The 110,266-nt window shown below is 42.3% G+C and overlaps 5 protein-coding genes across 11 annotated transcripts; 3 read left to right on the top strand and 2 right to left on the bottom strand.

Moving 5' to 3' along the window:
• The first annotated feature begins 30,172 nt into the window (after positions 1 to 30,172).
• hvcn1 (hydrogen voltage-gated channel 1) lies at positions 30,173 to 34,429 on the top strand. Of its 3 annotated transcripts, none has more exons than XM_038699594.1 (6): positions 30,173 to 30,343; positions 31,566 to 31,781; positions 32,485 to 32,589; positions 32,659 to 32,890; positions 33,689 to 33,801; positions 34,123 to 34,429. In XM_038699594.1, the coding sequence occupies exons 2-6, from the start codon at positions 31,608 to 31,610 to the stop codon at positions 34,177 to 34,179; spliced, it is 681 nt and encodes a 226-aa protein (XP_038555522.1). In that variant the 5' UTR covers positions 30,173 to 30,343; positions 31,566 to 31,607; the 3' UTR covers positions 34,180 to 34,429. The 3 variants fall into 3 exon arrangements, with proteins under 3 accessions (XP_038555522.1, XP_038555523.1, XP_038555521.1); XM_038699595.1 differs by lacking the exon at positions 30,173 to 30,343 and adding an exon at positions 30,365 to 31,304; XM_038699593.1 differs by lacking the exon at positions 30,173 to 30,343 and having other exon boundaries at positions 30,365 to 31,781.
• A 93-nt stretch (positions 34,430 to 34,522) lies between these two features.
• LOC119888835 (tectonic-1-like) lies at positions 34,523 to 53,307 on the bottom strand. 4 transcript variants are annotated; one of them, XM_038699591.1, is made up of 14 exons: positions 53,008 to 53,307; positions 47,207 to 47,324; positions 46,280 to 46,413; positions 45,838 to 45,989; positions 45,636 to 45,738; positions 43,455 to 43,567; positions 42,929 to 42,949; positions 37,110 to 37,244; positions 36,727 to 36,852; positions 36,021 to 36,106; positions 35,731 to 35,868; positions 35,482 to 35,635; positions 34,922 to 35,053; positions 34,523 to 34,825 (listed from the first exon to the last, which is right to left on the bottom strand). In XM_038699591.1, the coding sequence occupies exons 1-14, from the start codon at positions 53,282 to 53,284 to the stop codon at positions 34,679 to 34,681; spliced, it is 1,836 nt and encodes a 611-aa protein (XP_038555519.1). In that variant the 5' UTR covers positions 53,285 to 53,307; the 3' UTR covers positions 34,523 to 34,678. The 4 variants fall into 4 exon arrangements, 2 of the variants coding, with proteins under 2 accessions (XP_038555519.1, XP_038555520.1); XR_005441957.1 differs by having other exon boundaries at positions 34,684 to 34,825; positions 34,922 to 35,069; positions 35,482 to 35,598; positions 35,687 to 35,868; XR_005441958.1 differs by having other exon boundaries at positions 34,684 to 34,825; positions 35,482 to 35,598; positions 35,687 to 35,868.
• Positions 53,308 to 60,225: 6,918 nt separating this feature from the next.
• LOC119888314 (stem-loop binding protein) lies at positions 60,226 to 66,146 on the top strand. 2 transcript variants are annotated; one of them, XM_038698834.1, is made up of 8 exons: positions 60,226 to 60,423; positions 63,071 to 63,202; positions 63,836 to 63,949; positions 64,063 to 64,128; positions 64,312 to 64,434; positions 64,678 to 64,833; positions 64,941 to 65,049; positions 65,403 to 66,146. In XM_038698834.1, exons 1-8 carry the CDS (start codon positions 60,365 to 60,367, stop codon positions 65,472 to 65,474), a joined length of 831 nt encoding a protein of 276 aa, XP_038554762.1. In that variant the 5' UTR covers positions 60,226 to 60,364; the 3' UTR covers positions 65,475 to 66,146. The 2 variants fall into 2 exon arrangements, with proteins under 2 accessions (XP_038554762.1, XP_038554761.1); XM_038698833.1 differs by having other exon boundaries at positions 60,228 to 60,423; positions 64,057 to 64,128.
• Positions 66,147 to 67,815: 1,669 nt separating this feature from the next.
• Positions 67,816 to 84,933, top strand: immt (inner membrane protein, mitochondrial (mitofilin)). Its single transcript, XM_038698830.1, has 14 exons — positions 67,816 to 67,978; positions 69,746 to 69,813; positions 70,431 to 70,620; positions 74,229 to 74,373; positions 77,818 to 77,910; positions 78,101 to 78,256; positions 78,663 to 78,796; positions 80,297 to 80,400; positions 81,323 to 81,458; positions 81,960 to 82,089; positions 82,570 to 82,793; positions 82,975 to 83,106; positions 83,435 to 83,564; positions 83,987 to 84,933. Exons 1-14 carry the CDS (start codon positions 67,937 to 67,939, stop codon positions 84,592 to 84,594), a joined length of 2,292 nt encoding a protein of 763 aa, XP_038554758.1. The 5' UTR covers positions 67,816 to 67,936; the 3' UTR covers positions 84,595 to 84,933.
• Positions 84,934 to 85,174: 241 nt separating this feature from the next.
• rnf103 (ring finger protein 103) lies at positions 85,175 to 109,429 on the bottom strand. The gene is made up of 7 exons (XM_038698832.1): positions 108,738 to 109,429; positions 104,668 to 104,816; positions 97,974 to 98,089; positions 94,900 to 95,322; positions 94,558 to 94,690; positions 93,547 to 93,633; positions 85,175 to 89,096 (listed from the first exon to the last, which is right to left on the bottom strand). The coding sequence occupies exons 1-7, from the start codon at positions 108,961 to 108,963 to the stop codon at positions 88,134 to 88,136; spliced, it is 2,097 nt and encodes a 698-aa protein (XP_038554760.1). The 5' UTR covers positions 108,964 to 109,429; the 3' UTR covers positions 85,175 to 88,133.
• Positions 109,430 to 110,266: the final 837 nt, after the last annotated feature.

The following is a 110,266-nucleotide window of genomic DNA, read 5'->3' as shown; positions in this document are numbered from 1 at the left end:
GACATGTGATAGCAACGTCTCACATTTTTCAACAAAGGAAAAAAGACTAGGAATAGTATCCAGATGATCTTTACCAATTTTCTAGTCATGGAACACACGTGGAAAATGAGAGAAGGTAAAATGTCCTGCAAAGTGTTGTTATCCTGGAAAAATAGTTTTTTGCCATTATGTTGAGGTTGGTGTCTTATGTTGTGAACACACCCCGAGTCACGTTACATGGTAGCACAGGTTGGATGACATTGAGTCAAGTGACCAGAACTCTGTAAGTTGCATTATTCTTCAAAGATAAATATTAGTCACTGCTGGCTGGTAACTAGTAGTTTTTATGAGGTTTATAGATTAATCTTCTCAACTTGTTTTAAGCAGTTGATCCAACCAGTTCTGGGAGAAATGGAACAACCTAAACAAAACCCAGCAGGATGAATTGGCGATCCAAGATGGAAATACTTAGATTAATCACTTTTGAATTATACAGTAATATTACAAAAAATGATGATCAGTACAAGATATTCACAAAATGGAAAACTCTGGAGACAGTGATAAAAAAACAACCAAAACCCTCTAGATTACACTGCAACAGAACAAGACAGAATAGAAGTCATCCAGTCCCTGAAAGGAAAAAAGGCTTCTGGTATTGATGGAATCCTCAATTAAATTTACATTTACTCATTTGGCAGACGCTTTTATCCAAAGCGACTTACATTTGAGGAACAACATACAAGCATCAAGAGAGCATCAAATACAGATCTACAACTGACAGTACATACTAGTAAGAGCAGCAATAAGTACTAGTAAGAGCTCATAGTACATCAATGGGTATACTAAAACTATTCAAAACTATTCTAGCAACTGTAACTCTTCCAGACATCTGGAACAAAGATTTAATAACCCCAATTCATAAATCCGGAGATAAATATGACCCAGATAACTACAGAGGAATATGTGTATCCAGTAACCTGGGAAAAATATTCTGCAACATAAATAATGGATAATATAAATAAACAATTTGTCAACTTTCTTGATGACCACAATATTCTGCATAAATGCCAAATTAGTTTTTAATTGATCAAGAATTAAACATTAAGAAAAGAAAGGTATACAGGTGCTGGTCATATAATTAGAATATCATCAAAAAGTTGATTTATTTCAGTAATTCCATTCAAAAAGTGAAACTTGTATAATGTATACATTTATTCCACACAGACTGATATATTTCAAGTGTTCATTCCTTTTCATTTTGATGATTATAACTGACAACTAATGAAAACCCCAAAATCAGTATCTCAGAAAATTAGAATATTGTGAAAAGGTTCAATATTGAAGACACCTGGTGCCACACTCTAATCAGCTAATTAACTCAAAAGGCCTTTAAACGGTCTCTCAGTCTAGTTCTGTAGGCTACACAATCATGGGGAAGACTGCTGACATGACAGCTGTCGAAAAGACGACCATTGACACCTTGCACAAGGAGGGCAAGACACAAAAGGTCATTGCTAAAGAGGCTGGCTGTTCACAGAGCTCTGTGTCCAAGCACATTAATAGAGAGGCAAAGGGAAGGAAAAGATGTGGTAGAAAAAAGTGTACAAGCAATAGGGATAACCGCACCCTGGAGAGGATTGTGAAACAAAACCCATTCAAAAATGTGGGGGAGATTCACAAAGAGTGGACTGCAGCTGGAGTCAGTGCTTCAAGAACCACCACGCACAGACGTATGCAAGACATGGGTTTCAGCTGTCGCATTCCTTGTGTCAAGCCACTCTTGCAGATTTCATTTTCCAACAGGACTTGGCACCTGCACACAGTGCCAAAGCTACCAGTACCTGGTTTAAGGACCATGGTATCCCTGTTCTTGATTGGCCAGCAAACTCGCCTGACCTTAACCCTATGGAAAATCTATGGGGTATTGTGAAGAGGAAGATCCGATACGCCAGACCCAACAATGCAAAAGAGCTGAAGGCCACAATCAGAGCAACCTGGGCTCTACGGAATTACTGAAATAAATCAACTTTTTGATGATATTCTAATTATATGACCAGCATCTGTATGCCTGTTTTGTTGACTCCAGCTGGCACGAGGGCCTTTTCCATAGGCTACTTGAAAGTGGCATTGGAGGAAAAACATATGATTTGATTAAGAACATGTACACAAAAAGTGACTGTGCCATAAAGATTGGAAACTGAAAATAACAACATGTAAGTGTAAGTGACTACACTTACCTTGGCCTCAACATTACATACACAGGAAACCTCAACATGGCCGTGAAAGAGCTGAGGGACAAAGCAAGGAGAGCTTTCTATGCAATAAAAAGAAACATTAAAATCTATATTCCAATTGAAATCTGGCAATTTGTACTAGAACCAATAATTCTATATGGCAAATTTGGGCCCAAAACTTAATAATGAATTTGAGAAATGCGACAAAACAATGATCTTGAATGAATCTTTCCATACCGAGTTCTGTAAGAGCATCCTACAGGTGCAGAGAAAAACACCAAATAATCTGTGCAGAGCAGAGCTCGGTCATTACCCCCTCTTACAAAAATACAGAAAAGATCAATTAAATCAGTTAACCCACAAACATCCCATCACAAAGCCCAAACATACCAGGAGCTGAAACCAGAGAAGAGTCCCCTCAGCCAGCTGGTCCTGAGGCTCCCTGCAGTAACAAGTCCCCAACAGCCTCAGGACAGCAACACCAACTCAAGCAGACTAAACCAAATTATCAACAAGCAGAAGGAAAAATATATTGGATACTGGAAAGAAACGACCAAAACACAAAGTAAATTCCAATGTTATCTGAACCTAAAAAGAGAATTCACACTAGCAAATTACCTGAGTACGATAAAATGCCCTAAACTAAGAAAAAAGACTGAGTGAGCACAGCCTGGCCATAGAAAAGGGTCGCCACAGACAAAGCTGGCTACCACAAGAGGAGAGACTCTGCTCCCAGTGTGACACAGGACAGGTAGAGACAGAGCTGCACTTTCTAACCTCATGCCCTAAATATAAAACACTAAGACAAAAACACTTAGCAAACATTTCCCAAATATACCCCGAATTCAAATTTAAGAAATACAACACCTACATCAGAATGCTGTTTGTGGATTTCAGCTCAGCATTCAACACAATCTCCCCATGAAACTGATCAGCAAACTCAGCACTCTGGGTTTAAATACAACACTCTGCAACTGGATATTGGACTTTCTCACAAACATACCCCAGTCAGTTCGGATTGGTGGACTCACCTCCTCCACTCTAGTGGAGGAGCCCCCCAGGGCTGTGTGCTCAGCCCCCTCCTGTTCACGCTGTACACCCATGACTGCATCCCCTGACATGAAGAGAACTCTGTTGTGAAGTTTGCAGATGACACCACCATCATCAGCTGGATTTCAAACAACGATGAGACTTCATGTCGGGAGGGAATTCATTATCTTGCAGAGTTGTGCTCAGAGAACAACCTACTGCTCCTGTCTACATCAGTGGAGCTGAGGTGGAGCAGGTGAACAGTTTAAAGTTCCTGGGAATCAGCATCACAGATCAGCTGACGAGGGCTCTGCAGCGGGTGATTAAAACTGCTCAGAAGATCATTGGTACCCATCTCCTGAGCATCAGTGATATCGGTGAGGTGAGGTGCCTACGCAGAACCCAAAGGATACTAAACGACCTGTTCACCCTGCTGCCTTTTCTTTTTTCTGCTGCCACACCACCAGACTGCAGAACAGCTTTTTCCCCCAAGCTATCAGACTCTTAAACTCTAATTCATCCTCAGCACTGCTCCACTGATGATAGTTTATTCCTGTTTACCATTTTTCATAATTGACTCTTTATCAATATATATTGTCTGCTATGTAGCAGAAGGAAGTTACAAAACTGAATTTCACTCTATAGCTTGTTATTGTGACAATGTGGTGTCTGAACAATAATGCTGCGATGATGTGTTGAGAAGAAATCCACTTGACAGTGTTCTTGATCATAAAAGTTTATTACATCAAGGAGTTCAGCATCAATTACAAGCTCTGCAGCAGCTTGGAGAGTGACCCAGCCCGATGACCATTCTGTCTCTCTGTACATCAAACATAGCTTATATAGGACATGTTTAGGTATCTGTTAGATACCATAGAAGGGTTTGAGTCTGCACATAAAGCTCTAATCCATATAAGGGCACAGTGCTATAGGATATGTGCAGGCATCTGTTAGACACCATATAAGGGTCTGAGTCTCCACATAACCACTAACCTCTGCTCTCCCCTTAAAAGGTCACTAATCCTCTATCCAGCTGCTACAGTGCTATTCTAAACTGTTATGCGTCAAATGCACATATATTATACACCACAACAATAAACCTACAAACCAGACACAAGACAATCAGACACATAGAAACTCCCCTGTTTACTGGGAGAAATGCCAGAATGCCAAATCATTGCTCATCTCCTTATGCCACAAACTGCGGACAACCAGTGCAGAATTCAGGAACATCCTGTCTAAAAATGATGCAGAAAAACTAGTCCATGCATTTGTTACTTCTAGGCTGGATTAATGCAATTCCTCACAAAATTGGTCCGTTAATTTAATTACATTTTTTTTGTTCCTCTCTAAATCACAGATGCTGCAGGGCTGCATAAACATAATGCTGCTGTGTTAAGAATAAATTAATTTGAGCTGCAAGACCTGTGGAACAAGTCAGGATGAAATATTTTATCAAGTGGTGTGTATTAGGTGTACAGATGGGGTGTGTAGTTCACATATACAGGGTAACCCGAGTTAACCACAAAGATAATCTGCCTCTTCTGGATACAAATCTGCACAGTGCATTAATGCAAGAAATGGTGTCTAATGAATATGTTATCTCCAAATGCACTGCCCTGTCAAGTTTGTAAATGTGACTGTTTTTCTTCACTCTAGATGTTCCCTGGTTCAAAACAGTTATTTAATCACTGAACTTGTCCAAACAATGGCACTTTCATCCTGTACATCTGTGTTTATGACGTAATTTGTTGCAGTTAGTACATCTTTAATGACTACAGTATTCACTTTAGCTTCAGCTTTGACCTCTGGCTCATCACTGCTGATACAAGTAGAATCCACAATGTAAATAGACCATTCCCCTTCATTCTTGAAAAGAAATATGGTCCATGGATCCATGTCCACCTGGGAGGGAAAAATTGGTTAATTGGTCTCAATTTGGACATTTTCACTTAGGGGTGTACTCACTTTTGTTGCCAGCGGTTTAGACATTAATGGCAGTGTGATGTGTTATTTTGACGGGACAGCAAATTTACAATTATACAAGCTGTACACTCATTGTTTTCACACATTGTAGCAAAGTGTCATTTCGTCAGTGTTGTCACATGAAATGATATAATCAAATATTTACAAATATGTGATGGGTGTACTCACTTTTGTAAGATACTGTAAATAATAATAATCATTGGCCTCTCCCAGTTTTCTCCAGGGTCACAGCAGTGTGTTTAATGTTGCAGCAGTTGAGTGGTGCCGGCTACGCTGCTGCCAGATTTGATGATAGATTTACTTCTGAAACAGTGTGGCCAGCAATGCCATCATTTCCCCCTAGTTAATCACTTCTAAATATTCTCTAACTTACAGCAGTTAACGCTGCCCATTGCTAAATTAGATTAAATGTAAATGCTCCGTATTTGTATAGTACCTTTCTAGTCGCTTTTACACTACATCTGCATTCACACACTGAGCCTAAGTGCTCAAACAGAAACTAACATTCACACACTGGCGGAACAGTCACCAGGGGCAATTCAGGGTTGAGTATCTTGCCCAAGGACACTTTGACATGCAACCAGGGGGAGCCAGGGATTGAACCACCAACCTTCCAATTAATGGCCAACCCGCTCTACCTCCTGAGCCACATCCAGAAAGCTAACTTGTACTATGTTTTCAGTGGCAGAGCACTAATGTTAAACTACAGTTTAACCGCTCATTAACTTATTCTAAATGTATGTGCAACCCACCTGTCTGTAGTTACAGACGATGTGCCAGAAATGATTAAACAAGAGCAGACATGTAAATAAACGTGAGCTAAACAAAAATCTAACACAGTTTTCTGTCTGACAAAGTTATCTAGTTCCTCTTTCAAATGTGCAACATTTGTGTGAAATCTTTGAGAAATGGTTTCTCGTAGTTGAATAGAATTATAAGTGCTGGTAAAGGGATAAACTACACGTGTATAAGCTACATTGAAAGTAGTTATTATGGCAGACGCTAATTCTCTCTCTCTCTCTCTGCATTACAGATTCGAGCAACAAGCATTTATTGATATGCATTGTTTACATGTTCAGTTGTTGAGACTGTAATCTAAGGCTTTTTTAACATAATCCATTCAAGAAAAGGTATTATAGCCCACATACATAACAGCTTTCAATATTGACCAGTTCTAGTCCAGGCGATACATGAAAATTATGTTAATTTTTTCATAAAAGCACGAAACTTGGTACACTTTTACAGTTTGGGTCCCTCAACAGTTTCAGAAATGGAGCCATTGCAAAAACGCCTCATGGCAGCCATTTTACTTTACACCATAACCACATTATTATATATTATATTTTGCATCATATCTCCTGAACCAAACTCTTCCCCTATATTTTGATGGTCAAGGATTACAATGATACCATATACAACAAAATACACTTTCCTGAGAGGATTTTTATATATCTCGGAAACATATGATTGTATTGTTGAAAACAACCATTTATTGTATTACAGAATAAAATATTAGTCAGTTATCAAAGAAACCATAATGTTAATTATTTGAGTTGCTAGCTAGCTAGCTCATAATACATATATTAGCTGGGCTGGTTAGAAGGTAGAGGAAGCCCTTGTCCAAGCCAACATAGCCACCCAGGGAGTTGCAGAGTCTTTCCTGAAAGTGTCCCATGTCACACGGACAAGACGTGCACATCAAGGAACTGCCAATAGTCTCCACATCCTGATATAAAAAGCCTCCAACCAGAAGCCTCCAATGAATCATTATTTTGTGCTGATCTGCTTGTCAACAAAGACAGCTCGTGTACCATGAGACAGAAAGAAGGTGCTCATTTTCTGGAGTTCAGCAGTAAGGGTGTTTCTGAAAACAGACATCATGAACAGGCCAAATGGGTCCAGCTAAAATTTAAAAGACATGTGAGCACATTAGTTGGCATGATAATGGGGAATGGGGAAATGGGAAACCCCTTCGCAGAGGACAGCAACAACCTTTTGAAGCTGGGCTCAAGAGAATTAGCAGACCACGCTCTTGTGGATGCTGTTCGGTTGCAGAGAGGACGGGCCAACAGCAGTACAAACTTTTTTGTTGCAGAGGAGACAAGCACCTCTTTTTTAAAAGCTCAGTCCAAGACAAAACTTGCTGAAAAATGACAGTGCATTATTTTCCAGACTTTAAATTGCCTGTCAGACCTGCGATGGGAACAGAGAAAACTTCTTCAAACATGAAAATCAGGCCTCCCCTCCAACACTCTCACTTCATGGAGGACTATGCTTAGGAAAGGCTGGTCTGTTAAGTTGCCTAGAAAACAGTATGAGCAGTGCCCCACACAGTGCCTCACGAAACTGCCCCAGACAGTGAGGTCCAAATACTCGATAGGTCAGCATCATCAACATGCTGAATTACTTTTCCAGCAAGATCTTCATACATTATATTTAAATGAGAAATGTGAAGGGCCGACAGCGTGGATGTTGTATGTGACTGTTGAAATTAACAGCTTAAAGTCCCAGACAAGACAGAGACAGGGAAAGGGGACAAAAACAAGAGTGGATGGATAAAACAAGATACCAAAGAACTGGAAAGTCTTCCTGGGAGTGGATGAAAACTAAGGAGTATTCTTTTGGCTGGCTCCGATCCCCACAATACGCTTACCCGACGATTTCACCCACCACCACCACCAAGTTACTTTCATTCCTTGTGTGACACTAAAGTTTCTGTAGTGTCAGCTTCTGTCAAGCTTAAGGCCATTGTACAACAAAAAGTGAAGGTACAGCGTTAGGTGCGAAGTTGATGCTTCGTCTGCAGACTGCTTTACTCTCGCGTATAATCGCAGTATAATCGCAGCCTTTGCGATTAGAAAATCTCATTTTATCACATCACGATAATATCGCAAATGCAATTAATCGTTCAGCCCTGGTGAACATATCACCTCAAATTTGGCACATACTGTAACACCTGGACTATTCTAAATGTAGGTTTTTTTTCTCTGTTGAAAGCTATATTAATCCCTGTAGGCCTCAGCAGTTTTTCTTAGGGCGAAACTGGCACTGTTGGGTGATGATATTATGCTGAATAGATGAACATGTCATTCTGTATTCAGTGAGATGGGAACCACAGGACGTGAAGAAAATCTATATGCTGTTTTGTCACGTTGACTTGATGATATATCGACTGTATATCAGCCAGCTTCTTGACGAAACCTTGTAATAACTCCAAGCAATGAATTTGTCAAGTTGGGTCCTTGGAGTAGATGACTGTTGAGTGACATGCTTTAAAGCTCGCACCGCAGTCAAATACCACTCTCAAGGCTCCCTTTTTAAGATTTTGCACGTGGTATGTAATGTACCAGACCTTTCCTTCTTTTCCTTTCAGCTGATACTCGGTGCCTTATCTGCATATCCTTTACTTATAGAATCATTGAGAAAGTAGGTGTATTCTTCTTTAAATGTAGCATTTTTCTTCAATTTCCTTTTCAGACGGAGAGCCCTTTGCTAAGCAACATGACGGTTGTTCGGCATGGTAACATTTCTGGCTTTTCCTCTGTTGATTTCTCATTGCAGTCATGGTTTGTTGCACCCCCAATTCCTATATGTTAGCAATGGATGTTTGATTGGCCAACAATAGGAATATTGTTGAATGTTATCACGAGTCACAGGCATCTCATTCTGTGTATACACATAAAGCCCTGGATATATTTGCTTTTAACTACGCATTCGCGTATGCAAGATGGCTGCCACACGTATCCTCCGTTCCTTTGGAGCGTAGGTTGTGCCCGTCCCCTGGAATTAATGCTATGCATCTGCAAGAAGCAATTCAGGTCCTGAATGTGGGGGCAGTCGACCTGACAGGCAGGTCAGCAGCAATCTACTGTTCCACACACCAGCCCAGGTGGTGGTGGTATGGAATTGGTTTGTCAACCGCCATTAAACGCAAAAGAAGAAGAAGGTCAGCAGCAGACTTATGATTAAAGATTTATGGCGGGATGGTTTGTTTACGATGTGCAAATTCAGAGGTTATCAAGGAAGATAATCCGGTGTCGGCGAGGGATGATCCAGTCCTGATCCGCCCCCTAGTGGATTCAGGTTTAATCCTCCAGGTACACGCAAAGTACACTGGCAAGTATGTGAACAAAGCTGTTCCCCTTTTAGAAAACTCGAACTGCATCGGTGACAACACTATGGGAACGCCTCTGGGCGTGGCAGGGCTGAACATGAATGAAACTACTCCAATCCTATTGGTGTTGCTAGAACGGTAGCGTGTGACGGCGTAACTGGAGGCGTATATAAGCACACCGGCACACTGGACACATTAGCTTTTTTCTATTCAGCAGGCACTCTGGCATTTTTGAAGACCAAGAAAGCTACAGCAAATCCGAAGAAGCTCTTACCTGGAAGGAATTCAGATGGCAGACAGAGAGATGGCTGATGAACAATTCAGGCGGTGTGTTTTTCCGTGCCCACGCTACATCACGGCTGTCGACACTCATATCCTGTGTGTTTCCTGTCTGGGGATGCCGCATGCCCAGGCAGGGGGCTGCTTGCGGCCATTGCGAGGCCCTGCCCCTGAGGGTGCTGAGGTCCCGTGCGGTTCTCTTCTCCCAAGACAGCAGGATGCGCTCTCCCTGTGGATCGGGCCCGGCGGTCGCTGAGGCAGCGCGGCGGCTTCGGTCATGGGGCTCCCAGCGCGACATCACTGACGGGATCGGGATTGCCGAGGCTTCCTGTGTCTCGTCTGCTGACTCTGACTCCCCTCTGTCCCGTTCGGGAGACCGCTTCGCGGCTTCTCCCACTCGAAGTATGAGCCATGAGAGGCTGCAGCTGTCCGGCTCTGAGGAGCTGGATGTGCTTAGCATCATGGAGGAGGAAGACTTCCGGGAGAGAAAAGCGGAGCAACGTCATCAGTCGGCGCCCAGCTATGACGAACTCCTGGAGGTGGTGACACGGGCAGTGAGCAAGCTCCAGCTCGATTGGCCGCAGGATGTACCAGAAACACATGCGATGAGTAAGCTGGATGAGCGCTTTCTATAGCGCCGTGCGCCGCCTCTGTGCCAGTCTCTGCCTTTTTTTCCGGACTTGCATGACGAGTTGTGCAAGTCCTGGGGCAAGCCCTTCTCAGCATGTCTGACTACTCCCCTGCTCCGGGTCTACAGCGACGTAGCGGGGGTCAAGGGCTTTGGCTATGGGATGATGCCCCAGGTTGAGGATGCCTTGGTTAGCTATCTCTCGCCCGGTCATGCATCATCCCTCAAAGAGCCAGCGCTGCCTACCAAGCCATGTCGTGTGACATCTGCTTTGGTGGGCAAAGCATACATGGCGGCGGGCCGCGCTGGTGCGAGCCTGCACACAATGGCGGTTCTGCAGGCATACCAGGCCAACCTGCTGAAGGACATGGACTCAGGAGCAGGCCCCTCTGAGGAGGATATTGCTGAGCTCTGCCGAGCTACGGACTTGTCACTCACAGTCACGAAGGAGACGGCCCGCGCTATTGGCCGCTCCATGTCAGTGCTGGTAGCCACGGAACGGCACCTGTGGATCAACCTGTTGGGAATCCAGGAGAAGGAGAAGACCTTTCTCCTCGACGCGCCGATCGCGACCTCTGGCCTGTTTGGCGAAGCGGTGGACACCGTCGTCAACAGATTCCAGCATGCCAGGACGCAAGGAGAGGCGTTCCAGCAATATCTCCCTCGTTGGTCAGGGGCCAGGATGGCGACGGCTGCGGAGAGACGAGAGAGGGACCAGCCGTCATCCAGCTCATACCGTGTTCTTCCCTTGGCGGATTTTGCAGAAGAATGACGGAGCCTTGCGAAAATTCCCCGTGGGTCCTGCGCACCGTAGTGGATGGCTACAGGCTGCAGTTCCGGGTCCGCCCACCCGGATTCAACGGGGTGGTCTGGACTGTGGTGCACTCAAGGCGGAGCCAGGTGTTGGAACAGGAAGTTCTCTCTCTACTGGACAAAGGGGCCATAGAACGCATTCCCCAGCCAGTCAGGGAGTCCGGGTTTTACAGCCGGTACTTCATAGTTCCCAAACAAGGATTGCGTCCGATCTTAGATCTACAGTACAATGCTCACCATCCCCGCCATCGTCAGTCAGATCCAATCCGAGGATTGGTTTGTCACAATAGATCTACAAGACGCACATTTCCACATCTCCATCTGTCCCTCTCACAGGAAGTTCCTGAGGTTCGCCTGTGGGGGCGTGGCATACCAGTATTGGGTTCTTCCGTTCGGCCTAGCACTCTCTCCTCGCACGTTCACCAAGTATATGGATGCAGCTCTGGCCCCAGTGAGGCTCCAGGGCATCCGCATATTGAACTACATCGACGACTGGCTCATTCTGGCCCAGTCTCGAGAGTTAGCGGTTCCGCATCGAGATGTCGTCCTCGCCCACCTTCGCCGTTTGGGGCTGCGGCTCAACGTGAAGAAGAGCGTGCTGACGCCCGCCCAACAGACTACATTCCTAGGGGTGGTGTGGGACTCGATGACGATGCGGGCCCACCTGTCGCCTGCGGGTCCATTTTGTCTGCCCTTGTTCCCCGAGAAGGGGAACGAGACACTGCATCAGACCGCCACACCTCACCCCACCTGGAGTACCTTGCTTCATAGCAAAAGGGCTAATGTGTCCGGTGTGCCAGCATGCTTATATACGCCTCCAGTTACGCCGTCACACGCTACTGTTCTAGCAACACCAATAGGATTGGAGTAGTTTAATTCATGTTCAGCCCTGCCACGCCCAGAGGTGTTCCCATAGTGTCATCACCGACGCAGTGTCTCGTTCCCCTTCTCGGGGAACAAGGGTTACATATGTAACCCGAGACGTTTGCACCGCCGCCGCCTGTCTACACCTACACATTGTTAAAAAGCAAGTATATCCAGGGCTTAAGGCAATTCAAAGAAGGTGTTACTATCAAGTGCAGATACAGTACCTCCAGTCCTGAGATACAAACTTTTCTTGGTTCATTGTTCTCAAGGATCTTGGCATTTCTTTCACTCACTCTTAGTTCCCTCATGAGTTGCTCAGAGCAAAAAGTTGCCGTACTGCCAGGATCTTTCATGGCCTTGATCTGTACAGGCACAACTGGCACGACACCATCTTTATCCGGCCCCTTTATGGCCACACGTAGTAGGAGAAACTGCATGACTTGTTTCTTGCTGTGTATCCTCTGATTTAGTTTCTTTCACCTTTGAATGGATGTGGAGGCAAGTAGGATGTTTTAGGTTACACAACTTGCAACACAGACATCTATGAGAATCTTTGTGTCCAACAGGCCAGCACCCAAAACAAAGACATTTCTCTTTCAGAAAGTCAGTTTTTGCTCTGTGCAGCTTCTTCCCCAATTCCAATCTGTGAGCATCCTCACACAGCAGACACAAAACCTTTGTTGATTTATCAGGTAAGGTTTTCTCTTTTTGCACTTGAGTTTTGGTTCCAGAATAAACAGCTTCCACAGAGGTTGCAAAACTGCTTCCCCTTCCTTTGATGCAAACCTGTATGACCTCCAACATTATATTTTAGTGGTAAGATAGACGTGTTCTGAATGTTTCCCAATAATGGATTAGAGACAATAAATGCTTGTCTCAATAAAACTGACAATGTCACTGAAACCTGCTTGAGGATGGTGCCTCTCCTGCAACTCATAAGCAGTGTTTCTCCACCTTTCCCTTAGTTTATATGGTAACTTCAACACTATAACATGCGTTTGATGGCATATTCATCTCTGTCATGTAGCTGATGTCCTCCATGGCATTACAACAGTAGAAGAAAAGCAAAAGCTTGCAAGCCCTTGACATACTCTGCTTTAACTGGTGACCATCCAAGAGCTTTCTCCATGTAAGCTATGGCTATTGTTTGTTCATTTCCAAAGTGTTCTTATAGAAGTGTCTTTGCTCTTTAATACTTTAATAGGTGGCATGTGTTTACAGCTATTGACCTGCTCCCTATGTTATCCTTTGGTGTACAAAAAAAGTACAAGAATTCTACTCTGCTAGCGGCCTTTTCTTCCAACTCCATGTTCAAATGCTCTAATGAATGTGCTGTACTCAAGAGGGTCTCCATTAAAAGTTGGTATATCCCTTGGAGGTAATGATAGTGAAGACTGCTGCTGCACTAGTAGAGCAGTTATGTCATTTTGGCTTCCATAACAGTTATGTCATTTTGGCTTCCATAACAGAGGATCTAAGAAAGGATTTGTATTTTGTATTTTTTCCAGATATTAATTCATTCCATCTGAATGTGCTCTGGAGCTTTGCACATCAGAACAGCTATATTTAAGCACAGTATCCTTTACTGTATGAGCAGCAATCTGACTTTGCAATTCAAGAACCCCCATTTTTTTGTCTGATTTTTGGCTGATTGTGAGAAGTCCATTCTCTTCCACACAGTTTATAACAATTCTAAAATAATCCCACAGTGATTCTTCTGCGTTGCTTTAGTCCATTATAACTTATCAGCATCTAATTTCTCTTGTCAGCTTTCACTGAGTGGAATCAGCTGGAGTGCTGTGCTTCTGCTGTCGCAAATTCCGCATGACCTGTCCGTTGAGTTTTTCAACATAATGTAGTGGCGATCTAACAACAAAAAAGGCCACTTGAGGGTCATTAATTGTAGTAATGGCCTTTTCTTTGCCACTGTGCCTTGAAGGCCAGCATCCCGGAGTCACCTCTTCCTTATTGATGTTGGGACACTGCTAGTTGATGACCTGTGAGGCATCTGTTTCTCAATCTAGACCCTCTAATGGTGTGTTCACATACAACGCAAAATTAATGTTTGTCTCGCATTACTTGCGCGAGTTTGACTGCTGGTACCATATTTACTGCGTTCACGCAAGTACGTGAACCTGCAACTTTTCCCTTCTCTTCCAGGAAAGAGGAGAGCTATTTCCTTCTGTCATCCACCATGGCCTATATACCAACTGTTGCTGCTTTGTACCTGTTTTCGAAATCCTAGAAACGTTGGGAAACCAAACGTCGTTGTGTTTGGGGGCACGATATCATCCGGAGGCGCATACAGCTCGGTGAATTGCACAGCCTTCTCCAGGAACTGCGGATGGATGACTTCCTCTTCCAGCGCTACCTGAGGCTGAACAGTGCCCCTGTTAGCTTGGATCGGTGCCAGGATTTCAAGGATGGACGCCGACTTCAGGCATTCTGTCTCTACTGCGGAGCGCCTGTCAATCTATCAGCACATCCTACTTCTCTGCAGAGGGAGCTGCCCCATGGCAACACACCAAGTAATGCACAAGCACACCCACAACGGCTCTTGTAAGAGCCACACACACAATAGTAATGAGCAAACCTGCAATATTACTATATTGTATATCACTCAATACAAATTAGTAGGTCATCAGTTTATATTCATGTCAGAGAATATTGTGTCTCCTTTTATTTTTATCTGTAATTTATTGATATTGTGAAGTAATACAGTTTAAATGTGGGATGTCTACACAAAATCAATAAAAGCAGACACCACTGTTCTTAACTTAAAAGATTAGTTGATGAAAGTGTCTAAATTTCTTGTTTTCAAATGTTTTCAAGATTAAGGACATAGCTTTTTAAATGTTAATTTATTTAAGGATTGTGCAGTGTCTTTTATTTTGAGAACCCATTATGTACTAACAGTGTACATACAGGATACTTTTTGCCCAATAATTAAGGCAGATGTTGTGCCTTTAAGTATGACCACGTTTAGCAGCTAACCAAACATAAAACCATGTGTACACTGAAGATAAATTATAAACATGACCTGAACTTTTGATATGAACAAAATATCTATCATGACATAAACACAGACTCACAATAAGGAATGTGAAGTATTAAAGAGGTGGTATTATGCTTTTTGGCTTTTCCCTCTCTTTTATTGAGTTATATCTCTTTTTTCTGCATGTAACAGGTTTGCAAAGTGAAAAAGCCCAAAGGGAGTTCCCATCTCCCACAGAAAGCTGTGCTATGAACCGCTTGAAAACAGCTGGTTTGTAGTCCAGCCCTTCACTTCCTTTACTTGTTACACAATGAAAACACATCATAAAGCTTGCCAAGCGGCTAGCGGGGTCAGACACGCCCTCAAACCAAGCTAGTCTGAGCGGAGGCCCTTTGGTTCGACTTGCACCTGTACCTGTTTCCAGGTCCTTTTTTTCATATCACCTCACCTCCATCGAGGTTCCAAGCGAGCTGAGGGATACTAAAATGTAACGTGAGAATATACACTATTCACTGCATCATCATTGCGTGCGCCAGACAGAGGCCAGCAACAGAAAGTTTCGTTTGGAATTTCATCACTAAATCCACTTCTGAGAAGTTTTGAGATGAGAAATCAGCTGTGTAGTTTTCGAATATTGACAGTCTTACGAGAAGTGGTGGCGGAACAAAAATGCTTGAATATTTCCAGAGCTGAGGAGCTCCGCCAGTGGCTGTGGGGGAAGCCTGTGCCAACCCGCGGGAGGAGCGTGTGAGGCCGGCCAGCCGCCCGCTCACAGAGCCCTCTGCTCCCGCCGTCACACAGACTGCTGCAGCAACAACGGCAGAGGAAAACACAGCTGGAAGGTTTTCATACCGCTTACCTGGAAATTCACAATCACAACCTGTAAGTATACTTTATTGGTTGTGAATTATATTTAAAATAAACACGGCAATGTAACTTAACAGACTGTTCAAGTGCGGAGTTGTTGTAAACGTTGGCTAACACAGCTAAAGTTATAGCTATGATGCTAACGTTACACCTGATGTGAAAGCTACTGAGCAAACGTTCAAATTGTTTGGCCAATTTTAATGTAAAATTAAGTTGAAATATGGTGATTTTTGTAGTGGTTTATGGTAAGATGTGGAACAATGATGTTGTGTGGGTGTGGACTTGTGAGTAACTTATACCATCTGCTAGGTTACGGTCGCAGTCTGAAGCGGCTTTGATTTGGATTACACTACCTTGTTTCTTACGACCCACCCTTCTCTGCCTCTGATTGGCTAGTAGTCCTTACCTGGGAACTGCGCATGTGCAACTCCCAACAAAGATTTTGTACAAGATGCATCACTCTGTAGCTCAAGAGCAGAGCGTACAACACATAGGGTGAAAAGAGGAGCTGCAGCAATGTGCAGTATGAGAAAAATATGGTGGGGTTTTTTTTTGCTCAAGGTCTGTTTTATTTTCAAATATAACAAACAGAGAAATACAATTCACGCATGAAATAGACAAACCTAGTTCCTGTCAGACAAACAAACCAACCAACTCCCCAACACCCCCCACCCACAAGTACTGGACCACCAGCAAATTTCCATACATCCTGACATATTCAAATATGAGTCTGCAGATTCATACATATATAATTTAATATATCTAGATAAAAAAAAGAAAAAGACAGCATCAATAAAAAAAAAATAACACAGGTGTGCACACACAATTGGGTTACATAGATATGTTATGCCGTGCCTTCTACAAAGGACATAAATGGCTGCCAAATGACATAAAATTTCCTAGTGGACCCTCTTACAGTGTATCTAATTTTTTCCAGGTGAACATAACTCATGACCTCCCTAATCCATTGGCCATATGTTGGGGGGAGAGCATCTTTCCATTTAAACAGGATAAGCCTCCTAGCCAACAAAGAGCAGAAGGCCATAATTTTCAGGTGGCACCCAGAAAAGGTGGCAACGTAGCAACACCAAACAGTGAAATCAGAGGAGATGGGTGTATTGTTCTTCCACATATACCAGAGAATGTCTCAAAGATGGACTGCCAAAAACTGTGTACCTTAGGGCACAACCAAAACATGTGCAGCAGTGTGGCAGGAGCCTGCCTGCACCGATCACACGTAGGGTCAATACCCATCTTAATCTAGACAATCTATCCTTGGTCCAATGAAGACGGTGCACTATTTTAAACTGAACCACCATGTGTCTAAAGCATATAGAGGAAGAGTAGATTCTCTGTATAATTTTTTGCCATATTTCTTCTGAAATTGTTTCATCTAGGTCCGTTTCCCATTTGATTCCAAGGCTATCGAGACTATTCATGTTATGTGTATCAAGGAGTGTGTAAATTCTGCCTATTACTTGTTTTATGTTAACTTTACATTTTAAAATAGTTTCAAGCAAAGATTCAGAAGGACTCAACGGGAAACAGTTAGTTAGAAGCCACAAAACCTCTAAGCAGTAAATACCTGAAGACCATATTTGGATGCCCTCTCTAACACCCACCATTCAGTCCTATTGACATCCGTGCAATCATTTCTCAACCAATACAGCAGCGCTCTTATATTAGCAGCCCAGTGGTAATACATAAAATTTGGAAGCGCCATACCTCTCATTGCGCGGGACCTCTGTAATATATTATTAATGCTGGGCCGCTTTTTATGCCATATAAAGGATGAAATCTGACTATTTAAATTGGAAAAAAAAGATTTAGTTAGATAGATAGATAGGAAGGCATTGAAATAAATATAAAAACTTAGGGAGAATATTCATCTTAATCGTACTGATCCTCCCTCCTAAGGAGAGAGGCAGAGGGTACCATCGCTCAAGGTTTTGTTTAAGGTTACTTAACAGGGGATGATAATTTTTTTTGGACTGAATTTAAAAGGGATCGACCCAAAATATGATCTGTCTACAGAGGAGATAGGTATAAGTTCACTTTTCTGAAGGTTAACTTTATAACCAGATATTCTTCTGAACTTTGTGAGTAGAGTCGATAATTCAGGAAGACTTGAGAGAGGGTCCGATATAAATAATAACATGTCATCCGCATAAAGTGGCACCTGCCCGGTGTATCCCCTTAATAGTGGGGCATTGCTTCAGGGCTAATGCTAGTGGCTCAAGTGCAACGGCAAACAAAAGTGGCAAAAGAGGACACCCCTGACTCGTGCACCGCCCCAGCTCAAAGTAGGAGGATTATTATTGGTATTATTATTATTAGGTTATTATTGGTGTGTACTGCAGCCATTGGGAGCGTGTATAGAAGTCTGATCCAGGAAATGAATTTAGAGCCGAAATTAAACGCTTCTAAAGTCTTGAAAAGATAGTCCCACTCCACCCTATCAAACGCTTTTTCAGCATCGAGTGAAAGCATCACCTCAGTATTCCCAGGATCGGGTGGAGTGGGACAGTAAAGAATATTAAATAGACGCCTGATATTGAAGAATGAATAACGATTTTTAATAAAGCCTGTCTGGTCAGACGAAATAATAGAGGGGATAATATTTTGCCAACATCTTGGCAAGAATCTTTGCATATATATTCAGCAACGAAAAAGGGTGGTATGAACTGCATTTAAAGGGGATTTTTATCCTTTTTAAGTAATAAAGAAACAACTGCTTGACATATGGTTGGGGGCAAAGAATTGGTTGCTAAAGATTCTTCAACTACTAACAATAACAAGGGAGATAACTGGTCAGAAAACCTTTTGAAAAATTCGGTTGAGAAGCCATCTGGCCCAGGAGATTTGCCACGTTGCATCGTACCGATTGCCGACACTATCTCCTTAACTGAGAAATCCCTTTCCAGTTCAGCCAAGAGTTCTACACCTACCGAGGGCATTTTCAGGGATTTAAAAAAGTCTTCTAGGACAGCAGGGTTGGTGGGCACATCTGAAGTCTATAATAACTGGTAGAATTTCCTGAAACAGGAATTGATTTTCTCGTTGTCAGTGCATTTTAAACCACATTCGTCGTTAATTTTAGGAATGGTTTGATTAGCAGTTTTTTGGCGCAGTTGGTGAGCAAGTGCTTGGCTGGACTTTTCCCCATATTCATAATAACCATGTCTAGATTTGGACATAAGGTATTCAGCATGTCGGGTGGACAGGAGATCAAACTGTCTGTAATGACAAGTGTTTCTTAAGTACCTGCTGATGGGGAATGGCTATGCAGTCTGTCTAACTCCAATAACTCATCTATTAGTTTTTTAATACGCTCAGTGTTCGCCCTTTTTTTATTTGCACAGTAAGAAATAATTTGACCCCTTAGATATGCCTTAAGCGACTCCAAGACAGTAGATGCCGACATCCCAGGGGTTTGATTGATGTCTTGAAACATTTTAATTTCAGACGTAATAAACTTGGTAAACTCATCTTCTGACAGAAGCAGATGGTTAAACTGCCATGGACGATATGTAGATTGCGTATTAGGAATACACATTTTCATGATTAAGGGGGCATGATCTGAGATGACCATAGCCCCGTAATCACATTCTTTTGTGAACTGCAGAATTCTTTTATCCAGGAAAAAGTAATCAATACGTGAATAAGTCTTATGCACCAGAAGCGGGGTTACGAAACCGCCACACATCCGCTATACCATAAGTCTTCAGGAAGAGCTGGAAAGAGTAAGCTGACTTCGTCAGGGATGTCCTCTTAGAAATAGGATAATAGTCTAAAAGAGGAGAAAGTGCACAGTTAATGTCACCGCAAAGTATAAGATGATGTGTTGACAAGTCTGGTAAGCGAGAAAAAAAATTGGTGAAGAATGCAGAGTCATCCCACTTCGGGGCATAGATACAGGCTAAAACAACTGGGAGCGAGTATAATTTCCCCACCACAATGACATATCACCCTGTGGAGTCAGTTTGCACATGAGATGGCGTGAACTGCACATTATTGCTTATCATAATAGCAACTCCCCTAGCCTTTGAGCAGAAATTGGATTGATACACTTGTCCAGCCCATCCCCTAACCAGATGAGAATCATCACCAGAGTGTATATGGGTCTCTTGTAAGAAAGCAATATCTGCACTGAGCTGTTCTAGGTGTGCAAATACTTTTTTAAATTTCACTGGATGGTCAAGTGATTTAACATTCCAACTTTATGAAGTAATTGACTTTACTTTGCAAGGTACTATAACAGGGTGGTCAGGGAGAAGAAGGATTTGTGGACGCTATCAGAATCAGTGGCTGTACCTTATGAAGACTGGTAGCTGGGCTGTAGGGCGAGTTATGTAAAGCTACACTCACCTAAAGGATTATTAGGAACACCTGTTCAATTTCTCATTAATAAAATTATCTAATCAACCAATCACATGGCAGTTGCTTCAATGCATTTAGGGGTGTGGTCCTGGTCAAGACAATCTCCTGAACTCTAAACTGAATGTCAGAATGGGAAAGAAAGGTGATTTAAGCAATTTTGAGCGTGGCATGGTTGTTGGTGCCAGACGGGCCGGTCTGAGTATTTCACAATCTGCTCAGTTACTGGGATTTTCACGCACAACCATTTCTAGGGTTTACAAAGAATGGTGTGAAAAGGGAAAAACATCCAGTATGCGGCAGTCCTGTGGGCGAAAATGCCTCGTTGATGCTAGAGGTCAGAGGAGAATGGGCCGACTGATTCAAGCTGATAGAAGAGCAACTTTGACTGAAATAACCACTCGTTACAACCGAGGTATGCAGCAAAGCATTTGTGAAGCCACAACACGCACAACCTTGAGGCGGATGGGCTACAACAGCAGAAGACCCCACCGGGTACCACTCATCTCCACTACAAATAGGAAAAAGAGGCTACAATTTGCAAGAGCTCACCAAAATTGGTCAGTTGAAGACTGGAAAAATGTTTCCTGGTCTGAGTCTCGATTTCTGTTGAGAAATTCAGATGGTAGAGTCAGAATTTGGCGTAAACAGAATGAGAACATGGATCCATCATGCCTTGTTACCACTGTGCAGGCTGGTGGTGGTGTAATGGTGTGGGGGATGTTTTCTTGGCACACTTTAGGCCCCTTAGTGCCAATTGGGCATGGTTTAAATGCCACGGCCTACCTGAGCATTGTTTCTGACCATGTCCATCCCTTTATGGCCACCATGTACCCATCCTCTGATGGCTACTTCCAGCAGGATAATGCACCATGTCACAAAGCTCCAGTCATTTCAAATTGGTTTCTTGAACATGACAATGAGTTCACTGTACTAAAATGGCCCCCACAGTCACCAGATCTCAACCCAATAGAGCATCTTTGGGATGTGGTGGAACGGGAGCTTCGTGCCCTGGATGTGCATCCCACAAATCTCCATCAACTGCAAGATGCTATCCTATCAATATGGGCCAACATTTCTAAAGAATGCTTTCAGCACCTTGTTGAATCAATGCCACGTAGAATTAAGGCAGTTCTGAAGGCGAAAGGGGGTCAAACACAGTATTAGTATGGTGTTCCTAATAATCCTTTAGGTGAGTGTAGATTAGCTAGCAATATGTGTGTGACAGGTGCTTCTTATTTTGTGTCACGTATTTCTAACCTGTCAGCTGTCTCTCATGTAGGACGTGTTACGGCCCCTGCTTAGTCTGCTTCTACCTGGTATGGAGCGCCTGGGCCCAGTGCGCTACCTTCCATCGTGGCTGGCTCTCTCCCTGACAGTGCCTGCACCTTACTGCTTTGCTGAACCATTGTTTTTATTTTTTACTCCACGCCTAATCCCACAGTATATGAACACTACTTATTTACCACTGTTACTATCCAGGTTCCATTATCATAATTACTGTTACAACTTTTACACATTTTCATTTATTTAAGTGTCTTAACTGTACATTATTTCAAGTCATACAAAACAACAATTTTTACTTTTTTACTGCTGTTTTCATGAATGCAGGATAGGATTTTAATTTGTTTAACTGTTTCTTGTGTAGTGTAATCATTTGTTAAATAAAATCAGGCAAGACTAATCATCAGTTCCATCCATCCATCGTCAACTGCTTATCCTGCATACAGGGACTAATCATCAGTTCCCTATGTTAATTTGAAACATAGTAGTGATCTAAACCTTTCACAAAATATGATGGTTAATAGTTGTAAATGAAAATAATGAGATGGTATTTATAGGTTAACATGTTGAATCTCTTTTTGCAGAAAGTAAAAAATGGAAAGCAAGAGACCAGTGTGAAATCCACTTTATTATACTACTATACTCAAAGAAATAGTTGCACAATGAATAGTTTTGAAGCTCCCTAGGAGGTGTCATTTATTGCGACCTCTGAGAAGTCTTGTAGATATTGCAAAGGTATTGTGAGGCTTTACCTGTTTAGTGAGGCAAAAGGAAAAAAACAAAATCAGCTGATAGAAAGTACCTATTAATCAGAGGTTCATATCAGCTGATTGTCTGTCTTTGCCTCACTGTAAAAGCTTCACAATACCTGTGTATTTGCCTCAGAAGACCTCAGAGTTTGAAACATTGCAATAAATGATACTGCCTAGTGGGATTCATAATTACTTAGTGTGCAGGTTATTCTTATTTTTTCACTCTAAGCCCTTTTATTCAGCACTATGTGAGCATAGTTTGTTGGATGTGCATGTTTTTGTATGTTTGAACTAGACTTACAGTATATCAGAATGTGAAATCTAACATTTCCAGTCAGTCAGTATTAAAGACAAAAGGATTGCAAATATATAAATTAAATTTATTGCAATGTAAACCATATTTTTTTTAAATGTTCGCAAATGTGGACATGTAGTAAACACATTTATTCACATAAACAGACTGGGCCTGCGCAAGTGGTAACATCTCCTGTAAACAATCTGTTTGCCAAGATTCCAAAAGCATTCTCAACACAATGACGTGCACGAGAGAGCCTGTAGTTAAATATGTACTTGTGGGGGACTTCCGGTATGAGGGGTGTGGTGTGGACGCATTGGCAGCTGGCTCCCAAAACTTAGCTTTTAGCTTACCTTTTAAGCCTCTACTTTTAAAGATTTTTAGTGTGCAACAGGCTAGTACCGACTATTTTTTGCGTTCCGAATATGTCTAACACAAAGGGCAAGCCAGATAAAGATGCCTCTTCTTCTTCGTCTGCTAGCGTCACGTTGGCAGAACTTAGCTCTCTATTAGAAGAGCACAAGAAAGCACTATCTACACACATTAAGTCTAACACTGGATGGCTTGCACTCAACTGTTACAGACCATGGACAGATCAACTCTTTGGAAGACAACTCTAATGAGGTGGACGGTCATCTCCAACAGCTAGAGGAAACGTGTGCTACCCTTCAACGAGACAAAGTGTCGCTCAGAACGAAGCAAGCCGACCTGGAGGGACGCAGTCGGCATACCTGAGTCACTTGAGGGGTCACGACCAACTGTGTTCTTTTCCCAGCTACTGGTGGATGTCTTTGGTCCATCGCTTCCAAGTTAAGGACCTGCTCATCCGTGAGGCTCGACGGGATAACCTGGAGCACAAGATTCGACTCTATGAAGACTACAGCCCAGACTACTTTTAAATTGCTTATTGACATGTAACAAGTTTTTAAGGTCAAGGATGGTCACAGATGGAGGCAAAAAAGTGGCCCAGGAGTTTGTCCCTGGTCAACCCGCTCTCCAGACAAAGCATTTATCGGGGCCTCTGGGTCTTTAGAGACTGGTTTTATCAAAAATCGTTTTCCTCTGATAACATACGTAGATTTCGAAATATAATTCACTGTGCAAAGGACATTAACACCCCGTAGTTGCCCTTTCATTGGATGCTGAAAAGGCTTTTGACCGTCTGGAATGGCCTTTTCTTTTTGCAGTCTTGAGAAAAATGAACTTCGGTCCAAACTTCACACAAATGATCAGCAATGATCCAGACGAATGCCGGTATATTACCTCTTTTTCCCTTGTCACGAGGCACTCGCCAGGGCTGTCCCTTGTCCGCTCTCCTCTTCTCTTTGGCACTTGAGTCCCTCGCAATTGCTATAAGAGCACACTCTACTGTTGAGGGCGTCATGGTGGACCAGGGGAAGCATGTAATCTCTATATGCCGATGATATCCTGCTATACCTAACCAAGGCAGCCTCATTAATTCCAGCCCTCTGTAATTTATTAGAGGAATACGGATCCGTCTCCGGCTACAAAATAAACATAAATAAGAGTGTGATATTGTCTCTTAATAATGCTGCCCAGTAAAAAATTTCTCTACCTATTTCAAACACTCCCAACACCAGTTCCAAAAATCTTCTTTAAGAAATTGGATAGCCAAATTTCTAGATTCCTGTGGAACGGTAAAGCTCCAAGAGTCAAGCTTAAAACTCTTTGTCATCCCACTGAACAGGGAGGGCTTAATTTACATGATTTTCAGTTGTACTATATGGCCGCCCAATTGAAGACTGCATGGACTTGGAAACAAAACCTAGAACACCCTCCAGCGTGGAAACACATTGAACAATCCCACATAACAGAAGCGATATCAAGTATTCCATTTATTCCCTTTACCATAATCTGAAAACTGTAACAAACCCAATGATAAAGCATACAACCAAATTATGGCATGATACTAGAATAAAGTTTCAATGTGCCCGGAAATTATATAAAGACACCCCTTTCCACTTTAATCCTGTCCTACCTGAGCCATTGAGAGATGGACAAAGGACTGGTTTAACAGAGGTTTAACAGAGGTATGTATGTACATTTGGACTCCTATATGAGCTAGATCATCTGAAGTCCTTTGAACAACTGAAATCCTCCTATGGGCTCCCTTCAAACCACTTTTTTAAATTCTTGCAAGTCAGGGACTACACAAGATTGCAACAGGGAGGGAAACTTGCCCCTCTGGAAGAATCGCAGCTAGACAAAATAATACAAGACAAATGCCACTCTAAAGGTTTCCTGTCTTCTGCCTATAAGAGGCTCATGTCCCTCACAAATAATACAGTTCTTAGTGCTAGAATCAGATGGGAACAGGACTTTGGTGAGGCTTTTGAAGACTCTGATTGGAACCTGATTTGTAGCACCTCCCAATCATTCTTGACACAAACTACTTCAGTTCAATCTCATACACAAAGTTTACTATACACCAGAACGCCTCCATAAAATAAGTAGCGCCCACCCAGAACACTGCCCTGGGTGTAAAGTTGAAACTGGATCTCTTATACATATGTTCTGGACATGTAAGTGTTTGGAGCGCTACTAGCGGTCTGTTCTAGACACCATTAAAAAAGTAGTAGGGACGGAGATCGCACCCAACCCGAGGTTTATACTGCTGGGGGAAAACTCGGTTCTGCCAGTTGATTTGAAGGGCTACACCTGCTTTGTTAGGTTAGCCCTTATTGGGGCTAATAAATGCATAGCCATTTGCTGGAAAAACGCGGACCCCCCTGGGATACCTCTGTGGCTGAAGGAGTTGTCATCATACTTACATTCAGAAAAGATCATGTTTAACCTCAGGAAACAGCCACTCCTTTTTGACAGATGCAGGGGAGATTTTGTAACTAAGACAGACCTTACCTTAATGCTGATGCCTGTACTTGAGGCCTGATTGCTGGATGCTCCAGGCCTTACTCGGCCAGACTTTAGACTCTCTTAAGTTCAGAGCTATAGCCCTTGCAATTATAGTGGGTGTCACACGGTGCATATATGTTATGCGCTGCACCTACAACTATTATAATTGTTATTAAAATGTATTTTATTATTATTTCATTTATTTATTCTTTTTTCTTTTTTTTACTTTTAATGTAACACTTAACACTACCACCTTTTTTACTATCATGTCATCGTTTATTGTGAGGGGGTGGGGGTGGGGGGGGGTTTAAGGGATGTGACTGATGCTGTTTGCTTGTTTGCTGTTTGTTTTTTCACTTTTCACCCTCTATATCTGTATGACAATAAAATGAAAATTCAATAAACATGTTGTTGGAAAAAACAGAAGATCACATCACACATATATAATATCCTATAAGAAGAACCAATGGATAACAGTGTGGACATGAAAGAAACGAAAGAAAACCCCACCAATAGCCCCACTTGGTGGGAATTTGAATAGAAAGTTAAGATGAGAATTTTCAGAACCCCTGTCATTAAATCAAAATCTGGTAACATATTGAATCAGCGATGGAAGGGATGCGGCCTGGTAGGAGACCACACACAAATCTTGGAACTGCACAAAATTAGCATAATATTGGCAAAACATTCAAAAAATAAATAAAAATGTACATCTAGAACTACAATTAGTACCACTGTGGTTCTTACTAGAAGATGTAAACACAATAATATGACTTTCCTACAGAAAGGCCTATTTCAGATTGCCAAGAAGATGATGACAGTCCCCTGGCTGAGGCCAAAGCCCCCACAGTCTCACTATGGAAAGAGAGGGTTAAGGATGTTTACATCTGCAAAGTTGCGTGCATGTGTTTTTTATGAAATGGTCCATGATCATCTCATGTTTTCACATGTGATATGATGTGGAAGTCAATAAACAACTCATGTAGATGTCTTCTGTAATCTAAATCTACACATCATGCTATGTCTTTCCCTGCAACTGTCTAACTGTATTCCAGTGGATGAAAGTCACTACTCATCACTGTGTATTGTGAAGGTAAAATGTTTGTCAACTACAATGAATTGGATTTATTTGCATGGAATAGCACTTTACTGCATACATAGCACTATAAATTACTATCCTACTATCCTGTGATTTTATTGTGGTGGATTGTATTACTTTCTATTTGTTGTACCTTTCTTATATTGATCTCTGTATTGTAATGACCTACCGGGGACTACATATGAAAACTAGCTTTCTGGCTAAATCTGACATATTTGCATTACAATGTTCATTAATATGCTCTGTCCCTTTTAAATAAATAAATAACATTGATGTCCAGGGACTGCCTGATAGGACATTTATATCTGTGATGCATCACTGAATAACTACTGTGTAACTGCAAAAAACAAGTTCAAAATAATATATACATATAACACAAACGTTAGAAAACTGTACAGCAAAAACATCACAATCTATATCTATAATAATATGTACAATATAAGTATTTGACTAAATACTATAATTTGGAGTGTTTAGCTATTTTTGTCCATAAACTCAAGCAATGAGCAACTAGTCCCAGACAACGACCAAAGATAGCTAGATGTATTACTGTAGATACAACCAAACAAACTGCAATTTACAGTGTGGGTGGATGTCCTGACCACTATCTTTAGCGCCCCTAGTGGCAGCAACCAATAATCTGTGTGGCAGTGAGCAGTGGTCCGTGTGGTCCATACATTCTATTGGAGTAGTATGTAGCTGCAGTACCGGAGGCTGCAGTTTCAGGACTGCAATCCTAGGACCGGAACTGCATTTCTAGGACCCTTGTTTACGTTGATACTGCCAGCTAGCTGGCTGGCTAGCTATGTTACTCTTGACAGCCCCCCGAAGCCAGTTACCCTTACCACAACCATCACCGAGTGTGTGCTTAAACCTAAGTTCAGGGCCTCATGGCCGATGTGCTTGCAGACATGGTTAACCTCCTTTGTGTTGCTGTGCACTACCACCACCACTCACCCAGATGGCGCTGTCGCAAAAGAACTACGGTCCTAGAACTGCGGTCCCAGGATTGCAGGGGTCCTGAAACTGCAGCCTCCTAGTGGCAGTGACCACAAGGACTAGTGTGACAGCGACCACTTTCTTTAGCGCCCCTAGTGGTATTGACCACACCGACCAGTGAGGCAGTGACCACTGTATTCAGCGTCCCTAGTGGCAGCGACCCAAGAGCCTCCCGTCTCATGCCCTCCTTCCTGGTTCCAAAATAAAAGATTAAGTCTGGTTCTCTAAGTCTTCTTCATACTTTGGTGTTTTTGAACTGAACAGTAACGGCAATCGTGCTTGAATAAAATACTATGTATTAATTATCAGGCCATTAGAGCTTGTTTATAAAAGTTTGATAACTTTACAGGTAATTTATCGATTTTGTAGTCGACATTTTAGTAGAAATGTAATACTACTTAATTAGGGAAGGTGTTATAAATGTTGTCTTTCTTATCAACTAAGTTAGCCATTTAACTTTTGAAAGTATTATTTAAGGTTTCAAAACTTAAAACCTCCAGACCTCCATTTTTTATGTTGCATAGGATATCTTTCCTTAAAGGGACTATAAATAAGTTTTTCAATGAAATTAATCAAATGTTCATTGCCTTATTATCAATGGGCTCAAAACTCACTTAGAAATGAAGCTTGCCTTTTTCTCCGTTGCTTGCATCAGCCACTATTCTGCTTTTACTGTGGTGGACTCCGGGTCCAGGGTGATAAAACACACGGCAACATCACACGTGATGAACCGAACAAACTAGACACTGTACTCACTTCTCAAGGACGCACACGGAATATGGAAAGGAAAGAAAACGCAGTCCAGAATATGAATGAAGCATTATCCAGAAGTCCAGCAAAACTCCTCTGAACTAGAGACAAAAGATGTGACAACAGTGTCCTCCTGAACGGTTGCAACTGAAAGTGGGGAGACTGAAAACCGTCTCTTCAATTGAGGCACTTAATTGCTGACATGTCATTGGTCCAGGGCAACACGAGGGCCACATTCACGGCGTCACAGACTCTGCATGCATGTTAGGTGGTGCAGTCTATGGGCCGAGTGAGAGACCTTCTGAACACTGTGTGAAGCTGTCTCCCTGCCTGTCTATAGCCGCTGTCAATGGCCCGATCGGGGTCAGTAGTAGTAATGTGTAATACCACTTAATTCCTATCCGATCCAATATCAAGTAATACCCAGGCTGGTATTGCCGATACCGATACCAATACCAATACTTTTTACATATTATATTTCTGGTTTAATGTGACCTCCCTCTCCCGTTTCTGTATTTATGAGAGAAATAAGGAGTAAGCTGTAGCCTTACCAATTCAAAATAATAGCTGCATAATGACAAGACATCAGACTACTGTCAAATTCTTTAATTCTAATGAAGATATCCTGCTCAGAACTGCCGCTTCATAACATCATATTATTATTTTGACTTAATCTCAGGTGTTTAGTGAAGTTTGCCAAAGTATTTCGCTGTCTTTGCACACACATCACAAAGAGCAACATTATTACCTTCGCAGCTAAAATACAGCTAGACGTGACTGTTTCTACAGTCAGCCAGAGTCAGTGTTCAATCGCGGGAAATATAAAGGGCTGCAGCGGCTCACGTCAAAGAAGCTCCGTCACAGAGTCGTAGTGCAAGCATGACTTTGACAGGCAGAAGGGAAAGTATTTCGTATCAACCGAGTAGCCTATAGTTAGACTGTCCTGGTGACAGTAAGATACTTATGATAAAACACACACTCACTCCAAATGACTGAGTTTAGATATCGATCCTTTTATATGAGTATCGATCCTAGAGCAGGAAATGTTGGTATCTGAAATATCGATACTTTAGGATCGATCCGCACATCACTATTCAGTAGGCATTTCAAGTGATAAGGATACATAGATCATATATTCCCTCAGTATTAGATAGAACTCTACCATTGAGTGAAAGATCCCTCATCCACCGCATGTTGGAACCTTTTCCTTATTTGTTTAATCATACGGCTGAAGTTTAGGTTATTGCGAAGATTTTCATTCTTATCACACGCAGGTATGTAACTGGGTTCTTCACTGCATACCATTAACTTCTGATAGTTCACATTCCTTAAGTCGTAGCCTAAGAAACAGATTTGTTCAAGTTCATTCTTAACCCTGAAATAGCAGAAAATTCCTCAACAAATCTAATTGCTTCGATTCATTCCTCTCTACTAGACAAAAAAATGTATCATCTGCCAGTTGAGATCATTTAAATCATCTAAGGTCACTTTAGGCCTACTTTGGAACCATACACTGTATAAAAACTTGAAAGTGACATTTTTCTAATGTCACAATTTCTGTGACAAGGAACAGGGAGGGGCCTTCCCTCAGAGACTGTGGTAGCAGCCAGAGGTCCCTGTAGCAGCGACCAGACCACAGAATTGGCAACAACCCCCTCTCTCTTTGTATATTGACACTCATCACAGGAAAGGTTGCCGACCCCTGGTCTATGGTGTGGTCCGGACCACTAACTTTACCGCCCCTAGTTGCAGGGGAAATATGTCAGACGCAACACTTTTATTCTGCATGTATATCATTTATCAGCAGAGCATTTATAAGTAAGGAGGCTTTTAGTGGATTTGACAGTGCTGGAAAGGTTAAGTAGCGTGTTGTATTATAAGCAGTGTCGCCCACATACAAGAGCATCATGAATGAAATGAAAGTTTACGAAGTGTAATTTTACAGCCAAGCGCGTCAACATAAAACCTCCAAACTGTTTGTCGTGCTTGTCAGGGCGCTGTCTGTGGACAGGACAGAACGGGGCTGGTTTGAGGCGGAGGCGGAGTTTTTGAAGTTAACTTGGCAAAGTGTTTTCCTCTCAGTGCATTAACAGTCTTCAGGGGAAAAGCGGAGAACAAAAAGGTAAGACAATTAATCCGATAGAACTGTTACTCGATCGTATCTTGGTAAAACCCTCAGTGCTCACGGCTGAATCTTTGCGTCTCCCGAAACCCAGACTGTGTAACGTTACTGTCAGCAAAAACGCTTGGTTGGCAAAACCGAATCAGACGGATGTTTTTATCACGAGTTTCAGTCTGCTGGCCGACACACAGGGACAGGTTATCCACCAGTGAAGACCAAGCTCATACAAGTCTTCATTTTTATGAGTGCTACAGCTCATTTATATTTCACTTTAAATCGGCTGTTGTTACTTTAAATTCTAATTCATCCTCCAAGTCGATTCTCCTGTGATTTCTGCCACATCTTGATGGAGGAATATAAAATAAAAATGTTAAATATGGTGTGATAATTGTAAAACCATTTGACTGAAAGGTGATTTGCGAAAGTCAACCTGTGCTTTTAGCTGGTATATGAAAGTTGAATGGCTTTTTCTGTATCTGTCAGCAGGACACGCAGTGCTGATTCCAGTCCAGTTCATCCTATAGTTACAGAGTTCTACACTCCCCATGTCCCGGTGTCATGCAGCTGTGTAGAGGGGGGATGTGGTGGCAGTTTGACCGCTTTACAAGGGGGGTTATTAGAATACTCGATGGATGTCTTCCATCTGAACTGTCAATAATCTCGTGACTTTTTTCCTCAGCCAGTAGCTTTTGGATTGTGTGTGTGTCTGGGGGGGTTGCTTACAGCTTCCTGCTGAAGACTGAGATGTTTTGCTTTCCTAATACTATGTTGTGAAAAAAGGAGAAGTACACTCAGATTGTCTAACAGTATGGGGAGATCTGCCTACATGGTGACATTTAAACATGTTACATAGCTGAGGGTGGAAGACAGTAGAAACAGCTTCACTGACCTACATTAGTGCACATTTTCAAATACTACAGCCACAGCAGCTCCTACAGGCTTGATATTTCATAGCAAACAGGTATGTTTCATGCTAATTATCTTGCTAACATAAACTCTATAATTACTATCCAACACCATGTCCAAAATATGTTTGGAGCAACACTTTAATGTGGTTTCCTAAAAGAGATGCATCATTTTGTTATTTTGTTTCCTAAAGCAGCATAAAAACCTTTTGTAAGTTGCAGTTTTTGAAGTTGTATAGAGACAGCTATGTAAGCTTGCTGTACTGCTGCTGACATGTCACTAAATTGAAATGCACACTTTAATTTTTCCCTCTGAGGTGAGCCGTGGTGGGACCACTCCTTTTGTAGAGCCCGCTGTCATGGCTCGGTACCTTAAGTATTTCACCACTGTGGGTGATGAGCATGCAGTCCAGTTGGAAGAGGAAGAGCTGCATGTGGCCAGCGAGGAGCTGAGTCCGGCCACAGGCCAGTTTCCAACAACACTGACCTTCAGGGATTCACTGCAAAGGCTCTACAAGTCCGATCGGTTCCAGGTATGCCACTCTGGTCTTTTCAATGCATCTGTTGGTAGATCAACATCATTGATCCATCATTTTGAAAGCAAGTGTCATGGTTTTTCTACTTTGATGCCACTGAAAAGCAGATAGGAAAAATACCCATCATTCCAAGGTGACAACAGATTGCTTGTTGTTGTCTGACCATTATTCACTGTTCTGATAGAAAACACTGTTTGAACATGACAAGCTGGAACCAGCAAACGTTGGCTTTTTTTGCTTGTTTGAAAATTCCACATATATCAGACACACGACGGACATTCTTTTCCCTTGTCAAAACCTTGTGCTTACATTACCCACAATGCAACACAACTGCCTGCAGTTTGGTCTGACTCAGGTGTGCTATGGTAGTAGTGGCTAATGTAACCTTGAGCTGCTTATCTCAGTCAGGCTACAGAGGTCTGATGAGCTCACTTTTTGTCTGATGCCAAACCAACAAACCTGTTTCAGTTTCAAACTTGTAGTCTTCAGCCCCAACCCACGCTGACTCAGGAGACATTACATTAATCAGACCTCACACAGCTCCCTCTGGAGACACTAAAGGCTATATTCTACTTTAAAACATGCGGTAGAATGACAGGAAACACACTGATGTGTAACATTGGTGCATTGCTTAAATGATTTTGAACAGTTGCTGCATAAACAGAGGCACTGTCAGCTGATTGTCTGACTTTGCTTCCAGGTGTTGGTGGTGTGTTTAGTAATCCTGGATGCCATCTTTGTTCTGGCGGAGCTGCTTATAGATCTGTCCGTTATCCAGTTGGAACATGGCCACATTGTTCCTGAGGTGAGACACATATGATAAGTAAATCATTATTATCAAGATGTTTTATATAATATCATTTACTTTTTGCAGGTGTTTCACTATCTGAGTTTGGCTGTTCTCACATTCTTCATGGTGGAGCTGGCTGGTAAGCTCTTTGCTTACCGCCTGGAGTTCTTTCAGCACAAGTTTGAGATATTTGATGGTTTGGTGGTGGTACTTTCCTTTGTGTTGGACATTGTCTACATCTTCCATGAGGACGCCTTTGATGCGGTGGGTCTCCTGATCCTGCTGCGACTCTGGAGGGTGGCCAGGATTATCAACGGTCAGTAACACTTATGCCTAAAAGCATCTCGAAGGTGTGGACAAAATAACATGATTTAGCTGCAACTCATCGCCCGTCAGTGAAATTCGTCATTTTGAATGAAAAGTATGTGGTTTGTGTCGGGGCCAAGACTTTATTTGCAGTGACCTTTAAATAATGCTTAAACCATCTCTCGCAGCATACTTTTAAAAATGCAACAGAGGGGTGAGCGAGCAACAAGTGTGGGCGGTGTGACCCATAAACTGTATAAAAGAAGTGGGCGTAGTCACTGTGATGTCATTTTAAAGCTTTGAGTTCACTGTGTAAGGGCCAAAGAGACAAAAACACTGGCAGTACTCAGTTGCCTCAATCCTGACTGACAGGTTGCCGTGGTTGTCTCATTAGGAAAGTGTTTACAGAGGTGATAAATCAAGTAAGAAGAAGGCTCATTTTCTCAGACTCAAATGCAATTGGACCTTTTAATGAATTCCCTACCCTCGCTTTAAGTGATAATTTGTGACTCAATAGCTCTTCTGTAAAATACAGTATATTTTGTACTACTTCTAGAATTGTCTCTATGGATACAGATGGGTTGATGATGATGATGGTGGTTACTATTTTAAGACCATGGACTGATAAAGTGAATATATAGGACTCCTTCCACCGGCCGCCTCAGACCTAGTGTGGTAGTTTTTATGATATAAATTTACTTGATTGAATTTTTAAGGCTTTGCTCACATTTGCAGTGAAAATGTGCTTCTCAAACAGAGAAGGGTACTAGAAGCCAATGGGAGATGACTGTGTTTGAATGTGTTGCAGGTATCCTGGTGTCTGTGAAGACACGTGCACACCAAAAGATCCACAAGTTGAAGGAGAGCTATGACCACCTCGTTCAAAGAGTCACAGAGCTGCAGGAGCGTAGTGATAAACTGGTGATTCCTGACGACGGCTTTACACTAAATACTAACTCCTTAACAGTTTATCACAACTCAGGTTTTATTTTTGTAGTTCTGGCAATTTCAGTCATGATGACACTGTACTCACCAAAGTGAATGCTGTGACCCCAAGAAGTAGGTTGTGCATGATGCATGTTCCCTGCACAAAACCTTGGGGGATCTGGACACAAGTATTTCTATTATTCTAGTACATCATCCTAACTAAGACAGAAATCCATTTGGGCCAACACAGTTGAACTGACAGTGAGGTGTGGAAGCTGTGAATGACTGACTCTTCTCTATGTCTGTCTATCCTAGGAACAAGAGAACCAGAGGCTTCAGGCCCTCCTGAAGAAGCACGACATAGACTTCTAACTCATCATGCTAACTGTTGTGGAGCTACTGTTCACTCTCATTGATACTGTGTACCTTTCTTTTAATTTTCAAATATACATTCCAAGATGATCTTTTATTTTAGACCTTATTTTAGTATTCTGACTTACTGTTACTGGAGAGAAAGCCTTTTTTTCCAATATGTGTATCAGTAGATCCATATCCAGGTTTCCAGTCATCGTAGTGATGGAAACCAGTGAAATGGTAAATATTGGTAAATATTTGAAACATTCCCCAGTCTGATGACTTGTACATAAAACTAAATTTGCATCTGCTTAGTGACATTTAAAAGTACTGTATGTTGTGTAAGAAAAAGAGATTTAAGTAAAGTGATTTTGTTTATTAAAATTTTTTATAAATAATCTTTAAAAAATCCTACATACATTATTCACAAAATACACAGTTAAAAGGTAAAAAACAGTGCTTGTTGTCATAAATGCCACGTGCCAGTGTGCATGGTAAATGTTACTGCACGGACTGTTCAGACAAAAGGGAAGAAAAAGTCAAAGGGTAGCTGGGCGTTGATGGTGGGCGTGGCTCTGTAACCAGGAAGAGCGGCAGCAGAAATTGGTATGAAGGTCACTGAGCTCCTGATTGACAGGATGCTGCTGCCTCCAGGTAACAGGGCCTGTGGGGGAAACAGGCAGCAGACACGATCACACTGCAAGGTATCTTTTAATTGTTCTTAGTGTCCTGTCAGTATTTATAGAAAAGTGAGTCTTACCAAACTGCTGGTGTTGGTTTGGATTACTTCTTTGATGCTCACAATCTGAGGTTGGGGGTTCACCAAAGATCCATATGTAGTCCATTCAATATCTAAGTGAAGTGACAATGGGATGCTGCAACTCTGTGCATCCTGCAAATCAAACATACTGCTGGACTGTTGGCTCACAACTAAAGCATGTTCTAAATGTGAAAATGTGTACAGATGAATTAACATTTATTTCATTCAAGTCACCACACTAAGTGTTTGTGGAATGGAAACCACACACTGAGTGACCACCTCCAGTAATGAAAAAAGGGAGTGCATAAAATAAATAGATGAAGAAATAATATCCAAACAAAAACTTGGGGGAAAAAGGCAATGTAGAAAAGAAGAAACCTCCTTTTGTCTCACAAACTGTCACAAATAAAATGTCACTAAAATGCTGAAAGATATTTTATTGTGGACATTAAATATGTACTGGACTTCCTCCGACATGGCTTAAACTTCTCCAATCAGATTCAGGATTTGACTAGAGCACTTTCAAGACCTGAAACTCTTGTATTTCATACTGTGCTCACCTGGGGACTGAAGTTGTTCTTGATTGGCACCCAGTCCAGTGGATAGTCTAACGGGGAGTTTCCAAAGGAAGCCACATACTGGGGATAGTTTGGTCCTCTCAGAACATCGAGAAGCACCTGAAAGACCAGGGAGCAGTTGACAGCATCCTCCAGTCTGCAGGGAGAGACAGTCACACATGTATAAAGACAGAGGGAAACACTGTACCTCTACCACAGTGACCAGATTGGTTGGGTGTGAAGATGTCCTGCCTTAATGTGCAGCCACCCACAGAGTCCAGACCAAACTGGACAGGGGAGCGCCTATGTGGTCCCTGCAAACAGTCTTGGTCCTCAGCACTGTGGAGAAGAGACAGTGTGTCTCTGGGGCCTGTGCTTCTAGCAATCCCAGTGAAGACAACAGTTAAGGACATATCCTGGGCTTTGTGACACATCAGACCATCAAACACGGTCAAAGTACCCCTAACCCCATACTACTACTGTCCAGGGACATCATTAAACCAGGGTGGGGGAAAGCCAGCGTTTAGGCAGGTAAAGGATATTCTGCTCTTTTTGTTCCAGACACAAGAGGTCGTCCAAACACATAACCTGGATTTCCACTGTATTGGACAGCCACCTCCCCGTCCTCCTGCCAATTGGACATGAGACAAAGTACATTACTCACGTCTAAAAAAAGAAGACGTTTCAATAACATTACATTTACTGTTTGCATACATTAACAAGAGTCATAAAGGTTGTGTGTAACATGAAGGGGGGGTACAACTTTCATTCATTGTGCAGCCTTGTGTCGTAGAATGACAAATAAATGTACCTTGGACTTAACCTTAATAATGAGTGAAAGGTTCATTAGTGTACATCTACAGAATAATTTTGCAGCTTTTAAAAAAAGTAGAGAATCAGGCAAACATATAGCCTTCTGGAGCAATGTAGCCAGACACTGATGTTGGACACATTCTCCTTCGTCCCTTAGGTGTTGGATAGGGTCGAGGTCAGGGCTGGGAAAACAATGTCTTTATGGAGCTGGCTTTGTGCATTATCATATTGAAAGAGGAAAAGGCCAAACACAAACGGTTAGAAGAACTGTTGTCAAAAATTGTATGTTTTAGCATTAAGATTTCCCTTAAGAAAGCCCACCCCATAAAAAAAAGCCTCGGACAAAAGTACTGGGACAGGGGTGTCCCAGATTTCCTCGTGTAGAAAAAAGCCATGACTCCATGATAAATTCAAAATGTCTTGTTGAGACACTACCTGGACAAATGTGATCTGAAACTCCTGTTCCAGGGGCAGCGCAGCTTCACGAACAAAGCCAAGCACCAGAGACACCGTCACATTCACTATCTCCCCAGCTGGGTTGTACTTAATCACAAAGACAACCTAAAGAGACAAAAATGTCTAATTGGTCCAGCAGACAATAACACATTTTTATGTTATTATAAGAGTTTTCATTCTATATCTGCAATGTCAATATACAGTACTTTCCATGTACTGTGTGTGATATAATCTCCATTTTTGTTTGACAAGAACACAGTACTTCAGGGCAAATACTACACACTTGTAATGTGTCACCAGAAAAAGTCGGCATATTTTAATTGAAGTACTTCAGAACACATGTGGGAGGCTGGTTGACTCACCTTCAACACCACATTAGCACAGAGGACCTGGTTCAGGAGAATAGGGGTGAGGTTTTCTCCACCACTTATCTGTAGCTCAGTCTGAGTCCCATCTACAGACTGCAGGACAACTGAGTCCACTTCCACAGGAACAACCTCCAGCAACATCAGAAACACCCACATTAGTCAACATGTTTCACATCTCTACTATTGGATGGACTGCCATGACATTTGGTACCATTAATAACTTTGGTAATCACCTGACTTTTTATCTAGCGCCACCCACAGGATATATATGGAATATGTCCAGTACTTTGATTTATGACCAAATTCCTGCTAAACTAATGACATTCCTATCGCCCTCAGATGTGCTTTGTGTTTAGTGCTAATTAACCTATTGTTGGCATTGCAGTCTCGGAAGACCATAGATTTCTTGTGGTTGGGTGTTAGGTTGTAGCACAGCGTCTGCTGTGGCTGTATAGTCCAATCTGTGAGAGGCAGACTCGGCCGCAGAAGTTACATGTGTAATACACGGCACTGCAAGTACATGGAAGTGTACTAACTGAGTTGAGACACAGCATCTGTATTGTTTCAGTGTGTCTAACCAGCATTACAGCCATTGGTGTCCATTTTAAAGATATGTTATTATATAGTCGCAGGAAAAAGTATGTGAACACTTTGGAATTACCTGGATTTCTTCATCTAAGTCACAACAATAGACAAACAGTCTGCTTAAACTAATACCACACAAACAATTATATGTTTTTATTGAACACATCACAGCGCAGGGTGGAAAGTATGTGATCCTCTAGGCTAATGACCTCTCTAAAAGCTAACTGGAGTCAGAAGTCAGCCAACCTGGAGTCCAATCAATGAAACGAAATTGGAGGTGTTGGTAAGAGCTGCCCTGCCTTATAAGAAACACACACCAATTTTAAGTTTGAAAGAAAGAAAAGAAAAAAACAGGAAAGCAAAATATGTAAATGTAAATGTGTGTGTGTGTGTATAAAAGCCTGTCAGGGAACGTGGGTACCCCAGCGGCAGGCAGGTAAGACAGCCAGCAGCCAGGGCACCATGGGGAACGGCAGCGAGCCACACCAGGTAGTCTCCGCAGCCAGGGAGCAAGACCGCGGGAGAACCAGGGATGACAGGGCCCCCGCGAGCAGAGGAGACAACGGGACATGCTAATGAGTGGAAGCCCATGGCCCCACACCAGGGGGGCTACAACCCCCACCAAGGCAAGGCGGACCGGCCCGGAGGGACAGCGCGGACCCCCCGGAAAAAAGGCCAGGAGGTCGCCACCCCCAAATTGATCCACATGCAGCGCACTTAAAAACTGAATCACGGGTGAGTTTATTAAACACGGCTACTTTATGAAACGTACTGCTGATGGAGAAAGTCAGCTGAGACACACACAGGAAGAGAGAGATAGTTTTTTCCCACAAGCCATCACTCTGATGAACATCTGATTTCTGACTCACGGTGTCAGGAACAATTCCTGTGCAATAACCCAGAAACTCTGTCTCTAATCAGCCACCTGTTTACTGGCTAACATTTATTATTTATTCACCATTCTCTATTTCAGTGCTGTTCATTGTTATATTGTCATATTGTATAAACTGTATACCTAATCCACCTACCTCGAGTCATAACTCCTGCACAAAATACTTCACTTACTTACTAATACTTATTCATTCCTGCATCCTTTGCACTATGCTTCATTGCACTGTGTACATGTATGCATGTATATGTACCTGTATATCACATCCACCTCCGACATGTACATACTCCTGCATCCTTTGCACTCTGCTCACTGCTCTATTTGTCAATATGTCTATATTGTTTTTGTTCATAGTGTGTATATTTGTGTTGTCTACACTGAAGTCTGTCTGATTTTATTTTTATTATTGTGATTTTGTATTTTTGTATGAGTAAGCACATTGTGAGCAATGTACAATCCAGAGTCAAATTACTCTTATGTGTACACATACCTGGCAATAAAGCTGATTCTGAAAGAGGTGGAGCAAGCCAGCGTGTTTGCCGTTAGAGACCAGAGGTGCAGGCTAGGTGTGTGTGTTTATGCGAGTGTGGGGAGAAGAGAAGCAGATTCAAGTAGCAAATAAACACTAAAATAAGGTGGGAAGTTACTTACAATAACCTACTGTCAATACAAATACATCTACACTGCTACCGCCCCCATCCCCCCACTGGCCGCCGCCACAGTTACACTGTCTTAATGGGAGCTTAACAGTTCAGGGAGTGGGTGTGCCGCGGTTCTGTCTCTTGGAACCACGGCACGAGACCGTGGCCTTTTTTACCACGGTTTCGTTCTCGGTTTCAGAACTTTTGCAGCCCTAATATTAGATAATACTTCAATTCTTTTTGGCCTTCCAGTTCATGAGGATAGTTTTCTTGGCGATGCACAGGGCAGTGAGAAGCATGTATGATGTGTCAACCTCTGTACTAATGTCAGTTAGGTCCCCCAGCACGCACAGTGAGGGGGAAACTGAGATGGGGTACCTTAGCCCGTTGACAGGTCTTCATATCTAACTTTTGGACAGGTGCATATTGCCACATAGCGTGCATGTAACTATCCTAGATTTTACCTGAGCAGTTGCAAAAGTATCTCTAAAAGCCTTGATGTTCATCAGGCCACGATAAGACAAATTATTTATAAATGGAGAAAGTTCAGCTCTGTTACTCTCCCTAGGTATGGCCATCATGCAAAGATGGTTGCACAAGCATAGTGCAGAATGCTCAATGAGGTTAAGAAGAATCCTAGAGTGTCAGCTGAAGGCTTACAGAAATCTCTAGAACATGCAAACATCTCTGTTGACGACTTTATGATACTTAAAGCACTCAACAAGAATGGAGATTATGGGAGGACACCATGGAAGAAGCCACTGCTGTCCAAATAAGACATTGCTGCACCTCAACAGAATGGCTTCAGCAGAAGAAAATGCGCCTTCTGGAATGGCCCAGTCTGTCCTGACCTCTACCCGATTGAGATGCTGTGGCATGACCTCAAGATAGCAATTCACACCACACATCCCAAGAATATTGCTGAACTGAAACAGTTTTGTACAGAGGCCGTTGTTCAGGTCTGATCCGCAGCTACAGGAAACGTTTGGTTGAGGTTACTGCTGCCAAAGGCGAGTCAATCAGTTATAAATCCAAGGGTTCACATACTTTTTCCACCCTGCACTGTGAATGTTTACATGGTGTGTTCAATAAAAACATGAAAACATATAATTGTCATATGATTATTAGTTTAAGCAGACTGTGTTTGTCTATTGTTGTGACTTGTATACTTCTTTGTCGAATCTACGGTGTAGCCTACACATAGCCAGGTAGCCTACCGCCCCAAAAATGTAACTACATGTCTCAACAATAAAGTCTCGGTTCCAAATGTTGTTCATTGTTGGAATAAACATACTTTAGACCTGGACTGGAAGAAAATTAGGGGCTTACCTTCCAAATATCTAATTTTAAATAAGGTTAAGGAAGTGTCTTTTAAAATGTTGCGTCACTATTATCTCTCCAAGGTATTTCTATGAAGACAATAAATCAAAGTTCTCCAATCATAAGCCTTCCTTTGCCATTTTTTGAAACAGTACATCAGAACAATCCTATACTCTTAAAAACAGGAAAGCTATCGAGATCATGAATCTATTAACCCTGTTTAACATTTTTCACTGCTGATTTGTGATCCTTCTTTTTCTGTCAGTCTTACGCTCCTCTGGTATTAAGTGCGTCGAAACGACTGCGGCTGACTTTTGCTGACTTGATTGTCTCAATGACTGTCTTTGAATTTGAAAATGGCGCGATCAGGCAAAAGTTGGTTATTTGATTGTATTATTGTTAAATATCCCTGTTTGAATAATTTAATAAAGTATATTAAAAAGCAAAAGGTGGTTCCAACTTTGTGCAGCTGGAGAAAAGCAACTGCGGCCATCGGACTGCAATCGCCTTGCTCCCGTGAGATTTTAATGTCATGTGACATGGTACAGTTTGTAGCACCGGCAAAAGTTGGACACAATTTCTAACCAGCATGTCTTATGTTAAGTCCAGCATTAGGGTTGGGCAATCTTCTCTATTTTCATATCGTCTGATCATGGCTACCTGAGATCACCGATTGCGGATCTAATCGCCAGGGGGCGACGTTACGTTGCAGCAAGTCAGTGAATTTCTAGAAGAAATAGGCTTGTTAGCTTTAAGAGAAACCACCAGAAACATCTGTAAATGCACAGTACAGTGTTTCCCACAGAATTACCATGTAACTGAGGCGGCGCGCACATGCGGCAGGGAGGAGGGTGCAATCAGGGTGCAATCGATGGCAGCTATGTACACCGTGTCAACCTTGACAACCCGGGTGTAACGTTAACATATCCGTCTCTGACACTGACAGCGTTGTGTTAAGAAAATAGATAGACTAACTTCTCAGAGTTAATTTCAATGCGTTAGTTTTTCTATAAACACACGGCTCCGTTTCAATGTGTTAGTGAGAAAGAGAGAAAAAGAGATGGAGGGAGGGGGAGCGAGTGAGCAAGCAGAGGTGCTGAGAGAATCTATACAATGACTTATGATTTTACTCATAGTAAATAGTATATAGTATGTGGCGTGGTGTGACATTGTGGCGTGTCGTGTCGCCACACATCAATCAATGAATGGGAAACACTGCAGTGTGGTGCAGATTCTAGAGACTGTTTTTATGTCTGATAGTAAGTTAGTTAAAATCGCCTTAATATTGGCACATGAAAAAAATCGATGATCATCCCTTCAATCGTCGATAAGTGACCAATTGCCAATCGGAACAACCCTATCCAGCATCATGTTAAGTCGCCGCATGATGTCAAACGCACTGCTCTTGGGCAAATTCAATCTCAAAACGTTTTGCAATGGTTTGCAACGTTTTCGGCATATTCAACATATAAGTATAAATCAAGCATTAGATGAAGATCAGGAGGTAGAGCAGGGTCAACCCTGGTGAATGCAGATGTAGTGTAAAAGCGCTTTGAGTGGTGGAAAAGACTAGAAAGGCGCTATACAAGTACGGAGCATCAGATAACATTTTATGACCGATTTATGCAGAAATCCAGGTAATTTCAAAGGGTTCACATACATTTTCCTGCAACTGCATATAGGGTAATAAAGAAAATCTTAGTTGTTTGCACTGCAATACACCAATGTTTTTGACATAGATAAAAGCAGACAGGATGTTGAATGTGGTGGATTACATCCCTCAATCAAGGTTCAAGTTTCTGCTGGTGGAATTTTGTACCATATGGAAATCCATTACAGGTGGGAAAACACTTTAACAGATCTAAACACTACCAGTGTAGTTTGCAGAAATGTAAAGCAAAAGTGTAGTGTGGTGTGCAATAACTGATTACTTCATTCTTCTTGGGAACTGAGCAGAAAATTGTGAGAGAAATGTCATTTGCTGTCTTTGCATTGCAGCATTTCACATCAGCTTTCTGTCTTAATGCACTATGTGGCAAGTCCAGAGGAGACATGTTTTTAAGGCCTGTCTATTCATGTCTATTCTTTGCGCAAAAGGAATGTCAGTGTCTTGCTAAATTTCCTGGTTAGGCAGGGCTGTGGTGCCATGTGAACATTTTAAACACAAACTTTTAAGCAGCTCCTTGATTATTTTATAGCACCCAATAACACACAGCTGGGTTTCAGACCATCAACACGGAGCTGAGAGATCATTATAGGATTAGGACTTTAAAGCTGACAAATAACAACAAATAACAACAACTACAGTGCCAAGTAGTGTGAAGACATCCAGTATAACTGGCAGTGTGGCGTATATAGATAAAAGTATACATACTTACTGCTGCATCTTTATTCTTCCCCTGTAGAGTGGAAAAGATTTAACGTCTTTAAATTAACTTCAACTGATTTTCTTTTTGTAGAGTTTCACTGTATTTTGAGAATGTCCAACACAGTAGCTAATTTATCTTACGCAACTTATGTACAAACATTTTACTTTGTTTTCTTAGAATAAAAAAAAAGAAACAAGTAAAAGGAAAAGTCCACCCAAAAACTCTTTCCAGCTATAATTATGGTAAAAAGTAATCTTCTATAGCAGGTGAAGGAAAATAGCAGAAGCATTCAGAAAGGAAGGCTGACAAAAAGTGAACTCAAGAGGTAAATTAGGTAAAATATTACACTTCCATAAAGTTAGAGAACTTGCAAAAGTTGCATGTGTCTCTTTACTTTGGTGGAGTGTTCCCTTAATCACAGTACCTGTCTCCTAGAGTGCGCATTGTACATCACTCACTGATAATATCTAAGAGAGTGAGGGTTTGAGGGTGGACGTTTTCTTTAAGGGACCAGCAGAGTTGATGTAGAACTCACAGCAAATAGCTGAATGTTCGTGTAGGTGTCTATGCTGAGGGCCAGTAGAGTGCTGCAGTCCTGCTCCAGGACCACGCGCCGAGAACACCGACTGCTCTGATCCTTTAGGAACGCTGGGAAGACAAACAGCAACAACACGCAGAAAAATGACACCGATTTAAAGCTCTTTTAAGCATCTTCATCAAAGAGAAACGATCAGACACAACTTAATAATGACACAACCACTCAAACATCAAAATAAAAATAAACAGCAGTTCAGATCTGGGGCTGCACATTATGATAAAAAAACACATTGACAGATATTACGATTGTGACATTGGGTTAGAGGAGGATTTTCTCCTAGATCATTTAACACTTCATGCTGCACTATAAATGTATTTTATACAAGAGGATTAAGTATATGTTTTTTCAGACTGGATAGTTTTGCTGAATATAGATATACTGTAGATTTTAAAGTATTTTAGAGGTTGTGGCCTCCTCCATCCTTATCCATGGCAAAGGTGAATTATGATCAAATTAGAAAGAGGCTGCCTGTAGCTGAGTAGCCCAGTATTATCCCTGGAGGTCAGGGGCTTTTAACCTAAGCTTTTTTCGTTAGTGTTCCTTGTTGCTGTGACGACAGTCGTTACAGTCGTTGAGACTACCTGTGGCCAAGACTGAACGACCATCGTTGGTATCTTCACCTGAGGCCAATAGGTTACGTTTGTTGAGTTTCCTGGGAAGTGATGAAAGGACAGCATTGTAAGTGGGGGATAAGTGGTGGCGTAGACCCCCTCCCCTGTTCAATGACGGCTTCTCCACCCTGGTGTAGATGGCTTCCTTGACACCTCTTTCAAACCATCCATCTTCTCTGTCTAAAATGTGCACCTGGTGGTCCTCAAACGAGTGTCCTCTGTCCTTCAGATGTAAGTAGACTGCAGAGTCTTGACCTGAGGAGTTGGCCCTTCTGTGTCGTGGTTGTTTAGTCTCCCCAATATACAGGTCTGTGCATTCCTCACTGCATTGGACCGCATACACTAGATTGCTTTTCTTGTGTTTGGGTGTGCGGTCTTTGGGGTGGACCAGCATCTGTCTTAGTGTGTTCTTGGGTTTAAAAAACACTGGGATGTTGTGTTTGTGGATACCCTAAATGGACCTTTGTGAAAACAGCCACAAGATCCAAGAAGAACAAAACTACAGGGGATGAAGAAAAGAAGGTCAAATGCAACAACATTGTGATTCCATACGTGTCTGGAGTAGAGCTTCTTCATTCTGTTAAAAAATGTGGAATGGTCTGAAAGAGGTAAAGAAACTTCCAGTCACAGATGATGGTACAGCTGCCCACATGTTACAGATTTTACCACTGAATCAATCACTGGATTCTAGTTTGTAGGCATGACGGCTTCCATCGCTGGAGTGATCTTTATACCAATGTATGTTCAGCTTTCCAAAACGTTCTGACAGGTGTACCCTATGTAACTGACCCTCACAAGTTTGTTTTCAGAACCAACAGATCCACAGAGGATGCCATCAGAGTGGTGCTCAGAGAACAACCTACTGCTCAACGTCAGCAAAACCAAGGAGCTGATCACGGATTTCAGGAAAAAGGAGATAAAATCACAGAGACGGCCAGGACGCAGACAGACAGCAGAGGGGAGAGACGGCCAGGACGCAGACAGACAGCAGAGGGGAGAGACGGCCAGGACGCAGACAGACAGCAGAGGGGAGAGACGGCCAGGACGCAGACAGACAGCAGAGGGGAGAGACGGCCATACATATTCAGACACCGACGACACAGCCTTTGGGAGCAATTTGGGGTTCATTGTTTTCCCAAGGACACGTCGACATGCCACCAACCTTCTGATAAGTGGACGACCGCTCTACCCCCTGAGCCTCAGCTGCCCCTAAAAGCTTGAGGCATTAAAGAGATACTATGTAATTTTGAAAGATGTAATGACACATTCTTCATCTTCCAAATAAAAATTTGAATTCATAAGAAATAAAATACACCCTTGCTCAATTTTTTGAGCAATTAGCAATTAATTTTTGCTAGACATCACTGTGTAACTGTCAATCTTCTCTATTTATGCTACCTTCACTATGTTTTAGGATTCATCATTATCCCATAATTCACAATATTGCCACAGTGGCCACATTTCAGCAAAAGTGACAAAGCCCCACATTATGGGGAGTAGTAGTTACCTGCAGGACTTGTGTCCATACAGTCAGCAGTGAAACTAGGAGCTGGCAACCAGAACGTCCCTCTCTGTCCACTGGCTCCTGCTGTCCCCATCACATCCCCATACTGAAAGCATAAACCATCAACAGTTATTCCATGAAAATTACAAATAGGTTTGAGAGAAACAGGCAGATTAACAGTTACTCCATCAAAACGGAAACTCACCCGGTATCCAGACGAGGCCTGGAGCTCTGCAGTGGACACCGGACCACTGTTCACCTCTGAGCCAAAAATAAAGCTGGTAAATTGTTTGAAGAGTGAATCAAAGTTGCTGTCGGTTGGAAGAGAGGGTGAGGGATGAGATACTCCATCAACACCTAGACAGAACAAATAGTTGAGACAGACTTGAGATGGAGAAAGACATTTCATAAAGTCATCTGTGACATGGCTGCACACTGTGCTCAATATCAGTCTACAAAGAAGTTTTCATAAAATAACAGTACCTATATTATGCACACTTTATTCTGGTAATTAGAAAAATAACTAGTTCATTTAAATCTACTAACTGACCCACTGGTGCAAGGCTTAAGTAATAGATAATATTTTCATTATTCACAGTATGTATTCAGGTACTTTCTAATCCAAATGAAAACTATTAATGACTCACGGTTCTGTGACTGAATGCAAAAGATGTCATAATTAGTCTCCTTCTGGACAGACGACTGTAGCTCTGAGTAGCCATCTATTGCACTCCCTAAAGAGTAGGATGCTACATCACGGCTGCACAGCTGCTTGTTGCCACTGCAACCAAAAGAGAACAAAGGATACCATGTGTAAACCTGCCAGATACACTGAACGGAGGAATCCTATTCATACTCACATACAATGGAAACATTTGATTAAACAGTAGTGTGGTGTTAATCAGGTGGTGTTGTTTGAACCTCACAATTCAGCGTACGAATATTACAAATTTACAACTCGTGAACAAACTCGTGAATAAATCTCATTTCATGACTTTTATATGAATTGAAGTCACCCTAAATTCTAAAACTGTGGCCGGACTCTTATTTTACCACAACTGAAGAGAGATCAAATTTTAAGAAGAGGTCTTCTGATATCTCATTTTAACTTTACAAATCCAACACTTCCTCTATGTTTACTTGTAGTCTCCATGAATTCAACATAACGTACACTTCCACAACACTAATTCTAGCACTACAACAAAAGAATCACGTCACACTCACTTCTCCTTCACTAATTATTTGATTTGTGTTAAGTTACCATCAATGAAACAGCACTCCCTATACAATAGAAGTTTTTCAGTTGTCTCAAAGGGCTTAATCCCGCTCTCCCCCTAGAAGCCTTTTAACTTGAAATGTCAGCAGGAAGAGTTGAGTTTCACTGACAGTAACTTGACTTTGCTACTTTCCTGGTTACTTACAAATCATTAGTATTGAAATGTATGAAATACTGTATACAGTGGGTTATGACGAGATGTTTTTAACTTCTGTATTACTTCTTCAACACCACTCAAGTGTGACCTACAATACCACAAGCCTTTTGTTGCGTCTCTGTGGAAGCCTGGCATACTTGCCTGACAGTGTCCACTGAGCAGCCAGTGAACAGAGCCACCTCCTCACTACACTCTCTGTCACAGCAGCAGTTGATGTCACACACATCCTTGTGCTCGTCACAGGAACACAACCTGTCAACTGACACACACACACACACGCACACACACCAAAGCTCAGATTAAAAGGACATTCTCACAACAAAGCACATTTATATGTTACATGTCCGTTATGTGTTTACATGTTTATATATTCAGTTCAATTTTATTTATATAGCGCCAAATCACAACAACAGTTATCTCAGAGCGCTTTTCATAAAAGAGCAGGTGAACCATGGCTCAGGGTGGGTGGCCATCTGCCTCGACCGGTTGGGGGTGAGAGCCACAGATCCAGACTCCACAGTTCCAGAGCCAGAAAACTTGCAGGAAGTGATAGGAGGAGAGAGGAGAGGGACGAGAAAGCACAAGACTACCAGAAAGGGGAGAAGTTGTGTTAGTAACATGCAATAATGGAATGAGGTTGCATACAGAGGGAGAGAAAGAGGAGGAGAGAGGAGCTCAGTGCATCATGGGAAATCCCCCGGCAGTCTAGGCCTATAGCAGCATAACTAAGGGATGGTTCAGGACTCACCTGAGCCAGCCCTAACTATAAGCTTTATCAAAGAGGAAAGTCTTAAGCCTACTCTTAAATGTGGAGATGGTGTCTGCCTCCTGAACCCAAACTGGAACCTGGTTCCACAGGAGAGGAGCTTGATAGCTGAACGCTCTGGCTCCTAGTCTACTTTTGGAGACTCTAGGAACCACAAGTAACCCTGCATTCTGGGAGCGCAGTGCTCTGGTGGGGTAGTAAGGTACTATGAGCTCTTTAAGATAAGATGGTGCCTGACCATTAAGAGCTTTGTAGGTAAGAAGAATGATTTTAAATTCTATTCTGGATTTTACTGGAAGCCAATGCAGAGAAGCTAAGACAGGAGAAATATGATGGCTGTGTCCGAAATCCCCACTCATTCACTACTCCCTACCCCCTTTGTAGGGAGTTGTATATAGAGCACCATATAGTGAGCTCACTCGCATTATTAAAACACTTTCGGACACTTCTCCGATTGTTATTTCGGCGCCATTAATAACGTCATTGCCGTCGGACAATCAGTTTTTTCTATCAGCGCAATGCATGATGGTATATACAGCTTGGTTAGTGACCATCAGTTGTACACTACTTTTCAAAATGCATTCTGGGATGCATTGAGAATATATATATAGGGTATAATAATTATCATTATACATTCGGACAGCACTACAAAATGGCGAGCTCACTATATAGTAAGTAGTAGGTGATTTCGGACACAGCCGATCTTTTCTTTTCTCTCTTTTCTTAATGGACTTTTTTGAGCAGCCTGATAATAAGGAAGTGCAGTAATCCAGCCTAGAAGTAACAAATGCATGGACTAGTTTTTCTGCATCATTTTTAGACAGGATGTTCCTGATTTTCGCAATATTACGTAGGTGAAAAAAGGCGGTCCTTGAAATTTGCTTAATGTGAGACTTAAACGACATGTCCTGATCAAAGATAACTCCAAGATTCCTCACAGTGGTGCTGGAGGCCAGGGCGATGCCATGAAGGGAAACTATATCTTTAGATAATGCGTCACGGAGGTGCTTAGGCCCCAGAACAATAACTTCAGTTTTATCTGAGTTTAACATTAGAAAATTACAGGTCATCCAGGTTTTAACATCCTGAAGGCACATTTGAAGTTTAGCTAACTGATGAGTTTCATCTGGCTTGATCGATAGATATAACTGAGTATCATCTGCATAACAATGAAAGCTTATGGAATATTTCCTGATAATAAGTGTAAATGCTCCGTATTTGTATAGCACCTTTCTAGTCTTTTCGACCACTCAAAGCGCTTTTACACTACATCTGCATTCACCATTCAGTCACATTCATACACTGAGCCTAAGTGCAGAACAATCAAACAGAAACTAACACATTCAAACACTGGCCAGGGGCAATTCAGGGTTCAGTATTTTGCCAAAGGACACTTCGACATGCAGCCTGGAGCCGGGGATTGAACAGCCGACCTTCCGATTAACAAGCAACCCGTTCTACCCCCTGAGCCACAGCCGCCCCTAAACCAGTACAGAGACAAATCCTTTGTCTGATGCAATAAGGAGGTCGTTAGTAATTTTCACCAGTGCTGTCTCTGTGCTATGATGAGCTCTAAATCCTGACTGAAAATCCTCAAATAAACTATTGCTTTGTAGAAAGTCACACAGCTGTTTAGCAACTGCTTTCTCCAGAACCTTAGAGAGAAATGGAAGGTTAGATATAGGTCTATAGTTGGCTAAAACATCCAGATCAAGTTTGGGCTTTTTCAGAAGAGGTTTAATTACAGCTACTTTAAAGTACTGTGGTACATAGCCTGTTGATAGAGATTGAGCAACCTAGTCGGGATGGGGTCTAAGAGGCAGGTTGATGGTTTAGATGAAGAAATGATTGAAGTTAGTTGGTAAAGATTGAGGGAAGCAAAACAGTCTAAACATATATCTGGTTCTACAGCTGTTTCTAAGGTTCCTGAGTTAAGAGATAAGTTGGTGCCAGTTGAGAGCAGGTCTTGGTGAATTTTGTCTCTAATAGTTAGAATTTTATCATTAAAGAAGCTCGTAACTACTGAGAGCTATGGGAATACTTGGCTCAATAGAGCTGTGACTCTCTGTCAGCCTGGCTACAGTGCTGAAAAGAAACCTGGGGTTGGAATTTTCCTGTTTGAATTGGTTGCAGTGATTTCCAACTTGGGTGTAAAAGACTAAGAACAAGGCTTTCAAATGAGTTATAATTTAGTTTAGGTTTAGAGCTGATTAGTAGGCTAGAGTCGAAGATAGCTGCAACTCCACCTCCTCGGCCTGTGCCTCGAGGAATGTGAGTATTAATATGACTGGGAGGGGTGGATTCATTTAGGCTAACATATTCTCCATCACCCAGCCAGGTTTCAGTAAGACAAAATAAATCAATATCATAATCTGATATTAGTTCATTTACTAGTACACCTTTAGAAGAGAGAGATCTGATGTTTAAGAGTCCACATTTAACTCTCCTATTAGTTTGCACTATTGCTCTTGTGGTTTTAATTTTTATGAGGTTTTTATGCACAGCTCCTCTTCCGTTTACCTTTGATTTAAATAATTTCGATGGGGTTTTGGGTGGGTAACTGCTGAAATAGAAGGGCAGAGAAGTGTGTTAGACTGCGACTCTGCCTCCTGGTCTCAACTCTGGGTTGTCATGGATTTGGTCCACTAATAAACTTTTTTCATTTAATTAAATCCCTGCTGAGTCACCACTCATGATTTAGTTTTCCCTCCTCTTCTGTGTATTTTGTTTGGGGAATTAACCTCTTTAAATGTGCATGTTCATCTTTTCACCTCAATGATAATTCATTTTAATTCAGTTAGAAACTCCTGGACTTTAACAGCTCCTGTGTTTCAGCAGGATTTCTGCTCATGTTCCAAACTTACTGCACATTCAGAATCTCTCCAACATGTCTGTGTTCTCTGACATTTTGAGAAAAAAAGACATTATCACGAGACTGACGTCGTCATTTAATGAAAATTCATGAAACATTTCACTATAGCGTTATTGCTCGGCTGATACAGTCAGACCATCTTACAGACACAGAACTAAATGAGACAAGCAGGTGAAAAAAAAAAAAATCAAAACTAACCGAAAACACTGATCAGGCAGAATTCTCACCACAAATCCACAAAAACTCTGTCACAATCTGGCAGTGACTCACAGCGAGGTGGGTGCACTCGGTTACTATCACAGCGTAGGCTTGTGTCGCATCAGCTGGGTGGAGTTGATTTGTGCAGTCAAAAACTTTCTCTTGTTGTTATGTGCCTCTTCTGCATAAATTCAGATTGTTCTTCATCAATTATTTGATTTAATCCTGGTTTTAATCTCTTAGCACAGATTAATGCAAATAATTTTATATACAGTCTATGTTTCCACCGCAATGGACCAAGTTGTTACTCCTTTCTACCAGCAGGTGGCAGTACTTAAATGAATGCTTGGTTTGTGTCTTTATAAGGGTTTTAAATCCACAAATTATAAACCGAACACTTTTGTTTTCGCCCCCATTCATGATGAGCTGAACTCAAAGATCTAAGACTTTCTCTATGTACACAAAAGGCCTATATCTCTCAAATATTGTTCACAAATCTGTCAAACTCTGTGTCAGTGAGCACTTCTCCTTTGCTGAGATAATACATCCACCTCACAGGTGTGGCATATCAAGATGCTGATCAGACAGCATGGGGATTGTATGATTTGTTCACTGAAATTCCAGAAATCTTAGTAACATTAACTGCAATAAACTATTCATTTTTATCTTGGCTGAACTCCTTTCACACCAACATGTCATCCAGTCTGTTAAATAATTGAATTATTATATTCATTGAATTACATTACACCGTAAACCATAGACTGTATGTAGTTCAGCTCAACTTTATTGTCAGACTTGGGGTCCATTATAAAAACATACAACAATATAGACACACAACAGCTCGTAAAATACAAAAGCACAGAAAATATGGACAATGTTTATAAAAGACAGTTATACCAATACTTCCGCAGGTTCAATAGGTATCATACAACACTATTACTAGGATTCGTCAGCAACTTAAAAATGCTTTTGTGAGAGCCATCCAGTTGACAGATCAATTTGTACATGAGATTTCTCAGTATAGTCTGGAAAGTGTTGACTCTTGCCTTACAAAACGATCACTTGAGCTGCACCACCTAGTTTTTGGTGTGAGTACTAAAATCATGACTTTATTTTACAACGCTGTGTATCTGGAATCTGATCAGATATGGAATGGCATCCTGGTTTGGCACCCTTACCATCCAGTGCAAAACAAAGATTGAAAGACTAATAAAAGCTGCGATGAAGGTTTTGGGAAAGAAAGACTACACTTCCCTTCAGACCATCTTTGAAAAAATGATCTCCCAGGCACAGAAAATCTTGAAGGATCCTTCACATATTCTGCAATCTGAATATGACGTATGACGTTCAGCAAAACGTTATAGAGCTATCAGATGTAAAAGTAACTGCTATAAGCCGTCCTTCATCCCTACTTCCATAGTGCTCCTAAATAATGTGCTCTGAATAAGATGGCTTGAAGCACTTCCAGCACTTTATTTATTTTTAAGCACAGTTTAATATTGGTGATCGCTTTGCTAGTGTTTTCTAACTACCTGATTTTAATTTTGTTTATTATTTTAGAAATGTGGTGGTTGTAATTTTAGAATTTGTTCTCTTGTTTGCAGCTTTATGAGCTCAACTGCAATTGCATATTTTTATTATTCAGAGGTTTCATATCTTTCAGGCTCTACTTCCTTGTAATGAATTACTGACAGGTGTAGTGTTTCAGATACTTGTGCAATGTAATGTAAATGATTGGTGCGGACTGTCTGATATGTATGTGAGTGTAAAGTCCATATGTGTTACTGTTGTTACTGCAGCCTTATGCGGCACTGATGCAGAGACAAATTTCCCTTAGGGGACAATAAAGTTTATCTTGAATATGCTTTAAAAAGCCTTATCTGAACATGGTCTGAACACCTGTAACATTTTCTTGCCTATATATGTCATCATCATCATCATCAGACAACTGATCTGTGAGGAAGTGTCCCAGGTATTTTGTTTTATTACAAATACTTCTGCATAACGTAATGATGACAACACTCTTCGTAGCATTGTACTGCACATCATATTTGAGCCCATAATCACAACATCTATTCAGCAACTGTTTGGGAAACGTTAGCTTACCGCTGGTGACGGGGGTGAGCAGGCGGCCGGTGACGGGCAGCGGCTCGGGGGGGAGGCTCGGTTCAACGGCCTTCTCTGCGCTGCTGTGGAGCGGTGTTGCAGCGGAGTCAAACTCTGTCGTCTGTGTAGTTGTAAAATAGTCAGTAACGTTATATGTGACGTTCTGCTCGCCCAACACAGTAGTTTTCAAGCTGTAACTTGTAGTATTTTCTTTTGTCGTGACGGCAGTAAACAAGATAAATAAACAGAAGAGGTTTGAAGTGGAGTAGGACGCCATCTTTGTTTAAACGTTTCTATGGTTTTTTTCTTCTTCTGTTATTCCTTCTTCTTCTTCTTCTTTTTGTTTTATGGCAGATTGCAACCATGACTTTTGAAGGTGCATACCGCCACCTACTGTATTGGAGTATGTAAACTATTTTCGTTGGGACTACTTTATATCATAAAAAAAAGTAGAAAAGAAGTCAAAAAAAACAAACAAAACAACTACAAAATATGTCCTATTATATATCCCTATATTTTTCAGATATTGTACTACTGCTTTCTGTATATCCTTTACTCCATCTCCTCTTGTGCCTAATAGGCCTTCACGGTTCCACTTCCTTCCTGCCTGACTTATCTTTTTATTTAGCCTCATCCTCTCATCCCTGTATTTCCTACAATGTTATAGTACATGCTCTACATCTTCCCTGGACCTACATTCCAAACATTCATCTGATTGACTTTTGCGCATTAAAAACAATATTTTATTGAACCCTGTGTGATCAAAACTTAGCCTGGTTAAAACACTCTCCTCTCTTCTGTTACTTCTCTTCACAACCTGAGCATTAATGGATTTTTGCAGGCCGTAATATTTCCTTCCACTTTTATCCACATCCCACCTGTCCTGCCATTTCTTCATCATTTCTTTTTTGATTCTCCTTTTCCAAGGGGTATATTCAGACGCGTATAGGAGCCATTATACATGAGGGGGACATGTCCCCCGCACCTTTCAAAATCTATGTTTTGTCCCCCCCACTTTTTCCTGCGATTTTGGAGATGGCTCATAGCCAGGCGGTTTGAGTGACTAGTTAATCAATCAATCACACACTCCGCATCAGACATGATTAAACGGTTGAAACACGGACAAAAATCATGTAGGCCTATCAGGGCCGTGCACAGACCTTTGGAAGGGCAGGTGCTCAAAGTATGAAAAGGGCACATGGAACAAGGATTTAAATAGGATTGTTCTCATACTATTGACATAGAAATATATCGTTATGTATTCCTTGTTGACACGCATATACAGATACTTCTGTATCAATACATGAGCAAATGCTGTGACGCAGAAAGAAACAGGGAATACCCAACTCTAGCTTTAAAACACATAAATTACAGGGGACAGTTGCTGTTGAGGGGTTGCTATGGATACGGCTGCTGCTGCTGTTGTGTTGTTGCTGATACTACTGGAGGTGATCTTTGACAACCTACTTGAATACTGCAGCCACTGCCAAGGCTGACAGCTAGGGAGACGCTCACAGAGCTGCACACCAAGAACTGCAGGTAGAGGAAATAAGATACCAGATTCAAAAAAAGGGTGGGAAATAATCTAAAAAGGAAACATTAATGAGGAAAGGATGAGGGTGGCCATGGCAGGAGTAAGAGTGAGACAAACAAATCTAAAGACAGAGGTGTGTGTGTCTGTGTTGCTTGCATGTCTGTCTACAGTATGCAATATTGTGATAATGATTTTATATATTGCATTGTGAATCTGAGATAAATTTGGATTTTTATTGACTATTGACTCTAATCATAAATCTAAATAAATAAACTAGCATTAATCTTTTATAATATTCCTGACATCAAAGTAGAGAGTGAAGAAGAAACGGCCCTTTTAGATTTCTGTCTCCCTAGCAGTCAGCCTTGGCAGATGCTGCAGTATTCCAGCAGGTCAGTCACTGTGAGCCAGTCCCAAACGCTCAACAAGCTTTACATATTTTTCATGGTCACATAATTGTTTTATCAGCTAATATATATCCTATGTTTGTTTTAACATTTCATACATTTTTATATGTATTTCCAGTTATTGAGTTTTTAGTGTAGTTGAGCTGTTGTAAACACTAGCTACTGTTGCTGTCAAAATGTAAATATATTCAATACTGTTCTGAATTTAATGATTTTTTTTTTAAAAAAGGGCTGATAAGTAGGCTATAAGTCGGAGGAATAGGCTTAGTATTTTACCAATGTTGTTATACTTATTTTAGGGCACAAGGCTTTTATTAAGTCACTGTTATAATCCTAGTTGAAGTGAAAAGATTTGAGTCAAATTACAAAGATTTTCTCCCCCAAACAGAATGAAGTGAACAGAGCACCTTTGTTTATCTGTGTGTAGAAGTAACGTTAAGCTGATGTTACTTCTACAGGCGACACACAGCAACATACACAACTACTGTACTGCTCTCTTTGTGTCTTTCTTGTAAAATACATCCAACAACTCACAACAAGCACGTTGCGCAAAACCCCTCTTACCGGCGGGATCGAAGGTGTCCTTCAGCAGAGCTGCTGAATTACTAACGGTGTCTGAACGGGACGGCTCGTCACGGATGAGGTCATCAGGTGAAAGGTCATCAATTTTATTTACTGCGATATTATTATTAATTCATTCTACTGATACTTTGATTGGGCAGGCCTTCACAAAAGGGCCTTAACAAATTTAAAAATAAAAAAAATTAATGAAATTATGCATTTGAAAAAAGGGCACTTTGGGCATCAAAGGGCAAAAGGGCAGGTGCTCAAGCATCCATTGCACCCCCCTCTGCTTGTGTCTGCTGTCAGGTTGGCAACAGTTGCACAAAAACACTTACCGTGTGCTACAGTGCTGCAGTATAGACTACTGTTTAAACTAATCTGTATAAAACTGATCAATGAACAGTAGGCTAACCTTTCATCTTGTAGTCGCACTGATTGGAACATTCCTATCATAGTTATCAGCTGGATATGATGTGAATATTTCTGAGTGAGGATGACTGTGGTGCAGCTGAAACAAATACATGTAGTTTAAAAGTGAGTTTTTCATTATCTGCTGATAAAACGTCTGAATGTGTTTTGACAGCATTTCATAAAATACGAAATGAGCAAGATTTTATTTATGTAAAAAACTTCACAGTCAGTTTGAACCTAGACACATTTTACATTGCAAAACAATCATTAATAGGCATAGGCCTACTGAGTCAGACTGTCACTTTACAATCACAGGTCCATGAGGAGCCTAAACTGTGTCTAATCTGTTCGATTAATATATTCATCTTCAGTTATTGCCACCGGCATTTAGTCCCATCAGGTTCCAGCTGAATAAACAGGCCTGTAGCTATTTAAAATGAATAACAGGCTGGAGGAGAATTCCAGCTCTTTATCATTCATTAAGGAAATTCCAGTCTGGTAAATGATGAATGAGCAATGCTGTATAAAATGTAATATTGTTAACGTATCGATCCTCCATTCCTGTGTTTTAGAGCCAATCATGGTCGCGTTGGCAGCGTTTATAGCTCCACCTGATTAAAATGGAGGCTCTGCCTTTATTTACCCGTTGCTATGGTGAATCGTAGTATCTGAGCTCCATTGATGATGGCTTTTTTTTCATCCCCACGCACGCGCTTCCATCAGGCTCAACATACTCAGAGTTGACTGAACTTATTCTGATGGGCCTTTCTGGAACGGGTCGGGAGTTTGTCAACCCAGAGGTAAGGTTTACACTCAGAGTTTGTTGAACCTTCTTTCTGAAACTGGTCCCTGCTGCCCATGCAGGGACCAGCAGCAGAGTCAGGATGATAATAGATGCTTTCACTCACCACAGAAAGGTGGCACAGCGGTTTTTCCTCTGGGCAAACTTCTGGGTGAATCGGAAGTTTTTCAGACAGCCCGCTGACTCGTTGTGCCCCTCCTATTTGTTGTGCTGCTCAATGGAGAGCGATGATTACCCTTCCAAGTAACGTTGAGCCCAGTTTCACAGCATCGTCCAGGTGACTCCCGCTGTTCTCACATTTTGGGAAGGAAAGGAGTTGAAGGGAATGAGACTGCAGTAACAAATAGGGAAAAGGCAGAGTTCATGGCAAAAACTTTTGTAACAGTGCATAGCTCAAATAATTTGCAGGAAGAAGGAAGAAGAGGTAGAGAGTAAACAAAATCTGAAAATATGGAGGCTTTAAAAAGTAGTATAGATGATGGGCAAAATGTCCCGTTCAGAATGGAAGAGTTAAGAAGTGCACTAGATAAAGCAGGACAGACAGCACCGCGTAAAGATGAAATATGTTATAGCATGATAAAGCATCTAAGTGTAGGAAGTCTGGAGAAATGATTGATGTTGTACAACAGTGTGTGGGTAGAGGGAATAATGCCAAGGAGTTGGAAGGAGGAGGTAATTATTCCAATAAAGAAACCTGGAAAAGATGCCAGCTATAGACCAATTGCCTTGACTTCAGATATCTGTAAGTTAATGGAACATATGATGAATGAGAGGTTGTGATATGTAATAAGTTGTGATATGTAATTTTGGCAGTGAAAAAAACAAAAGAAAAGTCAGTGAAGGGTATTTGAAATTGGACAGAAATAATTTAGAGAGATTTTTTTGGGACTGTATTTTGATGTGAGATTAACATGGAGGAAGCATATTAGTTTGGGAAACGTTATATTATAAATGTAAAAAAGTTATAAATGTCATGAGCTGTCTTGCAGGGTTGGGGTGGGGATTATAAAATCAAGGTTAGACTAGGGAAGTAATGTGTACAGTTCAGCAGCCAAATCTGTATTACCAGACTTGGATGTTATACAAGCTCGGGCTTTAATTGTGTGTTTAGGAGCGTTTAAAACTTCCCCAGTATGTGCTCTCCAAGTTGAAGCAGGTGAAATGCCACTGTGGCTGAGGTGGGGGCTAATTATTGGGTCAATCTAAGAGGGCATGAGATGGCCATCCAGCAAAAAAGGCGCTGCAGACATGCAGCGAGGAGACAACACAAAAACAAGTGTTGGGTGGACAGGAGATCAAATGGCAAAGGACACAGTAGTTTATGATAAAGAGTTTGGTACAAATGTGGTGTGGCCTATTAGACCTGTCTGGGAATTAGAAACACCATGTTTAGATTTGGAATTACTTAAGATTAAACGCAATAATAAGACTGCTGATTTAACTAGTGTATATTATAGCTATAGGGCAGGGGTCTCAAACTCAAATCATCCGGGGGCCACTTTGGTACTGTCATCTCATAGGAGGGCCACATTAAAGTACTCTAAGAAAGTGCAATATTCTCAAAATGTACTAATTTCATTACCATTACCAATTTTGAACATTTCCATGTGTTTTTCTGAAATAAACAGTAAATTAAAGTTGTACTGAAGTCAAAAAGTACAATACAATATATACTTTACTCAAATGTAATGCATTCTCAAGTATATGTAACTCAAAAATGTATTGCAAATGAGATAATTCAAACTTGGCCACTGAAGTACACACTCAGCCGCAAATGAACTAAAATCTTGCAAATCGAGTATCATAGTTTCATCATCAATTTTATACTTCACTTTAACACTGAACTTACAAATGCAATCCCTGACTACTTTGTTGACCCTACTTTGTTTTAATTCTTGCCAGACACCTGTTCTCTTTCTCACATAACTGAAAAACGTTTCCTCTGATGGAGGTTGCAGTTGAAAGTAGCTAAGGCTTCAAGACGGGCATCAGTTAGTGAGCCTGGACCTGTACTTTTCACTTCATAGTTGAGAAAACATTCTCACAGAGATTGGGTTAGATATTTGCTTCAAAAAAGGCACATTAACCGACTGAACACTTTGGACAGTTCTGGGAAGGATGGAGATACAGGAAGTCTCTGAAATTTTCCAATAAGATCTGCTTTTCCATCTGCCTCCCTGAATGTGGTTTTTAGTTCCATGTTACGCTGCAAGTCAACAAGTTCTATTTGCAACAGACAATAAACATGAAATGTTCATATTTCAAGAACCTGCTGCACAGTGCCTGTTGGTGTATAATGCAGCACCTGCCTTTTCCTCTCCTAACTTTCTCTGTACCAGAGCCATCAGTCTGTTTTTTCTGCCTGACACAGATGGGGCTCTGTCAGTTGTAATGCCTTTAAGCTCAGTGGTAATCCCGCGCGAACCAGTTTCACTTCGAACTTCTCATTAATATTCCCGATGAAAATTGCGAGCACAGCCCTGCTGTCGGTTTTATCTGTGATTTCATCGAGCGTCACAGAGTCCGCAGTGAAAGCTTTAACTTTATCAGATTACTGATCTTAAATGTGACTTGATAACTAACGTTTTTTCATTGCCCCGCGGGCCAGACCGAGGGTGAGGGAGGGCCTGATGTGGCCCGCGGGCCTGTAGTTTGAGACCCCTGCTATAGGGACAGTAGGTATAAGAAAAGTATTCAGATTTTCAAAGATGGGTCCAAAGACATGAACTCAAGAATAGCTTGGCAGGGAAAAAATGTCATATTCATGTGGGTCCCAGCACACTTGGGAATTCAGGGAAATGAAAAAGCAGACAAGTTGGCAAAAGAAGCAGTTAAAAAAGGAGATGTTGAAGTCAAATATGAAATTATCAAAATCAGAGGGGAAAGGAATAGTGTGAAGTGCAAATCAACAATGGCAACAGAACTGGGATAATGCAACAAAAGGGAGACATTTACATACAATCCAAAACAGAGTAGGAATATCAGGAAGAAGGGGAGCAAAGCGGAAAGAGCAAGTGACAATAAGCAGGCTGAGAACTGGACGTAGCAATCTTAACAGCACACTTTTACTTACAGGAAAACATCCTACAGGAATGTGTGAACAATGTCAGGAGGCTGAAACAGTAGAACATATTCTTACAACATGCAGGAAATTTACTCAGGAAAGACAAGAAATGATAACACAGTTAAAAACAATAGGACGGGTGGATAATACAGTAAAAAGTTTATTGGAGTGTGGAGAAAGTGTGGAGGGCAGGAAATGGATATTTGGTTTTCTGAGGGCGACTGGATTAGATAGGCGGATTTAGTATGAATGAAAGCAAAGGGTAAAGAAAGCCTGAAGGTGGCAGTAATGCAACTCAATGGATGCCAGCTGCCGTAAAAACCCAAAGAAGAAGAAGAAGAAGAAGAAGAAGAAGAAGAAGAAGAAGAAGAAGAAGAAGAAGAAGCCAAATGCTGTAAAAACTGAAGAAGAAGAAGTATAGCCGCCCTTTCCGGTCATGTGACTTGTTGGATTGTTTGGGGCCGCGCGTCTTTCAGTGTTGGCGGGGATCTGGGGACTCTGAGAGCCAGCTGTAGCTTCTCAGTTGACTACAGAACTAATTTAACGTTAACGCTCCAGATATTATTATCTAGAAAATGTCTGACTGGACCAGAGACGGGCGACGTGATGCTCACAACAGTGAACATGAAAATAGGTAAGTTTTGCTGGTGTACATTCACCTAACGTTAACGTTTCTTAAAACACCGTTAATATTACGAGCTTCTATTGTTTCTTTGTCCACTTGATGGAAGGCACTAACGTTAGCTTAAAATCTTGTTTCGAAAGAGATGTGTTGCTGTAGATGTGTTGCTAACTGCATAACGTTAACAGTTACTGGTAACGTATGAGTGGCTATTTTTAGAACGTCAACGTTAACTTAAGCGAACTGTTCGCGTCTGTTCCAATAAATATTTGCTCTCTAAACACACTCTGTCCTGCGCTAAGTTAGCTTGTAAGACTAGCTTAACCGTCCTATGTAATGGCAGCTTGTTCCTCTTTGGGCTGTGTTCGTGAAATTGATTGCTAACCTTAGCATTGTGGCGCTCCCTGTTCAGTTGTTAGCGTGGGAAGAAAGGCTGAGAAAGAGGCGGTAAATATAAACCTCGAGGGAAAAGAACAGTGAAGTTGTTTGCCGGGTTGGATTCCAATTTATCATGTGTGCAGATTAGCTGAAAGGACATTTAACCACACTGACAGTAGGACTAATTCGTAACACGAACGGTTTGTCACTGGGAAATGTCAGGCTTTCTGCTGGCTGTAACGTTAGCTAACTTACTCGCGATACAACGTTAAGTGAAAGGAAGTGCAGTCTATCCCAGACCATGAGTTACATGCCCTGAACAGGGTCGGAGAGATAATGGATATTAACAGATAATAGTCAGACCAATCGGAAGTAGGAAGTAACGTTACATGGCGGGACCAACTTTATGACCTGGTTATTTCTATTAATTAAACATTATAAAGCTGATTGAAGTAACAAGGTGCAACTAGCCAAGTGTGTGCGTGTATTAACGTTAACTTTAGGTTTAGCTTTTGCATACATTAAGTTAGTGCCATAGAGGTAAACATGGATTTATTTAAAAAGAATATCAACGTTAACCGGCGATGTTTAAAAAAGCCCAGAAACTCGTTTAAAAACACTCAAGCTAGCGCAATTTGTGGTATTTTCAGAACCCTCGTCTAACCATCAGGATTAACAAATATCCGGCCCGCCGCACGACTACAAAGGTTTCTTGCCGAGACTCTGTTTCTGATCCCGGTAGCCGGCGAACTGCCATCTTTGTTTTGGTTCAGAGACATTAGCATTAGCTGATGTAGCTATTTATAATTTACATTTAAAACTAGAGACTGCGTGTAGTCTGCAAGCCAGTTCTGCATCCGGTGCAGTGTTGGACTGGTGTCCTTTTGTTTGTACCGGTTTGTTCTACCTTGACACATGCTTGTAATGGCCAGCTATTGCAATGAAGCTGAACATATTCTTTAGAGCCCGACCGATATGGGATTTTTAAGTCTGATGCCGATTTCGATATTTGAGATTTTAAAATCTGATAGCCGATATTCCCCCCCACACACACACCTTATTTTAAGAAACGCATAACACAAACAAAGATTATCCCTAATATTTGTTATGCCGAGACCTCACCAAGATACCATGACACAAGTCAGTATAAAAAGAAAGTTTTATTGTTTATAAATAGTACTTTGATCAAAAGTACAACTATATATGTAAGTTTTGATAAATAAAGAGTATAATAAGAGATAATAAAGAGTCAAATGTACAAAACTACAGAAAACATTTTACAAATATCTGATTTGTTATAAATTATGGAGTACTGTTACTAATGAACATTAAATTAAATAGTGAATGTATTGTGGGGGCAGCAAAACATAAACTATAAAAAATACTACTACAACTAATGATAATAATGCCATATATCAAATCTCATGTCACTGCTGTAATATTAATGGTAAACAGGGCTCTCCTGAATAGGTAAATTATATATTTTTTGTCATGAAATAGTTATTACCTTAAATCTGCCACAATTACTACTTTCTACTCTGTAGCATATTCAAATTTAGTTTATCCCTTTACCAGCAATGTTAATTCTAGCCAATGCTATGACAAACCATTTCCTGACCACCATGTGGCCCTAAAACATGTCGTCTATGATGTGACAGTGACCCAGAGGAAATGCTGCCTTTGAATTCATCTAATACTACATGACTGTCTACAACCAGGACCTGCAACTTTGAGATTTCACACTAACGTTGCACATTGACAAGAGCAGCTACATAACTTTGTTTGGCTGGAAGCCGTGTTAGATAGGCCTACTTGTTGAGCTCATCTTTATTTACATGTCCCCTCTCATTTCCAACTTTTCGACTGTAAGACAAGCGGCTCGCAGATATATTTAGATTATGTTAAACAATATAGTTTAACTGCTCATTAATAACGTTAGTGCTGCTCTGATGATAAACATGGCATTAACTTTGTGGCGTCAACTGCTGTATGTGATGTTTAAGAATATTTAGAAGTAATGAATTAGAGATAAATAAGAGGACCATTCGCTAGAACTGTTTGAGAAACAAATCTATAACCACAACGCTCATGACATGAGGGAAGGATCCAACTCTGTTTCTGTTTTTTAATAAAGTCATAAATCGGCTGTTATGAACGCTGATGTAGATATATCTGCTAGTAGCTTTTATCGGGCGGTAATATCTGCAAAGTGATAAATCGGTCGGGCTCTACTATGCTTGGATGTTTAAATCCAGTTCTTTATTGTGTCTTCCCCGCACAGGACCTATGGCCGGTCTCGGTGGTCCCACTGCAGGAAGAGAGGGATCGATGGAAGCCTGCGGGCCAGCAGAGAGGCAGATGGTAGTGACAGGGAAAACGTCAGCCACAGCCACTCTGACAACAGACATGCCAGGTAAGGGTATACATGTACAGTAGATTAGATCTGACTTTAAAAAAAAAAAAGAAAATTTAAGTGAACGATCTTTTTAAATAAATCTACATGCAGTACTATGATATATAATTATGGGCGGTTGTAGCCTCATGAAGCTGTAGGGCTATTTTATTGGAAAAAGAACAGCCTAGGTAAAAATCTTTTTGTTGACACAGAATATTAATGTACCTTATTGGTGTAGCTCAGGCCTAGTTCATCTTGTGTTTAAACTTAATGGTCGATATTACATAACATTTCATATGAGTTGTGATGTGATTGGAGAATGATAATCATTAAATTAGTCTATTATTTGGGGTTTGTATTACATTATTACTTTGTATCGGGTGGAAATTTCCATATTTCCCTGTAATTGTCCTCTTTACGTAGCCCGCTAATATTATCTATAAATGTTAGCTCTCTTATCAATAGTACATGCTAGAGATTATAAGGTACAGTCTTGCAGGATACTGAGCGCAGCATTCCCACACGTCGTAGGTGTGTTAACAAGTTAGTGACCACATTTGGCAATGTGTGGCCACAACTACATCTGCTGGCACTGTGGCAACGATAACCACCGTGTGTTTATGCTGGTATGTACCCCTTGTGTTTCTTTAGTTTCACCACTCCAGAGAGCGCAGGCCCGTTGTCTCGCTGTGGTAGACAGTCTGACTGGAGCAGCCAGGTGGATGATGATGAGCTGAGGAGGGATGTCCACAGAGACATGCAGCGGTAACCAAACTCTTTGAACTCAAAGCTTTTATGCCAGTGGTTTCATATCTGATTCATTCAAAACACCCTCTCTATTGAGTGCCAATCTTCACTTATTGTGTGTTCAGTTACAGGAGGAGGATACTGGGTGCAGAGGTCACCCAGAGGGAGAGAAAGACCTCCTCTGGCTCTTCTGGGAGGTAAGTCCCCATCTCTCATATTGTCTCTTTATGACCATTAAACTCAGAATATGCATCTGTTGATAAAATGCAAGCCAACATGCAGTAGATTAGTAACAGCTGCTATTTGGAGGTTGCATTCGCAATAAATAAATACTTACTTTTTATTGTTTAAGTCCATGTGTGCCTGTCTGTCTCCTGCAGCTGTGACTCCAGAGAGGGGGAAAACATGGAGACTGATGAGGGTGTGTTGCTACGGCGACAGAAACAGATCAACTACGGCAAGAACACACTGGCTTATGACAGATACATCAAAGAAGTTCCAAAGTAGGTCAACACAAACGCCCTCAATCCATACATCTATGACACAATGTATGTGCAACATAAAACATCATAATAGAAAGTAACTCATGTCCAGCGGCAGGGAGGGTTATTGTAGGAGAAAGAAATGAAGGTGTAAGGGCTGGCACTATCACACGTCGCTCTAAGAAGTTATGTGTTAATACAATAAATAATAAATCAGTCAAACATTAATCTCTTTGTTTCTTGTCTTTCTCTCTTTGTTCCCAGACACATGCGTCAGCCAGGTGTTCACCCAAAGACTCCCAATAAGTTCAGGAAGTACAGCCGTCGCTCCTGGGACCAGCAGATCAAACTGTGGAAGGTCAAACTGCACGCCTGGGACCCCCCAACACAGGGCGGCCAAGACAAAGTCCTCGATAACATGTAAGAAGATGTGCCTTCGACCAGATACAAGTGACTCGAGGCTCAAATAAAACATTCTGTGTAGTCTTAATCAGCTGTGGGTCATGATTATGTGTTTGTTCCTCCAGTGAGGAGCTGGGTCTCGATGATGTAATGGACATTGAGCTGGACTTCCCAACCTTGTCAGACTCCCAGGATGCTCCAACCTGTCTCCCCACACGCAGCCTTTCACTGGAGGTGAGATTGATGAAGTCACTTGTGTTTAGTGAAATTGTAGCCCATCTAAAGCTCAAACACACATGGTTGTGACTGCAGGGGAGATGGTAGACAGGGTTTAAAAATATAAAAACTGAGTACAGAAGACTTCATTATGAACAAATGGAGGAGAAAAGGCATACAATCTGCAGTCTTTTCATTGATTATATCTTTATATGCTGCTGTAAATCTGTGGTGTCGGACAGTAAATGTGGCACTTACAACTTCAAAACCTGAAGTAGAGCCCCTCACTAAAAGCAGAGGGGGGAAAAAAAAACAATACTTCATGAACAGGCCTTTTTATTGAACACGATTGCTTGTGCTCTCCTGCTCAGGGTGAAGACTGTTCCGGCACTCCAGTTAAAGTACAGAAGACAGAAACCACAGCGGAGCCTGACATGGCATAGCTCATCTTTGGCCTTCTCCAAGAAGATACATGTTCACACACACACCTCAAATGGTTCAGCTGTTTCCGCCCAACACTTACACTTCTCCCAAGCCCTCCATGTTACCCAGAATGACTATCCATTTATAGTAGTGCTTCCTAATCCATAGACTGGGACCATTTACAAATGACTACTCAGGGAGTCTTCTTTTATGGCAAGACTTTACAGTTGCATGTTTAATCAAGCTTCAGTCAGTTAAAATGGTTTAGGATTTTGTGTTCACAGTAGCACTTGTAGCACTGATCTGGGGCGTGGTAGAGCAGACATCCAGGTTTGTAGATGTCCATTATGTGCAACTGTTATGTCAAATCCTGCTTATACTTGCCAGATTTAAAATGCTAGACTATATAGAAACTCACTCAACTCAAATGGTTCTCTAAATAGTTAAAGGAGATAGGCAAACCAAAGGCAAAGTATTTTCCTTTTAATGATTCACATTGACAAGATTTTCTTTTTTTTTTTCTTTTTTTTTTTTTCCTGTATGAAAAATTTTAATTACTGAAGACCATTACTTCAAGTTCTACTGGGCTGTGATTTGTTTTTACATTGGTTGTTTTTTAATACAAAAGTTACTGTGTTTCTTATTGCTGTTTCCTTCATGGTGAAGAATTTCAAATAAAAAAACAAACTTGACTTGAATGTCCTTGTGTTTTATGACCAGAACTGATGGATTGTTATCCTGCCGTCGACTGATGAATTGAAAGCTAATATGGTTTTGGAGCAGCTTCTGATTTGAATCAGTGCATCATCTTTGTTACTAACTAAAGCTTTACAGTGGAAACACTCAACCCACCATTGTGCCATTTATACTGTATTAAGTTTATGGTAACTAGTCCTATAAATGTAGCTGCGAGAGTGCCAAAACTGTCAGTTTCACTTCTATTGCACCTGAAGTTTTATTAAAGGGGGTATTTACACAGTCCAAGAAATGAGACCACGTCTCCCCTAACCTTTCACTGGTTCCCCATTCATTTCAGGAAACACTTCACATTTGACAGCAAATGTAACCAAATGGGTGCAGGTTGACATGCATAGTAAAACAAAACCCGGACCAATAGAAAGTGATAGTCTTTTACAGTAAAATAAAGTTTATAAAACAAAAAGTGAATACAACTTGACATCAACATTACAAGACAGTGTCACAATTAAAATCATTAAATTATTATATTTTTGAGGTCCTACTACAGTGGGAGTCATCACTAAACTGGAAGAACCTTAATCCAGTCAAAATTGTAGCACCATGACCGTACCTCTTGTAACTATTAACCTTGGAGGAAACTTGAAATTACTGGAAAAAATTACCCTGTTAACTGGTTAACAGAGAATTGTATATCACAGTTTTAATAAGTGCTTCAATTTCAGTAAAATGTACTTGATTTGAACAGGATAATCAGCTAGTATCACAGCTGCTTTCCACGGAGTCATGCTCAGGTAGACACAAACCTAAATCTACTTTTATTAGAGTAAATAAAACTGGAAATGGTGTATATGCAAATAGAAAGTAAGATTGCACTCATTGATGACCATTTTTGTTACCTGCAGTTTACTAGGAGCTCGGTCTGTTTTTGCCGTCTTGTAACACAGTAATAAAGCATAAGTTTTATCCTACTCTTCATAACTTACTTTCATTTTGCACACAGGTTACCTGTAGATAGTGCTGCAGGTTTTTGGAATAATGTTTACAGTCTGTTACAAAAAGCAATTTTGGTCTCTATAGCAATTTTCCCTAAATGACAACTGCATTTTTATATAACTCACCTGTTTTAATTATAGCAAGGCTTAATGTTAAGCATGAATTAGAGGATTTTTACTCTTTATAAGTAATTGCATTTCAATTAAGTAAGCACAGTAATATTACAAAACAAATTATATCAACCCATGCCATTTATTTCTTTCCTCAGCATTGCAACACAACAAATATGAATCAAATTGTGCTATAATCAAGGAACACTGGCAAATAAATGAAAAAAGCACATAATGGAAATGCTATGTCTAGCAACTCTAATACTGCAGGGACGACTGTTAATATTCCTAATCTATAAACATCGGTATCTCACTAACCGCTGCCACAAACAGCGGCAGCTGCTCTGGCAAGTCGGAAATACCACTATTTGAGCCTGCTGTCTCTCTTCACCTCTATGTTTGAGACCCAGACAAGCGGTCCACGTTTAAACTGAAGTTTGAGTGAGCACTGTTTTCGTCATAGGTGTGGTTTTCTTCCAGAGCTTGAGAGAAGTCTGAGTTCATTTCTAATGTTGACTCTGGGCGGCAGTATTGCGCACACACGCGTTCAAACTCTCTGAATTATAAAAAGGAAGAAGAAGAAGAGCGAAAGAAAACTAAAAGAGGAGAGAAGGGAAGATAATAGTTACTGCTACGTTGAAGGTCACATTGATTAGGATTTGAAGAACTGATTGAGGACCATGCTAAGGGCTTGTGTGAGAGGAGCTAATGCCACAGCCCGGGTAAGACTCGTGCCTTCCCCACTGACCACTCCTAAGCGGACCGTGAGCTAACGTTATCATGTTGGCGTGTTGTCAGTCGGTGACCCACAGCCAGGCTCAAGGTGCCGTAACGTTAGCGGTATTGTATTGTGAACAAAGTTGTGTTGTTAACATTAAAATGCTACCTAGCGTTACATTAAAAAAAACTTACATGACACTTCATTTAAGTTGTGAACAGAAAGAGCCGATAAGATCACTGCGTAATGTCAGTGCTAGCTGGTTAGCTTCCAGTGACAGATGGCTAATGCCATATCAGCCATGAGCAGGCAGAGGGAGTTCAGGTCAAACGTCCATCTGCGACCTCGCAGAAGTCGCAAGCGTCAACCTTTCTCTTAATTTATTTTTCATTAACGTTATTATTTCGTATCAGTAGAAGAGAAAACCAACTAACTCAAACTAACGTGTTTTAAATAGCTAACATGTTTAAATGTGGCTAACGCTAGCAACATTTCCCACTTTTTTGATACATTTTTTTTTTAATAATGAACGTGTGAGCTGTTGTATAATGAAATCTGGTCCAGCCCCCTGCAGACCTGCCCTTCACCCCCACAAATGTGCTTTTACATCTCGGCTTCATGTTTGAAAAAGATCGAGTCAGAGTTCTTGAAAGTCAAAACTGCAGTTTCCCAGCAGGGACCCGGTAACGTTAACGTCCCACGGCTCAGGCTGACCGCCTTGAACGTCTCGTCGGGCAAACTCAGAGCATGGCGTTTCCATAGTGTCGCAGCGATATGTAATAAAAGGATCACAATACCTGAAATAACCATGGTAATAACCTGCCTGGAGCGCACAGCACAACACGTTTCTTTGTGTAATATTAAATACATTGTACGGTTATTATTACATTGTGATTTTTAAGTGACAATTGTGATAACATGACATTTTGTAATAACGAAATATTATGAATTTAATACATGTCTTTAAAGTGTTTGAGTGGTTTAACCATTTGCCTTACTTTTGCTGAAACTTAAAATAAATAAAAATAAATAAAATACGACTTTATTGCCCACCAAAGTTAAAATTGTCATTAGCCAACCAAAACATGTTACATACCAAACAAATACAGTAAAAGGAAACCATGAAAACATACAATTTTCATTCACTGGTGTCTTTTCTCTCTGCCAAAGTATCTCCCAGTTAAGAGTTTAGAGAAGGATGTGGGGAAACATCTTTTCCTTGCTTGTAACAGAACCAGTAATGCCTCCCTGTAAAGTTCATCTGAAGCTACATCAGTTTCTGCCGGATCAGCTGTGAGTTTAGAGAATAGTACGGTGCTGTACAGTGCTATTCTTCCCTTCTGACAAAGTAGTGTGAAACGTTATCCTCTGCATGAGTTCCCTTAAAATGTTTTTCAGGCAGATGCAACTTCACAACAAACTGTATTTAACTGTTCACTATTCCATTTCACAAATTCTATCAGAATGTTTCGAGAAAAGTAGAAATAACTTTGTAGCTCATTATCCCTAAAAAAAGGTGCAATGTAAATGATGTGCTCATTCAGTTTCCCTTTTTGTTAACTAAGCTAATAAACGATACAGTCATTCAGCTTCCAAAATAGTGCGTCAAATGCATGTCATCATGCAATTTTAAAATGCAAAATGCATCAGGTAGTGATTACTCAACAGCATTTCAGCATTCTGGCAGTAATGCTGCATGAACTAGCTGTCTGTCTAATATTGACTTTCTCTTGTCCTCACTCTCTCTGTCTACCTCTCCCCCTCTCAATAGAAGAACTTCGGGAAAACCAGTCTAACCAATCTGCAACACAGTCGGCACTACACAGCAGGACAGACCAGGTAATACACTCGCACACACACTGTACAGAGGATGAATTGTGGAAAATTTCAAGTGAGTCAAATGACATTCAGCCCTCTTGATCCATGTTTCCCGAACTTACGGCTGGGACCCAAAATGGGCGTCAGGTAAATACATAACAATGTTACAATACGTACAAATGAGAATTAGTTTTCTTTTTTGCTGCACTGGTCTGTTCAGCTCCGACGCTGTGTGAGGTTTTCTCTCTGTCTTTACCCTAACCTGACCTGCTGTCCACATTCATACAGAATCCAAATGAAAGTACAAGGCAAGTTTATTAATGTTGGGTTTACCAAAGCCATTTGGAATGGAGAGGAGATGCCTCAATGTGTAATATGTGGGGAATTGATCATAGAGAAATAAATACATTTCAGATACATTTTTAATTCATCATTTGTTGTGTCCTTTATCTGCACTTTATAGATGTAGATGTTAAAGCAGTTCATGGTTTATTTGTGTAAATTCGGGTCCCAGGGAGACACCAGATTTCTTTTTTTGGGTCTTGATCTGAAAAAGTTTGGGAACCGACGCTCTTGTGATAGCAAGACATGTTGACATCAGATTCATGTTTATCCCTTTTTGTAATCTTCCACCACAGCGGTGCTGCTAAAGTGGTTGCTGCTGGCTTGCTGACAGTAGGCGGTGGCATTGGAAGTACAATACTTTACGCCAAATGGGACCACAAGTTCAGAGCAGCCGTGGAGAGCAATGTTCCATACTCTGACTGGCTGTTGGGTCTGGCTTTGGGACCCACTTCTCAAGATGGCGGCCTCCCCATCAAGAAACAGGTCAGGATGGATTTACATCTTCTTTGGACAATGTGCTAAGGCTAGATGAAATCTTCTTTATGAGACAGGGTGTGAAAGAGAAAAATTATTTTAGACAGACACTCTTTGGATTTGGAAATGGCTTCACTGCAGCACAACTGCCCCAAATAATAATAAGAAAACTATTATTAGATTGAGATCATTTTCAATGCAGACATGTACTCAACAAAGAGCAAGACGATTGAATAGTACAAATTTTATTTGTTGGCTTAAAATAATCTTTCTGGTTGTTTCCTCTGCTTTATAATTTAAATCCCTACTGTGGTCGGACACTAGGACCCTGAGGGAGGCTGCATTTCAGTGCGTCTCTGCTGAGCTGCCAAGAAACCTTACGCTGAATACACCAATATTATGTAGCTGCAGTACCAGAGGCTGCAGTTTCAGGACCCCCGGAAGCTGGCAGTATCAAAGTAAACAAGGGTCCTGGAAATGCAGTTCCGGTCCTAGGATTGCGGTCCTGAAACTGCAGCCTCCGGTACTGCAGCTACATACTGCTCGACTACACACCTTTTTATATACAGTCTGTGGTACACACACACACCGACACTCGCATGCGAAAGGTAAAGGAAGATTGATTTAGCGTTACGGTTGGGTATCGTTTAAAATTTTACGATACCAGTACCAAAACCAGTACCCTTAAAGTGATATCGATACCAATAGAGTACTTCATTTGATACCTTGCATAAAATGCCACCTGTTGAAGCCGTAGTAGTTGATTAGTAGCATATTATTTTTATTGTTGTTATGGACGAGCAAGGTTATCTATTTAATTTTTTTCTTGTTTTAAATAACTGTTACATAAAAGTAGTGGGAACTTGTATCAGATCCTGCTCAACCTAACTAGTTCATCCTCATGGGTAGTGTTATACAGGGTTAGGCTATAGCTTGGGATTTTTTTTATATTTGAATGAGAGAGGAGGAGTGAAATAGTTTAGTGACCAAATAAGTTGTGGGACAAATGTAAGGTCATTTTTTTTTATGTGTTGAAAGTAAACAACGTAAAATTATTTAGTTAACTTTCGATCAATAAACTGAATTGAAAGGTCTCAGCGAGTGCTTTTTCCTTTATTGGTGAGTCCAAAAACGACAGTCACAAGTATAAAACAAGAAAGCAGTCTGTTTAAACAAGTCACTAAACTACACTAAAGACTCAGAGAGGCTGCACATCCAGCCGATCAAACCAGCTACACCTGAAGCAGCCGCAGCCGGAGGCTCCGTCAGTAAAATCAGCTGATCGATCGGTGACATGTGATGTGAACAGCAAATAAAAATATACAGAGAAGTGTTAAATGATACCAGGAGATGAAACCAACGGAAAGTTGAGACCGCAGCTGAAGGTGAGCGGCTGTTTAACGCAAAGTGGGCTCTTCTCTTTTGTTTTGGTGTGTTGTTTGCGTGTAACAACAAAACCATACAAAAAGTAATTCTTTGCTGCAGTCTGGTTACAAAATGTAGGCCTAGGTATCAATTGAAGTACTGGTTTGACTGGAGACGTTTTGATTCTACTCGATACTGGGCTGTTTCTGGTATTGATACCCATCCCTATTCAGCGTAGTGAGCTATACAGTAAAAACACATGACAAAACATAAAATATAGCATAGAAACATACAGCAGTTGGCATGAACAAATGCACAGGGTGGCTTACCTGGTGAGTGGTTTAAAGCTGCTGTTGGCAACAATTGAACATACAATGCAAAAACCTCTCTCTGCTGCTTGTATCACTCTGCTAAGCCCCGCCCACCAAACCCATTGTGTTTTCTGAAGATACTGAGGTCGACCAGGGGCCTTTCTCATTTCCCAAATATCCACCTCCTCGACTCCTCAAGGAGCATTTTAGTCCCGCCCACCTGAGATGCGAGCTCGAGGAGGAGATGCGAGGAGAGAGGAGTCGAGGGAACAGGCATTTAACGAAATGAGATGTCCTTTCCTCGGAGCCGTCATTTTAAAGCAACGTAATTAAATCTGACCTGTTGCACAGCTGCATCATCTGTCCACTGTGAGAGCTGTGATCTCTGGCAGAGCAGCAGAGCAGCAGAATGAAAAACAGAATGAAACTTTCAGCTTCTATAATCCACGTTTAGACTCTGATGGAGCTCAGGGTTGATCAGGAGGACGGCTGCTTTACTCCAAACACTTTTACTGTATGAACCTGGACTCTGTGTGAGAACGATCATGTCGGCGTGTCGGGAGATTTAGGCCCAAAATTAACTTCCGGCAGACTTCCGCAAGCAATCCATAACAAGTAACCTTAGCTGCCAGTCGAAGAAAAGAAACGTTACTTGGCCAAACTGAAATGTGATAAGGTTACACTACCAGACCCATTGAACAAAAATTTGAGAGAAGAATGTTTTTCTACAGACCTGTCTGATTTAACGCAGTGTTTCCCACAGAATGACTAACTGTGGCCGACATTGACGTTGGACGGATTTGTGCAGCGGAGGTGCTGAGCAAATATGCGCTGCGTGCAGCTCTGCAATCAAATACAAGTTTTCCCATTAAATTGTAAAAAAGAACAGAAATCAATATGTGGCAGTCAGCACTGATGATGTGGAGGGCGCCACAAACAAATGAATGTATGGGAAACACTGTACTGGATATCACTCACCATATTAGCCAGTAAACACAAACCCAGTGATAAACAAACAGGACGCAAGTTGACTTCCCTCCACTCAGCACCCATCTTGGTAACGCCTCCAGGCAGGTATTTTGGTGGATTCTTGCAAAGGGCATTAGGGTCAGTAGGAGGAGCCAGAGGAACATGATGTGTGGTGGTCTTCTTTTATTATTATTTTTTTATTTTACAGATGATCTGTCTCCTGCACTACTATCAGGATATAGTGACAGTTTCAGCAAATATGACTAAATGTAATTTTTAAAGAATTCCCTACTGCTGCTTTGAGCTCCTGCAGCAGGCTAACTGCACAGGACATCTAATTCTGGACATCGGTGTCATCACACAAGATCAACACTACAGATACAATATACTGTACCTAGGCCTGTCACAATAGCTATTTTTGTTGGACGATATGTTGTCCCAGCAGTCATTGCGTTAAATTATATTATTGTCATTATAAGCCACTTATATAATGATAATAGCATAATAATGCAAGTACCCCCTTTCAAGGAGCATTAGAATTGAAATATCAAAAAATATATCCTAAATAAATAAAACAAATAAAGTCACACAACCAAAACAACCTGCACCTCTGTGTAGCTTCAAACACCGCCGGAAGAGCTTCAGGAGTGTTATGCCTGCTTGACATGCTCAGATTTTGTCCTTGATTTTTGTGCTTCTGCCGCGGATAAGTAGGCTATGTTGTTAAATGGTGTGTTTTTAGCTGTTTATTGTTGATATAGGATCGGAAGTCTGCAGAGGGTATTTTGAGAATTGACTGGATTCTCTATGCTCTGTGTGCATCTGACTTCCTGCCTGTTCGATCTGCTCTGTGCAGCTTGACGCGGCTTCTGTCAAAAATAGACTGATGACATATGTGATATGTAGCTCTCTACAAAAACCTCCTGAGACTCTCAGGACTCAGTTAAAATGGCTGCTGTTCCTGCTGTCTAGATGGAGTTGGCCCAGCCTCCCTCAATGATGGAAAAACAGACAAAGGTGTCGAAAGCCAAGTCTGAGAAAAAGGTGAAGGAGGCATCAGAGAGTCCGGCCAAAGAGACGAGTCCTGTCCCAACACAGCCTGCACAGAGCATAGAGGGTAAGTGTCTGATTTGGTTCACACTCATTATGTACTGGTAGTTTTCTGAGTTATTGGCAACTGCCGTTAGGAACTTTGTACCTTGTGGGACAATTTTCCTCAATAACAATATAAGAAATGTTCAATATATCGTCAATAAATATTTGATTTAATTCATTACAATCAAGATCGAATTAGCACTTAATTTTTTTATTAAGATTTTGTTGAGGAATAGTTTTGAATGTTCTACCTCAGATTTGTGAAGTGATCCACTGTTTGGCATCAAGTGTTTGTCACTGAGCATAAAGTATAGTTTAACCACATAATTGACCATCTGGTTTCTTCAATTTTCATTCAGAAACGAGCCTTTAAACTTGAAAGAAATAATGATTTTTGAATTTATGGTGATAATCATTAATATCGAATGATATGAAATGTTTTTATCGTGATAACATTTTTGGCCATATCACACAGCCCTAATTTTGATGTACTGTTCAGCCCTAGTACTCGGTAGTACCGATCTAATTTGGTCAGTACCCTTAAAAAAACACAGAGCTCCGTACCCAACCCTAGTGGTGACAATAAATAAAATATAAAATAAAAATAAGCAAAAGTTTTGATCACATTTGCATCAGAATCATTTCAGAATTGTATAATTGCAAAAGTTCAATTCTGGTGAATATTCAAGCTTCCTGCCACATTAGTTCTCATGGACCGCCACGGTAAAGGTTCACACACCTAGGTCAGCATTTGTCATACTCACTGTGCTGTAAAGATCACCTAGAGAATATGGCAGCAGAGCTCCAGGCTGCAACTATTTTGTTGCATCTATGAGCACCAGTGCGACTTGTAAATATGCCCCTATTTCCTTTCATTGTACATATTGTGAAACGCCAGTAGGGAGCGAGAATTGTTCTGTGTATGACCCCAGAATATGCTCACTACACAGGCTGACCTCAGTTCCCAGGTCAGTGACGTCCTTCTAAATGATAGATTTAAGCTGCTAACACTAGTTTTACTCACCTCAGGTTGACTGTTCCTGATGTTTAGGATGTTTTACAGCAGCCCAAGAGGAGGAGAGACTGAGCCATAGTCATTCATTTTAGTTTTGCTAAAATGTGTTTGATGTGCACTCTGTTGTTTTTCTGGCCCCACAGAGATCTCTCAGGGTAAGCTTGTTTCTGTCGTACTTCAGCCTTCCTGTAGAATGCTGTGCTCCTGTGTCTTTCACTAGACTCTGAGGGTAGCACACATCACGGAGCGACATGTGGCAGCAGCATTTTCAAATAGATTTTGAAATCCAGTATTCAAGAATCTGTATTTATATTATGTCTATTGAGTCTTTTGTTGTTTTTTATAAATCCCTTTTTAAATTGAACTTGTTAAAATAATGTATTAATTGATAAATTATTTTATAATCCTTTTAATTCAACATTTGAATATAAATGAATAAAATACTTTTATATTTAGTCTTTTTATTTATGGATTAATTAATACATTTTAGGGAAACAGGACAGTGAAATATCCCGTGGTGACTCGGGGTGTAGCCTTACATAGAGATCACGGGTATGGGTGTCATTTGCCGCTGATGTGTGTTGCCCTTTGTCCTTTAATTGATACACTATATTGCCAAAAGCACACCCCTCCGAGTCATTGAGTTCAGGTGTTCCAATAACTTCATGGCCACAGGTGTATAAAATCAAGCACCTAGGCTGCAGACTGCTTCTACAAACATTTGTGAAAGAATGGGTCGCTCTCAGGAGCTCAGTGAATTCAAGTGTGGTACCGTGACAGGGAGCCACCTGTGCAATATGTCCATTTGTAAAATTTCCTCACTACTAATTATTCCACGGTCAACTGTTAGTGGTATTATAACAAAGTGGAAGCCATTAGGAACAACAGAATCTCATGGCCGAGCAGCTGCATCCAAGCCTTCCATCACCAAGTGCAATGCAAAGCGTCAGATGCAGTGGTGTAAAGCACGCCGCCACTGGACACTAGAGCAGTGAATCACGCTTCTCTGTCTGCCAGTCCCATGGACGATTCTGGGTTTGGCAGGTTGCCAGGAGAACGGTACTTGCCTGACTGCATTGTGCGAAGTGTAAAGTTTAGCGGAGGGGGGGTTATGGTGTGGGGGTGTTTTTCAGGGGCTGGGCTTGGCCCCCTAGTTCCAGTGAAAGGAACTGTTAATGCTTCAGCATACCAAGACATTTCGGACAATTTCACGCTCCCAACTTTGTGGAAACAGTTTGGGGAAGGCCCCTTCCTGTTCCAACATGACTGCGCACCAGTGCATAAAGACGCAGATGAGCGAGTTCGTTGTGGAGGAACTTGACTGGCCTGCACAGAGTCCTGACCTCAACCCGACAGAACACCTTTGGGATGAATTAGAGACAGTGAGCCAGGCCTTCTCGTCCAACATCTGCGCCTGACCTCACAATTGCGCTTCTAGAAGAATGGTCAAAAATTCCCATCAACACACACCTAAACACCACCTAAAGCCTTCCCAGAAGAGTGGAAGCTGTTGTAGCTGCAGAGGGTGCGCCGATTCCATATTAAACCCTGCGGATTAAGAATGAGATGTTATTAACCTTCATGTGCATGTAAAGGCAGGTGACCCAAAACCTTTGGCAATATAGTGTAAGTCCTTTTGACAGAAAATGTTTTTAGATAACAAAATGCCAAAATTCACTGCTTCTACACTTTGCTCTTCAAATGTTCTTTTTCACAGTTTTGGAGGACATTTGAAGACCAAACGTAGACCAAGAAATGATCACAAATCAATCGACAATGAAAATCATTAGCATTAGCTGCAGCCCTATTAAGCTTCCAATCTGTTAGAGTCAATGTAGTTTGTAGCCTAGAATAAGTCATTCACAGCTCTTAGGTCATTACGCTGTCCTAAGTCGACTGGGTGTCGCCTTAGGACAGCGTGCAGTGAGTTTGGGACTCACAAGCTACCTTGCTCTCTCCTGTCCTCTCTGTGTGTGTCCTGGCTCTATAAAGAGACCCTATTCCCGACCAGACACAGCGGACAGGATGCTTCCACACAAGATCCAGTGGCTTCTTCCTGCAGGGTTGTGTGGAGGCGTTTATTTGTGCTTTAGAACGAAACTGCAGGAAACTAATAATAATCGGAAAATAAGATTTTACTTCTCTGATTTGCTGCTTTGTTCTTGCTAATCCCGCTTATCATTAGGCTGCCTTCACTTGCTTGCTCTCCCGTTGAGCCGGGGAGTGTGTTTACAAACGACAAACCTGCTCAGTATGACTTCAGCATGAGGTTACTCTCAAGGCCTTGTGCATCATAATCCAAAATCTTAAACACTGAGTGTTTACAGAGTGCTTTGTACAGCTGGTGCATAGCATCCAGCATTTTATTCCTAAAAAGGTCCACACATGAGTGACGTGGCACATGCAACCCCACAAACTGTCCGTGTCTTTCTGTATTTGTGTCACATCCAGAGGCTTCAGCAGAGGCGACTCATATCATCTCAGCCATCAGTGAGATCCAGTCAGTCCCTGCTCCATGTGACACAGAGGCAGCAGCAGTCAAAGGTAACAGCATCAGCCACTGAGCACTCAAACAATCATAACATCGTGATTAAATGTTTTTTTTTTAAATTCCCGGTCTTTAGTTCTTACTTTCAGGGGAGTGTTTGAATGTAGCAAAATCTTGCCTGGGGCCAGACCCCTGCAGTTAGTGTATCGGTGCAACACTGTGTCTATGTGTGCATCTTTTCTTTAGAGGAGTGCAACGCCTGCCACGACCATAAGGACACACCAGGGACAGCAGCGGACACAGAGTCCCCTGCGGCAACAGAACCTCTGAGAGAACGTCCAGTAGAAGAAGTGGCGGCTAGACTGGCTCAACAAGATCTGGAGGAACAGGACATCCTAGCATGTAGGCCGGCAACAACAGCACACGCACAAGAAAAACAGTCAACCACCTGAACGAGCGTCATTTTATAGACAGGGATTTGGATCATAAATATTTCTCCCTGTGTACAGACGTATCTGCTCTCCTGCGGATCATTTCCATCCGCACATGTTCTTCTTTATCATCATGCCGTCATGTGTCGTGGCAGATGTGTTTATCCCGTTGGCAACATTACACTAAATTTATTGGCAAATCATGGGAAACCGACATCTTGTGGTGTTGCTCACAATTTCTCAAGGAAAAAAAATCTGTGGAATTGAAGTTGTGTTTAGCTAGCCCTATTAGCTTTCAGAAAAGAGCTTTGAATTCTCCATGAACTCCTGTTCTCCTCTCCATCCTTCCTGTCTGTGTGTGTGTGACTGTTTTGCAGCTGTATCAGCCGGTCTTGAAGACTCACTGGCCAGCTCGGCGAAAGCCGCACTGCAGGCCATTGGAGCCCAGGAGGCCGCCCTGCAGGCTATCGCACGGCACACACACAAACTGAAGGAGGCTATGGAAGCAGAGGTACAGAACACCAACAGAATACAGTGCACCTCAACGCGTCTGTACTTTTACTGGCTTTACACTTTGTTATGTCAGTAATTATGCATTGAGTAGGAATGATCTACTATCCACTGTTGATCCAGTCTCTTGACAGTGAAGATGCACAGTTGAAGGCAAAAAAGGAGTCAAATCTGATGAATTGCCTTTTTTCTATTCGATGGTGCAACAGAATCAGAATTGTAACTTATACAGCCAAGTTAGGAAAAAGTCGTGCATGTGTAGCTACAACTGAACTGTCTTAATATTAATGTCATGACGTTAATTAGTCCCAAACGGACTCTTCGTCAGCATTTGGCCCATTTCAGGGTGATTTAAAACAATAGATGGTGTGTTGAGCTATTTTCAACCAATGAAATGCAGATTTTTATACATTTGGTAAGAAATGTCTATACTAACACCGGCGTTGGTGTTTTTCATCACAGTACAATCAAAGCATTTCGTTTGCAGCTCAAAAAACACGCTTGGAGTATCAGTGGGACCACCAACATTCCAGCACCCTCTACAGGCACCGCAACGGGCACTATACAAGTTAGAACCCGAGCGATATGGGTTTTTGGGGGCTGATGCTGATATTAAAGTGAAAAAGAGCCGATCTATGAGCCAATATTTTGAATTTGGATAGTAGACCCCTTTCCTGTATAAACTACACTATGCTGTTCTGCATGTGGGCTATAATACCTTTTCCTAAATGGATTATATTAATAAAATATATTATAGTCTCAACAGTTGCACATCAATATTTGCTGCTAGAAAGTTTTTCAGCCATCTAAACAGAGAGTGAGAGAGTGCACATACTCTGCTTTAATAACTACTTTCAATGTAGCATATTCACATCTAGTTTATTTTAAATTCTAAACCAAAGGTACGAGAAACCATTTCTCAACCACCATCTGTCTCTATAACACGGCATTAGCTTTGTGGCTAATTTAGCAAAGGGCAGCCACATTCATCATGTCACGTCAGGTTTTATTTATACAACCCAAATTTGCCTCTGGGGGCTTTACAATCTGTATAGCATACATCCCCTTCTGTCCTTAGACCCTCGATTGAAAACATGACCGGTAGAAGGTCGCAAAAACACAGAAACTTCTGAAGTAAACTGCAGAGTGACCACAGAGATATGAACAGAGTGGAGCGTACTGCTGATGGACGGTGAATGATCCTTATTCCTGATATTGTTTAGTTTCTGTCTGCGTCTGTTTGATAATCTAAATGAACTGAAACCAAGGCTGAGCTCAGTGCACGGTTGGGGGCCCGAGCGGCAGTGGGAGGCTCGCTGGGGTTCAGGTAAGGCCCGTGTCCTCTCTTGTTGTTGGCATTCAGCGTATGTTGTGGCCTGTTAGCAGCTGGTGAAGCCATAAGGGTTAGTGGTAATCAACTCCCCTAGACCTAGCTACAAGACACTGTACCAGTACTACCTGTGCCCTGACACTTATTATAGGCTGTGTCATTGTTTTCCAGGTTCCACCTCAGGAGAAATCAGCCCAGTGGAAGGATCTAGAAGCTGCTCTTGCTGAAAGAACCAGCGCAGTGAATGATGCTGGAACTGCTCTGCTCAAAGCCAAGTGAGACGCGTCTAACTGCACACGCGATCGTTTTGTTAGTCAGACAGATCAACACCCATCTTTAATAACCAGAAGAACTTCTTCTGATGTTAGCGGAGATGCTTTTTGCTTCAGACAAGGCACGACATCCCACGATAAAAAGTGCGGGAAACTTATTAAATCACTTATTTTGAATTTTGCAATAATAGGGCCTATGGAATTTTTTCAGATTCTGTTAAATCTTTTCCTAAATTCCATTTTTTCCCTTTGAATTTTTCTAAATTTTGTGTTTTAATTTAAGCACATTTTGTCATCAGGAGTGTGTGGATGAATACAATTTCAACAATTCAATGAGAAAACATTAAAGTAAAGTGAAAGAGCCCCGCCCTCAGTGAAACACCAACACAGAGAGCAGAGGACAGAAGCAGCGCTGCTAACACTCTGGTTTTACTGATGTTGACGTATTGTGGTTGCTGCGTCTATGGGTTTATTAAACCACCGTGGCACTGTTTTAAATCAGTAAGCAGAGCTGCTTTATGGCAGATTTTTAGGATTATTGCATTATTTGGCATGTATTTGATTTGATTAGCCAAACACAGACATTCCTGTTTTATGATTTAGTCCATAAACACTTTCTCAAAAGTTTCCAAAAATGACTGCATCAATATAGCAATCTAAATATTCATATACAGTGATTTTTCCCCTATAGCCCACACATGCAGCATCAGCTGTGCAGTGCTTTAAGTCTTAACTCTGCAGCCAGAGGAAAGTATGCTGCTTCAGCATGTTGTTGATCCATCAGTCATATAACGTATCTAGGGAAAGGTTGCTAAGCACGTGTTCTGCTATCAGCTTTGCCCTGACTCACTTTGAGATCTTTCAGTTTTCTCCTCAAACTGTCTTCTTCCTCCCCCGTCTCCCCCATCTCTCTCTCTCTCTGTAGTGAGGCCTTGGACGCTCTCAAGTCAGTGATTGACAAGGCTAATGGGCTGAAGGTCCCTGCTGTGCGCCCACTGGTTTTAGCAGCAGAGGAGAATCTCCATAACATGGTGGTGGACTTGGACAAAGTGGTCACGAAGGTAAGGACAGTCTTTGTACCTTACGTACAAGCAAGGCAAGTTTATTTGTATAGCACATTTCAACAAGGCAAATTCAATTCAAAGTGCTTTACATAAAACATAAAAGCAACAAAGGGAAATTGAAAGGGTAAAATAGAACATAAAAACAGCATAAAATTAATTTTAAACTTTTTAAGATTTAAAAGACTTGATATTCATAATCAGAATGTGACCTCGTCTTGTCATGAGCTTTATCAATTCAATTAGATCTATATAGTGCCTTTTCACAACATAAGTTCTCTCGTTGCATATTTCATATAGAGCAGGTCATTGATCCTGTTCAGGCCTCGGCCTTTTCTTTACTCAGTGCATGCTCTTTTATTGTCTGCAAGGAGTTTGACAGTAATGCATAATGCTGCTCTGTGTGTGTGTGTGTGTGTGTGTGTGTGTGTGTGTGTGTGTGTGTGTGTGTGTGTGTGTGTGTGTGTGTGTGTGTGTGTGTGTGTGTGTGTGTGTGTGTAGGTGCAGTCTGCAGAGTCAGAAGCTAAGATTGTCTCCCAGTACAGTGAACTAGTTAATGAAGCCAAACAACAGTTCCAGAGGGAAGTAAGCAGCCTCACTCCAGAGATCCAGGCCAACTGGAAGGGGCTCAGTAAGAACACACACACAGGCACACGCACACACAGGCACACGCACACAGGCACACAGGCACACAGGCAGTAGGTTGAATACGATAACACTTACCTTTTATGAAAGATGTGATATTTGACTTACAGGGGACGCTGCAGTTTTATGCTACAGTAAGCTTCTTGTCAGGAAAAACCATCCAGAATGTTTTTATGATGTCTGTATTCAGCTGTTACGGTGCAGATGTGTTCATGTTAATGGAAAAACCTAATTGATTGTGACACATGAAGCTAACATGTAAAATGAAACCCTCTGGTGGTCTAGTCCTGACAGCGCTGACTATGATCTGCACTGTTCCTGGTTCATATCCGGCTGGGGGACTCATTGAACCCTCTCTACTGTTACTATATGGGATAGATTGCTCTCCCTGAACATCAACACATGAAGTGGAGTTCTTTAGATAAGAGACGTATTTTCAAAATCCTTTTGTGTCTTTGTGTGTGAGCGGGTAAACTGTCAGTGGACGACCTGAACTCCCTGATCGCCCACGCACACCGCCGCATTGACCAGCTGAATCGAGAGCTGGCTGAGCAGAGAGTCAGAGAGCAGATCCACATTGATGTGGCGCTGGAGCAGCAGAAGCTGGAGGACCAGAAAGCCCTGGAGAAAGCTGTTGGCACCGCCCTGCAGCACATCAAGGAGGAGACCCGGCTGGAGCAGGAGAGGAAGGTACGGAGATAGAATGTGGTTCAGGGTTCGCTGACTTTGATCTTCATACATACAGCCTGCAGACAGATACTGGCTGCTGAGGCCAGGAGATGACTGGGGCTGGAAACTGTCTCCAATGTATCCATTGTTATCAGTGTACCAGCTGTACAGTATCAGTAATTCAATGTTTGTGTGTGTGTAGCTGTCTGAGTTAAGGGAAGTTATGGAGGCAGAGATGAGGACTCAGCTTCGCCGTCAGGCGGCAGCTCACACAGACCACGTCCGAGATGTCCTCAAAGTCCAGGAGCAGGAGCTAAGAGCTGATGCTGAGCAGGTGTGCACACATCTCTACATTCTGCACACACATGCAGTTTATATCAGAGCACACTGATCAGTGAACTGTGTCTGGTGCACCAAGAACAAAATGTGGAAGTTGATTTGGAAATGCTTCGTCTCCTCTTTAGTGTTCTTGTTCTGTGAGCACATACTGCCTCGTTACATCAGTCGAGCTACACGGCTCTGGTGGACAGGTGAATAGATGGAGTCAGCTTGGTGCATGTAGCGTCCGCCTGTCCTCTCTACTCGCTCGTCGTGGTGCGTGTCTCTGACGGCCTGTCTAGCTGCAAGCATTCCTTCAAAGCTCTGCTGTGGGTTGTGTTCAGGTCCTGAGCAGCAAGATGCTGGAACAGGAGACCCGCTACCGTCAGCTGAGCCAGGAGCAGCTAGATAACTTCACCCTGGATATGAACACTGCCTACGCGAGACTGAAGGGGATGGAGGAGGCCATAGACAGTAAGATATATGTGCTCACACGCCGTTTTGGAAAAGGCCAAGAAATACTATGTGAACTGTGTGATCAGCCCCGTACAGTAACGGCAGCCAGTCCTCTTTACAGAACGTTTTGTAATGTTATCTACATTAAAATAAATGTTAACACTGGTTAAAAGGGGCACCACCACCTTCTCGGGGGGGACATAAAATGTAATCAGATGAATCGAATCAGTCAGTCTTACTACCTGGAATCAAAGCAAACAGATGGAAGTTTTGCATTTTTCAACACACAGCTTCAGAGCAAAACCAAGCGTAATGAGTAGTGTGTGAAGGTTTGGCGCTTTGAAAGTACAACATCTTGATGTTCCACGTGTTCTCAGGGATGACACCTTGTGCTCTATTAAACCCTGTCATGTAAAGCCCTTCTTGTCTTTTGAACGCAGGCCATGTGGTAGCAGAGGAGGAGGCCCGTAAAGCCCACCAGCTCTGGCTCTCTGTGGAGGCTCTGAACTACACTTTAAAGACTGCTGAAGCTGAGGTCCCCACCATCCCACTAGAGGGCGCTGCTCAGGCTGTGCGAGACAGCTGCCATGACAACGACTTTGCATTGGCTCTGTCATCGGCTCTTCCAGAAGAATCCCTGCAGCGCGGCGTGTACAGCGAGGCCTCCCTCCGTGCCCGATTCAACTCCCTGCGATCGCTGGCACGCCGGGTCGCCCTCATCGACGAATCTCACAACTCCTTATACCAGTATTTCTTGTCCTACCTTCAAGCTGCGCTGCTGTTTGAAGATAAACAGGAAGCCCCACCCACCCAGCTGTGCAGTGAGGACTTAGACCCATTCAAGCTTCTGTCATATGCTAGCTACTGCTTAGAGCACGGTGATCTGGAGTTAGCAGCTAAACTGGTGAATCAGTTGAGAGGAGAGGCCAGGAGAGTGGTGGAGGACTGGCTGACTGAAGCCAGACTCACACTGGAAACCAGGCAGGTAGTCAATTTGCTGTCTGCTTATGCAAATGCCGTGGGGTTAGGAACCACCCAGGCTCCGTAGGCTGCCACGCTCATTGAACCTCTGCCCCTGTGTAGGCTTGACAGTCTCACAAGAGACTTCCACTGGTGTATTCCCTGAAGTTAACCAAGTGATGGATGTTCATAGGCAACATCAGATTATTTGTTTTAAAGCACTAAGTCACTGTGGATGATGATTTGTAAAATATAACTGATGCACCCCCTCAATCTCGTCTTGTCAGTTCAGTCCCACACTTTTGCTTCAGGTATTTATTTTTGGCTAATTTCTTTTCTTTTTTTGTCAAGTGTTGTGGAAAATGAATCCGAACATTGATTAAAGAATTTTTCATGCTGCACGTGTACAATAAATCATGAACAATAATGCTGTCTGTTCAGTGTCTTTGTCGCTCCCTCCCAGCAGGCGGCTGCATCCGAGGGTGGCCGGAAAGGGTGCCAGGCCCTGACGGGTCTGTGTGGCAAATGTTGCTCATCACACTTTCAGCTGATATTGTGCTTTAGTGCTGCATATTCCTAAATAAAATGACAATTATAATAGAACCACAAAAGACTTGACACTTTACCGACCCTTAACCCCCAGAATGACGACAAAACGACTCCCAACACAGAGTTCTGAAACACTTGTTTTATTTTGGATGAGTGTTACTGCTTTACATACAGTTTTCTTGCCCTTCACACACAGAAAGAGGACAGAAAGAGCTGAATGATTGTTGTTAAACACCTTAAAAGCTGATTTTTGGACCTTTTTAAAAACCTTAAATTAAAAATGTCAAAATATGCCTTCCTAATTGTAGACAAGTTGAGACAACATACTTGGTTAGGCTTAAATGTCAGCAGAAGTTGGAGCTGCCCAACCTGATGTCAATCAGCCACAACTCAAAGTTCAACAATCCTTCAATTTAACAAGACATTTAATTATTCTTTTAATACGAGCTTTATTTTATTAAAAACGATTGAGTCAAGGGTTAGATGGGGTTCTCTCTATTTTATTCTGTACGGCTTCGCATCAGCGTGGGGCCCCGCAGGACACTGATACATGATGACTGACTGAGGCTCTTTGTTTACTGCAGCAAGCTGCCCACGAGCAAGGCAGCAGCCCTCAGCAGCAGCTCGGCTCCTGCCAGTCAACAGGGAGATTAATAAAGCACACACTGAGTAAACCCCTAAGATCCCCAGCTGATGTTGTGTTGGGAACCTTCATACACGATACAGACCATGTTAAACTCATCCCTGCAGCTGCACTGTGTACCTGTACTGTTAGCTCACAGCGACGTCAAACATTTAAAATAAATAATTTCCTTTCAAATTTAAATTCCCTTGCACTAGATGTAGCTGTAGTAGAGTTCAAAACTGTGGAATCTTGTTAGCCAATCAATACACTTCTATTAAAAGGGCAGTCCTGATGCAGCACTGAGAATATAATACCACCACGTTGTTAAAGCTGCATTTGTTTGTTTTTGCAAGCTCCAAACAACATCTGACACATCACCACCCTATGAAGCTGACACAGGACATGGTCACAGGAGCGGGCTTTGTGGTACCAGATGAAGGCTACCGTGACTCGGCATGGAAGGGATTTGCATCTCCATCATGTTAACAGGACTACCTGGCTGAATGAATAGGTTCAAGAGAGCTGTGGTGGTCGAGCGAGCTAGAGAGTGAGCGAATAGAGGGAGAGGCAATTAGTGAGAAGCAGAATTTCACGGCAGCTGCTTTCTGAAACACAAATAAACACAGCCGCTCCCCCACACATCCCTGTAGGAAGGAGGTATTCAAGGCACCACCGTTTCCGTTGAATAAACCCCTTTTGCTACGTTTTGTCGGCACCCCTGCAGTCGGCCATCTGCTTGGAGGCGAGCTGGCACGCTTAGGCCCGGCCCACCTCAGCACGCTTAAAATGGAAATAACAGAAATGAACGGGGCACGGTTTCACTCTACAACAGCCTCTCTGTTAGCTCTGTGTCTGGTCTCCTCTCTGGCTCTGTAGTGCTGAGCAGGTAGTGTACGGTGGCTAAAAGAGGCTCTGGGAGGATTTGTCACGAGTGACACCTTCCACATGAAACATAGTCATTTCACCCACTGTTAATAGAAAGTATTGATTAGTGCAGCTTCAACTGTTTTGTTTTCAGTTGGTTTAGTGATGTGGAGGTCTGTTCAGACTGCACCTTGGCCCATAAAAAGCTCCTCCTCTGTTCAGCACATTTGATCAAGACCTGCATGAGTCCAGGAATTCTGGGTTGTAGCCACATGGCTGAATGCCCTTATTGTAAGTGGCTTTGGATAAAGCGTCAGCTAAATACATGTAATGTCATGACAGCTGCTTGTGGCCCTGGCTGTGATCAGGTAGGTGCAGAGGAATGATGTGGGTGTGGCCTGAGGCTGGCGGTGGAGGTCATTAATCTCCAACATGGATTATTAAAACATGTCTGTGTGTCTGAAGCCTTGCTGATGACATTTCAACAATCATGTCTGGTGGGTCCATGTGGACTTCGGCTTTATGTTGAGTTGGCTTCCATGAGCTTTAGGATTCCTTCATATGTTATAATTTAAACATTGCCAGTGAGGCGGTATGTGAGCAGCCTCTGACATGAGGGATGTACGCATGTCTTCATCACATCGCTGAGAGTACCCTGAGTAAAGCCTGTCACCCCGCGGTTTAGTGAACATCAAACTGGTCGGTTAGAAGCAGGGAGGTTTATGTCACAATGACAGTGATCCAGATGAAGTGCTGCTGAATACATCACAGGGCTCAGGGATTAGGAACTCTATCCACAAGCTGTACTCTGTATACTCATCTAAAAACAACGTTTAACACAACTGTCAGGGTTTGGGTTCTGAGTGACAGCTGCTCGAGTGCTGCATTTCTAAACACACTAAAGAGACAAACGGTGACAAGGCAGATTTAAGGTAGGAACTATTGACAGTGGGGGTTTAAGCAAACGGTCTCTGGATAACCAAAATAAATACTTAGGTCATGTAAAAATTAATATTCTGAGGAGGTTGTCGGGGGTGACGTCAGTACCGTTAGAACTAGAAGGACTAGGGTGCGATATTGTACTGTTGTGCTAACTGATCCATCTTTCCTGTGTGACCAGAAAGAAGGTTCAGTACAGAAGACTATAATCACAATACCGACACCATCACGATACAGGGTGGAGCAGACAGTGTGTTCAGACGTAGTTAGCTTGATATTGTTAGTAAGTAAGTAGCTTCTTGTCCTGCCTGTAATCACAACGCCATGTGAAAGATGCTTCTGCGGTGAGCTCTGTCCTGGAAACAGCAGAACTCTGGTACATGAAAAAAGCAAAATTAGAAATATGGTTTTATTGCACTACGACGTTTACTGTGACTACATCTATGCTTACTGTGGGAATCAATATCCTCTCAACACAGAACGTGTGGGGGCTGGGCTTCCATAGGTTCAGCACATTTTTAACAGCCCGATCACACCTAGTGACAATATTTTCTACCTAATTCCTCCCCAGTCCCAACTCCAACCAAACCGTGATGACAACAGACAGCGTCTCAATAAACAGTGAGAGCAGAGAGGACATGAAGAGGGGCTCAGTCAGACGCACCATCAGTGCTGCGGTGAGTTTTCAGTGGAGCAGCTCTCTGCTGTTTCTTCTTATAGCTGGGCCAGCGGCACACTGGGCAGCAGTGTCTGCCGGCTGCCAGCCACACCACAATGCAGTGCTGGTGGAAGGCGTGGCCACAGGGCAGGCCCATCAGCAGCTCCTCGCTCACAAAGTTCTCCAGACACACCACGCACTCCGAACACTGCAGCACGTCACAGGGCCACACCGACCAATCACAGAGCTGATGGTTAGAGACGCCTTCAGGTGCGCTGTAAGATGGTGGCGGTGAGCTTCCGTTAGCATGACGACAGAATAAGGACGATGCAGCAGCAGAGTCCACGCTACCGTGCACAGAGAGCTGGGTGTTGCTGTCCTGGTTGCACTGTGACCTCTTGTGCATGTTGCCGCTGTGTGGAGGTCTGCTGGGCCCTGCAGGCTCCCTACTCTCTGTGTCCGAATGTGAGCTGTCGGTTTCTTCTTCCAGCTTTCCATCAGACTCCTCCCCCTGCTGAACAGCTCTGAACCTCCAGGTCGGCAGGGCTTTAATGTAGTCCATGTTTACTAACGGGCGAAGCCAGAGATCAGGGAATGCCAAGCGCTCAAATAAGAAGTTGGGATCATCCTCCCAGTCTGAGTGGTCAGATGGGACCTGCTGTAGCGATGCGATTGGGTGGAGCAGATAGGAAGTGTACCAGTCCCACAGACTGGCCAGCCACTCCAGGTTGGTGGTGCTGTCCTCTTGGCTTCTGACGCCACAGCGGCGTTTCTTCTCAAAGTAGTCGACCAGCAGGCCGTGGGCCAGGTAGGTAGACAGGAAGAGAGCTGGGTGGGATGAGTAGAAGGTCCAGTCAGCTCTCACCAGGCTGGCCAGTGTGGTGGTGTCAGCATAACGCAGCAGCTTCAGACTGTAACCATACAGGGTGTCCAGATAGGGCAGCTGCAGGAGAGCCTGGGGGGGGTCATCAATCAGTAATTAGTGATCAATTATTATCAATTCAACTCTCCACTCTGTGAAACAGTAATAGTAACAGACGTCTATGGTTACATACATTCAGTAGCCACTTTATTAGGTACACTTTTCTAATACTGGGCCTCAGAACAGATATCCTGTGTTCTCCTGCTGTAAGCAGCCCTTACAGGATGGGTAGACTGTGGCCACAAATGGATGCACTATTCCCCACACCCCTACACCACCACCTGATCTACTGACACAAGGCAGGATGGATCCTTGTTGTGTACACCAATTTCTGACCTACCATCTGCAAGTGGCAGCAGAAATCGGAGAAATCGGAGCAGAGATCTGATGCCAAGTACTCCACGCTCAAAGTCACATAGATCACATTTCTTCCTCATTCTGATGTTTGGTCTGAACATGTCCAAATGCACTTACTTGCTGCCACATTAAGGCGGATTAGATGTTTGCATTAAACGAGCATTGTACCTAATAAAGTAACCAGTGAGTGTGTGAATCCCTACATGCTTAGACATAGTTGACACATATGAAGGTTTGTCAGACATCCCAGAAGACTTCAGAGCATACGTCTTGTCCACACCTAAATGAAGTCATAATCCACAGTATTACTGTATCACTTTATTTTAAGCCCCCAGTTTAACATTTATCCACATAAACATATTATTAAAAGCTTTGGAACACACAATAGCACACTACTACAACCAGTGGTACAAGTAGTTTTCCTCTTTTTTTCCTTCTCAGGTGAGTCCTGAACCATCCCTTAGTTATGCTGCTATAGGCCTACACTGCCGGGGGATTTCCCATGATGCACTGAGCTCCTCTCTCCTCTACTTTCTCTCCCTCTGTATGCAACCTCATCCCATTATTGCATGTTACTAACACAACTTCTCCCCTTTCTGGTAGTCTTGTGCTTTCTCGTCCCTCTCCTCTCTCCTCCTATCACTTCCTGCAGGTTTTCTGGCTCTGGAGCTGTGGAGTCTGGATCTGTGGCTGCGGGTCACCTGCTGCCCCCGACTGCTAACGACTACTGTTATTATAATCATTAACATTACGATGGTTACCATTAACACTACTATAAATATCTGTACCATTTTTCATTTAGTCTATAGCAACATCACCTTCACTGTCTGTACCTCTGTGTGTATATTGTGTAGGCTGCCTCCCTCCCCTCTCTCTCTCTCTCTCTCTCTCCTTCCATCCCTCTCTTTTTCTCTCTGTTCCTCTCCTCCCCCCTCTCTCTCTCTCTCTCCCTCTCTCTGTCACCCCCAACCGGTCGAGGCAGATGGCCGCCCACCCTGAGCCATGGTTCTGCTCGAGGTTTCTGCCTCTTAAAAGGAAGTTTTTCCTTGCCTCTGTCTCCTAGTGCTGCTCTTGGTGGGAACTGTTGGGCTTCTGTAAATAACATCATAGAGTACGGTCTAGACCTGCTCTTTTATGAAAAGCGCTGTGAGATAACTGTTGTTGTGATTTGGCGCTATATAAATAAAATTGAATTGAATTGAATAGTGTTAATTAAGCACTGATAAACATCTACAAACACAATTAAAGAATAGTTACATGTACTAGTGGTGTTCAAGTCAGCTGTTAATTTTTTTAACACTTAATTTAAAGTTAACTTGAATTAGTTTGCTAGCGCCACGGTCCAAATATGGTCACATCTGGTGCCATGCCAAAAATCAACATGGCAGTGGGCAAGCTGCCAAACTCGAGGCTTCAAAACAGTAGACCACGGGCGGCTGTGGCTCAGGAGGTAGAGCGGGTTGGCCGTTAATTGGAAGGTCGGTGGTTCAATCTCTGGCTCCTCCAGGCTGCATGTCGAAGTGTCCTTGGGCAAGATACTGAACCCCGATTTGCCCCTGGCGGCTGTTCCACCAGTGTATGAATGAGTGTGAATGTTAGTTTCTGTTTGAGCACTTAGGCTCAGTGTATGAATGTGTGTGACTGGTGAATGCAGATGTAGTGTAAAAGCGCTTTGAGTGGTCGAAAAGACCAGAAAGGCGCTATACAAGTACGGAGCATTTACCACAAACCAATGGGTCACGTTGACTTCATCCACTTCTTTTATACAGTCTATATCCCACCGTATGTGCTTCCTTACATTACTGCCATTTCCCATTTTTGTGTGTTTATCTACCATCCACGTGCCCATTGGCTTCAGTTCATTTCAGTATGCTATCAAAATCACCTTGCAGAGCCTCGAACTTGCTTGACAGGGCTCTGCAGTGCGAAGATTCTACTTGTATAAGCCTCTGAAAATAGATACGTGTGAAATGGAAAAATTATTAAGACTACACCCACCACCCCATGCTACTGATCGTTCACAACACAGTGGGCCTACCTATCTGGAAATCCTGCTAGGCCGGTCGCTCTGTGGGCTGCTTGATCAGCCCGTTATACAAAAACACGGACGGGGGACACCGACGCTCAAGTATAAATGCATGGCTACGTGCGTAGCTACGCCGTAGGCCACGCACATAGACTCTTCGCAGGAGTAGAGGGCGCGGAGGCCACGCCGTCGATTTGACACAGAAGTATAAATTGCACTTTAGTAGGGACATCATTTTGTTTAGGCTGAGTTGTTAGCTGAGAGCTACTGTTGAAGTCTCTCAAAGTACAGTTCTCTCACTGCCTTACTAAACCTGTACTCTGACTATTTAAACCTGTCCCAGTCTGCAATCTTGAAGGTTTATTCCATTCCCATCCTTTTCCATCCTTATCTATCTTAGTGTAGCTGTGAACCAGGGTTTGTCATTGTTATAACTCACCCTAGTGTGTGATGGTACACAGCAGTCTGCTGGTAGCAGTCCTGAAAACATCCCAGTGAATACAGTCCCAGCATGCACAAGGATCTTCCACAGCTTCACTTTTTTGATATCCCCAACAGGTGAAAGAGTTTTAATGGCTGGCTGTATGCAGGAATGAGGTGGACCATGACGAGTGTCCCAGTGCAGCGCGGGGGACGGCATGATAGGTACTGCCGATTGTAGTGTAACAATTATCCAAGGTATTCTCCTCCTCTCGCATTTAATCAGGGAGAGACTGGGAATGAAAAATGGCCCTGGATTTTGACCATAAATGTGTATTGACCAAATATGTATTGAGCTAATAGCCGGCTAACTGTTGACGAGGCTTAGTCATTAGTTGGTTTGTCGCAGGATAAAAAAACTCAACTTCATTCAGGCGCTGTCGAGCCGGCCGAAATGAACACCAGAACTAGTGCCGGGCGAGCGGGCAACAGAAACATGCTCAGCATTCTCTAAGTGAACACGGACCGGAACTGAACACAGCCTCTGAGACCGATGGACGTCAGTTTGACGACAGGGAATACAGTACGAGGTGATTTACAGCGGCTCTGACCAAGACTCTGACTCTGCAGGTTCAAGAGACGTGTCAAGCAGGAGGAGGAGGGGTGGGTTCCTTTTTAAGTAACGTGTTAAGGCCCATTTATACTCCTGCGTAGGGTCTGTGTGCATAGCTACGCATGTAGCCATGCATTTATACTTGTGCGTAGGTGTGTCCGTCATTCTGCAATTACACCCTCAAACACTAGTAGGCAGTAGCGCTACAGCGTCCACTGTGTTGACTTTTGCCGGTGTCGTATGGTGTCGTGCCGAAAACTGATGTTTGGTTGGCCTATGTGTAATATCTTTGTTTATATTTGGAAAACGGACTGTAGCCTAATTAAGATGACTTACAGCCAACTTAGATAGAAAATGAAGACAATTTTGTAATTATCCTTATGACTCTGCATTATTTTACTTGCTGAGTAGGCCTACCAACCAATCCACTCTTTTTTACCTGTTAAAATACCTTTAAATGGCCAATACAACTCATAAAATGCAGTATTTCACTTGCCAGAAAAGTTATATTTGACTTCCGGTTGGCTCGGAGGCATTGCGAGGCTACCCAGCCGACCAATCGTAGAGCTTAAGGTCCGCGTCCACTCGACGTGTAGTTACATTTTTGAGGAGGGGCACGTCAGGCGACGGCGTAGGCTACGCAGAGGCTACGCCGTCGCCTGACGTGCCCCTCGTCCGATTCGACGCAGAAGTATATATTAACCTTTAAAAAGGCGACTTCCATCTCAAACCATTCTTTGATGCCCCCAAAATATCTCTCTAATAAAGAGGGGAATCTGTGTGTGTTTGTATTTCCATTATGTCAGTAACCTTTCATCCAATCAACAAGCGCAGGGAGGCGTCACATCGGCCCCTGTGAAAGCGGACTGCACCAGTATATTTAAATAATAAAATGATTGTGCGACAACTAGTCTGGGGCCACCTTTCTGGAACAGGGCCATCAGAACAGGAAACAACTGTGTGCGTTGACTGAGAGAGGCAGTTATGTAAAATATCTTTGGTCAATACAAGAAATACGTGTCAGTGAAGTCAGCTGGAAGAACAGTGTGGTAAAGATGATTTCTTACCAGAACAGGAAGCCAGGACACTAGCAGTATGGAGTTGTAGGTTCCTAGTGTTCGGATCAGGACTACAAATCGTTTCACTGTTGCTCCCTGTTCATGAAAATGAATACAAGTTAAAAAATAAACTGGACAATAAATAAAAGCAGCAATACCACAGAACACAAAAAGTCCTGCTTTCAAAATATTACTTACTACTGGAAAGGTACAAAAGTATTATCACCAAAATGTACTTAAAGTATCAAAAGTGATAGGACTCATTATGCACAATGATCCATTTAGAGTTTATTACTGTAAATACATTTTACTGTTAGATCGTTATTGTTAATGCATTAATTTTTTTATGTTTTAAAGCTTTTTTTAATGTTATAGCTGGTCAAGATGGTAGGCTTGGGTGGTATCTATTTCTTTATACCTTCCTGACATTTCACCGGGTATATATGGTATCGGGATGGTTCAGGATTTATCACTTTTCAAACAGTCGATAAATTATAAACAATCCAATGTTTTTACCGGTGGTCGGTGGAGAAAACGTGTGGTATGTTGAGCTTATAGGGCTGTGAGATGGCCTGACTGCTCAGTCGCAGCCTGATAGTGTTAAGGTCACTGCTGCAGAGGAAATAAAGCCATGAACACCAATATACTCTCTGGAGCTCAGTGTTAGTGTTTACATTACAAGCATAAGGGGTTTGCTCACTGGGAGGAAGAGGTTTTCAGGCCACTGAAAATAAAATTTGATTAACTGCACACCCCTAGCGAGTGGCAGGTGAATGCAGCAGAGCAGAGGAAAAGGTGAGCAGGGAAGTGCAGCAGCAGATTTGGCTGCAGCTGAAGCTCCTGTGTGTGTGTTGTTTATCGGCTGCTGGAAAAGAGAAGGACAGTGTCGAAGATGTGGAGCTGTGTCCCGCCCGCCTACGTCTAGGGCGTATACTACATCACCTCCATACACTGAAGTTGAGTAATGTTCTTGAGAAATTGCATGTTCATTTTCACCACTAATGGAGAACAGTAAGTGACCTGTGTAATGAAGAGGTCCATCCAGGCCAGCAAGTTGATCAGGACCAGACTGAGGACAAACAGATCATTGACCTCCGGCTGGACCGAACGCAGGAAAGTATCCATGGCAGCAAGGGACAGGAACTCCCCAGTACTAAAGAGATGAGAGAAGGAGAAGAGGGGGAGAGGAGGGAAGGAGGAGGAGTGGAGGAGATGAGGAGAAAAGCAGAAGAAGAGGATTGAAGAGGAAGAGAAGTGGAGAGGTGAGGTGAGGAAATGGAGAGGATGACGAGATGAGTAAAATACATCTGTATTTGTCTGTATAAAGAATAACCCATTATCATTTCCATATTCAATCCTCACCTGTTGCCATAGCGATAAATGCCCTCAGGCATCTTGAGGATGTAGGCGGGGCTCTGTGTCACACCGATCTCTGATAGGCTGCTGTGATTGTCCCAGTGACGTACGTCCACGAAGATGAACTCGATCCTGCCGGTGAATTTGACGGACAGAGAGGAGAAGAAAGCGGGCGGCTGGGCCAGACGGGCGAACAGAAACATCTTTACCGGGTGGGCCGGGTCAGAGCGCCACTCCTCCACCAGTTGCTCAGACTGACGAAGGGTTTTGATTCGATGAGCCACATGTGAGGTCATCCAGCGGAAGATGTGTTCGGTTTCAATGCGGCGGCCGTTGTATTCTTTCAGCATGACTTTGCCCTTGGATGCTGAAGTCTGAGGAACAGACATGATGAGAGTGGAGCGCTGCCAGCCACGCTTGATACACGACCTGTTGGACAGAACAGAGACCCCCCATGTCAGTTACAGCAGAAACTGCTCTGCTTCCAGACAGAAAGACATGCCAGGTACTGGATGTTTCGTTTACTGCCCACACTGGAGCTTTTACACAGCCTGTTTAAGGTGGGAATGTTGCGCCGTTATTCTGCCTCGTCGTTCTTTATAAAATGTACAAACACAGAATGGCCCCCATCGTTGTTCTGCCTTTGAGCCGGCAGCGGAGGTAGTAACAGAGCCGAATCCATTTCTGCGTCCAAAGGGTGAGGCAGGGTGAGGCAGGGTGAGGCAGGGTGAGGCAGGGTGAGGCAGGGTGAGGCAGGGTGTGACGTTTCCATATGTGCGACTGACCACTGGGGATTTGAAAATCATTCTGTGACCAGAATCAGCCTGTTTTCAGCTTAATCGACTGTGATCAGTGACCGATAGATCTCAAATATCAGATCCTGTGCCGGTCAAATTCAAAAGCATACTGCCATGTTTCACCTCATGCACACAGTAGGGCTGGGGTGATTCACTGACGTCAGGCCAGGGGGCTCAAGCCATTTTGCACTTCCTCTGTCACAGGTGTTTGAGGCCTTTAGGATGCTCAAAGAGCCATAAAACTTTGCAGCCCCACTCGAACCGGTCACGTTTTGATTTGATGTCATTTCTGGGATTGGGGGTTGCATATTGGCTCTATAGCGCCCTCTATAGTCTAATTAGTCTTCACATGGCTAGAGATGCTCGAAACCTCACAAAACTTGGCACGCACGTCTTGTTTTTTTATTGTTCGCTATGGTTTGGGGGCGTGGTTGTGGAAAATTGTCTCAATAGCGCCCCCTATAGATTTTTTAAAAAGCAGCCCCTGCCGTACATTTTACTTAGTGGTAAAACTTGAGAAATCGATGTATCATCTCTAGACCTAAAAATAAGCCTCTTGGAGCCATACCCTAAACCCAACAGGAAGTCAGACATTTTCAATTAATTACAAAAGGTTTTCCCATTTAAAGGCTCCGTACTTTAACAAACTCCTCCTAGAGCTTCAATTCGATCGACTTCAAATGTGGGTAGCACCATCTTAAGAACCTTGAGATGTTAAATTGTGAAGCCTTTTTTGATTGCTCAGCATGTCCATGGCATGGCGTTGAATTTTGATGTTTCGCCATTAAAAAGGAAGTAGCATGTAAATGGACCAGACATGTTCAGATCCCAAAATTCACATTTCAACCCCTTAGAGACTTGCATGTTGATATCCAGTCATAGTAATAGCGCCACCTACTGGCATCAGGAAAGGACATGTTTCAAACTTTAACACACGTAACACCTTAGGGACAAAAATGGTCTTAGTGAGACTTTTTAGCTTTCACATGGCTAGGGATGCTGAAAACCTCAGAAAACTTGGCACGCATGTCAGAAGGTGTGTTCTTTGTTATCTAATATGGTTGCACAGCGTGGTTGTGAAAAATGGCTCAATAGTGCCCCCTAAAAAATGTCTAAGAAGCAGCCCCCGCTGTACGTTTTACGTAGCTGTACGAAATAACCCTCTTGGAGCCATACTCTAAACCCAACAGGAAGTCGGCCATTTTGAATTATTTACAAAATTTCAGCCCGTTTACACCCTCCGTACTTTAACAAACACCTCCTAGAGCTTTAACTCAAATGACTTCAAATGTGGGCAGCGCAATCTTAAGAGCCTTTGCGATGTTAAATGGTGAAGCTTTTTTGATTGATCAAACGGCGTGTCCATGGCGTGGCATACAATTGATGTTTCGCCACGAAAAATGGAAGTAGCATGTAAATGGACTAGATATGGATTGTATCTGTCCCAAAATCACGTCAACCTCTTAGAGCCTTACATGTCAATATCCAGTCATAGTGATAACGCCACTTACTGGTATCAGGAAACGACATGGTTCAAACTTTATCTCTTATGCCCCATTTATTTTTTACCCTTATATCTCCTTAGATTTGGACAAAAAAGGGTTATTTACAAAATATAGGCCTACAGCTTGCACTAACTTTAAATACAGTGTTTTTTGAGCATTTTGCAGAGAAACACAGAGATGTTATCTGGTATTAGTTACAAGACGCAGACAAGGTGGAAATTTACAGAGCCACAGTGAACACACCACTGTAGATGTCACTCACTAACATGTTGGTTTCGATCCACATGCGGCGCACCTGAAAACGGAATCACAGGTGAGTTTATTAAACGGGACTTTACAAAACGTTCTGCTGATGGAGAAAGTGAGCAGAGCAGAGAAGACATAGGCCTACAGGGAGACAGAGAGAAGCGGGACAAGCCACTGTGTCTGTTGTGAGAGACCAGAGGTGCAGGCTAGGTGTGTGCGTGTGTGAATGAGGGAAGAAAAGGAGAGAAGGGAAGCAGATTCCAGTAGTGAATAAACACTAAAATAAGGTGAAAAATTACCTAGAATAATCTACTATCAATACAATTACGACATACACTGCTGTATAATGGCCAAAAAATGTCCTGGACATCATGATGTCACAGTGACCTTTTAGGAAAAAATGCCATCAATTCCTGAGTTACGGCTAAAAAGAAATCTCATTTAGCATCTGGACATCTGGTCCAGATGCTCGCTTCCCAAATGAGCATTATTTGTCACGTGTCAGTGTGTATTTGAAGGCCCTGCTTCCCACCTGTAGTCATTAGAGCAATTGAAGGTTCCAGTTCTGATCCCAAACTGAGACACTTTCTGCACCATCTTTCCCCAGTTGGGCTGACTGAGCAGAGCTTCCCGGTCCTGGCCAATGACCTGCAGGTACACACAGGGACATGACAGGTCAGACAGGTAATACTCAACAAAGCTGTCGAGGGGCAGGAAATCCCCTCTGACAGTGTGGAAGACTGCTAAAATCACCTTTATGTTGTTTTCAACCGCTAATCAGCTCATTTATTAGCCGTGGGAATCACCAGAGGCCCCACTATACGATATTATGGCAATACTTATGTCACAATACGATATTATTGCGATTTTAAATATAGTGCCATATATTACCTTTTTTCCAACTTCAAATTTTGTAGCCAAAGTAAAACTCTTTTCCTAGTGGATTGAGAAGCAATTGATTTTATTATTATAGTACCAAACAGTAAAAAGATCGATAATTGACGTCCGTGTACCGATACTATATATATATATATATATATATATATATATATTATTGCCACTGAAAATATTGCGATACTATGCTGTATTGATGTTTTCCCCCACCCTGATCATTTATGATCCGCCAGACTGACAAACTGTAAAGAAAGCCCGCTGAAGCTTACCCAGTAACAGAGAGACAACGTACAATCATAAAGTGACTGCAGAAACCTGAGTTAGTAAAACCAAGATGTCTGTCCAGCTGTGTCTGCTGGATATGTCGGTCCACCTCCTCTAAACCCCAACTACCTGAGACCATCCTTCAGTCCCTGTGCCAGAGTCTGGCCTGAGAGAAGGCTGTAGGCACAGACTTTCCATGTACAGGTTAAATGGACTGTCTGGCTCACATACAGATCTTTACCTTGGCATGACCATAAACCACAGAATGCTGCATTTCTCACAGTTCTGCCTTGACTGTTATTTGATAGTAGAACATCTGAAACATACTTCTGGGAGGTTAGTAGGTCGTGCTTATCTAGAGTATTGATTTTCTTGAATCCCTCTGACATATCTCCAGCTGATATTAACATGTGTTCTGTTTCTGGATAATGACATCTAATCATAGGCCTTTGCCGTTTCAGACACGTGAGGTGAGGTGAGGTGCACTGGGCCAGAGACATTTTCAGGGGAAACTTTAAAAATCCTCAGTACAACTCTACAGGGAAAGCCTCTGATGCCAAGTATGGCAATTATCCCGCCCCTCTCGCTAGAAAGCTGTCTGCTTTTAATAGCCGAGGCGGAAACATATTAAGCCAATCATGTGGTTCCACTGATGGAAGGGTCTACTACAAATGCGTCACTACTACCACACATGGTTGTAGAAGTATAACCAGTTGGGAAAATGCTTTTTCAACCTTATTTTGGGGCAAAGTCATCAAACTTTTCAGCAATTTTTTTCAGATTTTACTGCTGATTTTATACATGCAGTTTTTATGTGGATTACTGGGTGCATGTTTCTTTCATTTAATTCAGTAAACCAGAGAACAAATGCTGTACTGTTCAAATATTTTAGAATGAAAAAGATATGAATTCCGATGTACACATCCCGTGTCAATTAGTGACGTTTGACATGTTCTGCAAACAGACTCACGTTCACTGTGCAGCATTACAGTAGAACTGTCGGGGTGGAACTTGGGAGAAAACACTGATTCAGTCTGTCAGATTGTGTAGCGCTTCAAATTGGATTGGCTTGAAGCAGTAAAGCTAAGCCTGAAAACTTTGGAGTGATATGTTCCCATAGTAACTTAGGTCTGACTTCTAAACCTCCTTTATGAAAAGAAAGCCTTAAAATAAGCCTGACTTGCTGAAATAAGCCAGAGTTAACAGCTAATCTGCCTTTATGAAACACCCCTCAGATCTCAAAATGCTAATTAGGTAGGTGAAACTGGCTAACATCTGATTGCAAGTGTTTTACGAGGAAAGAACATTTCTCAGATCTGATGAATAAACACAATGAGTCTTTCTAATATCTGCCAGCAGCTTCAGAACCGCGACAGGCAGTTGAGTTAAGCTCAGCATGGACAATGACCTCATTTAATCTTGTGATTTGTGTGCATAAAGTGAAAGTAAAAGTGAGAAAAGAGAGCAAGTTCATTTGGTGTCAACATGCATACCTTTATGCATTTTCCAGTTTCTGTCCCCATCCTCGCGGTCACACTGTACAAACTACATTTACACCTGAGGCCTGTTTGGCCACGTCTATACACACAAGCTGCCCCCTGCAACATAACATCATGTCTTCTCGCGTTCACACAGCCCTATGAAATCTGTTTGAATTGTTCCAGATTCCGTTTAGTTTTTCCCAAATTCCATGTTTTTCGTTAAAGATTTTCGGAAATCTGTGTTTTACAATTAAAATACATTTTGGACTCACTCACTCATCGTCAACCACTAATCCTGTGTACGCACTGGACAGGTCGCCAGTCCATCGCAGGGCTTACACATATACAAACAACCACTCACACTTACACTCACATCGAAGGGCAATTTCAGAGTCACCGATTAACCTTGCCTGCATGTCTTTGATGACTGAATTTGATGTATCATGCATATAGAAATATTCAAATGTGCAATTATTTATGGGGACAATTCAAAATGAATTTCTGGTCAACAGTAGGGGTGGGAGAAAAAACTCGATTCTTAGATGCATTGCGATGCAGACTTTGATTCAGAAGATTCTGAATCGATTACCAAATTATCTAAATGTTAATTGACGACCTTATGTTCACGGATCACAAAAAGCGGAACTCTCAGAAGTGCGGCGTCTCTCTCTGCTGGCTGCTGTGTGTGTGTGTGTGTGTGTGTGTGTGTGTGTGTGTGTGTGTAGCAGCCTGATGATAAACACTCCTGGGCCCGTTTAATACCGCTTTCCCGTGCCATCAATAAAAACATTAGTTGTCTTATCCATCGCGTTTCAATTTAAACCAGATTTGACGCACGAGACATAAGGTTACATTATGGGACCCGCTAACGAAGTAGTGTTAAGTAGTTGCGTGTCATTACTACCTACTTACCACGGTTGGGAAGATCAGGTAGAAGCAAAGACTAAACTGGTGTACAGCTGTGTCCTGTACATATACTGTATGTTACATCCTGATAGTTAAATTACATTTTTCTGTCTGAGTCTGAAAGCTGGTTGTTAAATAAAAGGGTGGAGGCAACCAGGAGGAGCTGAGCCTAGAAAAGTAAATTAGGGTGCGACATTTCTTTTGGATTTTAATGCGCAAATTAAATTCTTAGTAATTATCCAGAAATCACTTAGGAAAAAAAAGATGCATCGATAATGGTTGAATCATAATTGAATGGAATCGTGAGGTGCCTAGAGATTCCCACCCAGTTCATGATCTTCTGCAGGACAGCCTCCATATGCTGCTGAACACAGTAATAAGTAGTTCTGAAAGAAGTTACTCTCATGACACAGAGAGCAGAGGACAGAATTAACTTCAAAATGTCCTTTTTGAAGTTAATTCCATTTTTATTATCAAATTCCGCGATTCTGTCGATGTTTTCCATGTTGCAGAAATCACAGGACCCTACAACTGTCAAGGAAACGGTTATATAATTCAGGAAGCTCACTAACAGCAAGGACCCGTCTCTTGTCCATTGGAATACTGACATGCGCTGTGCATCACGTATAAAAAACGTTCAAGGGACTTCAGGTGATGTGATGTTTAGGGAAAGTGAAAGATTTTGGAGCTCCATGTCAACTGTTGAATAATCGAACAATAACGGTGCTTTGGTAGCTGGGGACACACGACTGCTCTGGCGATACACTTTGATATTCTTAAGTCCCTTTCTGAGTTTAAATATGCCTAATAACCCTTTTGATAAGGGAGCTAACAACGACCAAGCTAACTCCACCACCGCAGACAACGCAACAGTTCTCAGCGCTATTACTTTAATTCAAGCTGACATAACATCTGAGATGGTGACTCTGAAGAATTTAATTCGCACTTCGGTGGATGCTAAAATAGACACTTTACAAACTTGTCTGAAATCCAAAATTAAATAGTTACAGACTGAGATCCATCAGGGCCTTGGCTTGCAGAGTCACAGATAGGAAACCAGAACGAACACTGGGCGGAATGTGAGATCCATCAGCCTGTGTGAAGGAAGAGAGGCAACTCTACCGACCGACTTTATCGCCGACCTGCTCAAAGATGTTTTACAGCTAGAACAGTCTTCACTGCTTGACAGAGCACACCGCTCCCTACAGCCACTCCCTCGACCTAGAGAAAGACCGCATCCCTTCATTCCGAGGTACCAAAATACCTTCTGGATCTCTGTATTTCCACTTGGCAGAACTTCATCGTTTTTTTTGATTGTGACATGAACGTAGACCCAATCCCGGATAAGCGGATGAAGATGGATAGGTGTACATAGTGGCATGTGCATGCCACTTGTGGGTTGGATGCAGGGATATAGGGGAAGGGAAATAAAGGGGGATGATTGGCAGGTGGAGGGTGTTAATGCACTGCATAAGCACTGCATTGCCTATTCAACATCTTTCTTTCTTTCATTTTATTTATTGGTTAATTTTTTCTATTTTTCCTTATCCTTCTCTTTGCCTTTCCATTTTTTCTTCTCCTCTGATGGTCATCTGGTCCCTCACTGATGACTCCTCTCTCTCCAACCTTGTCAATAGATGTACAGTATCTCACAAAAGTAAGCATACCCCTCACATCTTAGTAAATATTTGATTATATCTTTTACACCTTATTTTGGGGCAAAGTTGTCAAAATTTTTCAGATTTTACTGCCGATTCTAGTCATGTAATTTTTATGTCCTGGTGACCAGTGAAAGCGTAGTTCTGGCTCCCTCCCCATTCATTTAGATAGGAGCCTGGTCTTGTTAGTCCGAAATAGCTGCCCGGAGGCGTTGCCAAGATGGCGGCCGAGTGGCATGACCTATAAGGACTTTGGTGTACAGCTTGTGTAACAGTGTAAATTTGCTGTCCCCTCAAAATAACACATCATACAGCCATTAATATCTAAACCACTGGCAACAAAAGTGAGGACACCACTAACTGAAAATGTCCAAACGTCAAAGTGTCAGTATTTTGTGTGGCCACCATTATTTTCCAGCACTGCCATAACCCTCTTGGGCATGGAGTTCACCAGAGCTTCAGAGGTTGGCTGGAGTCCTCTTCCACTCCTCCATGACGACATCACGGAGCTGGTGGATGTTAGAGACCTTGCGCTCCTCCACCTTCCGTTTGAGGATGACCCACAGATGCTCAATAGGGTTCAGGTCTGGAGACATGCTTGGCCAGTCCATCACCTTCACCCTCAGCTTCTTTAGCGAGACAGTGGCCGTCTTGGAGGTGTTTGGGGTTGTTATCATGTTGGAATACTGCCCACAGTACATGTTGGCGTTCATAGTTCCCTCGATGAACTGTAGCTCCCCAGTGCCGGCAGCCCCAGACCAGGACACTCCCACCACCATGCTGGACTGCAGGCAAGACACACTTTTCTTTGTACTCCTCACCTGGTTGTTGCCAGACATGCGTGACACCATCAGAACCAAAGTTTATCTTGGTCTCATCAGACCACAGGACATGGTTCCAGTAATCCATGTCCTTAGTCTGCCTGTCTTCAGCAAACTGTTTGCGGGCTTTCTTGTGCATCATCTTTAGAAGAGGCTTCCTTCTGGGACGACAGCCATGCAGACATATTTGATGCAGTGTGCGGCGTCCGGTCTGAGCACTGACATTAATGGCAGTGTGATGTGTTATTTTGAGGGGACAAATTTACACTGTTACACAAGCTGCACACACTTCTTTACATTGTAGCAAAGTGTCATTTCTTCAGTGTTGTCACATGAAAAGACAGAATCAAATATTTACAAAAATGTCAGGCGTGTACTGACTTTTGTATATTTGTTTAGCTGACACAGCTGCCAAGTGGACTCAACTTGAAAATGAGATGAGATAGAACTTAATTTATCACAAAAGCAGTTTTTGTGCCCCCCTACCAAAAAAAATACAGGCCTATACATGGCAGCAGATGATATGCAGTGTTGATTAAATATGTATCTGGCACACAACCCGCTAAATTTGGCACAGCTTATTTTTTACAAGCTTGTTTGATTTCATATGAATGAAGGTTTAAGTAGGAAGTTCCACTCCTGAAATCATTGAGGCCATCAGCTGAGAGAAGAGGTATCACTCTGTTTGAGTTGTTGGAACTACAGAAACACTCAGTCCTCGGTCCTTGTACAGCAGCGTTGCAGAGTGGAGCGTCTTCCCTACTCACAGAATGAACAGCTGACATGAGCTGCTGCTGCAACCTACCTGAATGTTTTGTACAATGCTTTGCTAATAACAAAGAGGGAGGAGAGAGAACACATTCAGTAACTTGTTACCATCAGAGCTGAATCAATCTGTGTATTTGGGTGAACTGGGTGTGACTTATCGGTGCACCCAAATCATTTTTCACATTCACACTGGGGACATCTACTCTATTTCTTGTGTAAATAAATACGATCTGCGTGTGAAAGCGGGGCTCACAGCAGGTCCCTGGCTGACATCCATCAAAATCAGGCCAGTTTAAAGTGAGATATCCAGACCAGAGCGGGTGTTACTGAGAGTGTTTGATTGGAGACAATGTGATATTCCTGCTGTCTGCGGCAGGATGATCCTGCCCACTTAATCTTTACTGCTTTACCATACTGTTACTGAGTGCTTTTACCTGAACTAGCCAGATCCCATCTTTAGTGTCCTCCACCAACTCATAAAAGTGCATCTCTCCACTGAAGTGTGTGGTGCTGGCATCTCCTGCCTCGGTCTGCTCCTTCTCTTTCTTGATGGCTGAATACAGCTCCCCTTGGGTCAGCTCTCCTGTGAGGAAGAAAAAGGGCTAAGGTAATAATATATCTGGGGTTCTCATCTTGCTTCAGGCATTATGGATAAAATCTTTAAACCCTGTGCACAGAATTTAATATCACACTACTGGTTTGGTCAGGAAATTCAAATGAAAAACGATTTCTAGATCCTGGGTGGACTGACACCTAAAGTATGCACCACTAGGGCTGAACAAAAAATCTAATTGTGATTTTTCTGCAAGATATTGCGATTACGACTTGATATGTCATTTTTACAAAGTTTAGCTAAAGTTCAATATTCACTGCCAGTCTATTTTTGACAGAAGCCGCGTCAAGCAGCACTGATCCTCCTCCCAGAAGGATGTCAGACACAGAATGGCATAGAGAATCCGGTCGAGCCTATGTAACCATGGTAGAAGCACAGAAATCAAGGACAACCAAACAAATCAACAAAATCTGAACAAGGTAGCAAAATCAGGCAGGCAAAAAAGGCTCTTATTCTGAAATGCTCTATGTGGGAAAAGTAGCCCGCGGAGAGTGGCGCAAAACCAGCTCACAGAGAGCTGTTAAGAAAGGACAAAGCTGCTGCCAGAGTCTGTTCTGCTGACGCCATTATAATCCATGTATCGTTCATTCTTTGATTACTTCGTAAAACCAAATAAATTTTTTTTTAAAACGTTGTTTTCTGGAGGTGTCGTGGGGGCTGTAATGTACTGATCAATGTTGCATAGCTAGTGTGCGAACAATAGCCTACCACAGCCTAGCTTTTGGGGGAGCTCCCTCTTTTTTTCGCGTCAGGGGTGGTGGGGGGGGTTGTTCATCCGTGCCTCAAAGAGAGGACTGACTGTCAAGGTCAAAGTTTATTTATATAGCACGTTTACAAACAGTCACTACTGCCCCAAAGTGCTGTACAGATACAGAGAACAGCATAAGATAAAAAGCATAATAAATAGCCGAATAAAACCCTTCTTAAACAGAATATGCCAAAAACAATAAAAACAGACAACAGATAAAAACTATACTTAAAGCAATAACAACAATAAAATGTCACAGCTTAGCATGTGTTAAAAGCCAGTGCAAAAAGATGTGTTTTTAAAAGTGATTTAAAGCTCTCAATAGTAGCTGAGAGGAAGGGAGGTCCAGAGCTTAGGACCTGCTACTGAAAAAGCTCTGTCCCCTCTGGTTTTCAGTCTGGACCTTGGACAGTCTAAAAGCAACTGGTCAGTGGACACTAAGTGCTCTGACTGGAGTGTGCAAAATCAGCATATCAGATAAATACGATGGTGCCAGCCCATTAAGAGATTTAAAAAAACAATAATATCTTAAAATGGATTCTAAAAATGACAGGCAGCCAGTGGAGAGACGACAGTACAGGGGTGATGTGGTCACTGCGCCTTTTCCCTGTCAGCAGGCGTGCAGCCACATTCTGAACTAATTGTAATCGGCAAACTGAAGACTGATCAAGGCCATAGTACAATGAGTTACAATAGTCCAGGCGATTGTGATCAGGGCATGCACAACTTTTTCCAGTTGGCTAAGGGGCACGTAAGGCTTGACCTTCCCAAGAAGTCTGAGCTGAAAGAAGCTTGTTTTTACCACTGAGCTGTGACTGTGACTCTTGCTGTAAAGAAACATTCATAGCTGCAAGCACGTAGGCCTAGTGCTGAATGTGAAATCTGAAGGCATTCTTTATTCCTATTATTATTATTATTATTATTATATGTAGCCATTTTGATACAATTAATGTAGAGGAGACAAAACAGCCTCTCTACACTGTTTCCATCTGACCTTTATTTTCTTTGTGAGATGGAAGAATTTAGAAAGTTGCACGGCGCTGCAGAGACCCTCCAGCTGCAGTAGCACATAGATCATGCGCAAAATCAGGAGCGTCGGACTTCATCCAGCCAGAGGGAACCATCACTGACCGTCCTGTGCAGTGCATCAGTTCCACTGGAAACACAACCCATAGTAGGTCTACCGGAGAGGGGCACTGGAGCGTACAGGGTAAGGGAGGAGGAGGTCATGGGAGCGACCTGGCGCGCTACGGACGGTTGGTGATCATTCCCTCTGGCTGGAAGGAGTCCGACGCTCCTGATTTACGAATGATTATATAATAGAAATGATTGGCAAAAATATTTTCTCAATATTTCCCAAAATATCACAAATCATGTTTTCAGTGAAGCTTATGTCTTATCAAGAGTAGCCAAGCTCCTCATGGCTCCTTGTAGTTCACACCCTGGCCGTAGCCTCGAGAAAAAAACCCTTGATAAACATATTTGGGTATTTTCTTAGATCGCTTAGATCGTAACCAGCGGCTTCAGATCAGCCCAAAACAAAATGCTAACTGGATGCTGACGTACTTAATCAATAGTTTACTGGAAAAAGGATAACCCTGAGTGTTTGAGTGGCTCGCAGGCAAAGCGATGCGCAACAATAAGGCGCTGTTTTTGCTCTAGCGAGTTCGAAACCAGCTTGATGTGATCTTGCAAAAAAGTAGTTTACATTTTCTTATGTGGCTATGATATAGTGCTCACTTCTGCACATCATATTCACCACAGTCACTATGAGATGCGATGCGACTTGAAAAGAAATATATATGCCTATATGCTTTGTGAATGTGACCAATTTGGGGATAGAGGCAGAACACAGCTGTTGCAAACAACAGGCACACTTGTGCAGCAGCCAGTTAGTTTGCAGCGGCTTTATATTTCCGTTTTATTTGGCTTTTGAATTTGAATTTTGAATCGAAATAATCAAAGAACGAACCACACATGGATTAATCATCCCACGTTTTCCTCTAGTTTCTTTTGTTGTTGTAAAATGCACACGCCCTGTGCTCTGATTGGTGAGGATGACCTTAACAGGAGGCGCATGGCGCTTGCGATTGGCGAGCAGATCTGTCACACAAGGATGGCAACGAAATGAATTTGTAACTGTGTGACTTTTTAAACCCGTTCAGATGCGCTGTATAATTACCCTACATTTTAATCGCAGTCTTCACGATTAGATCGTTGCGTTCTTTCAAATCGCAATTTTGATTTAAATGATTAATCATTCAGCCCTATAAGTAGTTTTTGTTGCCTAAACCTAACCAAACTGCGACCGTTTCACAACATTAACCACGTGTTTAATGAAGAAGAAGAAATGTTTACAGGGCCCCAGTACAATACAAAATTCTTTGACTTACTGTGACCTCAATGAACAACTGAGAACACACCGCATGGGAGAACTCCCCCATTGCTGACCAGCAGTACTTGGCTTCCTGGGGATTTGAACCCTTGACCTTGGTATCACAACAATGGGTGACCTACTGCATGGCCATGGTGAGATCTGGTTTCCACCACACACCTTCTCACATATTGACGCAATGACATCACATGGGCCAGATGATCAACTTAAAGCACTTTCAACAGTTAAGACGTTGGTGACAAATTCTGAAAAAGTTCAGACATCATTCTGCTGGGTTCCAGTATATTGTTAAATATTGCTGCCTGATGGAACACTGAGCCAAAAAGAAAATGTCTGCAGACAGTACAAGTTACAGCAAGATATTAAATAATAAAAGTGGTCCTGCTGACTGTGGCCCTGACTTGGTATCGGACTGAATCCAGACCATCTGGTATCTCCCAACCCTTCAAGTTTAAATACCCAGAAGGCAAAGGGCTTGCAGGGTCCCTGAATATGTGCTCAGCATCAGCCACATGCCAGGCAGCTGAAGGCATGCAAATGAACACTAGTCCTCGACACACTCCCTGAGTGGGTTCCACACCAGCTACAGTATATGTGTTTACGGGTTCTATTTATTGTCTCTTTAGCGGAACCCGAGCCTGCGTCATCAGTGTGATGTGCAAACGGATCTGAATCAGAACTTTGTTAGGTACAAAATACTAACGTTCCAACTAACAGCTGACAGAGACCCCCACGCCCCGACCTTTACCTGACTTCTCCAGCAGCTCGCTGACATCCTTCTTCTCAGCCAGCCCGGAGTATCCCAGCCCTCGACATTCCAGGATGGTCTTCAACTTCTTATAACTGAGAGTGACTGGGTCCACAAGCTGGGTGGCGAACATGCCAGTCTCATACCAGACCACCGCCTCAAAAATCCGCGCTAGCATGAACAACACCATGAAATACAAGAGCAAAAAGAACAGTTTCAGCCACATCTTCTAGTTGCACGAGAGCGCTGCTGGCACGAGACGTTCTTGTCAGTGACCACCGGACAGGCTACACTGGCTTCCAGTCGCTTCCCATTAACAGCGGCCGTTAGCGAAATATCAAAAGTGTGTACGTTGGTCAGACCTCCATCTTTGGTCGAGTGGCCGGGAAGATATTCCCAGGCCGTTCACTCCTTTCACCAGCACTTCACGCTCATGAATCCTGCTGACGGTGACAGCTAGCCAGTTAGCTTAGCATCGCAGGTAGGCCTTGGTGATGTAGCAACCAAAACAAATAGGCCTCGTCCAGCTAAAGCGTCATCTGCACGCGCTGCTCTTTCCCGCTGACTGTCCTCCGCGCGTGCCCCGGGTTGCTGCGCTGCCCCCAGATGTTCACAACATTAACAATAATGACGGACCCGACTTCTCTGCGATCAGCTGGTGTACACAGAGGAGCCGACCTCACATCCGGCTGCACCTAGCACACGTAAACAAGCTACAAAATAAAAGTCTTAAAAGTCGGCCTGTAAAATAATATACAATCTGGGTAACTGATAAAATGAGAAAACAGTTCACAATGTAGTTACCGAGGGAGGAGTGACCCCTTTAAAGATTGCTTCTAGACGTGTTTTAAGACATAACTTTAAGAATTATGATTTGTGTCTGATATGGTTTCCCTCGTTAAAAATTCTTCCCCTCATTGAAAACCCCAACATGTGCAAATGTTTTTCATTTCAAAAGCTTAACTATTACACAACCAAAGGTTTCCACATCACACGTTGCATACTGGCCAACTAATCTAGACTAGAATGGGAGCAGGACTGGCTCCCATTCTAGTCGAAAAATCATCTCATACATCTACCATAGTGGTAACATTTGACATCATTATATACAGTGATGCTCATGTGAACCTAAAAGTGAAATAACTGGCATTTTACAATAAAATAAGAAACCAACGGCCACAGACAGGGCAGGGAAAACACACAGTAGTCAGAGACAAACTGAGACATTGTTAGTTTGGGTCTGCACAACGGATTTAAAGTTACCATAAAGTAAAATATAGAATAAGATCAGCCTTATTTCTACAGTTTTTTCCTAAATTGGTCCTTCCTAAAGTGGCACTAATATGTGTATTTCGATGAGCCTCTTTCACACTTTGTAGCCTTTTTCCTCTGGATCAGTAATTGTTACCTCAGATGGTAACTGGTAAGATCAAGTATTTTCATCACATGGTATCCCTTTTATTCTGCCCTCTGCTTTAAGGGTTATTGTTACACTTCATTCTTCTTTTGTACCAGTGAAAAACTGTGCA

The sequence above is a fragment of the Micropterus salmoides genome, unplaced genomic scaffold (genome assembly GCF_014851395.1).
Source record: "Micropterus salmoides isolate LMB-PRFRI ecotype aquatic unplaced genomic scaffold, ASM1485139v1 Ms_hic_scaffold_5, whole genome shotgun sequence".
Taxonomy (NCBI): Eukaryota; Metazoa; Chordata; class Actinopteri; order Centrarchiformes; family Centrarchidae; genus Micropterus; species Micropterus salmoides.
The sequence above is the reverse complement of the archived record's forward strand: the minus strand, read 5'-3'. Positions and strand labels throughout refer to the sequence as shown.

What these genes read in the sequence shown, in the direction of transcription:
- LOC119888314 (XM_038698833.1), top strand. Translation starts at nt 60,365, where the DNA reads ATGTCTGACTGGACCAGAGACGGGCGACGTGATGCTCACAACAGTGAA. An exon ending in TCCTCTGGCTCTTCTGGGAG is followed by an intron (nt 64,129 to 64,311) that starts GTAAGTCCCCAT and finishes TGTCTCCTGCAG; the next exon opens with CTGTGACTCCAGAGAGGGGG. An exon ending in CACGCAGCCTTTCACTGGAG is followed by an intron (nt 65,050 to 65,402) that starts GTGAGATTGATG and finishes TCTCCTGCTCAG; the next exon opens with GGTGAAGACTGTTCCGGCAC.
- hvcn1 (XM_038699593.1), top strand. Translation starts at nt 31,539, where the DNA reads ATGCACACTTTAATTTTTCCCTCTGAGGTGAGCCGTGGTGGGACCACT. An exon ending in ACAAGTCCGATCGGTTCCAG is followed by an intron (nt 31,782 to 32,484) that starts GTATGCCACTCT and finishes CTTTGCTTCCAG; the next exon opens with GTGTTGGTGGTGTGTTTAGT. An exon ending in AGGAGCGTAGTGATAAACTG is followed by an intron (nt 33,802 to 34,122) that starts GTGATTCCTGAC and finishes TGTCTATCCTAG; the next exon opens with GAACAAGAGAACCAGAGGCT.
- rnf103 (XM_038698832.1), bottom strand. Translation starts at nt 108,963, where the DNA reads ATGTGGCTGAAACTGTTCTTTTTGCTCTTGTATTTCATGGTGTTGTTC. An exon ending in CGAGCTGCTGGAGAAGTCAG is followed by an intron (nt 104,817 to 108,737) that starts GTAAAGGTCGGG and finishes TCTTCCTCACAG; the next exon opens with GAGAGCTGACCCAAGGGGAG. An exon ending in TGGACCTCTTCATTACACAG is followed by an intron (nt 93,634 to 94,557) that starts GTCACTTACTGT and finishes TTTCATGAACAG; the next exon opens with GGAGCAACAGTGAAACGATT.
- LOC119888835 (XM_038699591.1), bottom strand. Translation starts at nt 53,284, where the DNA reads ATGGCGTCCTACTCCACTTCAAACCTCTTCTGTTTATTTATCTTGTTT. An exon ending in TTCAGATCACATTTGTCCAG is followed by an intron (nt 36,107 to 36,726) that starts GTAGTGTCTCAA and finishes TCCAATTGGCAG; the next exon opens with GAGGACGGGGAGGTGGCTGT. An exon ending in TCTGGAACAAAAAGAGCAGA is followed by an intron (nt 35,869 to 36,020) that starts ATATCCTTTACC and finishes TGTTGTCTTCAC; the next exon opens with TGGGATTGCTAGAAGCACAG.
- immt (XM_038698830.1), top strand. Translation starts at nt 67,937, where the DNA reads ATGCTAAGGGCTTGTGTGAGAGGAGCTAATGCCACAGCCCGG. An exon ending in AGGAGGCTATGGAAGCAGAG is followed by an intron (nt 78,797 to 80,296) that starts GTACAGAACACC and finishes ATTGTTTTCCAG; the next exon opens with GTTCCACCTCAGGAGAAATC. An exon ending in GATGGAGGAGGCCATAGACA is followed by an intron (nt 83,565 to 83,986) that starts GTAAGATATATG and finishes TTTTGAACGCAG; the next exon opens with GCCATGTGGTAGCAGAGGAG.